This window comes from Dipodomys merriami, unplaced genomic scaffold (genome assembly GCF_024711535.1).
Source record: "Dipodomys merriami isolate MVZ:Mamm:240054 unplaced genomic scaffold, mDipMer1.0.p SCAF_30, whole genome shotgun sequence".
NCBI classification, from domain to species: Eukaryota; Metazoa; Chordata; class Mammalia; order Rodentia; family Heteromyidae; genus Dipodomys; species Dipodomys merriami.
This window is the reverse complement of record NW_027204493.1, coordinates 9,342,628-9,486,806: the sequence shown is the minus strand read 5'-3', so window position 1 is coordinate 9,486,806 and position 144,179 is coordinate 9,342,628. Positions and strand designations below refer to the sequence as shown.

The 144,179-nt window shown below is 35.8% G+C and overlaps 1 protein-coding gene across 1 annotated transcript; it reads left to right on the top strand.

Annotated features, from left to right (window-relative positions):
- Positions 1 to 41,981: 41,981 nt before the first annotated feature.
- Positions 41,982 to 119,381, top strand: Fgf10 (fibroblast growth factor 10). Its single transcript, XM_070041143.1, has 3 exons — positions 41,982 to 43,148; positions 113,289 to 113,392; positions 115,308 to 119,381. Exons 1-3 carry the CDS (start codon positions 42,776 to 42,778, stop codon positions 115,503 to 115,505), a joined length of 675 nt encoding a protein of 224 aa, XP_069897244.1. The 5' UTR covers positions 41,982 to 42,775; the 3' UTR covers positions 115,506 to 119,381.
- Positions 119,382 to 144,179: the final 24,798 nt, after the last annotated feature.

The following is a 144,179-nucleotide window of genomic DNA, read 5'->3' as shown; positions in this document are numbered from 1 at the left end:
AGCTAGGATCTGTTTTACATTCCTGGATACAAACCGTCAAGGTGAAATTCCTTTGAATGATGACTTCCATTTTTAAATTCATACCACTCTAGAGAACCTTCTAGAAGGAGGATCCTTTTGCCTTTATGTTTATTGTTTCTTCCTTTTCTTTTTTTCTCTTTATTTTATGTACTTCCTATCAATCTAGAGCAACTAAAAACAATTAAAAATTACATTTAAGGAAGACAGACAAAAATCATGGAAATGTTTATGCTATGCTAAGCATAAGTAGGCAGAAGTCAGTGATTAAAAGTGTATTATAGCTAGTACAGTGGCCATTAGTTTCATAACACTGTCAGTGTGCAAGAAAGGTGTAACCTTAGTTGTATCTATGTTCCATGCTCACTTATAGCTGTTAGCAAAGTCAGAAAATGTGTGTGTGTGTGTGTGTGTGTGTGTGTGTGTGTGTGTGTGTGTGTGTGTTATAATTTGGATTATGACTATCCCATAAGGGCTCATGAGCCACAGGATGGTGCTATGGAGGATCTGGTAGGAGGTCTTTACGTGATAGGGTGGGGGACAGTTATCTTAAATGGGAACTCTTTTTGCTTCTTAGCCATGAGCTGAGCGGTTTTCTCCATTACAACTTCCACTGTAACTTTCTACATGATGTTCTGTCTCACCACAGGCCCAAATCTACATGATGATAGAATAGCACCTCTAAAAATGTGAGTCAAAGTAAACCTTTCCTTACAAACTTGACTTTTTACTGTGCGTATAGTAAAAACTAACTAATTCTGAAAGGTTAAGGAAGTATATTTCAATGTTTAATGACCTTTATGTCATCATGTGAACATATTAGTACCTCTAGTTCCTTTTATAAGTGAAATATTGTCTTTTATCCTTTTCTCTTAAATATATCTCCAACCCTTTAGCCTTGAAGCACATTATCATATTTTCCCTCATCCATTAAGCCATGTACAGAATTTCTTCATCTTCACCTAACCATAAATACTGAGATTCTGTGAGAACATCTATGAAATGTTTTATGTAAGCAGAAGGAGACTAAGGAAGTGATTGTATGTATAAACACATGTTTGACAGTTGAGTAAGTTAAAAACAGATGGAAAGCATATTATTACTAAGAGAAAGGGAAAACACAATGATTCTTCCTCCCATATTCTTTTCTCTTACCTTTATGTAAAAATTTGAACAAAAAATTGTTTTTCATTACAAACCAGTTACTCCTTGGCTTCTTACCTGATCTTTTTGTGATGTTGATCTCTTCTCAGCAACAACTAATAAAACTATGAGGAATAATCATCAATACTACAAATACCGGAAACCAGTGAAACCTCTTCTCCATATTTCCCTAAAACTAGGAATTCACAAATAACTTATTAGAACATTACTAAACCCCAGTATATATTCTCTATTACATTTGTTTTACAATTATTTCATTAATTCCTTCAACTAGCTTACTTTAAGAGCATCAGTAGTTCCCTTACCTTCAGCAGATGGAATGCTAAGATGCCCAGGGTTGTCTGAAGCCAGGGAGAGAGCTGAACTCTATATAGTATCTTTTACCCTATATACATATTCCAACAATACAATTTCATTTATAAATTAGGTACAGTAGGATGTCTATCATAATAAATAAGAACAACATAAATGATTACAGTAATAGTGAGGAAAAGAAAAATGTACAAATCATTTCCTTTTAGAATTTCCATGTCATGCTGTTAGATTGTAAATTTGCCCCAAGTCGTTAAAACCTTGACAAGTAAAACTGAGTATAAGTTCATGTACACACAAACAAATGTTTGTGCTGAAGGACCACAGACCATTAACAAACTATTGAATTTTCCTGTCATTAGTTTTTTTTTCCCGTGGTGCTTGTTTGTCTGTGTTGAATTTAGATGCTTTTGTGTTGATCAGTTATTACTTTTTATAGTCCTCCAGAATTTATTTCCTTTGCTCTTTGTTAAACTAAATACTTTGTCATCAACAAATTCTTCCCCCTTCCTACTCTCATGTTTTTAATAGTCAGCTTATTTGATCCCAATTATCCCCATAGGAACTCCATTCTACCAATTTTCCATACTTAAAATTATTCATTCATTCTCACTCTTCACTCATTACATAACATGTACAAAATCCATAAGATGACTTCTATTTTTTGTTCCTTTGCCTACCAACCGCCATGCATGTACTTATTTTAGAAAATTAGCTTAAAACTCCCTTTCAGCTTTATAATAAATTACACTCACTAACAGTTAGTAGTCATTATGTATCCCTTTTAAGAAAATTCCCAACATCTCACAGAGTCCTGAAGGTCAGTAAGGACTCCTCTGAGATCATCTTGTTCATGTCCCTGCTTCTGGGAGTAAGCTCTCCCACCGTGATTAACTTTTGTATGCTTTAAATATGAGATGAAGAAATCAATCCCTGTTCAGTTCCTATTTGTTGTTCCAGCTCCAAGACTCTGGAAGAGTGTGGTAATGAAAGAGCATTGTGTCCTAGACAACACTCCATGGCTTCTGGTGTTCTGCTTATACTTGCTCAGTATGACAATGACTGATGAGTAAGACAAGACTTCTAGGTTTTCTGTAACTGAATACTATTAGGAGTAATTCCACTTTCCTTCTGGAAATAATAATAGTTGAAAGTAACCTTGCTTTATTGAATCAATAGATTAACACAATTGATTGGTACAAACCACTGGTTTTGCTTTTGTATGATTTTTTTTATACTTTACATCAGTTTTACTTCCATTCTTGTTTTCTCAGTATCCCAAGCAGTTTGGATATTTAATAAATGCCACCATTTGGAATTTAAGATGGAGTAATGTTTAGATATATATATATATATGTATAAATATATATTTGGATAGATAGATAGACAGATAGATAATTTGGATTTCAAGTCAACAAAGAAGCAAAGATCTAATGGATGCAATTTGCTTCAAAAGTGCTATGAGGAACTCCGGTGAAGACTTCTCTGCTATCTCTCTATAAATTAACCTCATCCACTTTTCCTCCAAGCATTAAAACAAAACAAAACAAAACATGAAACTGGGCTTGTTTGTTTTGGTTGAACATCTGGAAAATTGGTGACTTCTTATGCTTGTAGGCCAAGTTTCATGATACACAATAATTATGTATTTTAATTGTTGTTTCAGGAATTTCTTTTCAGTACAGAGATATGACCTCCAGGCCTCACACATGCTCTTCTGGTACTATACCATTTGTGCTAGACCTGCCTTATTTTTTATTTGTTTATTGGAGAGTTAGTCGTTTTAGACACCAAGTCTCACAGAACTTTTTGCCAAAGCTGACTTCAAACCATGATCCTCTACATCTCAGCTTCCTGCTTAGTTACGATTACAGGCATAAACCACTGGCACCTGGCTAAAAGGTATCTTATAAGACTAAAGTTATAATCCAAGCCAAGGCACTTATTTACTATATATATATATATATATATATATATATATATATATATATATATATTCTAAGTATATATCTAAGTATAAATCTAAAAGTGAATTAGAGATGACAAAAATCAGATCTACTCTAATGCTTCTTTATGATGTACAGACATAACCATATCAAGTGGAATATTGGGCAGAATTTTGCATATTAGTTATTATTATTACTATTGTTCATTTTGGATGAGTGTGTGTAACTGAGTTCCAAGAGTGTGAATTAGATGCTGCATATCTTTACCATATATTACTATTGACCAAGTTGTACTCACCATGATTTCCAATAGAAAATTTTGAGTTACCAAAACTCTGCTGCAATGATAGCACTGGCCATTTTATTTACTTATTAATTCTCTCCTTTCTTAGTTTTAGAAAACCCATCTTTTCTGATTTATACATTGCTTCTGTGTTTACTTATTTTGAGTCAATAAGTTGTCTTAAATATTACCATTTTCTTTACTTCTTGTTTTACCTACACATTGTGTTGCTTCCTATGTTGATTATTCTAATTTCCAAATGTATAATCTCTGTTATTGACTCATAAGGTTTATTGTTCGTGTGCTGTGTCCATCTTAAGGTTCTGCTGAATTGTATAAAATAAGCTCATGATCTTTGCTCAAACTTTCTTTTACAACATTATTTTATTTATGATCCACAGTTTGTTCAATATCCTAGAAAGCTTAGTCATTCCATCTTTTGTTTTTGCCATAACATCTTCAACAAATTTGTGTTTTCTTGTAAATTCCACCTCTTGAATAGTTAAATGTTGTTCTCTTTGTAGTTCAATCCATTCTACAAAGCATTTTCTCAGTGCTTCCCCGACTCGAGTTTTATTTTAAGCATACTGTCAAGAATGGTATTTGGATAATCTTTTTAAATATTTAATTTTATATAATCCTTACAGTCTAGTGTACTTTTCAAAATTACCATATGTTGAGATTCCATAACTAAAAATAAGAAAATATTTGGAAACAGAACCATTGAAGATGTAATTTATTAGTGTGTGATTATACTAGAGTACAGTATATCCATTATGGCTGCTGTTCTTATGAAAATGAGAAATCTGAAAAAAGGAATAAAGAAAAGGAATGTGAATGTAAAAGTAGAGATGGAAATGATATATCAATGAACACCAGTAAAACTGATGCAAAAGGGAAAGAATGGAACAGATTATTTCTCACAACCTCCAGAAGGAATCAAACCTACCAAAACCTTGATCTCTGATTTCTAGCCTTCAGAATGAAAACAAATTTGTGTTGCTTAGTCATCCAGTTGTGGCACTTCATTTTGAAAGTGTATTCTAGTAAACTACCACAACAATGGTATTATATTTTTGTACTCTTAACAGGTTAAAAATGTCCAATGTCATCCATTTTCCATGGCATCAAACTCAAATATTTTATCACAATACTTAGATAAATGTGACCTTGCATACATTTACCCCTACACTTATATTTCTCATTTTCTTGTTCATCACACTTTATTTCTCTTAGATGTTTATTTATCTCTACTCCATTATTCACTGAGTATTCATCTTACCCATCATTATGTAACTACTCTGTCTCATCCTCTGTGAACTGCTTCAATATGGAACAGAATTCCCATTTTCTCTGCTCTCAGAATTCTCCCTATTCTCTTCCCATGATTACCAGATCACTTGCTTAACTTTCATTAGCTTTCCCTGTCTACACATTTCAGACACTGAATTCTTCCTTCTTTCTTTCCTTCCTTCCTTCTTTCCTTCTTTCCTTCCTTCTTCCCTCCCTCCCTCCCCACTCTGTCCTTTCTCTTTCTTTCCTTCTTTCTTTCCTCCTTCCTTCCTTCCTTTCTTCCTTCCATTCTCTCTTTCTTTCTTTCACTCTTTCTTTCACTCTCTTCCTTTCTTTCTTTCTTTCTTTCTTTCTTTCTTTCTTTCTTTCTTTCTTTCTTTCTTTCTTTCTTTCTCTCTCTCTCTTTCTTTTCTTTCTTCCTTGCATTCTGTCTCTTTGTGCCAGTCCTGGGAACTGAACTCAAGGCCTGTGTGTCATCCCTTAGCTTTTCCACTCAAGGCTAGTGCTCTACAACTCAAGTCATATTTTCCTCTTAGTTTCAATGAATTATCTTGAATTGTCTCTTATCTGAGCAGAAGGGCAGTTAGCCCTCCTTATATTGACAAAGAAAGATGATGAAATGCTACTTCATTGCTTGCAAAGCTGGAAACTCATGGTATACTTAAATGCATTCTTCATAAAGCTCTTTCTTCTGTTTACAGAGCCTGGGAGTCATCATGTGGATGACCATTGAACAACCACATTGAATGTTTTTTCCTCAAACCCTAGAATGGTGTATCATACCTCTTTGGAACTGTGTGGAATACCAAGGAGGTTTATGTGTCTATTATCAAACTCATTGGTTAATGAATTTGAATACAGTCTCTCTCTTCCCTCTTACTCTACCTCTCTCTTATGCACACACACACACACACACACACACACACACACACACACACACACACACACACACACGGCTTCCTTAAGTAACTATGGGCAGACCAATCTTCTGTTTTTCCATGTTGTAAAGAATATGGTTCATTACAAAATAGGATCGCCAAATACCGCTGAAACTGCTCAAATAAGGGGACACTTGAAATAGAAGGTGGGATGTAGCTGCATACTAGTAACTAGGATAAAAAAATTTTTAAGAATAGAGCATATTTTTGATCATTTGGAATTTTGCCTTTATTTTTGAATGGCATTTCTGATTAAATGTCTTACCATTATTGATCAAACATGTCACTGCCCATTATGCTTAATTTTAAAGCTCTTCCAATTTTGTGAAACCCATGGTTTTTACACTTCAGAATTTTCCATCCCCAACTACTCTTTGCACGTCATAGGAAATCTATTCCATTTAAAATAAAGAAAAGATTTTAAATTAAGTCACAAAAGATCCAGAGAACTCTAAATTCAGTCCAGTTCTTCTTGGAAACCACAACGGATGAAAAAAAGAAGTCATCTGCTAATTTCAGTTTGTGTTACATTCCTAATTTTATTTAAATGTAGGTATTTTGTAATTTCCGCTTCTTTTCATGTAAAAAAAAAGAGCTGTCTCAGGGGATTATGCACATAAAGTTTCATGAGTTACATGTATCCCATAAAAGATGTTCTTGCATCATGCATTTGCCCTCCTTTTATTAGTGGCACAAGTTATATCTGATCTGATTTAGACAGAGGACAGTTATCATCTATCATCAACTTGTCTATTTAGGACATATTTAAACATTTCATAGATTTTGTGTCTGAAAGGCCATAAAAGTGAACAGAATTGACTTCCATCCAGAAGTTTACATAAAGCATTTTAGTTTGTTTAACACATTGGTAATCATATTTCAGGTTTTACATGGAATTCTTTCCACATTTGAAACATAATGCAGTAAACTTACTTTTGAGTAATAAAACACTTATTGATTTTAATATGCCCCCTAGTACCTATTATATTATGTAAATTTCCATTCCCATTTATCCTTCCTCAGTGGGAGATGTAAAACTTTTAGGCCACAGAGGTTGTTTAATTGATCCATTAAAGGCACTATAAACCTAAAGGAATACTTGAAAGATAAGAGAAATTTCAGGTGTCATGTAGGTGTCGATACAACAACTACCTACAAAGTAGGAAAAATAATATGAGAAAAGAATTTGTATTTTAATAAGGTTAAGTAATTGCTTCTATTTGCTGTCCATGACTATTATCTAGTTCTAGTATAGTATTCGATAGTTTAAGCTAACATATTAGGATCAGGTACAAATCAAATGTTCACAAGAAGTAGAGAAATGAGAAGGCCATAAAATCACCTAAAAAACTCCATATGCTACTAGAGGGAGAAAGAATTTTTTTTATTTATTGTAAAGGTGATAAACAGTTACTTCTTTTTTTCTTTTTTAAAAATTTTTAATTGAAAAGGTGATAAGCAGGGGGTTACAGTTACATAAGTGAGGTAATGAGTACATTTCTTTTAAACACTGTTACACCTCCCTCATTTTCTCCTGCTTAACACTCTCCCCTCCCTTCCCCCACAAGTTGTAAAGTTCATTTCCAACATAATATCTAGTGTTTTATCATTGTTGCATTAGTTCATCTTTTGTCCTGCTGTTTCTGTGATTCCTTTTCCCTTCCATGGATCAGATAAGCTTATATACAAGGTAAAGAGCACAGAAATTAAAACAGAAAGAAAAAAATAGAAATAACTGTATAAAGGACATAATAAGAAAAGACTTTAATCAAATATTATGCTGGTAACTGCAGAGAAGTACATTATTGGGAAAAATTAAAATACTAGAATTAACAGATTTTTATACTTTGCAATATTGAAAAAGAAAACATCTTCCTAGAAGCAGAAATGCAACTTGAGTATCAGAAAGGTGCAAGGTTTTGAGAAGGCAGAGAGAAATCATCACAAGAAAAGTACATTAAAAGAAGTAAGATTATTTCACCTGAGAGAAAAATGAGACCAAAATTTGGTCCACTGAAGCAAAGAAAGTAGAAGTCTTCTTTAGAAGAGAGTCTTCAATAGTTAAAGAATGTGAAGAAATCTCTAGATCCACAGAGGAGAACTAGAATAGAGAGAGATGGTACGGAATTTACAAAGATAATCAGTAGCTGGTTTTTCTTCCTAAAATATTTACCTTTGTCTTGTTGGACAGTTGACAGGGACTTACCTACTTACTGGACTAGCGCTGTACCTAAAACAAATTTGACAGTCAAAAAATGTAATTTGAAGATAAATAAGCAAGTTTAATAAATCCTGTGGCTTAGTATCACTTACTTATCATACTAAATACAAACAAAAGAAATTTGGGAACGAAGAAACCCAAAGCAGTAAACAGAATGATTTGTTGAAACACAATACTAGCTACATTCCTATTTTAGAGGTGGAAATTTTTAGATAGAGGATTAGAAAAATTTAATGATTGGATAAACCAAAAGAAGTAAAGAACAGAATCTGGCATAGCCAGAATTATTCTCCAAGAGTGATGAACATGTAGAAAACACTGCACAAGAATGTGTAGAAACCTTCCAGCTTTATTCTACAGACTAGAAATCTAGGGGAGAGGGACCATTGTCAGATAAAACTAAAAAACTGAATAGAATGATGAACATCAACTATTACAATAGAATACATTAGATAAATGTTATCAAAAAAATGAATTCATAGCTTAAAACAGAAGACTAAAAGGAAGGACAAGATTTGTGTGAATGAGAGTCCAGATCATCAGCAATATTTGGAGTACAAATCAAGGAAGTAAAATGTTGAGATGGGTTTGAACTGGTTATCATAGCAATGAAACCTTGTACTTTGTTCAAGCAAAGACTTGGAAGGGAAGGTAAATCACTGCTACATGTAATGAAGGTTTAAGGTTGTGTAGAACTCTTCAATTTTGCTAGCATAAAAGAGAGTATCTCACTAAGATAAAAGAAGTGAAAGAACAGTGAAATGGCACAGAAAATGCTCTAAGCCTTACTTATTGAAAGAAAGTCTTATTCTTGCCCCTAGAGCTAGAGTAAGCTTGGATTCCAGGATTATGATGAGAAATGGCTACATAGGCATCCAAGGCAAGGTCATATTAGGGACATTGTTTACCTAAAGAGTTAAAGTCCCTGTGGCTGGAGAAAATGCCTGGATCTCAGTTGAAAGGAAAACAGCACTGAATGGCAGATTTAAAGATCAAGACAAGGCAGAAAATAGGAGTGGTCAGAAGCCGGAAGGATTAAGGGTGAGCTAGTGTGTTATGGAAAAGTTTGTGGCAAGCAATTCATGATTAAAGCAATGAACAGAGAGCAACAGCGTGTTCAGATTATCCTACTAAGGGATGTTTAGTGCATGGGAGGTGGCTGAGGGCAGAACTACAGACAGGTGGCTGTAGCAGCTTAACGGAATCAGAAAGCACAAATCCAGAAGGACAGGCAAATATGAAGACACTGGGAAAACTCAACTTTCCTATTTAGCAGACTAAAGATAATATGTTTAAAGGCTTGAAGCTTATACATTCTAATTTCTGGATTAATATTGGTTTAACTTTATTAATATTTAGCTAAAATAATTATTCCTAAGTTCTTTTGCCTTGAAGTAAGTTATTTTCTACTAAAAGTCAATGTTAGTATCAAGAAATATTTTTTGTATATATTTTTTATTGTAAAGATAATGTACAGAGGGGTTACTGTTACATGAGTAAGATAATGAGTACATTTTCTGTTGAGCATTGTTACCCCCTCCTTTGTTATTTCCCCACCATCCCTTCCCTGCCCACCTCCCCAACTCCTCCCTCCACCCCACCCTGGAAGTAGTAAAGTTCATTTTCAACATAATGTCTTGTACACCTCATTGTTACAATGGTCAATGTGTATCCTTATTTCAGCTTTTTGTAATTTCGCTTCCCCTCCCCAAATTAGAAAAATGTATATACAAGATGCAGGGCACCAGAATCAAATACAGTGAAAACAGGGGTTATACCATGGGGGAAGAACATACAAAGAAACAAAAAAATCCACATAGTACATTATTTATATATATATATTAAAATATATATATATTAAAAACAGCAGCAAGAAAGATAAAACCTCTTGTGTCCTTATTTGGGGGTTCATTTCACTTAAAGTCATCTTATATGGTCATATGTACATAGCTTTTGACCTTTTCTGTTTGTCCTAGACAAATACTAGTTATTGCAAATAAGGAAAACCATGAGGCCTATGTTTCTTTGGGCCTGGCTTACTTCACTTAATATAATTTTTTCCGAGTCTTTCCATTTCCTAACAAATGGGGTGATGTCATTCTTTCTGATGGAGGCATAGAATTCCATTGTGTAAGAGTGTGTGTGTGTGTGTGTGTGTGTGTGTGTGTGTGTGTGTGTGTGTGTGTGTGTATCACATTTTCTTGATCCATTCATCTACTGAGGGGCATCTGGTTGGTTCAATATCTTAGCTATTGTGAATAATGCAGTGATAAACATACTTGTGCTGGTAGCTTTAGTGTGGCTTTGTTTGTGATTGTTTGGGTAAATGCCCAAAAGTGGGATTGCTGGGTCACAGAGGAGCTCTATGTGTAGTCTTTTGAGGAAACTTCAAGGAAGATTTTTGAAGGATTAGAAAGGAGAGGATTCTTGAAGGAAGAGATCCTATTCTACCATCTAAAAGCAGTTCTTTAAATCAATGTACTTTTATGTCATTTAAAAGGCTTTAAAATATGCTCACTCTGACTGACTTGGTACACCTAGCATGGGTATAATCATAACTACTACTCAAGAAATTTAATGAATAAATGCATTAAAAATGAATGAATTGACCAATAGTGAATATAACAGGAGCTTATGAAGAGCACTTTACGTTTGCCATGTGTATCAAATGACAAAGTCCTTACAGTAAAGCCGTCATTGTTTATATGAAATTCAAGTTTAACTAAACACCCTCTATTTTATCTACCAATTCCATGTTTGAGAAAGAAAAAAGAAAAATCCTAAGTGGAAAATTTTTATAAAACCTTCATTATGATAAGGAAGGAATTATTTTCTTTCCAATATTATGTTGTTAGATATAAGGAAATCACTGTGTTTATAAAACAAAATTCAAAAACAATCAAGAGATAAAGGCAAATTCTCTTCAAATATACAGATTGTGTTTTAAAAAGTTGTGCTAAACGTAGAGATGTTATGGACTATCCTCTCATGTGTGTACGTGGGTGTGTTTTGGGATAAACCCTAAAACAGCTTTTAAATGTTTTCTATAATTTGTCCTTCTTTACTTGGAGGTCATCAGAGGTGAGTTGCTGCTATTGGTGACAAGGCTGACCTGGAATTTTGGGTTTTATAAGGAAGTCTTCCCAGAATTATTGTATTCAAAGTGGCATAACATTCATTCACCAGCAAAATGTCCAAGAATAATCCTTTCATTCACTGACACTGACAAGTAGGCAGGTGACATTTTTTTCTAATGTTAAGCAAACTCTTCTAGTCAGGTCTTACTTATCTTAAAACTCTATTTAGCAATAGCAAGAACAAAAAATTCCATTTGTGACATGACCTGTCTTCCTTAATGACATCATAAACTCCATGTACATTACCTGCAGTGCCTACATTGTATATGTTTAATACATAGCATCGATCCTGATCCTGACATAAGAAACTTAGATAGTAAGTAAATGAATCAAATCATAGAATAAACAAAACACTATTTCATTATCTTTTCCTTTTTATTTGACTTCTCAGTATTTTCCTGTTCTCTCTTTATATATTTTGAATGAATTAACATATGGAATCCTAGCACTTCTGTTACAAAATGTACCTATTCCTATGTGGTTGCTATAAAGATTAGATGAGTTAGTGTTAGTATAGGTAAGGTCCCTGAGGTATAGTGAATTCTATTCATTACATTAACAGCAGAAGAAATATTTATATGTGGATCTTTTTCCATTGAGAACTTGTCCTTCTGGTTACTATGCTAGTTAGAAGCCCTGCCTTAGGCAAGTGGAGCTCCTTGAAGTTTTCAAAGAAGCATCTTCCTTCTGCTGGAGGCTAGTCTAAAATAGTTCTGTTTGCTTATTTTTCTTTGCCTTCTTGTTTTCTTTGTACAACTACTTAAAGATACTAAAAACATCAAAAATGGGAAGAAAAACAATCTAATCTTAACTGTAAATTGCGGCACTTGAACTCGCTCACTCCACTGTGTTCCCCATCAATCTCCCTTTCATTCTGAAAGTCCATTGCGATGTCATTTTCTCAGCTCTTCTCAATCAAATTCTCTCCATTGGAAGTGGGCATGTACCCTACAAACTGATTTTTACCATCTGGATCTGTTTAACAGAAAATAACATTATTTATATTGTGCAGACTATTTCATAGTTATATTAGAACTCTATCATCTATTGCTTAAATCAACTCAGATAATAGACACAGATTCAATATTTAGGAGGTAGTTATGACTGGAAATATCCAACATGCTTACCTAGGAAAGTTCTTTCTCTGTACACTGGATCTCTCAAGTTTTCTTAGATCAGAATTACTTGAATAATTGTAATGTTTATAAGCTTGGCCTAATATTAATTTGTGGTTATACAATGAAGCAGTTACAATCATTCTCCTCCGTATTGCCACAGTTGCCCTCCTGATAATTTTGGATCATGGTTGAAGATGGAACAGGAGATTATTTTTACTGGGCTTTCTTAGTATAGCAACACAACTTTCTGATGAAATAGTCCCCAAGCTTCCAGAAAACAAGGCTTATTCTCTCCCTGTGGTCTCACATAACCCAAGAGCAGTGACCCACTCCAAAGTCTCCAACTTGACATACCCTTTAATTTGCTCCACAAAGTATTATCTATTGCAGTGACTACGGACCATACTCTAACTTTCCAATATTTTTCATTGCTAAGAAAATATTTCCTTTTAAGAGAAATATAACTGGATGTGTCTCTCACCTCTTTGTAACTAACCCTTGTCTAACAAAAGTTGCTTCAGAAACACTTGAAAAATACAGCTGTGTGGCTCTCTGAAGACAGAGCTTTTAAGGGTTCTTCTGAAAAATCTCATGGAAATTTTCATGAGTGGGAAGAGGATGTTTTATTTTTAAGTAAACAGTCCATTGCTCACCTGCTCATTTCATCCTAATTGAGAAATATGTCACCAAGCTAGTCAGAAGACACTTATTGAAATGTACCTACATATGAAATTAAAAGAAAACCAGTAGTCACACTGAGAATGAAACATACATCAGACTTTTTCTTTATATCCATTATTCTTGAAAAGTTTTGGTCTCTGGTGAAAAATGGTGGTGGTAATGTTGGAAAATTTCCTATAATATTCTTTAATATACATTCTACATATATATGTATATATATATATATATATATATATATATACATGTAATGTACTGATTGTATTCTTTCCTCTTTTACCTTCTTTTGTCCCATTCCTTTCTAACATCATTTTTAATGGATTTTATTATGTCTTTTCATCTGTGCATAATATGTTCTCCAACCACATTTTCCCCATTCCCTCCCCCCTTTTCCCCTCTAATTCCCACTCGTCCTCTATTCCAATAACCTCTCTTTTATGTTCATGTCCAGTGTCATTTTTTTGCTTTTTAAAAATTTAGATCTAAATTATACAAGTAGTCTTTGTTTTTCTGCACTTGGATTATTTCACTTGACCAGATGCTCTCCACTTCTGACCATTTTTTCCCCAAATGACAGAATTTTATTCTTTATAGGTAAATGAAACTTTATTGTATATATATATATATATATATATATATATATATATATATATATATATGTGGCCACATTTTCTTTAGTCATTCATTGGTTGAAGGACACCTGAGCCAATGCAATAATTTAGGTACTATGAATAATGCTGTAACAAACAAAGGTGTGCAGTGATCTTTATTATATGCTAACTTATATTCCTTTGGCTATCAACCCAGGAGTAAGAAAGCAGGACCATATAGTCTTTCTGTTTTGGGTTTCATTATGGAGGAACCTCCACAGCAATTTCCACAGTGACTTCCCTAATTTGCATTCATTCCAACAGTATGTAAGATTACTTTGAGTAACTTCTCCATGGACTATCTAGTGCTCATGAGTTGCTTCGGTTTGTGCTTATCTGAAGAGGTCTTTATTTTAAAGGATAACTTCTCTGTGTATAGTAATCTTGATTGCCTCTTATTAACTTGAGAGCTTGAAATATATTATTCCATGCTTGCTGGATTTTAAGTGTTCTTCTGCAAAATCACATGGAATTCTGAAGGGATTAACATTAAAAGTAAATTGGCATTTTTTTAATTTGCAGCTTTGGATACTGTTTGTTCTACTGGCTTAGTAGTCTCACCGTGTTGGTTATCTTGCAATACACACAGAATCTTTCCTGGGTGTGTCTACGTGGGGTTCTGTATGTACTTTGCAATCAATTATATACATATACCCTAGATTTGGATGCTTTTCTGCAATAATTTTACTAATTAGATTTTCTATGCCTTTAGTTTACAATTCAGTTCGTGTGTGTGTGTGTGTGTGTGTGTGTGATTATACTGGGGCTTAACTCAGGGCCTAGATGCTGTCTCTTAGCTTTTTCACTTAAGGTGGGCACTGTACCACTTGAGCCATAGTTCCACTTTCAGCTTTTTGGTGATTAATTGAAAAAATAGTCTCCATTTGCTGGCTGCAAACTGCATTACTTAGATGGCAGCTTCCAGGCTGCCTGCACAAGCTCAGCTCTATCTTGAAGACCATGTATTCTTAGATCTGCTCTCCTAATTACATCCCAGAGTGGTGAAAACTGTGGTTCTGCTTGTTTTTTTTTTATTTTATTGCTATCTGATTATTCAATTTTTTTTTGTCGGTCCTGGGGCATGAACTCTGGGCCTGGGTGCTGTCCCTCAGCTCTTCAGCTCAAGGCTAGCGCTCTACCACTTGAGCCACAGTGCCACTTCCGGCTTTTTTTGCTTATGTGGTACTGAGGAATTGAACACAGGGCCTCATGCATGCAAGGAAGCACTCTACCACTGAGCCACCTTCCCAACCCCTGATATATATGTTATTTTTTATATTTTACTTTTTCTTCAACTCATTGTCTAGTTTATCATGATACTTTCATTTAATTTGTCAACCTTTTCATTTCCAATATTTTGGGGGAAGGATTGTTTATTTGTTTTAAATCTTAAAATCCTTGCTTCTCATCCATATTAATGACTTTCATATTTAGATCTTGAATTGACTGTCTCATTTTATTTATTTGTATTATCTTTAAAATTATTGATTATCTTAAAAGTGGACTTTTGAATTTTTTTCTGGCATTTCAGCCACTAGGTAGCTTTGTATTTGGTTATTAAGGATTTATGAACTGTTTGGAAAATCAAGCTTTGGCCTTGCTTAAAAAAACAAATGTTGCTAAGTTCTGTTTTGTGTCTCTGTTGGCCTGGCTACCTCTTCCACTTTTATTTAGTGCTCTTCTCACAAGATTGTAGTTCTCAGCACTACTCAGAATGGAAAAAATAAATGATCATAACTGTTCCAATGATTTGTCTTTAGACTTTTTTTTCTTTATGTATGAGGAACTTCTGATGGCTACAAGGGCTGGGTGGGTTTCCGCTTTTTCTAAAATCTTTGCCCCCTCGTTTGTGACCTCAAGGACAGCAAATATAGTTTACCAGTGTTCATTGGCTATTTGGAGAATCAGTATTGAGTTCTGCATTGAACAGGGAGAAATAAGGAACTCTTTATTTTTTGTGGCCCATGAATTTTGCTTGTTGAAAAGAGCCAACCAATAAATAGTCACATTATGTAAATTAAGTTCTTTGAGTTAATTATTAGCAATAATTTGCAATGTGATGAAAAGATGCACTCATTTGAATGTTAATGATCAGATTTTATTCATACACTTTAAAAATAACTTGCAGCTTAAGGAAAATGGAATATATAACTGCACTTTTAAAACTTTTCCTTAATCCCAAACATATTGTATACATTTTAAGTTAATGCTAGGCAAAAGATACCATATCATAGTACTTCAATTACCCATTTACTCTTAATAACGTTCAGAAAATTTACTAATGAATATGCATCATGATTAAACAGATAAAGTCCCAAGCAGTTCTGAAGCCAAACTTTCAGAAGAAAATTAGGAGAGGGGATATTTTTTCATGGAAAGTTTGTACTCCTAAATTTAAATAGCTGTGACTTGGTCTCTGAGTCATATAATACACATTAATACCTCTGAATACTATAATGATTCCCTAAAATGACATGTGGTCTGTTGATTTCTATTATCTATTCAAACGTAATAGCTCAATTATACAGGGGCCTCTTTTCCAGTTTATGAATTATTTATTCCATTGTTTTGAAAAGGGTGTAATTGCTGTCAGGACTGAGACAAGAGTAAAGTTATAGAACCCGATGATAGTATTTATAAGATCATTGAGCATGGAAGGAAGGCACTGGTTGCCAAACCAAGAAATATTTCTTTAAATGAAGATCTGGAGCAAAATGTTCCAGAATTTCCAAGAATCCTACTATGAGGATAACTAGTTTCTGATTAACTAGAATCTGATTATCATTCAATAACAGAAATTGAATTCTCCATAACCTTCCATATACGTTTAGTTTGTAATAAATGTAATAGCATCTTTGCCAAGAGTAGATCTAGGAATAGGACTTACAGTGAATTGAGACCAGGACAATTAGCAATGCTAATCAGAATGTGGTTACTTTGAGCTCACTGAATTTCAAGATGATTTAAGTTTCTCTAAGCAAAGTATGTTCTATTTTTCCCTTACCAATGGACTAAATTGGGGAGCATGTAATAAATGTAATCATATGTGTAATATATAATAATAAATGTAATAATAAATACCATTATGTAATAACAAATGTAATACTCTTTTGCATATTGGGATGTTCTCAGATCTCACTGCCAAATGGTATCAAGGCAGAAGCTGTGAGATGTGTGGCTACCTGAGATACTCTCCTACCTTACCACTAAGTCCCATTAAAAATTAGGCAGAAGCACTTACAGTCACATATGCTTAAAATGCCTTTAGTATTCGACAATACTTTGACACTTTTTTCATTTAAATATACACAACTTTATTAGTCCTATTTTCATAATTGATGAAGAATATAATAATAGCTGACACAAAACAGGTTTAGAATAATCAAGTCTTTCCCTATCATCATTTTTTTAAAAAATCACGGGAACAGTGGCACACACTTGTAATCCTAGCTATTTGGAAGACTAAGATCAGGAGGACTGCAGACTGAAGCAAGCCCAGGTAAAACATGGAACAAAACTCATTCTCATCCAATAAGCTGGTATGGTAGTGCATGCCATTCATACTAGCAACGCATCAAGAGGTGAGTCACAGTCCAGGCCAACCTTTAGGAGAGAAACATGAGACCTTATGCAAAACATAAAATAAATAATTTTAAAGTTCATTTATTTTTTAATATCTCACCTGAGTTTTTTAGTGGTCATATGATGGTAGTGTACACATAGAAAGCATTCTTCCAGGCTGGGAAGGTGGCTCAGTGGTGGAGTGCTTGCCTTGCATGCATGAGGCCCTGGGTTCTATTTCTCAGCACCACATAAGCCGGGGGGGGGGGGGGGGGGGGGGGGAGGAAGAAAGCATTCTTCCATGGAGAAAAATAATCAGATGTAAAATAAGTGGAAGTAGAAAGGAGACCAGAAAGGTAAATCCCCTGCCCATCTTCATAACAAATTGGACTATTTGGCCATCTTAAGTCTTGAAAATATCTGTCCCAACCATCTAAGGCAGCCTAGACTACTCCCAATTGTCTTATTCTGGCATTTCTTTTTTCTTTTAAAGTTGGCAAACTGAAATTATAGCTTGGTTTGGGCTTCTCAACTATCTCAACAAAAGAAATTTAAAGTGAAAAGGTGCCATTTAAAATAAGAAGCTTAGCAGGCTCAGGTCTAATCCTAACTACTCAGGAGGTTTAGATCTGAAGATCATGGTCAAAACCAGCCCCGACAGAAAAATTGTGAGACTCTTATCTCCAATAAACCACCAGAAAACCAATAATGGCTCTGTGGTTTAAGTGGTAGAGCACTAGCCTTGAGCTGAATTGCTCAGCGACAGAGTCCAGACCCAAAGCTCAAGCCCCATGGCCAACAACATTAACAAAAATAAATAAATAAATAAAAGAAGAAGCTTCATTAATTTGATGCAATGATACCATCACTCAAAGCCAACAATGGCTAGAACTCTCTGGACATTGTTAATAGAGCATTTAAGAAAACAACATTGTAAACACAAATCTAAAAATGAACACTTTTAGTTAAATTTTCTTCCAAATTTTGAAGTGTGAATATGAGTAAATATGGTCAAATTACTTTATTTGCATATACGAAAAGAGAAAATGGAACCTGTCTAATCTGGTTTATAAGGGGTAGGGTTAAGAGAGAGTTAGGGTAAGTTTGGCTGAGATACATAATGAGGTAGGGAGTAAGGGGAATGACAGACCCTTACAATAAGTTATGAATATCAAATTAAAAATAAGGTATTTATAAAGTAATGAGGTATTTAAACATCAGCAAGAAAAATCTAACAACATACATATTTCAAGATACCTAAACCATCAGAGTTCCATCTATCTACTAACCCTTGCAGAGAAGATGTGAGATTTCATCATTCAGATTTTCCTTCTCTGATGCAAATCAATGTTTATGGAATTGCCACCCTGCCTGATTGGGATGTATGTATGGGATGTATTCATGAATTACCAAATGCATTTCCCAACTTTCATGTCCTCATCTTCAGTCCCCCACATAGGGAGAGGAGGCTTAGCGAGAATGATTGACAGACAGATTGTATGCATATATTGAAAATGTAACAATAAATCCCCCTCTTTAAACAATTCTTTAAAAAGGGAAAGTGAGAAGGAGGAAGGAAGGAGAGAGAGAGGGAAGGGAGGAAAGAAGGAAAGAAGGAAGGAAGGAAGGAAGGAAGGAAGGAAGGAAGGAAGGAAGGAAGGAAGGAAGGAAGGAAGGAAGAAAAGAAGGAAATGGAGGGAGAGACCTGCAGAGCTAGCCAATCTAGATCGATGATTCGACCACTATTTACCTATTATAATCATTATGTTAATACACAAATAAAACTATAATATCCAGGGTATTCCCCCAAAATTTGGGCAAAATGACTTGGAGTCGGTCTCAGAATCTTGGTATCTTTTAACAAGTTCCTTAGATAATATTAATGCCAAAGTTGAAACACTGTGGACTAATGAAAATACTTGGATTTCATCAGGTATTTTTTTCTTGTTTAAATGAAGTGATAATTAAAGGTCAAGTACAGGCTGGCCATTTCCATACTCATCTTAAAGTTAATTCACTGAGCTGTTTTTTGTGCTGCCTTTGCATACACAAACATTTGCTAGATGAGGCTCGAAATACAGATAGACATTTCAGAGAATAATCTCTAAACTGTGTGTAAATCTGAGTTCTTCGCAGAAACATAACCAGTTGTGGCGGGGGAGGCGGTGTTAGCTGGGGGAGGAGAGATTGCATATTTATTCAGAGAAAGGAGATTTATTCATGGAATTGTGGAGACTGACAGATTCAAATCTTTCAATGAAGACTGTCAGGCTATCGATCCTAAGAAAACATGATGTTAAAGTTTTATTCTTAACACTGTCTAGAAGCAAAAAATTCCCTCTTCCTCAAAGAACATTTTGGGTGTTTTTTTCTTTTAATGAGAGAAAAATAAGAGGCAAATCTTCATTTTAAAGATTAACCTATTTTAATGAATGCCCGTTGATTTACATGTTAATTTCACCTGACTAAAATACTGCAACATTTAAACTGGCATTTGACCAAATAAATATTTGCCTAAGGTGGTCTAGCAAATTTGTCCTTCTAATTAGCATCATACTGTTTTAACTACCACATACATGAACGATGAGACCACTTGTCTTTTGTGAAACCAAATTTTATTCTTTTACTTACCAATTAAAACTCCATTAGCCTATGTGTTCTTTCTAGCCAAACTAAAGAACTAGAAACAAACAAAAAAATGATTTTCCTTATTTCTGGGCCTATATACTTTCCCTTATATTTTGTATTTTGCTTCTTTTTGAAGATGCTATAATATCAAGAAAATCTTTCTGTTTAAGATCTCAAGATCCCTTGCACTGGAGAACTTGATTGATCTTATCATTTGTCTCTCATCCTTCCACTTACTGGATTAACATTCACTTTAAAATGAGAGACTTGAATTATTTTTTTAAAAACAGGCTTCAGAGCTAAGAACAACTTAATTATGGTACTAAAAGATTGAGATTTGCAAGTGTGCTTATGTCAATGCAATAGTTTTTCAAAAGGGCTATAATGTCTTTGAAACTCTAGTTCTCTAGAGCCTGGGATTGGGGATCTTGAATAGAAAGGATTATCTTGATACCATAACATCTTCTAAAGAAAGTGAAATATAAAGGAAAGAAAACAGATCTTGAAATAAGAAAAAGTATGAGGTGTTTTTTTCCCCCGTTCAGTTCCTTACTTTGGATAGGACACATAGATAAAAGAAAATTTTAGTTGATAAGTAAGGAAATTAATTGTTTTCTAAGAGGGCATGGGCTATTAGCAGGATGTGCTGGTAATGGGGGCATCTGAACAAACTCAAATACCAAATGTCTGTGAATATTCCTGAAAGCTTGAGTAATTTAAAGAGTATAAGTCAAAATCTGCCACTTCACCACTTCTGTAAATAATAGTGATATGAATAGATTTGGCTAAGAGCACAGTTTCTACTGCAAATTGTTGATTAACTTAAATAGAGCCTTCTCAATAAATACTTTGTTATCAGTACAGCTTTCATGTATAAATCTAAGTATTTGTTGAATTTTTGCCTTGCATGTCATTATGGGATAGCATAAGACAATAAGTAAGTATGTCACCAATTTATGATACATCTTAAGTCATATTACTAGTAGTAATAATATTAATTACTATTCCTAGTAATATTACTATTATGAGTAATGAGAATATTCATATACATATTGCTAAGAGTATTAATACTACTAGTAATATTCATAGTATTTGTATATTGCTGTTCCTAACTTCCTATATTTTTTCTTTGAATTCAAATGCATTGACCTTTCCCACCTGTTCAGCAACAAAACCTTCCTTATATTATGCACTATAATATTAGTTTAAACTGTGACTCTACAACGACTTCTAGCATCTACCTTCTCCATCATTGCTATTCAGTTACCTCAAACAGACCTCTGTTCCTATTAGGTGTATGTTTCTACCTTTACATTTGCAAAGTTAAAGCTCTCAATTCTAACAGAATGACAGCATGTTAGTAATCTTTTCAATGTTTTATCTTCACACATTCAGTGTGATTGAAAGAATAGATCTCCACAGCAAGTTGATATGGTCATCTGAGCTAGCTAGGGTAAATTCATGGTTATATCAAATAGATTCAAAAGAATATAAGGCTCAAAGCAATGCAGATATTTTCTTGATTATGTGACAGGTGTAAGCTGCAAGACCAAGTTTGTAGAGCTGTGTCTTCTCATGCATTCAGAGATACTTATTGAGATGCTGTCATCTTCAGCGCATGGCTTTCAAAACTGACTGAGGTCTGTACTATAGGTAACAAGGGCAGGAGGTAGGGACTCATGAAACAGAGGACATGGAACTTTAGAAGCCAGGTCTGGCATAGCAGTACTCTTTGCTATCATGTTCCATTGGATAATAGCCTAGTCACATGCTAACATATGAAGGCGAAGAGAGCTGGAGAATATAGTATCTCTATGGAAAGTCATTTTCCAATGAAAAATATATGGACTACTTTTGCTAGATAATTGACTTTACTTTCTACTATCCATAAGTATTTCAGAAGCAATGAACACCTTCAGCAATTCAGACAGAGTTCTTGGTATGCCTAGTATTTACATCTTCCAGAGTCGATGTATTGTGACTGGTTTCAGGACTTGATGCCACACCATACACAGAATTCCAATACCACTCTGATCATTAGTTCATGTGGCTGAATCTATACATTTCAGGAAGATTTTTAATTCTGCCTCCTCACTCTTGCTTCCAGAGAGGCCTACTGAGCCATAAGCTACATATGCAGCATTTTGGATAAAGTATTGCTTTATGACCACTGGCTAAAGAAAAATTCTAGATAATAGGTAAGGCCTCAACAAAGTCATTAGAAATTAATTGAGTCCTTATGTTTATAAATCTGAGATCCCGTGAAAGAAAAATGACTTCATGGTTTATAAACCAGATATATATTTACATTGATTATAAATTACATTTTCTGGATGCTATTTGTCATATTTTAGCAATATTTATAGTATTGATTACAAATCCTATTTCGCTAAGATTTTAAAGTACATCTTGAGCTCAGAGATAACGGCTGGAAGTTTTCTATCCTGATTTTTATTGTTAAAGATTTAATGAGCAAATACAAGATTAGAAAAATTATGTTGAATGTAGGTATTTTCAAAGTAAAGTTAGGGGGGGAAAGGAAGGCTTATAGTGAGGATGATATAATTTGTGAGTTGGAACTTTAGCAAAGAATGTAATATGCATTGTCTTCAGAATATTGCTTCAGTAATGCCATTTGGGAAAATAAGTGTCAAGTCTTCACGCCTTCTCTCTGAAGGAAAGTTGGACAGGCCTGGCCAAGCTGGCTACAGCTAGAGGGCCCCCCCAGAAGGTAAAAGTGACACTTACTTGCACATGTGGTACATGATGCCAAAGTCCAAATACCACGTTGTGTTCCAAGAAGAGATGCCAAGGGTCAATTTGCAGAAATGTGTCCAAATGTGCTGTCAAAGCAAGGAAGTCTGAGAATCAAAGCCAACACAACCAAGAAATAAGGAAAGCTACATTATGAAACAATGAGTCCAAACTTGGAACTGGGAGGTTATTACCAGGTTCTCAAGTTTCGGCCGTCATGGTTAGAGGTGAGGCATAAGATGAGACAAGCCAGAATACTTAAAGGACTCGAAACTGAATAGTGAATAAGCAAATTGGCTTTTAAAAACTAACTGGGATCAAAATTAATACCACCAGAGAGGACTTTTAGAAATATGACATAAATAGTTACCAATGTAACTTGAGTTGAAAACCTTGATAAATCTTGGCTCTTCCTAAATATAGTCTTCATTGACTTCATCTTCAAATAAAATTTTGAATTTTAACCAATAAAGTAACTAATATGGAAGCTATTGGCAGAAGATTTATATAAATTATTAGAATCTTAATGAGGCACTTATTCATTAATCCCTTTATAGAGCAGTTTAATTTGTTGCCCCCAGAAAAATAAAAGATAAAGTGCTACAGAGCAAAAATTGGGGAATTGAAATGTATTGTATGATCTTAGACTGAGTTTCCCTGAAACAAGCAAAGATACAAGAATCCATTGGCAAGTGACTTATGAAGTACTCCCAAAAAGGGGGAAATAGCAAGCTAGTGAGAGAGGCAAGAGAGGAAGATGAACACACCAAATAAGATGTACTTTCAGGCAAAACCTCCCCTCTGAATGAGAGCTATATTTTGATCCCACCAGGAATCTCTGGAGTACAGACTTCACCTCAGTTATCCTCCCAAGGCAAACTGTCAGTATTGTATCTTCTATACTGTGACATTGCGCCAAATCATTACCTACAACTCCCACTGAGCTGGCAATTCTGGCTCTCTTATTAGTAGTTTAAGAGAGTCATTTTTGACAGGCTAATAGAACCATAAATGTAACAAACCTGAGATGAAAACCTAATGAGTCAATTAATGCATCTGAGAGGATATGGCAGGGTGGTTAATATTTATGTATGTTTGTCTTGCATCAGTCTCTATTTGAGATGTGATTAAAAAAAAACAAGACCATACTCTGGGTAGTTTATGAACAGCAGAAATAGAGTTCTCACAGTTTAGGAAGCTATGAAGTCCCATATCAAGTTGCCTATACATCTGGTAACCTGTGAAGCCTTCATATTCTCGCAAGAAAAAAGACACTAATGCCATTCATCAGGGTGGGGCCAATGGCAAAAAGAATTCTCAAACTACCCACCCCTAATATTGTTACACTGGATGCTGGGTCCCAACATAAGTACTTTGGGGAGGCACTAATTTCAAACTATATTATTATGAATCTCTGTAGCAATAAAAATCTTTTTATGTGATCGTATAATAAGATATTCTTTATAAAGACATATTTTATTAAAATTAGTATATGAGAATATACGCCAATCACAACAAAAATTAGAAATAAAATAACTTCTCAATCATTACCACCAAAGACATATAATGAAAAATATTTTTAAAAAGTACAACTGTAACAAAAATTATTTGGATCAGGGAAGTAGTGTCTCACACTAGCTCCTACAAGGCTAAGATTTGAGGATCACAGTTCAAAGCCAACCTGGCCTGAAAAAGCCATGGTATTTCTAATTAACCAGCACAAAGCCAGAAGACAAGATATGGTTCTATTGGTAGAGTGCCAGCCTGGAATGAAAATGCGAGGGAAAGTGCCCTGGCCTTGAGTTCAAGCCCCAATTACAGCGCGCGCGCACACACACACACACACACACACACACACATACACATTATCTGAAATAATAAATTGAAAAAGCAACATAATAATGGCTTGATCATTTATAATGGCTGAACAAAGTATAAACAATCATCATTAGGATATAATGACATGAATTATATTAAATGTTCAATTAAAATAAAAATATAAACCATACAGGATCATAATTACATTTTGATAAAATGTAGTACCAATTAAAATGCTTCATAAGTAAGAACTGATATTCTAAATAAAAACTTTTAAAATGTACTGTAAAATCTATCAGACATTCAGGAAATATTTGATAGACATGCCCTATACCATGAGATTTAAACTTATCTACATTAACTTATGAGGAATTAAACAAAAACAAATACAAACCCAATGAGATCAAATAATACTTGTAGTGTTTAATTATCATAGATACATACACAATCTCTCTCTCTCTTTACTTTTTTATTTTTTATTTTTGCCAGTCCTTAGGCTTAAATCCAGGGTCTGGGCTCTGTCCTGAAGCCTCCCTGTACTCAAGGCTAGCACTCTACCACTTGACCCACAGTACAATTTCTGTTTTTTTCTGAGTAGTTTATTGGAGATATGAGTCTTAGGGACTTTTCTGCCTGGGCCAACTTTGAACTGTTATCCTAGATTTCAGCCCCCTGAGTATCTAGGATTACAGGCATGAAACCCAGGCACCTAGTTTCATGTACGATCTTTTACAACAAAAATATTATTCACACCTTTATGAAAATGAATTCTTGCCAGGCTCCAGGTGTTTCTAATCACGAATGAAGTGATAGGTAGGTTGGTAGATAGATAGGTAGGTAGGTAGATAGATAGATAGATAGATAGATCGATAGCCATCTGACAGATCCACCAGTGTCCAGCTTACAATGATATTTTAATGCAAAAATATTTTAATCCTCCTCAATATCTACTGTCACAAGCTTGCTTATTTTTAACATTTCTACCCACATTGCTACACACACACGGATATGTAAGATTTGCTTTTGATCATTACAGATGCAACGTTATGTGAAACATTTTTACCTTCCCTTCTTGCTTCACAATTCTGTGTAGCTTCCCGAGACAGACACGTACACATTTATCTCACTAAGTTTGAAAAGGTTGACATGAAAAATCTCAACAGATTGTAGCAAGGAATTTTGGAATGATTCAATTTTTGTCATCTACATTTCACCGTTTATATTTTTAAATACATATTTTTATTGTAAAGATACTGTACAGAGAGGTTACAGTTACATTTTCCTACATTTATTTACTCCATGATTCATGAACCTTACATTGGTATATCATCATTATCACACCCAAGTCCACTATTGACATCATTTTTAATTCTTGGTCTTACAGTCTATTAGTTCAATATACCAATCTATAAACATAGCTTCTTAATTTTAGGGTGATTTTTTTGCTATCTTTTCTTAGAATTTTGTAGTTTTCCTGATGTACATATGTGTAAAATTTGTAAAATTGCATCTGAGCTCTTCATTTTAGTGTAAATAGAATTGTATTTATTTTTATTTTTATTTTTTAGTCGGTCGTGGGGCCTGAACTATGGGCCTGGCGCTGTCCCTCAGCTCTTCAGCTCAAGGCTAGTGTTCTACCACTTGAGCCACAGTGCCACTTCCAGCTTTTTCTGCTTATGTGGTGCTGAAGAATCGAACCCATGGCCTCATGCATGCAAGGCAAGCACTGTACCACTGAACCACCTTCCTAACCCTAGAATTGTATTTTTAATTTCAAGTTCTAGTTGTTCATTTTGGATAGAGGTGTGATAGACTTGCATATTAGCCTTATATCCTGCAGCATTGCTAAAACCATGCATTAGTTCCAAGAATACACTAATTATTTCTTTCAGGTTTTCTATATAGATGATCATGTCATCTGCAAAGACAGATTTACTATTCCTTTTAATTTAATTAATTAATTAATTAATTTTTTTGCCCTTCATGGGGCCTGAACTCTGGGCCTGGGTGCTGTCCCTCAGCTCTTCAGCTCAAAGCTAGCACTCTACCACTTGAGCCATAGTGCCACTTCCAGCTTTTCCTGCTTATATGGTGCTGAGGAATTGAACCCAGAGCCTCATGCATGCAAGTCAAGCACTCTAACACTGAGCCACTTTCCCAGCCCCTCCTTTTAATTTATGTATGCTTTATTTCCCTGTCCTATTACTTGAGTGGGAATTCCCATGTAATATTTAAAAGCAGTAGTAAGAAGAGTCAATCTTGCCTTGTTTCTAAACTTCGATGAAAACTAAACTTTTTGCAGTAATGAATTACATTAGCTAGAAATATTTCTGTGAACAAATTTGTATGAAGTTTTTGCTAGTTACCCAAGTGGTTAGCATGAATGGATATTGAATTTTGACCTTTTGTTTTCTGTATGATTTGATTATATGAATGTTTTCTTTCTTAGTCTGCTGATGTGATCAGTTACATTTATCAGCTTAAATTATTGGTCGGTATTGAAACCATGGGATACATTGCAGTTGATCTTAGTGTATAAATTTACTTCTACAAGATGTTGAATTCAATTTCTAACATTTGTTGAAAATTTGTATATCTATGTTAATAAGAGATACTAGTTTATCATTTTTATTGCTTATAATATACATATCTGGTTTTGGTATTTGGATAAGGCTGATAGCATAGAATGAGTTGGACTCTGTACTGTTTCTATTTTTTATGAAGAGATTATACATATTTGGCTTCATTTTATTTAAATATTGGTTAAAATTCACCAGTAAACACAGTTAAGCTTGATACATTCTGTTTCAGTAGGTTTGACTTGGAAAACCTTAATATTATTACTTCAATTTCTTTAATGGATACAAGCCTGCTTGTATTTATTTTCTTTTTCTCACTGCATGGATTTTGACAGATGTGACTTTCAAGGAATTGGTTCGTTTCATTTAGTTTATAAAATACTTGGGGAAATGATGTGTGTAATATTCTTTTATTGTCCTTTTAATAGTCATAGGATCTACAATTTTCCCTCTTTTAGTTCCCGTATTAATCATTTGTGTTATCTTTTATTAGACTGGTACAGGCTTATTGATTCTTCTCAAAGAATGTGTGTTTTTTTTAAAAAAAATTGAATTCTCTCTATTGATTTCCTGCTTTTAATTTCATTGAGTTCTGCTCTTTTATTATTCTTTCTGTGGCTGTGCTTACTTTGAACTTAACTTTCTTATATTATTCTTGGGATAGAAGCTTAGGTAATTGATCTTCCTAAATCTCTAATGTGCTTTAAGTCATTTTGATAAATTGTGTCTTCCCTTACTCATTACGCATTTCAACTGTAAAGGTTTATTCTTGTCTGTGTAATTTTGAGGGAAAAACCCTTCTGGACTAGAGATGAATCTCAGTGGATGAGCACCCACTGATAATACACAAATCCCTGAGCTAGATTCCTAGCCACACCAACTTGCTCTCTCCCACCAAAAATCAAATCAGAAAATGCCTCTCCTCTTAGTTGTTGGGGATTTGTTTTTTTTAATCATAAATGGTTGCTGAATTTTCTTAATTTTTTTCTTTGCACCGAATAAAATGGGCTTTTCCTTCTTATCCTATCAGGATGATGATTAACATAGATTGGTTCCAAATGCTAAAGATACACAGGAGGAGACCTGGGAACATAGTTCAGTAGTAAAATCCTTGCCTGGTATATACAAACTCCTGCATTTGATCTCCAGAACTGAATATATATATATATATATATATATATATATATATATATATATACACACACACACACACACACACACATATATACACGCACATGTACATATACATATATATACACACATACATATATATATATCTGGGGGATAAAATTTGCTTACATTTAATATGCCTTCTATATGTACTTTATTCTACGTGATAATTTTAAACCATTTGTATATATTCAGGAGAGAAACTATTCTTTAAATTTTTTTTGCAATGTCTTTGTCAGACTACTTTGTCTGACTCGTAGTAAGTTGAAAATGTCTTTTCCTTTCCTTTAGTGATTTTTTTTTACAACACTGAGGTTATTCACTTGTAGTATTTCTGAGAACTCTTCGGTGACATCATCTGTCATGCTTTCTTTTGGCCAAATTTGCACTGAGAAGTTCACTTTCTTTAACAGGGCTCTTATTCACATTGCTTGGGAGTCAGGAAGATTAGAAGATTATGCATATTTATAAATTCGTATTTCTCACCTTTATGGAGAAATCTTGGTCATTTCTTTTGTCACATGCTTTCATATTTTTATTTTGGGCGATATTATATTGAAATCTTATAGTATCGTGCTATAAATCTCAGTGTCATTCTTCATTCTGTAAAAGCTTTTTGATTATTTTCTAGAGGAACAAGGTAGTATACTCTTGCAGCCCCAGTGCTCAGAGGACTGAGACAGGAAGATTATGAGTTTGAGGACAGTTTGAGCCACCCTGCATAGCAAGATTACAGCCTGTTTCCAAAAATAAAAACAATTCTTTATCATTTTTTAGACTTATAACTGTCATTGAATTATGCTAAGCTTACCGAGTCCCTTAAATTATCCATACTATTGAGTAAAATTTTTATTGTAAACACTGTGATTTTTGGTGCTAGAATTGCTATTTTTTCTTTTGAATAGTTTTAGCCATCTGCTTAGAGTTCTGCTCGTGTAGTCTTTGTGACATTGTCCTTTGCTGGAATATAGTGCATAGCTTCTTCAAATCCCTTCTGTGCTAACTCCATCATTGGCGCTATCTCCAATATACTGATTGTCCTGGCTCTTGAGAGCGGGTCACTGAATTTTGCATATGTTGAATAAATTTCGACTGTACACTGGACATTGTAAATGACATGTGGTATAATGTTACAGTCCTCCCAGGCATTAAGTTGCTTGTTCTCAAACTATAAGCTCTGCAACAGCTCACATCTCAGTCCGTACTTCATCTCCAGCTGTGGTCCCTTCCACACATGTTCTGTTGATTAGTTAGATCATTGTATAGAAGTTTTACAGAGACATTGCAGCTCCTCTTCCCTGGGCCTCTTGTTTCTAGATCTACCCCTCACTTTCCAATGGCCAAGATCATCATTCTTTCTTTCTGTGTTTTAAGCAGCAAAGCTGTAGTTCTCCATTACAGATTTATCATCTTGCATGACCCACAGCTGGCCCTCCAACCTCACCCCGGATAGTCACAAATTCTCAACAATTCCAAGGACCGTATCTGAGTATGACAATGACTAGCATAAGACAATATCAGTAACATTGTTGGAAGCCTTCCTCTATACCAGAAGTGTCCCATGGCTATCCTAAAACCAACCACCTGTGTAAATGACAATTTTATATTCCATTTGGTCTATGAATTATATGGAATGAAGGAGACAATGGTCTCACCCAATCATTTAAAAGTATTGTCAACAAAGGAATCAGTCTAGGCTAAGCAGTCATTCATGTATGCCACCTAAACATCTGCATGTTGAAAGCAGTAATACTTTTCATATATATAGATAGGAATTGTGGGCTCCACAATTATAGTGTGGTGCTGTTAGAACTAAATGCTGGATAACTTTCATAAAACTAGAATTGAAAAATGCATAAAGTGAGAAGTAAGCTTTACTTCCATCTAATTGCAAAGTCAGTAAGATCATTATAGATAAGAATTAATTTGGGCTGGGAAGGTGGCTCAGTGGTAGAGTGCTTGCCTTGCAAGCCAGAGGCCCTGGGTTCGATTCCTCAGCACCACATAAGCAAAACGCCGGAAGTGGCGCTATGGCTCAAGTGGTAGAGCACTAGCCTTGAGCTGAAGAGCTGAGGGACAGCGCCCAGGCTCAGAGTTCAGGTCTCACGACCGAACCCCCCCCCAAAAAAAGAATTAATTCCAACTATGTATATAAATGGAACAAGAATAGTTTTCTAGTGGAGAAAGGTGCAGGTTAATAGATATTCACATTAGAAAAACATGCAGACAAATGGAAATTATTGTACTAAGATATTTTTCTTTAAAAAAATTGTGGGGGGGGGTGGGGGGGAAAGAATGGCTATGATGAATTGTGTCATATCTTTACAAAGGCTGAATAGCCCTAACATCCTTAGTTCTAAAGTTGGAGGTTCAGGAGAACTGGTTATGATGTTTGAGTCCAGTTCTGAACCCAGAGAACCTGAGATGTAAGTATAAAAGCCATAGGCTTAGCTGGGCACCAGGGGCTCACGCCTGTAATCCTAGCTACTCAGGAGGCTGAGATCTGAGGATGGCGATTCAAAGCCAGCCCGGGCAGAAACGTCCATGGGCCTCATCTGCAATTAACTGCCAGAAAACTGGAAGTGGTGCTCAAGTGGTAGAGTGCTCACCTTGAGCTGAAGAGCTCAGGGACAGTGCCCAGGCCCAGAGTTCAAGCCCCACGACCACAAAACCAAAAGCAAGCCATAGGTTTGATAGCCCAAAACTTATTTTCCTGTATGAGTCTGAAGGCAGGAAAAGCCCGATATCACAGTTCCATAAGTTAGGCAGGAGGAAATCTCCCTTAACTCTGGGAAGGTTAGTCTTTTATGTTCACACTTGGCCTTCAACTGATTGCATGAGGTCCTCCAATTGCAGGAAGGGAAGTTTTTATTCCATCTACTCATTCAAATGTTAATCACATTTTTTAGTCTATCCAGACTGACTAGTCCTTGAACTTGTGCTTGGTGGAAAGTGAGAAAGGGAGGAACAATAGAAAATACTTGTTGGGCTTATATGTAACTATTATAGGCTTAATGTAATTATTCCATTGTCAGATGACACTGGGTCTATAAGTTAGAGAATATACATCTGGTTCTGACACTAACAGTTATATGGCATTGTCATAATATTTAGAAAAAAAGACTAGGTGATTTAGTTCTAAAATTCTTTAATCTATGATGTTTAGAATAATCATTAATGCAACATACTAACATTGAACTGTGGCCCCTGTTTTTCAGTAGTTGGGAAGCCTATAAAGTGAAGGCTGACATGTTGTGTTCCAAGGGAATGTCCTTTTGTCAGAGAATAAACCCAGAAGAATAGTCTGCACCACAAAGCACACACACATCATCTGCTGGGGCAACTATTTCTTTGTTCCAATATTTGGTCCAATTTAGAACACATTGATTTCATGCTCTATACATTTTGTCAATTTATTATGAAATGGTCATCAAAATGTACAATTGGGTGCTGTCTGTCTGAGCAATGAGGTTGTTTGTTGGGAGTTGGGGAATCTTAAAATGGTATCACTTTTGGAAGATGGACTGAAAAGGATCTATTACTCCATTCTGCTATGTTCCTACTTAATGGAGGTCTAAATCCTGCCATGGGAGCCTCAGACACTCCTCAAATTGGGAAGAGTGTCTCTTCCATTACTCTCCACCAAAGAGGGGCATAGTTGGACTCGGGCTTTTACTCCTGCAGTTATCTAATGAAAGGCCAGGATTTGGATGCCTGCTCCCTCCAAATGCCAGACAAGGGTTCCTCGCACCCCTTGTACTGGATGCTTGTAGGAAACAGTTCCATGATGTAACACTGAACCTTTCCCTTCTCCTCCCTTAATAGCTTATTTACAGAGTGTGCTCTTTCTTCGTGGAAGTCACGGTACCAAAGCATTCCATTTCCTTTCCAACAACATAATACCAGCCACAGTTTCCAATTTTCTCTAATAGTCACTCATCCTTCCCTTCACTGAGTAGTCTTGAAAATTTCACTTTGTAATTACATCACTTCAACCTGGAAAAAAAATAATAATAAAGCATTCTGAGCTCATGATAGAAGCAAAAGTTTTTGAGACTTAGAAAAGAAGCTTGCTCCCCAAACTTCATACAACAATTAACTTCTTCCTAAATTATTAGTTGGCTATCATGAACATGCAGCCATGTTTATTTTCAGTGGGCCTTAAACGGGAGTGTTTATCAATAAAATGTTTCTAAGTACTAAAATCTGCTGTACTTTCTATTACTAAATGTGGATGTTGCTTTATTAAAAGAATAGAATCTGAGATTTCTATCTTTACCAAATGTAGAGGTTTTTTGTTGTTGTTGTCTGTATTTTATTTCCCCTTCTTATTTACCAAAAGACAAACTAGTCGTCTCCCCTTCACTTACTTATAATTTTTTTAAATTTTAAACAATTTTATTTTAGATTTCCTGGTTAGACTTTAAATGTTTACTTTAAAAATACATTTTTAAAAATTCAACTCCAAAATGGGTTTAAAAATGACAAGTTTGTTACCTAAATTCTAATTATTAAATAAAGTATAAGTAAGAACAATTATTTTTCATAGCCTCTTTTGTTCTCTTACAGAAAAAAAAAAGAATTGGCATCATGCCTCCAATCTTGAGAGGTCACCTTGGGATCTTGTTTTCAATATTGTCACTGAAGGAAGCTCCAAATGCTAGCAGGGACTGTCCTCAACTAGCTTAAAGAGTTTGTTCTCCACAAATTCCATAGAAGCTTTGTGCAGCTTTCCAGCCTTGTGTTTCTAAGCAAAATAACCAAATTATCTTTCATCTTAGCACAAAAGTAGACCAGGAGTTAGGTCTCTGTCCCAGGGGAAGGGGAAGAAGGGTCATTTGACACAGAGCATTCCCAACTCAGGGATAAAGACTCTCTTTACTTATTGTGGTATCAATCATCAGAGGAGGCAGCTGTATGAAACCAATGTCTGCATTTGAGAACATGACACAGAAGCAAAGGAACTTCTTTTATTTGAGTATATATTCAGAACCCAAAACTTTTTAGAATAAACAATAAAATTAGATACACAAAACAAAAATACAAAAACACCAATAAAAATACTACAGTCTTAAATCTTTCCAACAGAGCTACCTCCAAATTTTGCCATCTTATCTTACAGAGGTTTAAAGCACTTAATCTGACTACATACAGCTTTTCCATGCAAAAGACTGTGTCCAATTTGGACAATTCCTGTATCTGGCCACTTGGGCAAATTATTCCACCTTCTTAGACTTGGACATGCAAATCTGTGGTGTGTATTCCTTCCTACCTTCTCTCCTAACTAGTCAGACAGGAAAGTCTGTTTTTAAAACATTTAAATTTCTTAGAAAATTTCCATTTACAATATCTTTATTGTCCTGTTGTATTAAATAATTCTTTTTCTAGGATTACTCCCGATTTTCTAGAAATTGGCTCCTAAAATAGAATTAAGCAAGGAGTCACCTAAATAACATTTAAAATGGAACCGAGCTATAATACACATCAGTACCATCCATATGGTATAAGTAATATTGAAGCGTACAAAAGTTGTTTGTATAAAGATGTGAGAATTTGGGGCTGAGAAGGTAGCTCAGTGATTGAGTGTTTGCTTTGCATGCATGAGGCCCTGGGTTTGATTCCTCAGCACCACATAAGCAGAAAAAGCTGAAAGTGGTGCTGTAGCTCAAGTGGTAGAGCACTAGCCTTGAGCTGAAGAGCTGAGGGACAGCACACAGACCCAGAGTTCAGGCCCCACGACCGACCAAAAAAAAAAAAAGTGAGAATTTCATAGCATAGATATTCCCTGTTTTATCCAAAACTGAAATAGTAAAAGAAAAATGGAAAAATTCATAAGCCCAAGAAATCTTTCTTTCTAGTACAATAAAATAGGAAGAATATGCATTATCCCGCTAGCAAAAGAACATAATTTTATGGTCAAAGGCAAAAAAATGTTTCTTTTCCACAAGGTGTTCTAACTAAATATTTCAAAATCCTTTGTGCTTGAATACTGATTGAAAGCATCCCAACCTCCACTGATAACCGAGATGGGAATATGAAAGCCAGACTTCACATCTAATGCTTCAGGCAAGAAGAAAACAAACTCTTGAGCAGAAGCTAGTTGGAAAATGACACATTTTAAACTGTTATCTTTAGTTGTGTTTCAAGGTACTTACTCAGATGAGTCCGCTGCCTTAGGTACAGTCCAGTGCATCTTCAGCCTCAAGACATAATCTTCTAATGACACTCATTAAAGGAAATGTAGAGTTTTCCACAATGTCACATGCTAAATGTCCCTAGAGATTTCCCTTCATGTCTCTCAGATCCACAGGCTCAGGAAGGATCACTGCTGTTCTCAGAGTCTATACTTTAAATACAATAGGTTTAAATTCTTACTATTTTCTAGTCTGGTGCCTACACAGTGATGCTTCATCACTACTGATTTTCTGATTCTAACAACTGGCTTCAACTTTCCGGCCAGTTTTTATTTAGGGTTTTGTTTTTATTATTTTTAAACATGTAAAGTAAGGGCTATATAATGAGGGAAATGAAAGTCTTTTCAGCTAAGGATGAAAAAAATTCTATAATTGCTCCAGATAATAGTATGAGAAGAGGAAGGAAAAAGTCTTGGTTTGACCTTGTAGGCTCTGATCTGTACTTATTTCTCTAAGAGAGCATTGGTGAAGTTTTTAGAATTGTCTGGACAGTGACCAGTCTATAAAATTTACTATATAGGTATTTCATCTTCATATGTTTGATATTATACCCAGATTCTCTTGCCTCATTCTTTTTGTTTTGAAAAATTCTCTTTAGATGAAAACAAACTGTCAATAGCTCAAAATGGGACAATTTTTTTAAAAAATCATTTATCTCATTTTATGCATCATATTGCAAATGAAGTTTAATATAATATTTTATTCACAAAAATAATGACTTAAAGATTAATAGAGCTTATATTAGAAAAGCATTTAAAAATGTCATAATAAGCTGGAAAGAAGCAAGACAGTTTTAAACCTGAGCTCTAACCACAGATTTCTACAAATGCATTTCATATGTACACGTAATTTCTACTTTATTGGATTATTTTTCTGTTATATAGAAGTATTTTATTGAACATACTTTAAAGTGATTGACTGATTTTTGGACTGCCAACTCATTAGCTAAATAAAAAGCTCTGGAATCAAATCAATCATAATGTAATCATAGATACATATAATAATAGATTATAGATTTCTTGAGAACAGATGTCATGTGTCATTATCTTTTATACAGTCAAAGAAACCAGTCCTTCGCCACCCAAGCACTAGATGCTTTACATTATGTTTTGTATTACATTGCATTTTTCATGCACTTTGTATATTCCCCAAAATTGCATAATCACGCACTGGCCACACTGTATTCTGCCGTCAGTGTCCTATTTAGGACAGAAGTTATTGCCGCTGATTCAAAGGTTTACCTGAAATGATTAGGTATAGAAGTAGAGGTATATATATATATATATATATATATATATTTCGAAGAAATATAAGAGTGGTTTCAGCAAACAAAAAATAATACCCTGAGCTCCCTCCTATGTGTCCATCCTCTGGAGATCCACTGTCTCCTGGGCAATGTCAACTATCAATCATCTGTCAGAGGAGCACGGATGGAGGCACCAATGTCAGAACAGAGATGGCAGAGAAGGGGACAGGGAAAATGCTGAGTCTTAATCTGAAAGACAAAAACCACTGGCAGAACAAATATGACACTTACCATGACACAATTTCTATCATTTCTGCAGCATAGAAAATATATATCTTCTCTGTTAAAGTATATTGAATACAAGCAAATTTACTAAATAAATTGTGTAGCAGATCAAATTGCACTTAACCATATTTATATTTCAAAGAAGAGAAGATACGTTAGGGGAATTTTATCGGGAGTTAATTAAAATAATTATCTACAAAGTATAAAATATGAAACCACAAGTCTAGCAGCATAAGGAAAGGAGAACAAGAAGTGAGAGGAGCTGACAGAAGGATGTGGCTCAAATCCTCATCCTGTTGGAGGAATCTAGAACGAAGGATTATGCTAGGAACACACAAATTTGAGAAGCTAATAAATTGCATAGTTTTGCTAAACTGTTTTTGTGAAGAAGAACAATCAGAAAAAAAAATTTCAAGGCCTCTTTTACTCTTCCCAAATCCCTTCCTCTGCTTTTAGAATCATAAAATAACCCTATTTTCCCCTTATTGATGATAAAGCAATTTAAACCAACCATTTATATACACATGCATGCATGTCCTTCAGGGGGTAAGTCCTTTGATCTCATTTAGTAAAGAAACTATGCACTATTCAAGATGTCCAGCTAGCATATAGTAGGTATTCAATAAGCACCAGTTGAATACAAACCAGTTAAGAAACCACATGAGCACATTGTAAATATCTGTTGTGTCAAGACACCAAAACTTTAAAGAAAACATTGTAATTTGTCTTCATTCTCAAGCAAAAATAACTAATATCAGATTTAAAATTTAGACATATGTAATAGTTCAAGAAATGTAGAGGGCTTGAAGTAGAAGCACACGTCACCTACAAAGGGGCAGCTGGAAGCAGAAAACAAAGGTCTTCAGATAGTTCACAACTTTGTCAAGGGGAGATTCTGTTTACCATCATTTAGGAGGGGACAAATAGCAGTTTTGTGGAAATAGGTTTGCTGTGTTTGGTACCAAGATGCAGAACTCTACTGATTTATTATGAGCATATTTTAAACATTCCTATATATAACTTTTTTTTTCTTTCCAATGTTCCTGTTTTCCATCTTGGCCAAATTTCCTTTCCAATAGCAGATCATCAAGTGTTTGAAGGCAAGGGAATAAAGTTTTTACCTTAGTTTCAAATTTTGAAAGAAAAAAGTTATTTGAGCTAATACCTATGCTTTGAAGTATAATGTTTCTTTAGCAAATCAACATTAAGTCTCAGAAAGCTGAAGTAAATTATACATCTACTTTTCTAAACGGCAACATCAATTTCCCAGAGAAGAACTTACAATTCCAAATAAGTTTTTAAAAATCGCTAGACATCCTAAAAAATTCACAGTATGCAATGCTCTTTAAATTTGTTAATTTCACATAAAATAGCCCCAAAATTGCCAGAAATTGAGTGATATTTGTTTTACTTTGACTAATCAACTGGTAGTTAATAATTCAACACTAACCTACTTGGTTACTATTTTATTACTTCTTGCTAAACAATTGCTGTAAAACCTAGTGTTTTTTCATAACTAAAGCCTTCTAACTTTTCTTATCTGGTGTGTCAGACATACAGAATGATGAGTGATCAATGATAAGGAGAAGAGTAGAGTGAGAAAAGAATGCAAAAGGGTAGAAGATAAACAGGTATAGAAATTGTAGCGTTACAGTCTAAAGACTGCCACTGGCATTCTGAATTCCATTCTACCACTAAGTGACTTGAACATCCACTCACTCATCCATAAGAGGCATGAATCTGATTTGATTGCAGGTTGAGCATCCTCAATGCAAAAGTCCAAAGATCAAAAGTAATCAAAATCCAACCTTTTGATGACCAACAGAAAGCCAGGAGTAGAAAGTTCTACACCTGACCTCACAGGCTGAGTTGCAACCCAAATGAAGTAAACTAAAATATTGAATAAAATTAACTTCAGGCTATGTGTATAAGGTATATGTAAAATATACACAGATTTCATGCCTAGACTTGGATCCTCTCCATAGGGTAGTATCTCTGTTCAAAACTCCCTAGGGCTGGAGATGTTTTGGAGAAATTATCAGATATGAATGATGAGATATTTTGGGAATGGGACCCATCATACTGGCTCTAATGTGTTGGACTATTCTCTATGGGAGCCACATCTCTTTCCTCTTACTTGGACCTTTTATTTAAAAATAAAATAGTGGAAAATGACTATAATAATGCTGGATGATAATCATAATGTATTACTTTTTCATTTGTCCCAATATCACTAAGTATGACCATTATTTTTAGCTGCAGCATGAAGCAAAATAAACCCTCACAGCACCTTACCAGTGGCATCCCTATATCTGAAAAGGGGAATGAATTGGGCATACACTCAGAAGGCCTGCACATGTCTACATTGTGGAACTGCCTGGCTGACTTTTGACCTGACTAAGCATTATTTGAAGCAGCTTACTGACGCTGCCAATAACATCACACATAATAGAACACACATCTTGTAACTGAGCCACAAATGGTGCTGAGCAACATAAAGACTCCATGCTTAAAATGTAAACCAATGCAATAGAATAGCTACTGAAAGATTTCCTGAGACCCACACAGATTGCCTGCTATACATGTAAAAGCCACATTTTAGGATTCTTTAATATCTACTGTTGTGATCTTGCTTTTAAAGAGCCTCAATAATTTCTCAAGACATCACATTTAACAAAAGACCGCATCTATTTCTCTCAATAAGGATTTGGCCTAATATAACAGGATATGTTTAGGGCATAGAAATAAAGAGTGCTTTCCAGAGATTGGATAAAAGAGAAAGACGGCCTTTTAGAATTAGTAGGTACCACTCTAATCTGAGGCTTGTACTGTCCTTTTCAATCCTAGCAGAGAAACAATTAATAAAGGAACCCATTAAGACCTGATTATTGCTGCTAAAAAAGGAAGGTAGAATTTCAGTCCTTTGAAGTAACTGAGAATGATTCAGGCCTCATTACAGAGATATAATCTACATTCATACATTTATGTTAGTGATTCAAATCTATTGGGAGAGATTGAATTCCGTTAAATAGTGCATCTTTCCTGCGGAACTTTTCTCAGGCTTTCTCGGGCTAATCTAGGAGGTGACCTAACAATGCAAAGTAGGAGGGTATTTAGGGATTCAACTGTGCTATAAAAGAAAGGCTGTACCGAAGAGAGAAAAGAAGAATGCGATATAATCTAAAAAGCTATGTCAGCTTTTCCTTTGGGCTGTATTGTAAATGCCCTTCCTGTCATCACACTGTACAGAAGAGCAGCGAAATGGACCTCAGACTTTCAAACACTGCACCTGCTGCAGCCAGATATTCATGTGGAAGTTTCGAAGATGTCTTTTCCCCATTTCAGACAGAGTAAAAATAAAACTTCTAGTTAAAGGCTGACAGAACTGAATAATGTCAAGTAGGGCAGAAAGCTATTAGAAGTGTGTGAGAAAGAGAGAGAGGAGAGGAGAGAGCACAAGAGAGGCAGGGTGGGAAAAAGAGAGGAGAGGGAGAAAGAGGAGAGAATGGCAAGAGAGGATGTCTGGTGTGAGTTATTCAAAAAGAAAAACCCTCAAGATGGCATCAATAGTGTTGGTTCCCAGTGCAGAGAAACCCCAAAATAATAACTTCCTGTGTTTTGTAACTTTTCACAACAGAATCTTTATTGTATGGTTTCATCAACTATATTTTTTCAAAAAAATAACATGTAGTTTTAATTACTTGTCAATTCAAACATTGGGAGTTTTCTAAACTATTAGGCAAATTCAAATCCCTGACAATACTCTCTTTCAGGCATTGGTCTACTCAGGTATAAAACTGTGAACTAGGAAATTGAAATTAGCACTGTGGGTTCATTATTCAATATCCATGCTTTAATTAAAGAAGGAAGAATTTCTTTGACGTATGTTCTTTATTTGCTTAACTTTCCAATTAATAGCTACAAAAATAAGAGTTAATTATATTAAACTTAGAAATCTACTGTGATGTTCACCACATTGTTGAAATCTTTTGAATAAGCATTGCAAGGATTTATAAATAATGCAATTAAACATCTGATTCTGGCACTAACTGGTTCTGTTTCAAAAGCTCTAAACGTAAAGGAAACTATAAGAGTACATGTAACGCCATTTTTTAAAAATCACTAAGCAATATGGTTGGGTACTCATTCTTAGTGCCCATCTCTAACGCTACATTTCTAATTTCTTTGTGTTTTCTTCAGTTCACAATGAAGATTGAAACCAAATGCACGTTGTAGGGATTCTGGCTTGTGTATACAAGCTCTTCTGATTAGTTCCTTCCAAATTACAGTTGCAGTTGTTCAACTCCTAAGTTCACTTTGAAATGTTTCCATCTTAGATTGGCAGCCTATTATGTTGAACCATATGAAACTGCCACTTTTGTAGGTGGAAAGCAGTCAAATACTGGCAATTTCATATGCCTCAACAAAACCCCAATGTCCAGCTGCCCAACATAAGATGTCAATGCACGTTCAGTAGTCCTTTCCAGCTAGACTGTGACTAGCTGGGAGTGTAATTTTAAGAAGTCATCTATTAGGAACCCTGTCTTACTCAGCTTGGAGTGGGTTGCCAGTGTTTTAGCGTTTGTTGTTTGTTTGTTTTTCTTTATGACTTTTAACTCCAAAGACTTCCTAGGCTTGGACTCGGGTCTCTCATCTGGGATGTGAGCTAGTGACTGAGAGCAATGGGGAAGTTGGGAAGATTGTGTGGGGGAAGAGCGAAGGCAACTGGTCATGTAGTTGCATTGTAAAACAGGGACTTTTAAAGAGTCAGTCTGAAGATGGAGAAAAAAACGCCCCTTGATAGTAAAGTGCAAGAGGAAATTGCATGGAAAAGAAAACAGACAGCCGAGCATGGAGCCAAATCGTATAGTAAACTCCGCGATCTCAATAAAGCGCGTTGGCTTTGAAGTGCACGCGTGATTCAGGGGAGGGCTCATGTTAGCAATTAGAAATCGGTCGTTTGGGGACCCCGATTTCATTTGCGCCGCGAGAGAGGCAACGTTTAAGGGTGACGATAAATCTCCCTGAGCTTAAAAGGCAGAGAAGGCCAGAGTGTGAACTTTTTACTTCAGCAACGGAAGCGAGAAATCAGTGATTCATTAAAGCAGGAGACCTCCTTGCTCGCTGGCAGAGGAGAGGGAAGGCAAGCTAATGATGTCTCCTTTTTCCCCCTCTGCTCCTGCCTACCGCTTTATCATCTGCGGCTTTGAGACAGTGTATCCCGGCGTCTGCTGTGTTCTGTGCAGCCCTTTCCCACTGCGGGGAACGAGAGAAAAAGGAAAGGAAAGGCACGCGCCAGCCTCCAGCTTTTCCCCCCGTGTAACTTGTAACTTTACAGCCAAACGTGGGGTGAGAAATCACAAGGAAGAAACCCTGCGCTAGGAAGCCAGTGGGAAAGGCCAGGGGGCTCCCCCAGGGGGAGCGGTCGGGGCTGGAAGACAGCACCCCTCGGAGGGCGCGCGGGGCACCGGCCGCTCGCGCCGGCGGTCGGCTCGGCGAGTCCCGGACGCTGGAGCCGCAATTAGTCCGAGGCGGCCTTGGGCGGCCCCTACGCCCGCGGCGGCGGCCAGGCGGGACCCGCGGGCCCCCGGCTCCGAGCGAAGGCAGCGCGCACTCAGCTCGCTCGCTCGCTCCCCGGCTTTGGCTCTCCTCCCCCCGCCCCCCCCCCCAACTCCCGGCCCCTTCCCTCCTCCTCCTCCTCCTCCTCCTCCTTCTCCCTGGCGTTCCCAGCAGCCGAGGGTTTCAGATGTCCCACCGCCGTTTGACCCCCCCACCCCCACCCCTCCCACCCCATTCCCCCTCCTCCTCCCCCCCCCCCCCCGCAGCTTCTCCACCCCCTGCAAATGAGGTTTGACCCGCAGAGGCAGAGCCCACCTCTGGCTGAGAATCACTGACATTTCGACTCCAGGCTTCAACCTGTTTACAAGCGGGTTTTCCAAAGCGAAGGAGGGTGGTGGTGGGGGGGCAGGGGGGGTGGAGAGAGCCAAACAAAACATCAGCCGCCATCTACCACCCCCCCCCCAAAATAAAAGAGAGGGAAAAAACACCCAAGAAGTGACTACGGCAGACTTCACATCAACAGGCAACACCACCACCAAAGAGAGAGCGAGAACGCGAGACAGAGAGAGAGAGAGAGAGAGAGAGAGAGAGAGAGAGAGAGAGAGAGAGAGAGAGAGAGAGAGAGAGAGAGAAGAAAACAACCAGGCGCTGGGGGCAGAGAGCTTGCGGAGGAGAAGGGGCGCTCGGGCTGGGGGCTCCGCAGCGAAGGGGACCCCCCCCACTCCACCACCCTCGAAAGTGCCCGCCGCAGAGGGGCGCAGCTATCCCCCCTCTACCCGACCTGCGGGTATTGTTCAACGCGCTGTCATCTGTTTTTGAGACTTTTCTTCCTTTTGCATCGAACATGGTGAAGAAAAGAGTGAAGAAAAGAACAAAGTAACTCCTGCGGGAGCGACCTCACGCGCCGGTGACCCACGCCACCCGCCGCCGCCACCCGCCGCTCCCGCGCCCACCCACGTCCACCAGCGTCCACGGGCAGACCCTTCCCGGGCAGAGGCGCGCGCGCAGTGGGTCCCCGAGCACCGAGCGGCAGGAAGAGGCAGCCGGCACTTTCCAAGGAGTTATGGATGTTGGTGTATTCACTTCTGGCCAGATACGTGCCCTGAGGGAGCTAACCAGCAGCCGCCACCTCCTCCAACGATCTCCTTGTCTTGCACCAGGTCTTACCCTTCCAGTATGTTCCTTCTGATGAGACAATCTCCAGTGCCCAGAGCTCCAGTACAATGTGGAAATGGATACTGACACATGGTGCCTCAGCCTTCCCCCACCTGCCCGGCTGCTGCTGCTGCTGCTTCTTGTTGCTCTTCTTGGTGTCTTCCTTCCCTGTCACCTGCCAAGCTCTTGCTCAGGACATGGTGTCACCGGAGGCCACCAACTCTTCTTCCTCTTCCTCCTCCTCTTCCTCCTCCTCCTCCTCCTCCTCTTCCTCCTCCTCTTCCTTCTCCTCTCCTTCCAGTGTGGGGAGGCATGTACGGAGCTACAATCATCTCCAAGGAGATGTCCGCTGGAGGAAATTATTCTCTTTCACCAAATACTTTCTCAAGATTGAGAAGAACGGAAAGGTCAGCGGAACCAAGAAGGAGAACTGCCCGTACAGTAAGTAACGAACGCGCGCTCCCCTCCTTCCAATTATCCTCCCCCACCCCATACGGGAGGGGGGGGGGGAGAAATCGGTTCCAGATGTGGCCAGCTAAATATTTACGTCCCCAACCCCTGTAAAATGATTAAGTGGAATACTTTCACACTACATCACACCCCCCTCCCCTGTATACACGGTGCTGCAGCAGGCACCCCTCCCCGGGGCGAGTCCCTCCACACACCCCCTTCCCCTCGCCACCCTAATCCACCCCTGTTGTCGCCCCCTGGGTTGTCACTTGCCTGACCACGCAGGGCGCCCTAGAGTTGTGAGGGCACAGATGACCCTTTCCGTGCTCAGTACTTTCTTGCATCTCATTCCCCAGAAAAGTCCCCCTTCTCCCACCCGCCCCCTTCTGAAAATGGCTCAGGTAAACCTAGTCTGACTCCTTCCTTTTGCAGTCTTTGGGACAGGCTCCTCGAGCTGAACGTAATTCCTCCTCCATGTCCATCGTAGGGGCTTTATGGAGAAACCAAGAAGCCAAAGTCAAAAGTCTCTTCCACTGTCTCCCCTTCACCTCTCTAAATAGGAGCACAAGTTGTGTTTTGCTTTGCTTTTTTCCTGGTTTGGATGTTTTGATTGTTGGTGTTGTTTGCTGGTCACGTCCCTCATGGTGCTCTGAGTGACTGCAGTCCATGAAGTTAGCTTTTCAGGCACCACTGCTGCTATTTGTCTTCTGCCTGCCTTCTCTCTTGGTAACATGATGCTCATGTCTGCATTGTCAATAGCATCTGCGCTGCTTTGTGGTGTCCTGTTGTACTGTTTCTTCTGAAACCTCTCATATTGCACAGCCATACTACTACAGCATTGTAAACATCTGGGACTGGATTCACACAGACCTCACACAAATTTCATTGTCATTCTTTTATTTTCAAAGTAAAAGTCATAAGTCTGTTTCCATGGTTATAGCGGATCCCATAGTGTGAGGGTTTCCCCTCAGTATATAAATTCTGCCTGATATCCTTAGATTTCCTCCCTCCCTCCCTTTCTTTTCTTTCTTTCTTTCTCTGTTTCTTTCTTTCTTTTTCTGTCTTTCTGTCTTTCTTTCTGTCTGTCTTTTCTTCTGTCTTTCTTACAAGGGTGTGGACTGGAAAGGGAGAAGGAGAATGAGGAGAGAAGGGGTGGATATTGTGTCAGTTCTTGAATCAATCCAGCCAAGCCAGAGTATTCTGTTGGCTTCCTTTCCTAGCTACTTTCAAGTGGGAAGACTTATTCATTCTCTATTGATTGTTTTTGAAAGGATCTCAAGGCTATGTAATGGCACACTGAAGATGGTAGACAATGACATTTAAATGTTGTAAAAGACTATGTAGCTTTATCTCTTTGGTAAATTACAAGTCATCTTTCAAGGAACTTTTTTTGTGTTAGCACTTCAGGATTTCCAAGCATATTATGTTCCAGCTGACTTAACTATATGCACTGTATATTTCAAGATTCCTTAGCCTACAAAGAAAGGGGTAGTGAAAATTACACTTAACCAGACTCTTAGCATCTTATTTTTAAGTAAAGATTTACATAAATTAAATCTTAGCTTCTTGTTTGGGACTCACACACATACAAGCATTCACTTCTGTTTCTCCTTAGCTACTGCTTGTATTAGCTATAATTAGCAATAGTGTACAAGTAATACAAATATTTGTAGAAATATTTAGAGCATTCCATTTCAGTTTTAGTATTAGATACGTTAAACACATTAAACACATTTAAGCAATATATATGTTCTGATACATAACGTATATGTTATGTATATATATTTAAAACATCCAACATTTTTGTGTTTTTATATGTGTTTTCCATTTGGAATAACAAAATGTTGCAGAAATAATATCATTAATGATTATTGATTTTGCTTGAAAGTCATGAGGTACTGAGTCTATGGTTCATAGTTTTCTGATTAAAATTTAGTGTTTTTGTTTACTTCTAAAACCAAATGGTATGGTGGAATTCAGTGTGCAGCAGAAAGAAGAACCAACCTGTGGGCGGAGGGAGGTGGGAATGTATATGTATATATTTTTTCCTCATAGATTGGATGTTGTAGTTTTAGTTCATAGGTAAAACCCAAAGAAACATAACAGAATTTCATGATCACCTGGAGCTAACTTTCTTCTTTTTAAAACTTTTGATAATAACTTGACTTTTTCCACTGCTATATTTTAAGGATCTTTATGCTGTGATGTAATTATGAGCCTGAACTGTTCAGTTTATGCAAGTTAAATTACTATTTTCTAAAATAATGATCACTGTGATTAATTACTTGGCCAAATGGTTTCCAGGAAATATGCTAAATTTTATTGGTACAATATGAACTATCTCAGAAAAGAAGTGTATACTTTTTTTTTCATCATCTAAACAAGTATGGCAAATTTCCATCCTAACTAATCAAAATATGCAAATGTTTCCACGTCATAAATTCCTTTTGGAAGTTACAAGCCAAACACATTTTACAGCAATTCAATCTTAATGAATGGTTAAAAATGAAAAGGAGAAGGCTTTACACTGATAAGTTTTGTCAAACCACAACTCATATAAACTTTCCAAGAACATCAGTATCTAAATAACAAGTGAAAAGGTTGAACAAAACTTCATTTCACATGTGGCCCAGTAATTAGAATGCTGCTGTAATTTCCAGCTGGATTGACTCAGCTAAACTATGTGATATCATTAAGATAGTGTCTAAATGTTGCAAAATTACACGTGAACGAACCTTTGTCAGCCAGTCAGCCCACCAATGGTAGCCTGTTCAGTATTAGGATATACCTTTGAAGACTTGTCAACTCCTTGTCCCCTAAACATATTTCAGTAACATTTTCCTGAACAAATTATTAATTACTTTCAATATACAAAGCTGCTCTTCTGACATTTGCTTATTTGAAGATTAATTTTCATTGTTACTTTTGACCCTACTGTTATTGCTGTTAAAATACAGTAACAGCTTATCTAAGGAGTCATATGTTTGTGATGTCCTGGGTAATTAAACAACTGTTTTACAGGCTTTTTGCCAGTAAAATACTAACAAAATGGAATTAAGGAAGGAAATCACCCATAAGTGTTGCAAAATCATTTTTAACTTATACCTCCAAAGCTAGTTCCTAGAATTTGAATGGTTTTAATAATGCTACATATTGCTAAATAAGCTCTTCTCAGTTTTGGATGATTGTCATAGATACTTTTTAATGAGGGTGTATAATTTTTGCTTGTTCTTTGCCATTCAATGAGAGAAGAATAAGAGAGAGTAGAGCTTAATTTTGTTTCTCTTGTTAGAAGTCTGGGAAACCTTGAATAATTTAGAATAGCTGTGGTATATCTGTCACTAGATATGTGCAGGCTCATTTAGGTTTTGTTTTATCATTCTTTACATCTAGAACTTTGCCCTTGAAACATTACCACACAGCTCCAGTTCTGGTCTATCAAGGCTGGATACAGCTGTCGTACCCTTGCAACTGGAAATGGTTGACTTATTTGTAGATGTGAGTAAAACAGCTGCAAGCTTCCTCCATGGTTGTCACTTGAAGGGAAAAGGAATCTAATGAAAAGAAAACGTATCCTCAAACTTGAGACAACTTGAAGATGGATATTCCCAAAACAGATTCCCACAGCTTAATGTCTTTTCTGAGAAAAGAGGATGAGAGAGAATACAGAAATCAATATGCACTGAGTATATGGTATATGTCCTTTCTCTTTAAATAGACATCACATTGATACTCATAATAGTCCTCTGATTCTGAGTGAACTATCCCCAAGTTTTCCAATATGAAAACAAAGACTGAAGAAAGTAAATTGCCTGTGGTCATTCAACTAAAATTTGACAGAACCAGAATTCTAATCTAATCTTCTCTGCTACTTTGAACAATAGAGCTATTCACCAGAAATCTCCTAATAATGGGTTGTCCAAAACCTTACTTGCTTTATGCTGTGAGCATCAGTGGCTTTTAGAATTGAATTAGAAGTGTAACAGAAGCAAATCGGTTAAAAATTTTCATTGCAGATAATCACACCATTTCAGACACTGCTAGTACAGTATATCTCTCAGTGTTATGTTATGGGATGTATTTGCTTATGGACACACACAAAGTACATACATCAATCTCAGTTATGTTAACAGAGGTCATTAGGAATACATGACTATTTAAGAAAATCCATGAATGTCATTGTGTATAGTAATTGTTTACAGCTGAGAGTCAAATGCTTAATTGTTCCCATGTGTAATAAAATAATTTGATTGTAAATACCTGTGGGAAGTCGGACTGTAGCAGAAACTTCTAACACATGACTTTAGAAAGGGTGCTATCCTGGAGACTTAAAGCTATATTTATTAAGAATGCTTTAAAATGAGTCTGCAAATCAAAAAGGTACTTTACCCCATAAATCTGGCAGACTGCTGTCTAGAGCTAATGATTTTCATTATTACTTTTTAATCGGAGCTACAATGAACTCTAGGAAGTTAAAGTTAAAAATAATTGTTGAAGAAAACAGGGATTCTCAAGAGTCTTCTGGAAAGAAAACCTATAGACAATTTATGACTTTCCACTGGTGTCTTATTTAAAATTGTGGTTCTGTCTGGAATTTGGTTGTATAATTTATAACTGGCAGCATTTAATCATGAGCATCAAGGATTTATGAAGGTGGAAGTCACTGTATTTAACGTTTACATGACACTGTCCTATTACCTTTACTGGGATCTTACCATATAGACCCTCCACTTTGATGGCTCTATCATAAATCTATTAAAAATGAGTACTTTGAGAGTTTGCCCTTTATAAAAATAATTTATAACTGCCTACTAGATGATACCCAAGAAAACAGTTGGCAGGAATCACATGTTAATATTGGAAGAGAAGAATTCAGACACATCAATTTCTACGTCACAAGAGTTTCAGTAACCTATTACACAAAGGTCCAATCTACTTTTAAAAGTTCATGTTTCAAAATGATATTTAAGCACAGAATCGTAGAATGAGGAGTAGGAAGAGCTGGATGACGATGGGGAGGAGGAAAGAGAAGTGGAGGAAGAGGAGGAGGGGAAGGAGGAAGAGGTAGAAGAAGAGGAGGAAAGGAAGAGAAATATCTTACAAAAAAATCAAAGAAATGCCAATGTGTGCACATTTTCTTCTCCATCATAAACATAAAACCTTATTCCAATGCATTTCCTTACAATTTAAGGAACAATTGCCTTAATGTTTGGAGACAAACCCCATTTATTATCCAGCATTTAACTTCCCACAAGCCAACATAGTAGAAAAAAGTTGACAGCTCATGTGAAATAGACCTAATGCTTCTCACATTTATGAGCTGCCTATGAATATCTACATCTTTCCTAAGCCTTAAATGTCTGTATGCTTATCCAAAATTGTAGTGCAGATGATATTGCTTTATTATGCTTCAGAAGGAAGAGTAATAGATGTGTATAGTTCAAAGTGATTTTAATCTGTCCTAACATTAATTCTGTGAACTTTGCGATGAGGAGTAATTCAGATGACAGTTTTAGTGTTACTGTTCCAACATTTGTCAACATTAATAGTTGATGTTTGCTTAATATAAGTGAGTCAAATGCTAGCATTTCCTTCATAGAAATTAAAGACCTTTTTGAATGTGGCAGTAAGTTGGGTTATAAGAGTCAAGTGCCTGTAATTTTTGCATAGTTTTACCACAATCTAGAGAGATAATAAACTTTGTTTTGTTCAAAATCTTCATGTAGGAGTATGTTAACCTTTCATGGTATATTGCAATGATTTAAGACCTTTTACATTTATCACTTTAGAAAAGGTGTGCATTAATCACAATTTAAATATTTACTTTTAAAAAAAATCACAGTATTCTGTTGTCACCATGTGTGAGAAATACTACCTGGTTTTAGACATTTGGTATATCAGAAAATTACCTAGAAGTGTGACTTCAAAATGTGTGAGAAGAAAGATATCAGTACCCTACTCTGCCACCATTGACACTATAATACCAGATAAAGGAACATAAAAATGTGATGTTTCACAGAATCTATTTAAAATCTAGTACCTAATTTGTGTAGATTTTTCACAAATAGAAACATTCAAGTTATCTCAAAAAGAGCCAGGTCATCCACAAAATAATGGCCTTACAGGCTCCCTTGCTTTTAAATGAGGTCAGTTATGTTCTTTCTTTGAACGCTGTGTTCTAATTGGAACAATAAATCAAAGAAGACACACAGAGTAGATTCCCATGTAAGGTGGACAACTGGACAGTGACTTTTTACTGCTACTAACACGTGCATCCAATTACCATTTGATAGATTCATAGTGCTGGCAGTAAAGCATTGCCTCATTTTATAGTTCACCTAATAATTCTTCAATCTAAACCTGTCTACCTTTACCTATACCTAATCTGTCACTGTGTTATCGTTAATGAGGAATTTTCAAATGTTTGACACACTTCCTACAATAAACGATGCCATTGAGATGCTAATGAACAAACTTAGGTAAAATACTGATGGAGAATGTACACATTTTTTGGTCAACCACACAAATCTAGTAATATCACTAACTGTAATTGTATTCTATAAAGTATAAGTAAACCTCAAGTTGATCAACTATTTAAAGAGGCATTTTATATTTTTCTATAATTATCACTTCCTTTTGGTGATGCTGTTAAGATGTTTTTGCAAATAAATATGTTACTTATCATTGATCTTAATTGAGGCATTGTCCTGCTGAGACAATTGTCATCTTCAATTGTCCTTACAAATAGTTCTGTTTTGAGGCACTCTGTGACAACACTGCTTCAGACATATTAGCTTTATTATTTGCACACCACTCTATCATTTTCTCCTCCTTTATTTTTGTGTTTTTGTTCATTTATTCTTTTTCCCTAGTTTCCCTCTCTACTACATACCTCTGGAGACAGAGAAAGTTTGCTTTTTGTTTTTGTTTTTGTTTTTTGTTTTTCTACTATTACTTAGTACCCGGTGACATTCAGATATGTAATATCTAAAACAGATAGTTTAGATTCTGTAAATACATACTTTAATGATTCAAATTTAACATTCTCTTCTGATTCTGAATTTCCAGCTTTTTGTGGGTTTTTGTTTTTTTTTTTTTTTTGCTTTTGGTCCATCATGGGGCTTGAACTCAGTGCCTGGGCACTCTCTCAAGGCTAGAACTCTACCCACTTGAGCCATAGCGCTACTTCTGGTTTTTGAGTGGTTAGTTAGAGATAAGAGTCTCACAGGGACTTTTCTGCCTTAGCTGGCTTCAACCCATGATCCTGAGATCTCAGTTTCCTGAGTAGCTAGGATTACAGGTGTGAGCCACTGGCAGCCAATCAGTTAATTCTTTTTGGTCCCAGCCTGTATGGCACTTGTTGTCTCTTTTTTTTTTTTTTTTTGGTCGATCATGGGGCTTGAACTCTGGGCCTGGGTGCTGTCCCTGTGCTCTTCAGCTCAAGGCAAATGCTTTACCGCTTGAGGCACAGTACCACTTCTGGTTTTCTAGTGGTTTATTGGAGATAAGAGTCTTGTGGGCTTTCCTGCCTGGGCTGGCTTTGAACCTTGTCATCAGATCTCAGCCTCCTGAGTAGTTAGGATTACAGGTTAAACTAAATGTTCACTATCCCTTTCTTAGGGTGATTTTACCTTTCTTTTAACTTTTTTTCTGTACTTGCATAAGTTATTAGCTACTTTGTCACTATCCTTACTTTCATAGCTTGAAAAGCAAAGCACATGGGAGAAGGGAAGTAAAGACAACTTATGAAAAAGAACACATTTTTCTTTGACTATAGTAGATGACAAATACGCATTTGAAGTTCTTTAATATTCCCAACTTTTCAACTGACAGACTGATAGTCTCACTGTGCTAAATCTACTAAAACTCAAGCTATCCTTAATATTGGTTACCAATGGGAAACAATTAAAATATACAAGGATATATACTTCATGTTGACAAAATATAGAACTGCACATCTTTATTAATAATATTTTAAAGCATCAATAAAAGTTAAAAAATAGTAATGGGTATATAAATATATATAATTTATCCATTGTATTGGCAAATTAAAAAAAAAAGCTTTTGTCAATTGTTTTCCAACTTTAAGTAACTATTTTACCAATATAATTATTTAAAAGGAGAATTAATATTCTGTAACATTGGAGAAAATGGTAACACATACCTGATTTACTATGTAAATCTTATGATCAAAAATGAAATTATTTTATAATGGTATTAGTAATTGTCAGGGTCAGAATCATGGGCTTTTGGGGTATAGAAATGTTCCAATGGATGTATAGAAGAACCTCGTATCATAAATATGGGATCAGAAGTTCTGAGGATGCGGATCTCATTATTGAGTAAAAGCCCAATGAACAGGAGTGCTTCAAAGCTCATCAGGAAGCAAGAGAGATGGTTACAATAAATAACAATGAACATGCCAGAAGCTAAAGGAAAAGTGGGAATGCAGCAAAGACTGTAGAGTAGTGTTTAGGCACATATTAAAAGAAAGAGGGGATGTTTTGATAGAGTGATGAAGACTCGGGTTCTGAACTTCCAAGAAAGAGATCAGACTAGTGAATAGCACTGCAAAAGGTCTGACATGACAAGAAAAGTGTGAAGGAAATAAGAACCAAGCTGTGGCATCCAACCAGATGTTAAACTGACTGAAATAAAAACATGTGATCTAGCCGGGCGCTGGTGGCTCACGCCTGTAATCCTAGCTACTCAGGAGGCTGAGATCTGAGGATCACGGTTCAAAGTCAGCCCCGGCAGGAGAGACCGTGAGACTCCTATCTCCAATAAACCACCAGAAAACCGGAAGTGGCGCTGTAGCTCAAGTGGTAGAGCGCTTGCCTTGAGCTGAAGAGCTGAAGGACAGCGCCCAGGCCCAGAGTTCAAGCCCCACGGCCGACCAAAAAAAAAAAAACAAAAAAAAAAAAAAAACATGTGATCTAAGAGGAATCCCATAGAAGTCCTCACAGCCAAGGTTATCAACATAAGAAAACTTCAGAACCAGATCCTGCTAAAGATACTGTATATTAGTGAGAAAATGTGTGGGCTTTGATTCAATTGGTTAACGGTGTGAGCCCAAAGCGAAAGAAGACTTTGAAGCCAAAGGCTTGGGTACAAATAGTGAGACAAGATCATGTAGTTTGGGGCAGGTTTTCATCGGTAAAACGAAGTTTCTTGCAGTACATACTCTTTCTTACATGGTAAAGTTAAATAAAATCATGTGTTTACTCGTTACCTAATTCAACAGATATGGCAAGTGCTTACTTTGTGTCAGCTACTGTGTGAAGCACTGGGTAGATTTGGTGTTGGAAGAGCTGCAATTAATTGCTCTCCTGGAGCTTACGGTCTGTAGTGTTAGAGCAAAACAAAACAAATAAAAATCTACAAACAAATAAGTAAGCCAAGAGACAGGGAAAACAGAAGTGAGAGCTACAGAGGAAGCAAATAGGGATCCTTCCCAGAAAACAACCTGGAACCATTGAGATCTGCATTGCTAGGGAAGCCTTTAGAGAGGATGGAAAGAAGGAAACTAAGGGAGAGCTAGGAGCTTCTTGCAGAAGACATGGAGAATACCCGCTGTGCTGGGACTTGGCAGAAGCTTGGAGAAATCAACCAACATGGAACAGTGTTGTATGACATCGACAAAATAAATATAATGCTTCCTTCAGATACAGGGCAAGGGGATGAATTGCTCATTAATGGCACTGGAGCTGAGAAAGAAACAGGAACTGAGACTATACACGGGCTGTTCTAAATAAAGAAAAATAGCAAAGCTATCACAAATTTGATTAGAAATTGTAGAATTTATTATATTCTCAAGTTTGGAGGAAGGAGTTTGTTTTTGTTTTGTTAAGACAGGAAGATAGTTGAAAAATTGAAAAATGGTCTAACGGCATGGTTCAAGTGGTATAGTGCCTATTTAGCAACCACTAAACTGATTTCAAACCCCAGTGTTGAGAAATTTTTAAAATGGGCTAAGGGCATGGTTCAAGTGGTAGAGTGCCTACTTAGCAACCACTAGACTCTGATTTCAAACCCCATGCAAAAGAGCGAGCAAGTGAACAAGCAAGAGAGAGAGAGAAAGAGAGAGAGAGAGACAGACAGACAGACACAGACACAGACAGACAGACAGAGACAGAGACAGAGATAGACAGAGAAAGACACTGAGAAAGTGACAAAGTTACAAAGAGAAAGAAAAAGAGAAGAAAAAAGAAAGAAGGAAAAGAGGAAGAAAGAAAAGTGAAAACTAAAGGATAAGTTGAGGCAACAACAAAAAACCTGAAAATAATGAGAAGATCAATGTCTTCAAGGACATTTAGATTACAAGAAAAACCACTGTAGCAACAAAACAGGTAATCATGGAGACTTGAAAGAAGTTTATAGGGAGAAGGAAAAATAGAGGAAGCATAATCAAATGTACACAACCACATCCTTTCTATATAAAGTTATGATGTGCGTTTGAAATAGTATTATCACAGGAGCTAAACTCTCAGAAAGCCTTGTATGTATGTCTTATTCTCATTCCTCTGATTTTCTTGGTTCCTATCTCACAGATTTGCAATCTGTAGCTAGAAACAGAAACATATGACAGAGTTGGGAGATCATCGACTATAGTTTGTATTCAATGTCAAGAAACAGTAGAGTTTTATTCAAGAGTAACCTCTCTCCAACTAAGGAAGAGAGAGAGAGAGAGGTGACATCAGAGTCACCCCCAGACGAGCTAGATGAGCAACTTGGATAAAAAGAATATCCTAACAGAATATTCTAAAAGAAGAGCATGTGGATGCAGAACCAAACATGAGTTTCTTGTGAAATGGACCATGGGTGATCAGAATGACACATTTTGCAGGCTGATGGGCATATATCACATAGAACATTAGGACTTCCTACTCTGGAAGAGGGAAGTATATACCCATCCCTATACTGGAGGACATAAATTATGGTCAAGTAATATCTAACAGGATTTTCACTTAAAACTGACCTTTATTTTATTACTATATTTGTTTACTTTTTGAAGTGAATGAAACCACAAAATGAGAGCAGAAGTGTCTTTCAAAAATTCTACAAAGTATTTTGATTGACAGTCTAAATAAACAGCAAAAATTTTATCTTAAAAGGGGGGAAAACATATTTTATACTAAATAGATGAAAAAAGATGCAGTTCTTCTGGCTCAATAACATCCTTACATCATTCATGACTTGTCTAATGATAGTGCTTTAAAATTTTTAAATACTTCCTCCTTAATAGTTCTTAATAGGTACAAATCACTGGCCAGGGGTTTTGTAATTTTAAGCAGATTCCCAAAGGAAACTACTGAGGCATTAATATCACTATAGCTGCAGTTGTATATTTGTTCTTGTCATCCCTGATCTAAATTGTCTTAGATTTACTTGATTTTGGTGATTAGAAAAGGAAACAAAGGATGCTATCGCTTTTTTTCTTGCAAAAAGGTATACTTAAATATTTTTTTAAGAAACTAGGAGCAGGGGACTGACAGTGTATAAACAAGTACATGAAACCTTGAGCCCTGGAGTCAGGGTTTTTGATATGGAATCCATATTCTAACACTTCATAGCTGATTGATTTTGGCCAAATCAAGGAACAACACCCACCCCTAAGTCTTGATTTCTTCAGCTAAATAAAGATAACAATATATCTTGCCCATGTAATTGTAACCCCTCTGTACAGTTCACAATAAAAAATAAATAAAAATTAAAAAATAAAATACTTATAAAAAACAATATATCTTAACCCATTATCACTCTAGGATAATGAGTTCAGACATACAGATGAGAATATATATGAAAAATTGTAATGATGAAAGCTGGAACATTTTAAGAACTTATGTGTTAACTCTTCATCTTTTATTCTATGAGTAACTTGAGTTGTTATTTAATTATCATATTATCTGAAAAGATTCCAAGTTTATGCCACAAGTTTTTTTAAAAGTAGGCAGAAATTATACCACCAACTTTATTTTATAGTTTATAAAGTATTTTAATGTTTTCATCAATTGACTCAGAAAATATTCTATGATATGGATAGTATCATAATATAGATAGCCATTGTTACCCCATACCATGTATCGATAAGAAAGTTTAGCCTGAAAGTCATGATGCCAGATTGAAGTTTCATAGTTAGCATGAGTGAGTCAGTATTCAAACCTAGCAGAGAGACTGATCTGAGATTGATCTGTCCTGGTTTTCTTAGGACAGTCACAGCAAATACCTCTCATTCTGGTATGTTTGTTAAAAAGCCCCCCATTCCATTACAAAGCATCCTAATGTAAAATTTCCACAGGCTTGGTCAGTCTAGACTATGTGAGGTATGCATCTACAAAAACAAGTTCCCCACCAGCTGTTTCATTTTCTTCCTGACATCCTCAGGATAATATTCACACTCCTTCATAGGTAAGGCCCTCATGAATTGCTCTGCATCAAGCTCTTAACTTCATCTTTAGTATATACTTTTATAGATCCATTATGTATACTCAAAGCTGTGTGACTTTTGTCACCCTTGCCCTCTTTATATTCAGCCTTTATGGTCTCTGTTAGATCTGCCTAGAACAATGTTTCTACTTTTATAATCCTGTTCTTCTTTCCTTCAAATTTTAGTTATAGATCATCTGTGGGCAGCCTTTCTGATTATGCTTCTGTCTCTACAAAACTTACACTCCTACAAAGACTCTAAGACTAGAATCACACAATATTACTCTTGATTAGTTAACTGTTTTCCCATCTAGTTCCCTCATCAACTGAAAATTGTTGACAGTGCAGACCATATTTATTGATCTTTGGTTATAAGCTCTTAGTTTGGTGTCTGTAGTATATAACAGATCTTCTTTTTCTATTTATTATTAAGTGTATTACTCTTTTTTTGAGCAGCATGACATTGACCAAGTTATTGAGATTTTTCAGTCAATCCTCTGGAACATGTCAGGGTGTGTGTGGTAGGGGAAGATATTACTTAACTTACTGTGAACTACTTCAGCTCATTCAAACTTCTGCATAAGGATTGTATACTCATGAAGTTTCTTTTATTTTTATACTTCCTTAATTCTTCCACTTAAGATTACTACTTATCATACACAGTAGGTAATGATAATGACTTTAAACTTTCTCAAAATTCTTACTGGCTACAAGATAGTTTATTTCTGGTTTCAGAGTTCTGTTTGACTTCTTGGATAATACATGACAAATAAGAAATGAACATTTCTTAGTAATACTGTTAGAGAGAAAGAATACTGTACTGCAAAGGGTGGGAGGAAAAGGATATAGCTGATAGTCTTGGCTTTGTCAAAACATTTACTGTATGATCGTAAGCAGGTCGTTCACTTTATCTTGGACCCTAAGACTTAATCTACAAGATTAGTGCACTGTACTAAACTAAATTATAAGCACTTTACTGCAGTATACTCATTTTTATTGTTTTGTGGACCAAAATCCAAAAGCATACCTATATTAGAAAGTAGTAGCTGTAGTATACTGTAAAGTATTCTAGAGCATATAGATGTCACTTTATATGGTGAAGCTTTACACAAGATTTGTCACCTCCTTGAGAAGAGATGATTTTGATTAGCTAGGTGGCCCTAAATTTCCATGTCAGATGTCCTTCTTTGAGAGGCAGAAGGAGATTAGACAGAAGAAGATGAAGGTGATTTGATGATGATACTGAGAAGGAAAGATTTAAAAATGTAATGTTGTTGGCTTTGGAGATGCCCTTGAACTAAGGAGCCATGAGCCAAAGAATGTGGCTCTAGAAGCTAAGTAGGAAAATAGAACATTGTCTTCCCAAAACCTGCAGAGGAGATGGGCCTTATTGACTTCCAGAGGTAGACCTAGGGAAAGTGCTATTGGACTTTTCCACTCCCAGGATCATTTAAAAAAATTCTACTAAGACATGACATTGGGGCAATTGGTTACAGGAGTTACAGGAAACAGATACAACAAGTGAAGTGTCACTGTAACAAAGACCTGAAAGTGTACAAGTGACATTCAAGAGTTGAATTGGATAAAAGCACAAACTGAGGGCCATTGAAGAATATGAGTTTTTAAAAGCCTAGATTTTCTTAAACAGATATCTGGCAGAAATGTAGAAAGAAAAGACATTTGGGGAGAGCTTAGAAAGAGATGAATGGTGCAGTAGAGACATTGTACACCATTTAGAGAAGACACCATTATAAGCAGAATGTTTCTGATGAGAGTTCAGAGCAGTATGTTCTTGGAAAGTGAAGGATGAGTAGTTATTGTGAGGAAAGTAGAACTGGTAAGTAATGAAGTTTAGTATTTAGCTGACAGAGATTCCAACTCAAATGTTCACATGAAGGATCAGTCTGATTGTGTGTGTGTGTGTGTGTGTGTGTGTGTGTGTGTGTGTGCGCGCGCGCGTGTGTGTGTGTGTGTGTGTGTGTGTGTGTGCTTATAGGAAAGTTCAAGAGAAAGGAAATAGTAACCATAGAGACATTTGATGACTTGGGAAATTCCCAACCCATTCAAATCACAAAAAGTTAATTTACAGAGTTATTATCAGCAAAACAGGCCAACAGAGTGGTTAGACCTTGTGCTAATGCCTAAAAGATAAGAAATATAATAGATGGGCTTCCTCAGGTTTCTCAACAATAGCCAGGAATAAAAACAAGACCCTTTATGAAAGATCTATGGGTTTCCTTTCATGGCATAAATCTCTAAGACATACACAGAGGAACTATATAGTTTTTGAAAAGGTTCAATCAGTGGAAATAACACCAGTTGGGCAAAAATAAAGAGACAAAAATAGTGCAAAATAAAGGATAGTGTCAGATGCATCCAAATTCTACTGTCAGTTAATAGAATCAATTGAATAAAATTATTCAGCCACTAACACAAGCCATTGTTAAAGAAAAGGATACTGTGAATGCATAATCTTGAACATGGAAAGAACTCAGACGTTAACTAAGGTCCTAGAATTTGACACTAAGACCAAGAAGATTATTCTCAGGTCTTGAAATAGAATGGAATTTGCCATGTTGGATTTTGTATTTGTTTGGGACTGGCTGATGACTTCATCCTTCTTTGCATTTGTCTCTTTTCTGGAATGTGATTATTATGGCTATTCTCTATCCAGCTATTGAAGTTTGGAAACTGACAACTCTTTTTCTTAGATTCACTTGAAGAGAATAATTTACTTCAAGATGTATTATGATCATATTCATACATGATTATATTATGATATTTGAGATCATGGGCTGATGACATTTAAATGTGTTTTTGGACTTTATGCCATAGGGAGCAGAAACTTAGAAAGATGTAGGGGGAAGGAAAAATGTCTTTGCATTTATAATGTATAGGAAATTGGGAGGGGGGGGAAAGGGGGACTAATATCCCAGTAAAGACTGAATAAGAGTCTGGAATTTATGGATGGAATGTATGGATGTTACATATATGAGATAGTTTTACCATTATGATTAAATTCAAAATCCTGAGATTATCATTATTAGCCAGGTGGTTTCTAAATGCCATTAAAAATGTCCTCAAAAGAGAAAATAAAAGTCAGTAAGATTGCTCATGAGAAGCTGGAGATGGCTTAATGATGTAAGCAGAGATTTGGAGATGCTATACTATCTGTTTCAAACAGAGTGGATGAGCCACAGGCCAAGGAATGGGGCTACAGAGGCCAAAAGGCAAGGTTGCTTCCCTTGTGTGCTCTGGAGGGGGGTGTGCCCCTGCTGATCTACTTTGTAGGCCCAGTGAAATTGACATTGGACTTCTCACCTTCAAATCGAGGGGATAACGAACTTGGTTGTTCTAAACTACCAATTTGGTAGTAGTTTGTTAGAAGATGATTAGGAACCTAATATAGTGAACTATGAGAGCCTCCTGTGACACAGGGATTTGGTAGACAGCACTGAGCATGGACTCCAATAGATATAAGTTCCAGTACTTGACCCCATTGCTTAATTGTGAGACTGAGATGCTTGCATGCTGTAGCTTCAACATGACAACTACAAAGGACTAAACAGATGCTTTACTTCAAAACTACCCAGCGAAATCCAGCCTCATAACAGGACCTCAGATTTAATTACATCTAAATGAATAGTAAGTTTAAGTGACTACATGTGTTTAAATATTAATTGAGATACACAGCTTATTTGATCCAGTTATGTTGACCATTAGTTACTGTAATAGCAGAAAATATTGTTGTTTGATGTAGAGATGGCTACATAGGTGGTTTATTTTTTAATAAGTGTTTTGACTGCAATGAAAAGGTTTTCCTCAGCCATTGCAAGAGCATCTATGTAAAGTGTCTCCCTGATAATTTTCATAAAATTCTATAAAAGTAGGTAGTTTAATGCTATTAAAAATCAGTAAGTATTTTCTGAGAAAATTTTCAGTGCTTAATTACAGTTTGTCACACTTACTGTATATTTGTTTCATTTGAAATTAATTCCTTGCATTATCTATCTTCTCTTCAATATGCATCAAATTTACAAGGCATCTTCTGTTTAAGCCTCTCTAACAAGGTATTTTCAAAATCAATTTTCTTTTCTAGAACTTAGAATCATGTCTGTTTTGCAGCATGATTCAACAATTGGCAGTTCAGAAAATTAGTTTATCTCATAACAGTAGGATCTAGTAGAATGTGAACAATAAATAAGCATTTCATTGCTAAGTATTAACACAATGAGGCTTTTGCCAAGCAGAGGTTGACCATGAACTACTAGATTAATGTTGAGGAATTCACTCATGTTTTTTTGGTCGGTCATGGGGCTTGAACTCTGGACCTGGGTGCTGTCCCTCAGGTTTTTAGCTCAAGGGTAGCACTCTACCACTTGAGCCACAGCTCCACTTACAGTTTTCTGGTGGTTTATTGGAATAAGAGTTTCACAGACTTTCCTGCTTGGGCTACCTTTGAACAGTGATCCTCAGATCTCAGCCTCCTGTATAGCTACAGGTGTGAGCCACTGGCACCGGCATTCTCACTCATTTTTTCTATACTCTGTGAAATAAATGTTGGTGATATAGGAATTAAAGAAGAGATTTAATGGTGAGGATGTTGGAAAATAAAGAGGCAGTTATTAGGAATGGAATTCTGGTATTAAGGAACTGAGTAATAAACGTTACCCAGGATTACCTTAAGGACAAAAATTCATTTATATTCTCTTAAGCCAGGCAAATAGCATAGGCCCATTCAAATTTCCAGGTTTTCAGAACTTTCTGAGTGATAAATGGCCACCAGGGCTGTACACATACTTATATGAGATCTAGCCCCAACCCATTTCTCTTCAAAAAGATAAGATTCCTTCTAATAAGCACTTAGTAGAGACTGGAAAGCAGAGGAGAGGGAGGCCAGATTGGAAATGTGTGATTATAACAGCAGACAATAATAGGTTTTTCTCAAACTTGGGTTTAGGACACATAATAGAGTGAAACAATGTGAATATGCAAATACAAATTATGAATCTAGTCAAGAAATAGTGCATGAGGTGGGAGTAGAACAGACAAGGTTTATATTCAGTAATCTGAACTTTAAAAAAGAAAAATCCTCAAGTTATTCTTTCTTGGTAGTAGCAAAACTCTAAAGAAAAATAAAATTAGGAATGACATTAATCCTAAATGGGGAGGTAATGGGAAGAAAAGCCAAAGATATTTCAAGTTTCAGATAATCTAAAGTTTTTGACATAAAGAATTTCATGAACATATTATATGTTGGTATATTTTCCATTTTTACATATAGCCTGGCAAAGAACATGCCAGTATGTTCCATAAAAGGAAAATAGTTTTAAAATTTCATTAGAGCATATGTTTAAGCTCCCTATTTGGTGACAGAGATTTTTCTGATAGACCTAAAATGACGTCAGCTTTCCAGCATATTCTTGTATGTAAGTGTGTGTGTGTGTGTGTGTGTGTGTGTGTGTGTGTGTGTGTGTGTGTGTGTGTGTGTGTGTGTGTGTGGTAATGGAGTGAGAAGACCAACTAATTCTCACCTCATGACAGAGTTTTTTCATCATGACAGAGTTCTATAACTGTTATTTATGAAGAGTTGGGATTCTAAACCCTAGGACGATTGTGTAAACAAAATTTTAGAGATTTAGAATTCTTTCCTTTGACTCTCCCCTCCTCTCCCCTTCTTCCTCTTCCATTCTCTCCCTGTTCTCTCCCCTTCTCCCTTCCTTCACCTTCTCACCCCTCCCACATTGCCTTCACTTTGCCTCATCTTGCCTCACCTTGCTTCCCTTCCCTCCCTCCCTCCTTCCTTCCTTCCCTCCCTCCTTTTTTCCTTCCTTTTTTTCTCTTTTCTTTCTCTTTTTCACAGGATTTTTCCCCCTATAAATCATCATATTGTAAATTGTATCTCTTTTAGTGACAAGGTCTATAGAACTATCCTAGATCATAAAACCTTCTTATTCAGTGACTACTGTTCAAACAATTAATTTTTTAAACATTTAGTAATATTATCATTTGGTAATATAGTAGAACTTGGAGCTGAAAACATAAATATAAGAACTTGGAAGATATTCTTCTAATCTCAAAAGTGTTGGCAATCTCAAAGTAATTATTTAAATCTGAAGTACAACTTCTAATGTTAGATACATGCATAAAGAACACCGATGGATTCTATTTCTCTTCCGGAGCTATCTTTGGAATTCAAGCAGTTCTTCAATGTCTTATGGTGTATTGAAACAAATGTCTCTATATGTGACACATTCTTGCAGTTGTGAAACTAAGTTTCAGTGCTTGTATACAAGTCTTTTCTCAGATGATTGGGACTGGCTCTGCAGTAAAAGCTGTGACTATGTCCACCTTGATCAAGTATTGCATGAATCTGCAAATGATAAGCCCAATTCAAGTATAAATGTCATTTTTATACCCACCAAAAGTGACCTTCTAACAGAATTGTATCCCATGTGACTCATGAAATTACATTTTTTTAAATAAGTATTTAATTGTGAAAATACCATACAGAGGGTTACAGTTACATGAGCAAGGTAATGAGTACATTTCTTATCAAGCATTGTTGCCTGCTCCTTTGTTTTTCCCCTACCATCCCTGCTCTCCCATCTCTATAACTAACACTCCCCACCCCCTCTACCCCACCCCCGCCAAAATTGTAAAGTTCGTTTTTCGACATAACATCTTGTACTTCTCATTATTGCAATGGGTCCACCTGTATCCCTATTTAAACAATTTGTTTTTCCCTTCCCCTCCCCAAATTATATCAACATCAAATACAGTGAAAACAGGAGTTATACCGTGGGGGAGGGACATACAAAGCAACAAAAAAATCCCTTATAAATACATTAGAAACAATAGCAAGAAAGAAAAAACCACTTGTGTCCTTATCTTGGGGTTCATTTCGCCTAACATCATCTTATCTGACCTTTTCTGCTTGTCCCAGACATACACTAGTTACTGCAAATAAGGGAAACCATGGGACCTATGTTTCTTTGAGCCTGGCTTACTTCTCATGAAATCACTTCTGCAAAGTCACAGAGAATCAGAAGCTGAAAACATTAATAAAAAACTGGCAACACACAGAACATTTTTCCCTCTATGTATTTAAACAGATTTTTCGCTATACTGTAAGATTCAAAGTTACCTAACCAGCTTAATCAGAATGGGTACTGCTGAGTTTAATATTATCTACCACTGAAACTAACTATAAATTAGTCTAAGATTATTTAACTGACCGAGTATTGCGTTTCAAACGTTTCCAGAGGACTTCATATGGAATTGGAATTACTTATATCCTACTCACTCATGTTTTCTTCTTCCTGGCAAAAGCATTTTCACCATGATGTTTCATATTTCAAAGAAGGCATGAGATTCTTTTTCCTGTTGAAAAATCAGAATTGCATACTACTAAGATTTCTTTACCAGAAAATATACCGTCTATTAATCATCATATTGTAAATTGTATCTTTTCTGGTGACAAGATCTATAGAATGAAATCATGTGCTGAATTATCCTAGATCATAAATCCTTCTTATTCAGTGACTAATGCTCAAACTAAATCAACTTTTAAACACTTCAGTAACAGTGTTATTTAGTAATAAAGTAGAACTGGGAGCTAAAAACATACAAATAGCAACTTGGAATTGACTTACTAAATTCATTTTATTTAAAATCAAAATTAAATGAAGAATTCTGCAATGCTTCCACAGTTTTGTTAGATAGAAAAACCCTGTTTCCCTATTTAGTATGGAAAATGTTTATATTTTAGTCAGCAGTTCAGTTCTCACCAATGCATCATTGTTACATTCATGCATCATTGTTACACTTTTCACCATTTGAGGTAACTGTATAATCCATTAATTAAGCAAGTATAATTAAGCAAATATAGTATATGTATATATTATACCTGCATACGTGTGTACATATTTTGTTCATCAATATTGAATGTTTTATATAAACTGGGTGAATGATCTTGGCTGCTGAAATCTACCTCCTGGATTCAGACATTGTCATCATCATCCCATTTTACAGATGAGAAATTCAAGGTCACCCACTGAATGACTTCACTGAACTCTTACAGATAGTAAGCAGTTACACGTGATTTGAATCTAGATACTACAGCTGTACTTCACATGTACTTAACCACTATTCTATTGTGCTCATCAATAACATACAACTAGGATAACTTAACTAGGATAACTTAAACCCCTCAGCCATGTTATATCAGAAAATTGAACTCAATAGCTGAAGAAAACTTAGGTAGTACTCTGTAATTTCTTTACTAAGTTCTTTCCAAATAAATTCAAAAAAAAATCTCCTCTTGCTATCTACAAAGTTTTACCTGCAGCTACAAAACTTTGGCTCCTGGTCATTTTTGTCTTGATACACAAGTAGCACAAGTACAAACTAAGTGAAAAAAAACACAATTTTTCACTAGTAAATTTTTCAAAGGATGGTAAACTGGAAGAGTTTTAAAGTCATTTTTAATGTGAATTCATTTTTCTGTTAGTTCTTTCCACTTTAAATTCTCATGTCATTCATTTAATATCAAAGTTTTCTTGACCTATTCACATATGAGGAAAGATATTTATTTTGTTATCTTACAGTTTTGAGAAATATTTGTCTTGATGCCATACTGCCTGGAGAAACATTCTTTTATTAAAGAAGCAAAATTTTAAGAGATGTTTACTTAGGATTGCTGATATTTTTCTTTTTATTTAATTTCCCCATAGTTCCTAAGTTCAAGACTTGAAGTATTCGTCTTTATTAAAGTCATTCATATTAAGTCACCACATTTACACATAACCATTTCTAAATCCAAAGGATAACTTCAGAATTATCAGATCACTGGATCAAATAAAAGATTTACTCCCCCATCTTAGCAGATGCTTTTCCTAATGAATTTAACCAAACTAACCTAGAATGGTCTTTTGGCATACTTCATGCTAATGGCAGATTTGCTTTCTGTGTTTGAAGGCGAATTGATATTCACAAATCATAAGTCACAAGCAACTAAAAGTGTCAGAATCCCACAGCAGGCCCTTGGTGGCTTGTTAATCTTTTCTGTTTAAAGGAAACAGACTAATTCACTTAAATATAATGAAAGCCATGCCTGTTTTAGCCCAGTCCCTCAAAAAGCGTCAGCCCATGCAAGTTCTGCCTTCTTTCTTCACCTCCTTCTTTCCTGGCTCTGACAATTCAACATGAAACTAAGACGCAATGATTTCCTTAATGTTGCCATGTCTGAGTTATTTCAGATGTCACATATGTGAAAAATGCAAAAGGTTTCTTTTTTTTCTGGCATTGAAAATATATACAAAGGGGTCCCTGCCCACCTCTCACCATTGTTCTCACAAAGCATATATGATAAACCAGGATGTTAAATGCAGGGCCCAGATGTATATATAACCTTTTGCCCTTATTATTCTAAATGGCCTCCATTAGGAGGAGGAAGGAAAATAAAGTAACACAAAATAGGAATTAATTGATACACAGGTGAAAGAATAACTTTTAACATTTAATTAGCTAAAATCTGGGAATATTACAATTATAGTGATAGGAAGGCAGTTATGAAATAGTCAAGGAAAGATGACTGGTTTAGCATTAAGAGGAGGAAGGGAAATAATTTAGCTTCATTATTGGTTCCTAGAAGCTATCCAGCTTTGGTCTCTTGTGTCTAAACTGTATTACTTTTATAACACTTCTCATATATGTATTTATTTTTGTGCTTTATAGGATCAACCAAATGTTCTCTGTCCAGCTACAAACAATGACACTTGTGGCTTATAATGTCTCTAGTTAGTTTCTAATCTTGGTTACTGTTCCTTTATAGTAGCATTGGCTATTTGTGGTCTCCTATGCTGAAACTAGCTGCAGTTTGAGTGAGGTTAGATCTTCCTATCAAGTACCTTAGTAAAAAAAAAAAAAGAAAGAAAGAACCTAGGACTGAGATGAAAACATATTTGTACTTTCAACCTATGTCTTAATCTAAGCTTAGCATCAGAAGAGTGAAAATCTGGAGTTAGGAGAGTTAGGGGAAAACAATTTTCATTGCAAGCATACTGTACATGTTAGTCATGGCTCAGAGTAGAGTAGGAATTTTATGGAGCAAAAAGGGGGAGGGACAAGAAGAAGGTTTTGAATTTCCTTCCAAATGTAGTTTTAAATAGCATTAAAGAATCAGGACTTATGAAGAAAAATAAACAATAAGAAAATATTTGGGGGGGTGAGGATAGGAGGAATTATTTAAGAATGAAATTGATCACCAGAAGTGAGGCATGGAGAGACCAAAAGAAGGTGGTTTAAAGAGCTTGCACATATGGCAACGTCAAGAATCTTACAAGACAACCTGTCAAAGCCTACTGGCAGCTAATCTTGGAGAATAAAGTCTGAAAGGAAGTCTTAGCAAAGGAAGAAGATTTTAGAGATCATCAGGTCACTTTGATCTGTCTCCTCAAACCATAGTTTTTGCCATTTTAAATGTCTCTCGTCCACATTGATATTTGACAATAGGAACAAGTAGAAATTTACAGTATCCATTGATATTCAATCCTGCTGTTTGAAATCTATATGCATCTCTGTTTCTATCTCTATCTCTATTTATATAAGTATCTGTATATGTGTCATATATATGTTAGGTACATAAGTATGCATACACACATAACATGATACAGATATGTATATACATATGTTTATGTATTATTCTCTAGTTTTTGCTCATTTTATTAGTGAACATGAGATAGATATAGTTGAGTTGAAAAAGCCTGCATTGAATCTTTATACTTTCTAGGTAAAAACTGTTCACAGAGATTGTACGATCAGATTTCTACCTTGGTTCTTTGAAGCGAAAGAGTTCAAATTGTGGTTTCATTACTCTAAACATGACTATACTTGAGGTAGTGCTTGGTTTTCATAATAGTTCCATACATTTGGAAGCTACATAGTCATAGCTTCAATAAATATGAGAGAAAACTCTTCTTGCATTCAAATCATAATTTGTTCCTTTAATCGTTAATTAACCACCTCCAGTTATACTTCTCTGTTTCTTTTAGGTCATGGTTTATCAGCACCATTGACATTTTGAAACACATACTTAGTTGTGATAGAAGCCTTCTCTGTTTGTTACAGGATGTTTAACAAACTCTTTGGTCTCTACCCACTGCATGACAGTGATACTGGCTGCCTGGTTATGAAAACCTCTTTTTCATTGTCACAGGCAATGGGTTGAGGCACTGACAACCTGATCTTAATTGGGGATCAACTCTACTTAATTGCTGTTAAGTATCATGAAAACCACCAAATGTAACACACACACACACACACACACACACACACACACACACACACACACACACACAAACACACACACACACACATATATCTTCTTATTAATATACATGAAAAATTTTAGTCACATTAAAAATAATAACCACTCATACAGAATCTGATTTAGTAGTTTTTCTTAATACTTCTAAGAATTTCCATTTCCCATCAAAAAGTAAACTTTCCTCCTTTCCTTTATAAAGAATGACTGTAAGATGTCATTTCCTTTTCTCCTAAAAGTTCACATTGTCAAAGGAAAGTATAACTCAGACGATTTGGGGGAGTCCTTTAGCCACTAAGATTTTGTCTATAGCCAGGATCTGAGTTCTTTAGTTTTCTTTACTTTTTATAGTTTCCCTGAAGTTATGAGTTTCTGAAATACATAGTCAATTACATAATCTAAGTCAAATATAAAATAGGTTATGATAAATTCAGTGGCTAATTTGTTGCCCCAATCCTATGTGGTTTATACCAGAGAATTAGAGAGTTATAAACTATGGAAAAAAATTACCCAGAACAAAAAAATAATTTTTAAAAATCCTGAGGATTTCCACATCAATTATGAGTGATTTCAAATGGCTAATGTGGTCTGTAATAACCCACTAACTTAAAAATAAGTTTCCTAAAGATAGAGGAGAAATACTAGGTTGCTAGAAATTACTTACTTCACATTGCAAGGAAGATCTTTCAATAAAAACAGTATATTCAATGATCTTTTTTAATTAAAAAATTATCCTTAGTTGTACAAAAGGGTTTCAATTCATCATCAACAAATCACAATTTTCACTTTCAGGAAACATACATTTTTTAACTTCTTAAGGCATAGGAAACAGATTACATGAAGTCTCAAACTTAGTCAAACTTACTTGGTCCAAAGTGCTCAGAGAAAGCTTAGAGCAGCCAAGCTTCTGTTGAAATTTATTTAGATCTTCCATTCTATGGTTCTAAAATTGCTGTTTATTTCAAGAATACATGATAGCCGAGTCTTGCTAGTTTTTATAAGTATAATTATGCTTTATTATGAAATATTAAAGTTCTAATCTCACCACCTCTATTTATCTAATATTTTGGTGATATTCACAATTAACTATGAAGGAGAAAAACAGACCAGGTGAACAGGGCTCATGCCTGTAATCCTATCTATTCAAGAGGCTGAGATCTGAGGATCTTGAAGCCAGCCCAGGCAAGAAAGTCCATGAGGCTCTTATCCTGATAAACCAGCAAAAAGCCGGAAGTGGAGGTACAGCTTAAGTGATAGAGCATTAGCTTTGGAAAACAAAATTGAAAAGCTCAGGGACATCACCCCTGCCTTGAGTTCAAGCCCCTAGATGCTCCTCCTGCATACACATAGAAGATTCTATTTGAGATTAACCTATTCCTTAAATGTAAATTTGTACTTATCGTTGTATTGCAAGTTAAAACTATATTAGTAGTGCAGCAGGTGACAGAAATTTAGAGATCAAGGCAAATGACATATTTTTAATGACATGTAACTATTAAATCCATTGTACTCATTTGTTGTTTTTCTAAAAAGCTCAACTTCAGGGAAATTGATAGTGTTCTTGAATACTGAAAATGTTACAGTGCAAATTTACTCAGAAGTGAATCGTATTGAGTTCTTCAAGGTCTAGAAAATATTTGGGGACAACAGAATGAATCATTGATGTATCCTACATACTATTCACAACCTAGAATGAGAGAAAGACACATACACACATAATCTATAGAAAGTAGAGTGATTGAAAGCAAAACACAAAAAAGAAGAACAGTTCATCTTTCCTAGGTCTGGAAGTTTGGGGTGAGAACTCTCAGGGATGAAATATGAAAATTCAAGTGTCTCTTAGAGGAACTTATCTTTAACAGAGAATAGAAAAATATCTTTAAGATACAGTATTAAAGATATTGTGAGAAAAGAAAGATCAACACATTAAGGTAGACAAAATAATTTGCATCTAAAAAAGTAAAAGGAACTTTAGTAATTAGTATTTTATATCCCTAGCCTAAAGTATCCATTGGCATTATATGGTATCTCTACAAAATGAATATAAGACCGGCTAGTGTGAATCATATTGGTTATGTCAAATATGAAGAGTATGATTGGTGGTGTGTGTTGCGTACTGAACTATAGGAGCTTTTCTTATAGTCTATCAAAAATGATAAGGATAAGTGATATCTCCAGTTGTCCAGAAAACTAAGAGCTAATTTATCCAAGTCGGCAAGTTCAGCACATAGCAGAACCATAATGTCAAGCTAAATTCACTTGGATTCAATCACTATGGTTTACCTTCTCATTTCTGTGTGTTCCATCTGGTTTGCTCAAGAGAGTATAGTCCCAGCAGGCCACTGGTGGCTCAGGCCTTAATCCTGGCTACACAAGAGGCTGAGATCTGAGGATTGCTGTTCAAAGCCAGCCTGGGCAGGAAAGTCCATGAGACTCATCTCCAATAAACCACCAGAAAACCGGAAGTGGCGCTGTGGCTCAAATGATAGAATGCTTGCCTTGAGCTGAAAAGCTGAAAGAGAGAGAGAGAGAGAGAGAGAGAGAGAGAGAGAGAGAGAGAGAGAGAGAGAGAGAAGGAGGGAGGGAGAGAGAGAGGGGGGAGGGAGGGGGGGAGGGAGAGAGGGGGAGGGAGGGGAGAGAGAGAGGGGGGAGACAGAGAGAGATACCCTCAGCAATGATGATTTATTTAGGCAAAATAAAACAGGTAACCTTTTTTATAAAGCTAACAATAGAGTGTATGGTAGGAAATGGCTTTGTGTGTGAGTGTTTGAGAGACTTTATGCAAATGTAGGCAAAAAGAAGAAGGGATGGTATGCAGGTACTTAAAAAAAAAAAAAAAAAAAAGGAAGCCAGGTGCCAGTGGCTCAAGCCTGTAATCCTAGCTACTCAGGAGGCTGAGATCTGAGCATTGCAGTTCAAAGCCAGCCCTGGCCGAAAAGTCCATGAAACTCTTTTCTCCAATAAACCACCAAAAACCCAGAAGTGGCACTGTAGATCAAGTGGTAGAGCGCTAGCCTTGAGCTGAAGAGCTGAGGGACAGCGCCCAGGCCCAGAGTTCAAGCCCCATGACCAACTCCCTCCCCCCCCCCCGCCCCCCAAAAATGGAGCCTACAAAACTGCTGAGCAGACAAATAAAAATCAGTGAAAAAATGTCAAGCTAACTTACAGAAAAATATCAGATGCAGATTTATTGAGTGCAATATAATAATGAGTTTGTAATGCACAACGAATCTGTAGAAGCCCAATGCTCCTAAATCTTGCCAGAACCTCTCTCGCCTCCCTGGCTCAGCTCCTAAACAGCGTTATTATCTAGATAGATAATTCCAGATGCTCTGACCCCTTCCAAATTCTTATTTGATGATCCATCATCTGGAGTGGAACTCTTGGTCTCCATTGAGTTTTCAGAGTGATGCACCAAGCTTTGCTCTTCTAATTAACCCTTGGGGCCATCCACATGCCCCCTACAGTTCTTAGAGACTGGACAGTCAGGCTCTGAAATCTGTGACATAGCTTCTGGGGAGGAGATGGATGAGTGTACCCCTTGAGTGGCCTTCAAATGCCTCAGCATTAAAATAGAAGGCTCTTGTGAGTGCCTGAAACCTCTCAGCTGTTTCTTCTCTAAGTTAAAAAAAAAATGAACGCAGAAAGCAATAAACTACGAGCTAAGAAGACCCAGGGAGCTTCTGTGGAGCAGCAGAAGCTGCTTTTAGCTGAACTAGCAAACCTTCTGATTGTCATCAAGATTTCAACACTGAAGAATAATCTTGACACAGAGTAGCTGCTACAAGGCAATGCTTTCCTTTTTTTTCATTTTTTTAACCATGGCATGTAAATATAAATAATACCTCTCCACAGGCATTTCTGGGCACTTAGTTTTGTGCTTGATGATCAATGAATTATCTTGGAAGACATTTATTCAAGAAAGTTAGAGGTTGAAGCTAGAAAAATTAGGGAGTACATCCACTTTTCAGCAGCAGTTGGCCTCCTTAAAAAAATCCAGATCTTAAAATATTGTTGCAAAAATACTTTTAGGTAAGGTCATGTCAATTATATGTGGGCTATCACTCTAGTAGTGATTACATTGCTGCAAGTATCCTGCCTTATTTCATTTATTGACTGTCCTTTATTGATGAATGCTATCATATGCTATAAATAGCCAGCAAATAACTGCATATATAAGCTAAAGAGACAAAATTAGGCATTGTGGTGCACAGCTATACTCCCAGTATTAGGTACACTGAGGCAGAGGTCAACCTGGACTACACAAAGCAAGACCCTCAACCCCCAATAATAAGAAAGAAAAAAGACCATCTCCTTGCTTAAAAGTCTACAATCTAATTATTTAGGGATCAGTGCTGATAGCACAATACTAAATACCTGTAAAATTCTCATTGTTGAGTACTTAGGGAATGGCATATAAAATTAATAAAGAGGCAATTATGAAGAAGCCATGGAGGTAAACACTCAAGAGATTTTTTTTTGAAAGGACTACACAGTCTAGAGGAAGGGATACAGAGAATTCAAAATAGTGGCCTAGCCAAAATTGGAAATGTGTACTATATATTCAGGGACCAAGGACCAGATGCTGAGTGAATGGCTGATACCAGGAAGGTTGTGAAGGAGATAAACAAGGAGCACTCAATGGACATAACAAAGCTATGGCTTACCCTTTACTTTGATGATGTATATTTTTAGGAAATGAAGTTATGTTGGTTTAAACTAAAGATAGTTTGGATGTGATTAATATGTCATTTTACAGCAACATAATGAATAGTAGAACTTAGACTTCAAAATTCATCAAGGGAATCTTTGCAGTAGCCATTCAATGAAGTCAAGATATGTCATTATGAACCAAAGCATTGAGTACATACCAATCATTGGGAAATTTAGTTTGTATTTCTCAGGATTGTGTGGATTGAGATGATTTGATGGACAATTCTTGGGTACACAATAGGTCACAGGTATTCCTCAAAAGTGATTTAGTCAGAGTGCTAATATTCAATCACATGTTTTCCAGAGTTAACTCTTCTATCCCAATCAAATCACACCACTATTACCTCTCCAGCTTAAGCTACCCCACAAGCAAAGTAATGAGCCAATAAAGAATAATAGCCATTAAAGAGATTTCAAGACGGTCAATTTGCTGAATTTATCCTGACTAATAAATTTATGACTTTAAGCTAGTCTCTTGAAAAAATCTAATGCACAAAATACTCCCTTTAATTCAATCTGCAACACTAACCCAAAAGCTGCGGCTGTAATGTAGAATTCTGGTTGTGGATGTTTGTGTGAGGTACATTTCTCTCAAACACAGCACAATGACAAATGCCAGGTGAAATAATTAAGGACTGTGTTTCTATGCAATCTGGACTATTGAGGCAGTGTCTTTGCATATGTATATATCAGAGTTCCATAATGCTATCCATCCAATAAGTCTCAATATAGCTTTTCCTGATGTAAAATCCCTTATGCAAAAAATCTTCCATGCAAAAAAGGGCAATTTCACCAGCGCTTACCTAACAACAGGAAGGAACCCCCTTCCTACCCACTCGCCCACCCTGACATCATTAGCACCTTAAGTACTCTACAAGGTACTGCGGATGGCTCAAAAGTAGTGCAAGATGGAGACCTGCGTTTATGGGATTTGGAGACTCTCAGTGGGGTATAACACTGCACATAATCAACAGCCGAAAGCCTCGAGCAGTTGTGCACACTGAAGTTTGATCATGTATGTATTACATTATGCAGAGAACAAATGCTCTGGGGTGGGGGTGGGTGAGCAATACTTGCCTTGGAGACTTCTATCCTGTGATTTTTATTTTGAGAAGCTAATCTTATTAATTATGTAATTTCCATTTTTTTCTTGGCTTTTAAAATAGATCTCTCAATTTAAGATACAATGTACTAACTTTTAGTGTTGTCATGGGTAGAGCATGTACCATTAAAACTGATGTGTGGAGATAATACACACCACATGGTTTCTTACTGTCTATATGTCTGGCTTTAATCACAGAATCTTCATGAAATGTTGCAATGCTGGGGTGAGCTAGCTGTTAGATTCTTCTGGGGTACAAGCTGGACTGTGGATTATAGGTGAAACTGCATTCTGAGGCTATTGAAGTCAATTATGTCTGAAAGTTTCCAGTATAATCTACATCAGTTGACACTGTGCATGCTATATAAACAGTCTGGAGGGAGACCTTTATTAGCAGAGCAAGAAAGCAGCTAGCTGTCTGTGTTCTATAATGTCCTTTTGTTTTTTAGTATTTCTGACTCTAATAGCCCTTCTGTTTTATTTAATGGATGGTTAATCAAATGCGTACTTATAAGGCCAAATCATTAAGAGTCAAGAGGATCAAAACTCTCGAAGGCAAGTTCTCTGCATTTAGGAGCAGTTCTTCATTCAAGATTACATGCCCCATGATAGAATACCATTGTACCCCAGGGAAAACATGAAAGTGTTTACCCTAGAATTTCTAGTTACATAGTAGAGCATTGAAAGTGATCCAAATTACTTGAAGTTTCAGAAAGAAATTGGCCAACAAGCGTTAAGTTGAAAATCTCCCTAGAATGTACGTCTACTGGGACTTCTACAATGTGCAACCTTCTAAATTCTCCAGAAACCATACTTTTCTTGTCAGTACCAATTTCAGTTCTTAACTACTAGAAAATATGAAGTGGATTGACAGTAGAACCTGATCATCTCAACTGATCTAGAATTGTCTTTACTCTTCATTAAGCTTCCTGATTTGATGTCATTTATCCCATGAGATATACCAGCGCTACTTTTCCTCAATAAAGTTTGACATCTCCTTATATTAGCTTGCAAGGATGATCCATTTGGTAAATTCTATAGGAGATAGAGGAAAATTTATTGCTCCTGCAAGTCTACTAAGACTTTCCGAGGGAAAAAATGTTTAGGAAGGTTTTATAGTTCTGATAAACTTGTAAATTAAAAAAGTACTTCTATGTAGCTAAAAGAAGAATCCATATTTATTAAGATGTGGAGAACACAGGAGAATTTCACCTTAAATTGGCATCTTTGTTACTAAATTATCTAAATTACCACAAAGGGAGGCAAGCAGCAGAATGGTTGGCAGGAAGGACCCCAGAACTGATGTTTAATTTGAATCCTGGCTTCATCACTTAGGAAGTTTGTGATTTGACAAAGTTACTGAATGTCATATGCCTGTCACCTCCCAGTGAAATTAGGATACTGACAGTACCCTGCTCAAGGCTTTGGTGAGTGTTCAATGAATTGGTAGATATCATCTGGTAAGTGTTAAACAGCATTTCAAATGGGAATTTTTAACTCTATCCTATTTTCTGACAGCAAGTTTGTGGTTGGGGATTTACATGTAGAACAACTTTTATAACTTTTATATCTATAACCTAATGCGAAAAAAGTGACTGGACATACAACACACACACACACACACACACACACACACACACACACACACACACACACACACACACACACACACACACACACACACACACACACACACACACACACACACACACACACACACACCCCACATTGGCAAGCTGTGACTTTGTACCATTACCCAATGGTTCAAGTTTCCTCAGCTGTAAAATGAGGAGGTTGGAGGAGATTATTTGTATAGCTCCTTTCACGTCTAGCATCCAATTACTGCAATGTCAGGGTTTTGTTGTTGCAAAGCCAGAATTACTCATGGTGTTTCCAAATTGCCTGAGAATGTGTTTTTCATAAAATCTTAGGAAATTACAAGTAGTGCCAGTGATCTAAGTGGCATCTCCTACTTACACACACATATATATTTTCTTTGCAACCATCTTTTTTTCTAACACATTTGGCAGTTGAAGCAGGAAGCAGGGAAACATCAGGTTTTTTTTAGAGCCAACTATATTGGGAGGAAAAGGGATATAAGGTCATTTGTTAGTCTAAAGTGTGTAATTCTTTTCTCTCTCACCTCATTCTTGCTTGTTCAGAATGGCAGTTGGGTAACACGGCATCAGGTTGATAAGGCTCCCTTACTCTTCCTAACCACTAAACTCATCCTAGACACCTTTTTAACACTCCCTCCATTAAACTACCAGAGAACTTTAGAACTGCATTTAAAAAATCATAGCTAAATTAATGATTTTCTTGAGTAATACTTTTCACCGGAAAAGTCTGAGGGAGAAAAAAAAAACACCACAGTTAATAATGCCATATTACATCCTTATACTAAATACAGACTTGGAGTCTTTCTGCTTCCAGAAACATGCTCAGAAAAGAACCCTGGGCCATTTATATGAGAAGAGGAACAGACACAAACTCCATTGCATTTGGCTGCCAGTAAAGAGCTCATTTTGTTTACATTATTACTCTCCAAAGAAGACAAGATGAGATTGTCATTATCCAAATGTTGTTCAGGGTTTTCCAAGTTAGTTCCTGAGCTAAAGTCAGAGATTGCCAAAAATCATGTTTACAACATTGAACGCATTGTGTAATAAAGTGTTAGGTAGATCAGCTAATAAAATTACTTATTTTAGGCTTAAATCTAAGTGGAAGTTGGGTTTAATTCACCAATGAGGACAAAGAGTGGAATTTTCTGAAACTTAGCCAACTTTTTGTTGATAACAGTGGTTGAGATTCTTTATCTAGATTTTGCCCAAGGGATCTCCCTCCCTTTTTTCAGTGGGAAAGGCTGGCCAATTGTAACTGAATTGCTAATGGACGTCTAATTGATTTTGATGTCCAAATTTGTTAAAACACAGTTGGCAAAGCATATCATTTTTTTTTTGTCCCTGTTGGTTGACCTATGGACTGAGTTGGTGGAAGTTTCAGAATGGAATTGAAACTAAGTCCTTAGATTACCATCATTGATTTCCTAGGGGAAATTCTAACAACTTTATCTGTCTCCCTTTCTTGACACTGAGAGTTGTATGATCAGCATTCTCTTGTTTAAGTATTAATGAATCAACCCTCTTGGGAAAGGTAATGACAATGCTTTGAATATTCAGCATGAAGTACCACTTAAGATAATTTATCGTAACTTCTACTTATGAAACATAGAATAAAAAACCTGAATGGTAATGCTTTAAATATAATTGCACACCACTCTCAAAGTCATATATTTAAATCTTCTGTGCTTGGTTGTACTTCATTCATAGCACTTTAGTTTTGTTATAGTATCTCAGAAAAATATGAGCCATTCTATCTTCTTTGTTCTGTGCTTCCTTCTGTATGTTAACAACAGTTTACACTTCTTTTGTTTCATGCTCAGGAATCTGAGATGCTTTTTCACTTTCTGTCTTCTTAGTACAGTTTTAATATAGAGGGTTACATATATAGCAAGCTGTGGCACAGAGTCAAAAAATGTCCTGTTCTTCTGAAATCAGAATCTTGTGACTTTCTCATTTAGCTTAATCTTTTCTTTAGTCGTGTTCACACGAAGGCCTCATCCTGTACAGAAATAACCACCCTCTTTTGAAAACTATTTTTACTATTAGGTAGAGTCATGTATACAGAGTAGTAGTTTGGTAAAATGAAGGCTTACACATTCTGAATAGTCCAGGAGATAATGACTGTATGTGGTCAATCAATTGTCTTCATTCTTATCTCCCCAATTGTAAATGAAAGTGAAAGAATATTGTTTTTACTGTAAATTTTGTTTCATTTTCATGTCTATACTATATTGACACCTAATCTAGAAGTCACTGCTCTTCTAAAGTTTGAATTGATAGCAACACTGCCTAGACAGAGAGAAAGCTTAATGAATAGAAAGGAAACTAGTATTACAAGAGTAGTGAATCACGAAAGCTAATAAAACCAAGACCCCACTAAAGCTGCATCTGGGAGTGGGGTTTTAAGGCACAGGCAGAAATGTCTGCTAATTACTGATTGTTAATATGTTACATATGTTCTGGAGAAGAGATAGTATGAGTCAAGGCCAGGCAGTAGCTGAACAAGTAGCCTTGAGTTATATCCATCCAAAAGTTAGCATTAAACTCCAGATGTATTATACATTTCCGATGGACGTAATTTGCATACACACTTTCCTACTACTGTCAACATAGCACCACTTTCAGATATTTTAACATGTATATGAGCACAGATGACTATTTGGACATGCTCTAAGCAGGATGAAAAATTAAGATACACCTATTAAGTGAGGGTTACAGCTATCCTGTAACAATGAACAAATTTTGAGGATCCTCGAGTCAGAAAAGATATAGTGTAATGTACTGTACTGAGTCACATCTCCAGCCATTTTTTGTTACTTTTGAGCTAGGATCTTGCCGCCTTCCACAAATTGCCTTTTAATGTCTCCCATCATAGCTGAGAAGACGTAGATGCCAACATGCCTAGCTTCTCTCCTTCCAGTGGAGTCTCAAGAACTTTTCTGACTAGTCTGGCCTTGAACTGTGATCTTTTGATTACAGTCTCCACTGGCAACTGACCTGTATTCTCTTCTAGAAATAGGAGTTTCTAATTTGAAAGAGTAAGAGAATTTTCAGCTAAACGTAGAAAAGATCTCCAGAGACTTACAGCTGATAATTCACCAAATTATTCTGAGCTTTGAATCTTGCTGAATATCATAGCTGTACTGCTGCCAATGAGTGAATAAAGACAAAAAATATCCTCAGATTATTTATGAAGCAACTTTTTTTTTTACAACTTAATTATATTTTACAAGTGGAAATATATGAAGTTAGCTGGGTAAACTAGAAGCGTTCTTTCATATATTGTAGCAGGAAAAACAAGAACGTTTTTCTTAATGATTAGATAGAATTTTTTTACTTAGTGATAACTCTCTACAGAATTCACTTGGTCTTTAAGCTAATAGTAAGATATTATAAGGCTCCACCAATTCCCCTTTCTTACAAGCTTCTTTGTATAAAAAATGTATCTACCCTTCCATAAATCACCCTTAAAATAAAAAGAAATAATTTATAAAAAGCAAAAAGGTACAGATTTTATTCCAAAACTTGTCTCAAACCTAATAATGCAGAACACTGCCACACCAAAAAAATTATCTAGATTCACCCCAATATTACTAGAAAAATCCATTGTAATATTTGGAAAATACTTTCAACAAGATTTATGTTGCTTATTTTTTGACCTAATCAAGACTGGCTTGAAAGTATAAATATATAATATATATAATATATATAATAAATATATATATAATATATATAATAAATATAAATATATAAATATATTTATACAAAACCATGAAAGTCAAGAATGAGAATAGAAGTTAAAAAAAAGAGGATTTACTTGTAATAGTTTGAAGGCTGTACTATAGATTGCGCTTAAGTATAAATGTAGGGCTTGCTTTTTCTTCCTTCCTCCCTTCCTCCTTTCCTTCTTTTCCATCTTAAGAACTAAACCAAGGGCCATCTAGATAAATACTCTACCCCTGAACTATATTTCCAGAACTCGTTTTCTTGAGACACAGTCTCTCTCTGTGGACAGTACTCAAACTTATACTCAAACTTATACTCAAACTTATGATCCTACTACTGTACCCTTCCCAATGCTGGGATTACAGGCATGAACCACCAAATGTGTCTTTTCAAATATGATCTAAATTACAAATTCTTTTAGTAAAACTGGAATAGATCTAAAGCAATATTCTTCCACTATAGTTTCAGGATCTAGGAATTTCTTAGGGTTAAATTCTCAGAATACCTTCAAGGATATTTTGCAGATTTTGACTGCTGATCTCGTTTTTTTAGAAAGTTTATTATCTTTAAGTAGTTGTACAAAGGAGTTACAATTCCCCAAAGCAGTCTATGAATACAATGCATCTTGAACAATGTCACCCCTTTCAACCTTCTTACCCGCCTCTCCCAAAACATCCCTTCCCTCCTCACTTTTCTTAATTTTTTGGTTATGCATTGATCTTTTTGCCATTTAACAAAGCAGTTTATATATACAAGGCATCTTGGTCTGTGTCATTCCTTCAACATCTTCACCCCCCTTTGGCCCACTCCGCTTATATTTCTCAATTCTGTGATCTATACAGTGAAGTTCTACCTGTATTCTCCTTTCTTCCCCTTCAGTTTCCTACTCCTCTCCCTTTGATTCCACCTTCCCCTCTTGTAAGTAAGTACCCATTTCCTGGTACTTACTTTGTTGGGCTTTGACTTAGTCTCTTAAAAGAATTACACTATTTGTAACCACCTGCGTATTACCCAGAGTTTATTTATAGATTTATAGGTACATTCTAGCTACCACAGATGAAGAAAAGCATGCCACCTGTGTTTCCCTGAGTCTGGCTTAATTCACTCTTTGGTTGATACAAATTATAATACAAATGTTGATATAAATGATCATATTATTCAATTGCATCTTGTGATATAAATTATTATATGAACTCAGACACTATTTTCCCACATTTATTTCTATGAAAATGCATATTTATATGGTTCAATCCAGTACTTTCAAATATTAGTTTATTAATAACAGCAAAGTGCAGCACTTCCAAATATCAATTTATTAATCATAGGAAAATGCAAGCTGGGCATCGTTAGCCCATGCCTGTGATCCTAGCAAATCAGAAGGCTGAGATTCAAAAGATCATGGTTTTAAGCCAACCCGAGGCAGGAAAGTCCACTTATACTCCATCTCCAGAATAACCAGCAAAAAGCTGGTTATTCAAGTGGTAGAGTACCAGCTGAACAATCAAGCAAAGAAAGCATCAGACTTTGAGTTCAAATCCAAAAATATACAAAAAAGAACAAAATAGAAATATTAACATAAAATTAATTATAGACAACCAGAAATTTTCTTTCCATAGCAAGTTAAATTTCCAATGATAGGCTGCCTTTGGAAGCCTGTATTTATTTACAAAGAAGCCCCTATTATAGAATGCTTCTTTATTTAAGTAAACATAGTTTAGTCCAAGTTTTATTAATAGTTCTGAAATCCTGAAACTCTCAGAGAATTATCTGTTTTCCTAATATTAAGAAAATTACATAGAAAAGAATTACATCAAATAAGTTAATTAGAGCATGGGACATTTCAGTACAACCTGCAGTTGTTAAGAATACAAGAATAAATCAAGGACTCATTTTTTATCAATTTTATGTCTATTTTTAACTAGTAATTAAATCACCTTATCCAAGAATTTTTAAAGACATGTCATGTCTTTGAAACATGCTCTGTGTGGCTATTAATTTTATTCTGAATGAGATAAAAAAATGCTCTTTTAATAGGTTATTGTATAGAATAAAACTATTGTAAAGCCAAGATTATTTAACTTTTAATGTAGGCTAAGTTGCATTGACTTATTTTGTTCAACACTGCCAAAATAAACAATCTAATCAGAGAACTTTAGTTTTAAATAATTTATAAAGTCTTGGACATGTGTAATATAGTAAACATGGTGATTTTTATTGGGCTTTACTAAGCTCCTTAATGATGTAAATAAAGGGGAGAGCAAGACTGAGATTTTAGTGAATACACAAGATGGAGCATTTAAGGCAAGCAAGAATTTAAAGTGAGGAGTGATAAGAAGAAGAGTAAGACATCTCCTCCCATATAGACCTGCCAGATGTTTATCTGCTCAGATCTCTCTTTAAAGAAATGTTGCAAGCCCATTAATGCCTTATAGAATTTCCAGTTAAATACAGATTTCAGATAAACAAGTAATTTTTAGTATAAATATGTCCAAGATATCACATGGAACATGCATACACAAAATAAAAACTATGCAATTATTTATCTGAAATTCAAATTTAATTGGCTATTTTGTATAAATTTGGCAACCTGCTCCTAAGGGAACCCCTCTCCCTCAAAAAAGATACTGAGAAAAATGACAGGTTTCACCTTATCTGGAATGGGAGTGATAAAAACTTGCACTGAACTTTCTTTGCAACTGGGTAGGTCGGGTGAGCACAAATATGCACAATTAGTGTCAGGATGATTATAAAATCCAGATCCCAAGTTAAGCACCCTTTCTTCTGTTTCCATTTATGGCAACGCTATTCCATTAGTATGTTTTATTAGTGTTAACTTTGTTTAATACTTATAGAATATTTTATTTAGCTATTGCCAGTGATTTCAAAATTATGCATTTGATAACATATCGTTAGCCCACTTATAAACGTATGATTCTTCATGATAGTTAAGATTTCCATAAATAACTGCTGCCTTGAACACTACTTTAGCCATTCCTCCAGCCTTGAAAATGTTAACTACTTATTCTAAGCTATGGTCAGAAAGCAAATGGACTCTTCAGGAGTTGCTATTTATCTTACACTTATGCCACATTTTGACAGTTCTAGAAAAAAAGACATTGCTTAAATAATTGTATGATGACTTCTATATTATCAAAATTAAAGAAAATCATCACAGTCTGGATAAAAACAGAATTATATTACCCAGTCACTAAAAATGCTTGTCTTTTGTAATAAAATAGAAGTAATGTTTCTTTGATAAAAATCTTGACCCAGAGCAAGTGGCTCCCAATCACCATTACAAGTGATCTCTGCCATAAGCAAAGCTGAGTTTAATGAGCAATTACTCATTAAGCATCCACTGGCTACTAGTAAGTCCATCACAAAGAAATCACATTGCTGCCAGCAGACACCATGTATTTATGTAACAATCAATTTTTAGTCAAGGTATTATAGCTACACACACACACACACACACACACACACACACACACATCTATATATACAAAATGATTCTTAGCAAGAGAAATAATATTTGCCAGAGAAGAGTATCACTGGAGAAGTTCTTTAAGATTTTGAAGGTGACTACACCTTGGCAAATGTAAAAAGGAAGGATTGTTCATACTAGCCTAAGCAAGTGAGTGTGACTTAATCTCACACACAGGTAACTAAAAGCATCTACTTTCACAGTGACATGAAAGAGAGGTTTGGTTGAGTTATAGTAGGTTAGTCTGAACAAGAGATGCTAGAATGTAGACTTAAGTTAAGTGAGAAGCAGAGAGCTGAATTCATCCCTTCATTGATTTATCTATTTTTTCATATTTGTGGAGAATCTACTACACACTAGCCTTCTTCTAGGTACTGAATATATAGAAGGAGAGATAGACCACCCCATTAGAGAAGAGAAATAATTTTTTTCAAATGCAGGTTAATAAATTTACACATAAACATTATTTTTAATTCTACTTTATAAAAATGTAATAAAGTATTACACTAGAACTGTGTTATTCCATATGGTAGTCCCAAGTCATGCTGAACAATTTTATTTTATTAACTTAAAGAGATAAGTTGAATAAAATGATGTACCTTTTCCAGTATCAGTAGCCACTTCTTAAGTGTTCAGCAGGTGTATATATTGTATAGCATCAAACATTTCTATCATCAAACCTTTCTATTATTGTAAAATGTTGATCATTGGGCTGGGAAGGTGGCTCAGTGGTAGAGCACTTACCTTGCATGCATGAGGCCCTGGGTTCAATTCCTCAGCACCACATAAGCAGAAAAAAAAGCCAGAAGTGGTGCTGTGGCTCAAGTGGTAGAGCGCTAGCCTTGAGCTGAAGAGCTGAGGGACAACACCCAGGCCCAGAGTTCAGGCCCACGACCGGACCCCCCCAAAAAAATGTTGATCATGACACTACTATGAGTCAGATTATTCATATCAGGTGATCTATTTATGAATAGATAATATTTGAATTGAGGTCTGGATGATGGAATTCAGCAAACTATCAAAATCAGGGAAATAAAACTAATGAATATAAAATCAATACATTTACAAAATAAGAAAGGACATTGGGGTATATTCACAATAGCCAACTTATGGAATCATGGTACCCACCTACTAGAGGACTTCAAGAGAATATGTTACATATGTATAATGGAGTTTTACTCAGCCATAAAGAAGAGTGAAATTGTGTTTTTCCTGGACTGATGGAGGAACTACAGATCATCACATTCAGTGAAATAAGCCAGTGGATATGGGTTTTTTTTATCATCTATAGAAGCTAGAATGAAACAAAACAAAGCAAAACAAAACATGAAAACAAGATTATGAAAGTAAAAGGGGATATTGGAAGGGAAAAGGAAGAAGGAGTATAAGAATGTAACATAAGGGGTGAATATGATTAAAGTGTATTATACATATGTATAGACATGTCAGTATAAAAGCCCTCAGTATATACGATTTAATATAAATCCATTTTAAAAGAAGGAGCAGCTAGACTATTGATGAAAAGTATTGAGGAGTAGATTTTAAAAGTTGATTATGGCTTGAAGGCTATTCTAGGAGTCAGGCATTTATTCTAACAGTAGGAAGCCACTGAAGGGAGTAATCTAGATTAATGGCATAACATACTGTATGTTGTTTTTACAATTGACAGGAGATGGGAGAGAAAAAATGAAAGCATTATGCAGGAGAGCAATTGTGGCTTTAGCTAGTACTAACCATGGAGCTGTAAAAAAGTGATGGCATAGAGACACTGAAAGGTGCAGAGCTGAAAGAAGAATGAAGAGGGAAGTACTGGTTTGTTCTGCGATGAGGAAAACCTATGGGACATTTTGGGGATATCAAGGTCACTATTAAATTTTCAAGGTCAGCTGTTAACCAGTTAGAAGTTTATGAGCTTAGGAAAGAGGTCATGGCTGGAGATGTGTTTGCGGTCACCAGCATATGGTTGGAATTGAAACTCAAGAAATGAGGTCCCTATGGAAACATCACAGAATATCTGGGCCTGAGTCCAAAGTCAAAAAAGTATTTTTATATTGAAAAAGCAAGGGAATATAAATAAAAAGAACTGAGAAGGAAAGGGACAGAAGTTAAGGATATGTTATTTCCAAAGCCAGTAAGAAAATTTCTACATCAAATACCACTGAGAAGAGTTAGATGAGAAAGACCCTAGGAATTTAGCAATATGGGGCCTTGTTGCTTAGAAAAAGGCAAATTTAAATACAATTTCACTATGCTAAGGTAGAGCTAACGTGAGACACCGGTGATTTCACATGCAGAAAACTTTATGCTTTTTTAATGCTTTTTTCTACAAAGAGGAACAAAACACAAAAAATAGAAACGCAGAAAAATCTTTAAAATCAAAGGAAAAGGACTTCTTGGCTTTTTTATTTTTTATTTTTTTGTCTTTTTTTTTCTGCAGTACTAGGAATGAAGCCAGGATATGTGAAGCATATTTGTAATGAGCTCTACTACTGGAGCTTTGCCCCAGACCCTTTGTTGTTTTTGTTCTTGAGATAAGACCTTGGTGCATTTTTCTTTTGGTCTGGACCAACCTCCAACTCTCATCCTCCCTCTCCACCTTCCAAGTATCTGGGTTTACAGGCAGGAAGATAGAGAGTCCAATGCCTCAAAGAAAAGTTATATTGAGATGAAAGATAGTCATTTCGCAGAGAATAATTTCATATATCTATATAGAGAGAGGTATTCAGGAAATAATAATTTGTTTAGGCAAAAATGAATGAAAGTCGAATAATAATGGGAAATTTTAGAGTACTAATATTCTTATTAACAGAAGAATTAAAGTATTGTTGAAATCTAATGTCTTCAGGAAGTAGTATTTGGGTTTCATTTTATTTTCCTTTATATTTTTCTCATTGCATGTTCAAATCCAATCTTATTTGAAATGAAAAGCATGCTGCCAGAAATGTCCAACCTTTCAGCATTTGAAGACTACTTTTATGGTTAAGATATTTTTCAGGCTCTGAGATAGAATCATACACTGATATCATAATAGAAACTAGTATGAGTGCTTTAAAATAAGATTCATTTACCTCTAAAATATTTGGAAAAGTAGTAATTTGCATAAGACATGCTTATAAAGGCTATTTAAAATATATAATATGACTATCAGTTCCAGTAACTGCAATATTTTCATCACCAAAGACCATAGATTGAGGTTCCAAACACACACACACACACACACACACACACACACACACACACACACACAGAGAGAGAACAAATGAATAATTATATGAATTATATGTAGTCCAAGTCAGAGAAGTTCCTAGGAATAGACAACTGATTTTCATCCAAATTCAGAAAGTTATTTTTCAAGTGGAATCCTTTGAAAGTCCCAAAACTTCCTTTCCTTTACTGACCCTTAGAAGCCAGTGACCCAGTACATACCATAAAATCAGAACAGTGCTGAAACTCCCTGTTATTATTAGCAAATGTTCCCCTGAAAAGAAGAAAACTTGTACTTTATCCTAAGCACTGGAAACACGAAGTGTTTGCCTATCAAAACAGAAGTAGACTAGAGTGTCAGTTTAAAAAGAGAGAGAGAGATAGAGTGGAAGGAAGGAAGGAAGGAAGGAAGGAAGGAAGGAAGGAAGGAAGGAAGGAAGGAAGGAAGGAAGGGCAAAAATCTTACTTTTTGGCAAAAATTAAAAGGATCATCAAGCTCTTCCCTGAATTCTACACTTGGTTCGAGGATAATACTTTTACTGTATGCTGGAATTTTGGAAATCAAAAGGTATCCACATAACCTTTTCAACCCTTTTCAAATAATGTAACTGATGGTTTTATAGAAATGTACTGACAAGCGCAATTGTGCCAAATGCTACTTTCCTAAGCTTGCCTTTAATCAAACTTGGTGTTATTACCTGCCTAAATCTATCCCCGTGCCCGAGAAAGTTGAGTAGACTCCATAGCAATGGGTCCCGGTAAGTACTTGCTCAGCCCTGGAGCTCACAGTTGCACTGCAATTTCAGTCTCGCCTGTCTTGGCGCTGTGGATAGCCATTGTTTTCTCTTCTGATAAGATCTCTGACCATTCACCATGGCTTGCCATTTAGGTTCTTACATATAGATTCCTATCTGTCCACTTCTCTGGTTTCTTATTTATTTTGAGGATAGATCTCTTTCTGGAACTTAGTCTCCAAATCATGGTTCTCCTATGTCAAGGCTCCCAAGTGCAGAGGTTACAGATGTCTACTACAATTCCCACTTCTATGTTGTTTGGTTTTTCTTCTGTACTTTTTCTTTTGGAAGTGCTGGGGATTGAAGTCAGGGTTTTGTCTTTCCTTTGCAAGGTGCTTTGCCAATGGTGGGGCTTGGGGCAGCCATTGAACTTTGATCTTCCTCCCAATGGTTCTTGAGTATCTGGGAATAGAGGAATGCACCACCAGCTCTGGTTTCTTCACTGCTTTCAAGTCTTGTCTTGCTCTTTCCACATGCAGGATTTCTCTCTACATTGCTATCATTGGCATTGTTTTGACAATGTGGGTCATTCAGATACCAAGGTTACAAATTTTGTGGTATGTCTTGCTACCACCCTAGTACTTTTAACTTACTAACTTTATACTAAAGGTATTATAGTATTCTAGCTTTAGAAATGGCTATTGTCACACTCCCAAAGGGAAAGTTGATCTCCATTTTATAAACAATAATATAATATTTAAATATAATAAAACAACACATTATTCAATCCTCATCATATGCTGGATGTCTGCAAAAGATATCATTTGAGGACCAAGATTTCCCTTCTTAAATAGGGATGTAAGTCAGCATTTTAAAGGTGTTAAGGATATACTAAGCACTCACAAGGAATTTCCTTGAAGTAATCACAAAGATTGAAAAGCAGTGTCTCATTCTATGATTCTAGTGAAATTTCTATGCCTCAGGAGGATCTCATGTGTTTTTACACTATTCAATATCTAAAATGTTATGTCTATCATGTTCCAGAAAATGGTATTTAAATATGAATTTACCCATCAGAGAGACTGTGTTAAACATAGATGTAAGTGGCTAATGCTATTGGATAATGAATGACCTTCAGCCATAGTTCTTATGGTTGAGCTGTAGTATTGTTAGGAATAGACTTCATGGATTTTTAGACCTTTAAGAATCCAAGTAAAATTAATGAGTATGATTCATTCTTCTTGCTTTGGTCATTAGGCTTTGTAGAACAAGATTTCAGGAATTACTGAATTTGTATATAAAGTGAGACTTTACATGGAAAAATTGACTTTGGCGAAGTGACTTTAAATGAAAACATAAATGAATATTATTACATACGATTTTATACAACCTCTGAACTGGTTGCTTCATTTACTCATGAGAATGTAATACACACACACACACACACACACACACACACACACACACACACACACACACACACACACACACACTTAAATTTGGACCAATATGTGAGATGTTTCTCCTCTACAATTGGGAAACTTTCACAAAGTGAATGGAACACATTGTTGTATAACAATGAGATTCTAACAAATTATGTCATGAATTTATAGAGGGTTAATTCCTTGGCTCTAGTAGATCATTCAATAGAAAGCCTTAGATTATCTTTATTGTGCTAGAATTGTCTTAATGATCCAGATATTATTTATTGAGTTAATATTCCCAAATTTGGAATCATCATTAAACTGCTATGTTTATTGAAATATCTATGAGCAAATAATCGGAGGGTTTTTTTGTTTTGCTTTAGGTTTTTAAGAAATAGATTAACTTCACTGTGAGCAACGTTATAAAAATCCTACACATTTTTATTTATTGGAAAAATTCCTAAGTTTCTCACCTCTGCATAAGTTTTAAAGTACTGCTTGGCCTATAGTTGGCAGTCCTTATATAGTTTGAAGAAAAGTTCTTGTTTTGCCATAAATCTTTCCATAATACTCCTAATCCAAACACTCTGTTCTTTTAATCCCTACTAAAGTGATTATGTAATTTATTTTCTGATCATTTAATATATATTTGTAACATCCATAGCAAATATTTAATTTTTCACAAATTGTTTCTTTCTTGATAAAATAGGTATATAAATTATTTGGTGAACTTCAGTAGCTAGAAGTAGGGGTAAAGTTTAGATGCTAAATGGAAGAACAGAAAATATCCCTAAGTGTGACCTGAAATGTCAGAGTAAGAATCTATAAAAGTGGATTAAATTTATAATTTTAAGTCAGATAAACATGTACTTAGCTCTGCTTTATTCTCATGTGACATACTAAGTAAGTGTACTAGCTAGAGATTGCAGAAGGAATAAAATGGTTAATTATGGAATATTTAATAAATGATGACCTCTTTTTCACATTCCAATGAATCCCATAGACTCTGAAAAAAAACTCATTTGGAGATGATGAAAGGAATCAATGGGAAGGCACTATTGTTCTTTGTCTAAAGCTCTCTAAAAACTGTGTGTATCTCTTAATTATTCCATTATACCATAATACTTTGGAGTTTAAAACTATTTGAAAGTTCACAAATTTATATTTTCAGTTTGTCCTATCTCTGGCTGTGTATTTCCTAATTGATTGTCCTCTTTATGACTTTTATATAATTTAAAATTAAATTTGATTTTTATGAGCTTCACAAATATATTAATACCATTTATGAAGTAGCAGTAATATATACTTTAAAATAGGATACAAAGAAGTTCCCTTTTCCTAGTCTTCCATAAATCCTAATTTATTACCATTTATCACAAAATAATGGAGAAAGTTAAGAGAAATGGAAAGGCTGTACCTCCTTTTAAAGCAGTATGTAAGAATGGAGACCTAAGTCTTCCTATGTGAGAGATGAGTGCTGATAGGATACAGAAAGAATGGGGGCAGATGGCCTAAAGTGCTGGTCCTTTGTTTGAGATAATAAGGAGCCTAAAAGAGAGAAAGAATTTAGCCAAAGTGGCAAGGTGAGGAACTGAAGAGCAAAGAGCAGGAAGCATGACATTACAGATAGGGGTCAAATGGCCAAAGGAAGCCTTTAAGATAAGAAGACACCATTCAAAGGATCTCAAAGTGGAAAAAGAAGCAAGTGGACATATCTCAGCATGGGCCTAATAGGTGACTGCTTCACGTGGAGAGTGTTGATAGGAGGTTATCACTGCATTTTAGATAATTGGCAAATACACAAGGAATTGTCTTGATATAACAGAACAAAGACCATTCAGAGAAAGAAGGAAATTTTCCCTAATAGACTTAAGAGTTATTCTCAAGAGTTTCTAAGTTTTGTGTTTAATTTCTGTTTATTTCAATCCTAAATCTTTGAAATATGCCCTAAGGACTATTTCATCATTTGTACTCTTAGAAGTTTATGCCAATTAAACATGGTTGGTCCAAAAGAAACAGGGAATTAAGTTAATTGATCTGACATTATGAGAACAAATATCTATATTCTAATGGATGTTCTTAATGTGCTTTAAATTCATCACCAAGTAGCTGATCTAATAATCTCAGTCTAGAAATAACTTGTTTTACAATACTAATTTTCTAGTGATCTCCTTGTATTCCTCACTAAATAACAAAAATGTCTATCTTCTTTTGTCTTTGATACTTGAAATAGAAAGGTTTCTTTTGCTTTTGCTACTTGAAACAGAAGGTATTAATCACAAACAGCTAATGAAAATTAATAGAGTACTTTAACTTAGCTCTGGGAGCATTTCTGATAAATAAAGTATAGAGAAACTACATTGTAATTCAGAGCTGGAAGAAGCTTTTGTTACTGTTTAGCCTCTTCCTAATAAGTGTTTCTTTGAACTTGTCCAGCAATAAGGGAAGAGAAGGGGGAAAGCTATGCTGATCTTTTAAACACATTAAAAGCCTTCAGAACCCAAACAGGCTGGACCAATGCTTTGTCAGCCTGAATGGTAGCAATGCAGTTTTTCCAGTATAGAAATGGTACTTACTTCTGGTCACAGCAATAGAACCTGTAGGTCCACACAGAGATTCAGAATCTCTGCTTGTCTCTCAACTTGAATTATTAAGTCATTTTTTTTCTGCAAATCAACTTTGTATCCAGAAAAATAAGTTACGAATACCGGTTATAGAATATACTGATGAGTACAAAGCCATAAAAATTGCCAATAATGTCACCCTTCAAAACAATACTGCCATTTTAGATCATCTTCCTCCTTTCTTTTTTTTAAATTTTTTATTATGAAATGCTGTACAGAAGGATTACAATTACATGGGCAAGATAATGAGTTCTTATCAAGCATTGTAGCCTCCTCTTTTGTTTCCCCTTCCCATCCCTTCCCATCCTCCTCCGGCCCTTCCCCAACTCCCCAACCCCCACCAAAGTTGTAAAGTTCGTTTTTCCACATAATATAGCTTGAGATTATATAAGGTAAGAATTAGATTCAGACTGAAATTTAGATTCTACATGTAATTGTGGGTATGTAATAATCACACTGAAGGTTTTGAGTATATAATTTAAAAAGAAAGCTATTGGTTTAAAATGATTATGCAAAAAATTTCAGTCAATCATATTTTATTCATTTATGTATTTATTTATTTGAAGGAAAGGAGAGAGACCTTATGTGTGGTGTTGGCCTCAAGAGATTTTTGTAGAATGGTCCTAAGAATATCCTAGAAGATTCTAGAAAGCCAGAAGCAGCAGCATTTTCAAATTAATTATTATTGTAAAGAGATTGTAACTTGTAGATAAAGAAGATGAAGTTGTGGATACAACGAGGCATTATGTCTTCATTCAGGGAAAGAAGAGAAAGCATGGAGTATTACATTTTTGGGATAACTGGGTCTCACCTGGGGGTATATAATTGGGAAGACAAATTTGAAGGAAGGTATAGTAGCAAAAGAAAAAAAATCACTTTTTTCCTTTTTTATTTCTTTTTCAAGAGACAGGGTAAAGCCCACAAGAAAGAGACAGACAGAGGCTCAGAAGAGTTAGTGGAAGGGGATGGAAGCTACCAATGAAGGATAGGTTAGGGAACTGGGCCTAAAACACAGATGTAACTAGACAGTCTTGCTTTCTTCCTCCTGCCCCAGACTGCACCTCCTTCGTCCTACAGCCACACCCCTTCATGTCGGATGCAAAAGAAGGAGGAGAGGCTGAGGGCCAGCTACTGTCATTTATTATTCACACTGGCAGCTTAGGCATCTGCCCACCCTTCACCAGAGCAACTGTTAAGAAGGTGAAATGAAACAAACCGAGGGAAGGATTACCTTTACCTGTTATTGAAAGGGCACATTTTGAAAATCATCAGCCATGTAAGATGATCTAGTAGTTGGGGCTTCATGTCAGATGTGAGTTTGAACCTGACTCCGGCAGCTTCAGCTTTCTCCTGTGCATGCACTGCACAGGAGGGTCATGAAAGTAGTAATGGCCCAGGAATAAGACAATGAGCATGCCCACAGGCAAGGGAAATGGTTCATCTCCTATACATTTTGTTACACTTTAACATAGCTACATGGCCATTTTCTTACTTTCTCTTTGTAAAATAAACTCATGTGGAAATGCTGCCATTGGCTTCCTCACAGGCGACCGCTGTGCTTGCAGCACTGATCTTAAACCATTCTGTTACCTGGAAAGGAGTTCTAGCAGAGAGGAGTTCAGAAGCTTTGCTCAACCACCCTAGTAACATATTACATCTAGGATCCATTACACAATAATGACGAATATCTGCACTCTAGATTAATCAGAATATGTGCTTTCGCATTACTTTTTTTTTTTTTTTTACTTATTTGTTGTTTTATGTTTTGGAGACAGGGTCTTGCAATGTTATCCTGGCAGGTCTCAAACTTCAATCATCCTGATTCTGCCTCCCCAGTAATGGAATTACAGAAATGTGCCACCCTATCTGGCATGTGGCCTATCTTTCAACTAAAATATACTAACATGTGAAAACAAAACATCAATGGGACACAATGGAAGTCCTGATGTGTCTCCCACCATATAAAAACCTAGATAGACTTAATTTCTCCTTTTCCACCTTTTTGCTGATGTTCTTTTCCTCCTCCTTCCATTTCCTCTGTTCTTTCACTTCTGCTTTTCTTCTTTCCCTTCTTCCTTCTTCATCAACTACTGACAAGAAATTTCAGCCAGGCGCTGGCACCTGTAATCCTTGCTGAGATCTGAGGATCACAGTTCAAAGCCAGCCCAGGCAGGAAAGTCCATGAGACTCTTATTTCCAATAAACCATCAGAAAATCGGAAGTGGTGCTGTGGCTGAAGTGGTAGAGCTCTAGCTTTGAGCTGAAGAGCTCAGGAACAGTGCCCAGGCCCAAAGTTCAAGCCCTACCATGGAACAAAAACAAAAGAAAAGAAAAAGAAATTTTGTTTGTACCACATGTATCACAAGTGCAACTTCTCCTTTCTACCCCCAACTAATTATGTATCAAAGAAGAGTAATCATCTACATTAATGCAACTCAAAGTGCAATCGTAGGATTAGAAGCATTAAGACCACCTGAGAGTACAAAACACAGAAGCATAGTCATCACTCTAAGAGATTTGTGTACAGTGTTTGAAAAGCTCTCTTATTCAGTTTTGTGGGCAATCTGGGGAAGATATGGTTTCAACCACTAGAGGGCAGTAGGACATATGTGCCACTTGGCAGTGAATTTAATTCCCAAGTAGGCTTAAAAGTTCTCAAGAAAGATCTCACTCACAGAAGCAAAGGAATAGTAAGCTTAGTTCCTTTATAGGAAAAGCAAAGAAGTCAATCCAAGTTACATAGGTAAATTCAACATGTGAGATTAATGAAAGAAACAGTTTCATGGAACCAGCAGTAAGAAAAAAAAATCATGTGCCAAATCCTACTTGTCATTTTGGCTGTTGTTCATAGATTCGAGAATTGTAAAGCTGGAAAAAGACTTTTGATTCTCACCTCTGAGGCAATCTCCTGATGTGGCAGATGAGGAATGAAACTCTGAGAGGTGTATTAGCTTTTCCACAGCTACACAACCTTACACTTTGCCAAGTCAAAGCTGCAACTAATATCAAATAAGTCCCTAGCAAAAGAAGAAAAAATGAACAGGATGTGAAATACCACTCTGTATTATCTCATTAGTAAAACATGATTCACTTTTGCTATTTACTTATTTCATGAGTGGTAGTTGTTTCTGAGAAGGTGGGAGACAGAGAAGAATCTGTAAGGCCCTTTGTTCCCTCTTAGCTGCACTATCATCAAAACACAGCTTGGATATCTCCATCTCAAGCCCCAAAGTGTCCACACGTAAATATCAACCAATCACAAAGTATTGAGTAACCACAATATGGCATTGCTTCACATTCCTTTTAGCATGATGCTAGCATGATTTCTGTTGTTGGTGGTCTTTAGTTATGTTTGTTATAATAGCTTGGCTGGTAACTGCTTTTAATTCTCAATCCCACATGTTTTTTTGCATGCAAAATGGAATCAACAACATTGTGTCACACCCACAGATTAAAAAAAAAAAGGTGTTGAAAAGCGCACTGGTAGATCCTCATTCATCTAAGAAAATGGAGAAACGTTACAAAGAAAAAAAAACACTCTAATTGCACATACAACACCCTGACTTGTCTTCAAAGTGACCTTCTAAAGAATGTTTTAAATGTCAGTGCTTTTTAGAAAACACTAAGCCAAACATGGAAAAATTGCTTGAGAAAAATTTGTGTCTCCAGTGAAAAGCAGAGGCACATGTTTAACTTTCGCTTCTCAATGTGATGCTTTAATAAAAATTAGACTTATATAAGATTTACCGGCATAAAATGTTTACAAACAAGACCACACTAAAGCTACCAGCACAACTATGTTTATTGCAGCATTATTTACCATAGCTAAGATATGGAACCAACCCAGATGCCCCTCAGTAGATGAATGGATCAAGAAAATGTGGTATATATACACAATGGAATTCTATGCCTCCATCAGAAAGAATGACATTGCCCCATTTGTTAGGAAATGGAAAAACTTGGAAAAAATTATATTAAGTGAAGTAAGCCAGGCCCAAAGAAACATAGGCCCCATGGTTTCCCTTATTTGTAATATCTAGTAGATGTATGAGTCAAGCGGAAAAGGTCAGATAATGTGATGTCAGGAAAATGAACCCTTAGATGTGTATTTTAATGTTTTTTTCTTTCATGCATGCGTTTATAAGATTATCTCTTTGTTGCTTTGTATGTCCCTCCCCCACAGTGTAACCCCTGCTTTCACTATATTTGATGTCAGTATAACTTGTGGAGGAGATGGGGAAAAACCAGTTGTTTAAGGATACAGGTGGACCTGTTGCAAAAATGAGAAGTACAAGTTGTCATGTCCAAAATGAGCTTTACAACGTCGGTGGGGGGAAGGGGGGGAAGGAGAAGGATTGGGATTGGGGGGGAGGGGGGAGGCTGGGAAGGGATGTGAAGGGTAAACAAAGGAGGAGGCTGCAATGCTTGGTAAGAAATGTACGCATTATCCTGCCCATGTAATTGTAACTCCTCTGTACAGTATGTTCACAAATAAAATAAAATCAAATTAAAAAAAATGATTTACCGGCATTAACATTTGGAAGTAAAGAGATGTTTTGCAAGCAGTTTCTCAAGGTCTGGCTTATTGACTGAAACTCCAGAAAAGTGAGGAAGCCAAGTCTTTTTGGAGTGACCTCAGCAAATAGGAGCTCCTCAAAATATGCATAAAAATCAGAATGACTATCTAGCTTAATTTCCACTCTTAAATGAGAAGACATTTAACAACCATGTAAATTTTATTCCCAGATGAATATTTCACAGTCTTCTCTTTAAAGCACAGAAAAGCATTTCCCACTTAGCCATCTCTCCTTTTACTTTTACTTTTTTTTTTTTTTCTGGTGCTGGAGCATGAACTTAGTGCCTTGCTTTCTTAATTAGCTTTTTGACTCACAAATGATGCTCTACCACTTGAACCATGCCTCCACTGTTAGCCTTTTGCAGGTTAATTGGAGATAAGGTTCTCTCAGACTTGTCTGTGTGGTCTGGTTTCCAACACCGTGTGCAGATCCTGAGTAGCTAGGATTATTAATATGAGTCTCTAGCTCGAGGCTTTCCTTTCACTTTCGCCCCCCACCCACTTCGCTTTTTTTCTTCTTTATTTTGGTTGGGGTTTGAACTCTGGGCCAGGGCGCTGTCCTTGAGCTCTCTTCAGCTCAAGGCAAGTGCTCTACCACTTGAGCCATAGAGCCACTTCCGATTTTCTAGTGGTTTATTGGAGATAAGAGTCTCACAAACTTTACTGCCCTGGCTGGCTTTGAACCATGATCTACAGATCTCAGGCTCCTGAGTAACTAGGATTACAGGCGTGAGCCACCGCTGCCTGGCTATTCTTTTTTAAAAATATTATCTTTTTGTAGTCGTACAAAAAGGTTTCAGTTCCACATGTCAGTTTATGAGTACGATGAATCTTGATCAATGTCATCCTTTTCATAATTCTGCCCTCTCTCCAAATCCCAGACCTTGACTCAGTTTTCATAGTTCCACTTTTACCTAAAACATTGACATTATGATGACATTCAACCACCCTTGCTACTGACTGTAGTGTTAATGAAGTTACAGCCAAGTGTCCCAACCAAGAATCACTGTTTAGAACGTTTCCTCAACAAAATGAATGAAAGAACAAACAAGGGAATGTACACATTAATGACTAAATTGTTCATCCTATATGCAAACCCCTATAACTTCAGTTTGTATTATTTTATTATTAATAAGAGTGGAAATTAAAGATATAATATGAAAGGCCAGTGTTAGGCAAATCAGAAAGATAATCCAAAAGAGCAGAAAGATAATTTAGTTGTTTTAAAGATGTCACTTTATAAAAAGAAGCATAGTTAAAGGAAAATAAGTTAAGCTATTCATTATAGTATTAAAATACCTAATATTTCAAGTCATAGCACTAGGGTAACTTAACAATATAATGTGGGAGACTTTGACATTAGTTTATACAACTTAGTAATATAATATATTAAAAGGAAATAATCAGGGATGACCAGAAGAAATATTATCTAGACAAGGAGAAATAAGCACCAAGCAAATAAGTTAGGGTTATATGTGTGAATCTCAACAGTGGGAATTGGGTAAAAAGAGGTAGGTCATATAAATGTGAGTAACCTTAGGCTTAGGTTCATTCTTATATTAGTTTGAACTAATTGTTCTTTTAAGTGATTTTGTCCTTATTTTTGTCAATGACTGGGGAGTCTATAATCCTTTAACATAAATTGGAAAATAGGGAAAATGCCAAAATAGTCAAATACTTGGAATATTCTTAACATTTTTTCATTGAATTCCAGCACAAATATACCTGATAAGAAAAACATTTGAAATTTTTAATCAGATGTCTTGAATATTTTAATCTTAGCAATATATAGTTTTATTATATATTCTTATTTATTATATACACATTATTGTATATTTACCAATATATTGATTTTGAATATTTTAATATTAATAAGTTCATCTTGTTGAATGACAATTGAAAAGTTCTATCACTTAATGAATTATTGATTGCTAGATAATTTTGTATAATTAAAATATATTTTTAACAAAAAAATGAAAGTTTCCTCCACAAAGTCACTTTTAAAGTAAGAGATCTAGTACTAAAATGATGTTAAAAGTTTGAAGAAAACATTCAAGTAGTGTTTTTGTTTTCTATTTTAAATTTAATCATTAGAAATCTTACCAAAATCTGATGCTATCCCCCCAGTTGAGCTATTTATCTCTAAATTTACAACTGGAAAAGTGTAAATTGTGATTTTGATATTTTCCCATTCATAAGCTAGGTTTTATCCTATGCAAACAGTGTATATATTTTCTCTGTCATAGTAATAGTATAACAATCATGACAAAAATAGTAGTAATACCCTTTGTCTTCAGAATTTGCAAAAGTTATATATCTATATATACACGCATATATGTATGTATGTTTGTGTATATATATATATATGGAGAATAATACTGTTTATACTTATTCTAGTTATTTCATCTGAAAATATCTTTTCCCTTCCCAATGTTGTGGAAGAATGTGTCTCTCAATCATTGCCAGTAATAGCAGTGGCACAATCATGTTTATATTTCAAATATGCTTTTAATTTTCTAAAACAGAGGCAAATTCCTGGTGATATCTTAATGTTTTAAGGGAGTTAATGCCAGAAGGCTTGGATCTGATCTAAAAGAGAATATTTCCCAGATGTGTGGCAGGGTGAAAGGTGGAACAAGGAACAAAAATCAACTTCCTATTCATGTAAGACTGACTTAGGTGAATTTTAAGTAAGGATTAATTAGATATTGAGACCTTCTGAGCAGTCAACTTCACAGCTCCCAGAGATAAAAGCTGGGGGCTGGCTGGCTCAGTGGAAACATAAACCTTATGTTGAGAAATAGAAGAGCAACTGTCACGTCTCCTTGAACCTCATTTATAATGCTCCTTAAACCAGCTTGGCTTTGAAACTGTAGTATTTTGGAAATGTTAAAAAAAAAAAAAAGGTTATTTATTAATAGGTTAAACAATTTACAGGTCCTAAGCAGGTGTTAAGTAAATGTTGAGGAGTAAATTACAGAAAATATTTAACTTCTATGGTTACAAGTTCATAAATGCAAAAGGGAGTTTGAGAATGACAAAAAAGAAACTGCTATTAATATAGCTTGTCCGAGACTAGCATTGTAGCAGCAGATACTTTGGAGACACTATGGCTTTAGAGGCTCTAAGTCTCTATGAGAAGGCTGCCTATTACAGACAGAGGAATTTGTTCCAAGTTTATAGTTGTTTACGGAAATTCAATTAAAATTAAAGATGAACAGGAACTAGATCTTGCAAGTCATCCATTGTTAAAGGTTGGTTGTTTTACCTTAACAAAATTTTGCCAACAGAGACAGCTGTTTTGTGATACCAGTAGTGGTCATTTCAAATAAACTACTTTAGATTGTTCAAAACTATGTTAGTTTTGCTTTAGGCTGGAGGTATGGATAAAGTACAAAACAACTCACCTGAAAGGACTTTGATCAAAATATGTCAGCCAAATTATGTGTAAATATGCTTTAACAAAAATAGTAAAAAAAAAAAAAACACTTCATAAAAACTAGATTTAACTTAGGAAAGTCAAAAGGAATCAATTATTGTACCTCTTTGCTAAGAGGAAAGTAAAAAAAAAGAATACCAACCCTTTATTCTACATAGAAATTTATTAGAACTAATTTTCCTGATATGGTCCTCTTCTTCTGAGACCACTCAAAATGATTTTCTGAACACAGAGCAGGCGTTCTGATAGCTCTTTTAGATGCAATTATAATACAGGGTAAGGGGGAAATGTACAGAATCTAAGAAAGTAACTTCACAGATAAATGACTACATTTTTTCCCTGCCAATAATATATTTGCTAGCAAAATTTCCCTCCAAAACCATGTGTATGTCAATAATTTGCTTCAATTTCAAAGTCAAAAATATCTCTGACTTTCTAATGTAGTTTCTTATTATAGTAGTCCGCTAGCAAGGGCAACTGAAAACGAGCACAGCTATCAGGTTCCAATGAGAGGTACCCTCCTCATTCTCCACATAGGCTAAGTGTATTCGGAGAGGTTAAATGAAGGTGAAAGCAAATGCATGGAAAACAGATTTCAAGTGCAGCAGTATAGCAAGCATAGCCCTTGAAGTTTGGGAGTGGGAAGGCAGAGAAGGCAATGTCTCTGAAGCTCTAGTTTTGGAAATCAACTTTGTGTAACTGGACAGGACATGAGCCACAAGCCTGTTCAATTAGATCACAGAGCCCAAGACCATAAACCTAATTATTAGCAGTCTCTGTCAACTGGCAAGTTGGAGAAACAATAAAAAGAAGAGCTGAGAATGATGAAAGAGGAAGGGTGTGAAATGGTCATGCTCTTTCTAGCAGTCTTTTAAGTCCCAACCTAAAGAAAAGCCTTTGTCATTCTCTTCAGAGGTAAAGTGTTGAATGACTGAGAAGGCAGGGAGGGATGAGAAGGCTGTTTGTTGGCTAGAGGAAGAAAGATAGGATCTCCTAACATGTCAGAAAGTCAGAAAGCTGTTAAGCACTCAGGATGAAAACACTCACCAGAGTTTTAGAGTCAACAAGCAATTGTTTATATTTGGTTATTTGCAGCAAACCTCATTTACCTTCACATCCTTGACCAAGTTTTGGAGACAAAGAACAATGGGATAAGCACAAAGATGCTGGACTTTGTAGTTAGAAGACTTAAAAAAAATAATTTTGAAAAGATTCCCATGACTGCACACGTGTGTCAGGAAAGGGGACAAAGTGGTCCTTGGCTTTTGTTATGGGTAAAATAAGTGGACTTTATAGGAAAAGCTTGAGCTAAATAGTTTAATAGTTTTGGTTTAGGCTTAGAATTTGTTTTATTCCTTCTCTCCCTATGCTTGTCCCAGTAGGTGGATTTTTATATGGTCAGTGACATTTTATATGATTCCTAAGTGGGCCATCAAATTCCAAATATTCAGTGTCCTGAGTTCAATATACATCCACAAAACATCCACAAAGTGAGGAATCAGTCTCTGGGCTGGAGACTACGCTGAGGATGCTGTTCTGTAATTCTACCTACCCTGATAAGGACTTTTGACTTTACCCATTGAGCACCTGAATAGCGCTGTAATATGCCATGTAAGAAAGAATACTTTACTTGACAATGGAGATTAGCTTCCTTTTTCCTGTAGTGTCCTCTTTCGACTCAAGAAATGAACTACAGTGAACAGCAAAAGGAACGCACAGCCCTTCTTTTCTCTTTGAGGAAGATGAGCTTGACAAGGTACAGATGAGTACTGCACACATAAGTGTCTTCACATAAGCTAGTTTATTGCAGAACTATCTTTTGTGTACATGCTATGCAAGGACAGCAGCAAGTAAGAGAGGTTGATGGGAATCATAAAGAGAAGCAGGAAAGATGTTCCCAACAAACTACATATAAGTTTCACCTCTTCCTCACTCTAGCCAAATTTCGTCTTTACTTCCTTCCCTACAACCCTCATTCCTTCCTTGTAATCAAAGATTAGAGATTTGAAACAACAGAAATGAAAGATGAAATAACAGCTGAATACAGGTGGTTCATGCCAGTAATTCTGGCTACTGAGGATACTGAGATCTGAAGACCATGGTTCAAAGCCAGCTCAGGCAGGAAACTCTATGAGACTGTCATCACCAAAAAGTTGAAAGTAAAGCTGTGGCTCAAGTGGTACAGCACCAGCCATGAACACAAAAGTTTGGGGATAGTGCTCAGGTCTTGAGTTCAAGCCCCAGAACCGCAAAATGAATAAATAAAAATAAATAAACAAATAAGAAGATTTTTAGAAAGAAATAAGCAACAAATGAAAATATGCGTGTTTTTCTTGTCTTTAATAACTGCTTAGGAATTTCATTTCAAATTTCGAGGTATACAAGCTTTTTAAGGGCATACTGAGTTTGGTTTAATTTCTATTGTAAGTTCTTTTTCTAGCTTGTTTTTTTAATAAGACATGTGTGAATCATTGATCTACATACCTATGTTTGTATCAATTGAATAACAATGCCAATGATATATACACCATACTGTGGATCCTGAATCTATTTAAAATATGAGGACTTCAAAAAAAATCTCTCTAGAAATTAGATTAGGATACAAAATTTAACATTAATTTGGACATCATTTGTAAGATTCTTATATGAAAATAAACAGGGCTTACTTTGAATTTAATCCAATAATAATTCTCACTCAAGTTTTTCAGTCATTGAATTAAATTAAAATTGTGCTACAGGTATTGTTATTGTTCCTGTCTAGTCTATAAAGATCAGGAGAAGTGTAAGAAATTTAAATAAAAATTGAACACTATGAAACTCTTGGATAATGCTTATTTGACATTTCCATTAATTTATTAACCTAACCTGCTAGAAAGCCAATCACTTCAACCAGAATTGTGTTTTGCCATTTTTATGGTAACTTAACAAGTTATTTTCATATTTACCCAGTGTTGTCAAGCTTCTGTTTTTCCCTAACCAGGAAGAACACCAAAAGATACCCATCAAAAATTTAATCACTATACATTATAACAAATTATTTAAGTTTAAGTAATATCTGTCAAAATTTAAAACCTAATCAGAATTAAATGATTTAATTTAGAGTCCTTGCAATTTATTATGTATGTTATTTAATTTTAAGAGACTTTCTTTTGAATGAGAAATATTTTGACAGGTAAACAAAAATGGAAACTTTCCATCTTTTTTTTTTTTTTCTGTGCTGTGCATTGAACTGAGGGCCTTGTTAGGCAAATATTCTATCCCTTAGCTGAATTTCCTGCCAAATATACCAAAAATAAGTTTGGGATAACTTTTTCTTAAATGCTGTTTTTCCAGGTTTTTGTTAAGTTTTAAGAATTGTAGATAAAATTTGAAATGAGCACAATTAAACATTTAGTTCAACAAAATAAACATCAGGAAACTGGTATTTGAAAGGGATGGGGTGGGGTGCAGCATCTTTACAATAAAATTAAATTTAAAAAAAGAATCCAGCATATAACCTACAAAGTTAAGAATAGTGAGGGAAGAATAAGAATAAGAATGTTAAAAAGGGTGACATGCATCTAGATGCATCAGATGCATAAAATGCTTTATAAAATGGCAACTCCTTTGTACAACTACTTAAAGATAATTTTTTAAATTTAGAATTAGTTTAAGTATATAAATATTAGAAGCCATGGGTCACATCTACAATCCCAACTACTTTGTGGAAAGAGATAGAAAGGTTATGATTCAAGCTCAGGAAAAAATATTAGGAAGAGCCTGTCTCAAAGAACAAACCAGGTGTGGTGATTCATACCTGCAATACCATCTCTGCTGGAGGTATAGGTAGAAGAATGGTCTGACAAGGCCATCAAGAGAGAAAAACTCAAGTCTTTGATAAATAACTAAAGGCAAAAAGAGCCAGAGTTATGGATCAAGTGGAAGAGTCCTTGAATAGCAAACACCAAGGCCTGGAGTTGAAATTCTAGTACTGCCATAAATAAACACTGCAAGATATCAAAAAAAAAAACAATTAAGTCAATTTGTGCCCTTGCTTTTTTTGTTGTTTGGAAATTTATTAGAGTTTGAACTCAGGGCCTCGTTCTTCCTGAAAATATTCACCTTCTCCACAAGTTTTTACATGGGAACTTGGGATCATGTTTTCGCTTAAAAGGCAGGTGCATTTTTAAAAGAACATATGCTGAACCAGTTTAAAAGTGAGATTTTTACATAAAATATCATACTGAGATTATAAACACAGCTCGTAATAGGTCATGTAGAATTTTTCTTTTTTTTAATTTTTCTTTTTTTTTATTGTGAAAATACTTTACAGAGTAACGGGTTACAATTACATTGGCAAGATAATGAGTACATTTCTTTTTTTTTTTTGGGTCCGGTCGTGGGGCCTGAACTCTGGGCCTGGGCACTGTCCCTCAGCTCTTCAGCTCAAGGCTAGCGCTCTACCACTTGAGCCACAGCGCCACGTCTGGCTTTTTTCTTTTTTTGCTTATGTGGTGCTGGGAATCTAACCCAGGGCCTCAGGCACGCAAGGCAAGCGCTCTACCACTGAGCCAACTTCCCAGCCCATGAGTACATTTCTTATCAAGCATTGTAGCCTCCTCCTTTGTTTCCCCTTCCCATCCCTTCCCATCCTCCCCCCACCCCCCCACCCAATTCTCCCCGCCCCCCCCCCCACCAAAGTTGTAAAGTTCGTTTTCGACATAACAACTTGTACTTCTCATTGTTGCAATGGGTCCACCTGTATCCCTATTTAAACGACTTGATAATTCGTTAATCCAATACTTAAGGGCAACAAAAGTATTCAATAAACATTATAAAAGGATGTTACTTAAAAGACCATTTCCCATATATAAAGACAAAATCAAGTCACATTATTTGCATCCTAGTGCTCATTCTTCTTAGTTTTATCTCACTTAATGAATATTCTCCCTCCTCCCATTTGGTAAAGGCAAATACCTATTCTCAGATGACCTATCAGTTCAGTGCCTCTGTTCTCATATTGTCTATGCTTAAGTGTCTGATTCATCTGTTTTAACATATGTTTTTATATGCCTTCAAACTGTGATGGCAAAAACTTATTGTTTCTGGGAAAATACTTTCTCCATAATACTCTATAATACACCAGCTATATGCAATACTACTGTCAACAGGTGAATGTGTGACTATGTCTCTTTCTGTCTGTAACCTAGAGTTCTGCTTTCTTTCTTTACCAAATGCACGTTTTGCAATGATAGGGAGTCTCTATAGGTGTTGGAGATAAAGCATCCTCTGTACCTCAGTGTCTGACCAAACACTGGCAATCTCTAACCAAGAGAGCCATGATGTGTTCAAATATCTGGATTAAGTATTCTCTTTCCAGAAGAGGCTAGCATGTCTTATTATCAATATCATGAGTTACCAAAATCCACTCTATAGCAGGAGATAAAAATAAGTCCGTTTTACAGTTTGGCAAGACTGTAAATACACAGATTGTCCTTGTATATAATAATTTCAAAATGCACATACCACATCAACATGCTTATGCTCCTTAGTAATTATTATAATCACCTGCTTTCTAACCAGAGGCTAATTATGTGCTATTCCACACCAGGTTGAAGGCTTGCCAAACTTGCAACATATATGTGAAATTTGACCCTCTCAGACTTGTTCTACATTAATATTTTTCTACATGGAACTATTTGTCTTTACTAATTTATAATTCATGAATCGTGTAATGCATCAGGTGGGATTTTTTTCTTATGGAAAACATCTCATCAAGGTGCACTTTACAAATCCATTTTACCTAGGATTAAGAAGAAAAATACTATAATTAGTTACCTTAAAGAAATTCATAAAGTTAGTGAATATGGTTGGCATTTTACTGTGCTGTCTTTACATTAAATGTCTGGATGCTCATGGACATCAGTTTTGGAAACATGTGATGAAGTTTCTTTCTACAGGTACTTGGCTAAGCCCTTCTCTTTCTCAGAGTCTCTCACATCATCTATTACAGAAGAGAATGGTATAGGAAGCACACAGTGTCTACATTTCTTGAAGCTCTTCTCTAACTCAACAATTTGCTAAAAACAAAGTCTTTTCTTAAGTTTTAAGTACTTTCAATGTTTCCCACTAGAAAAAATTATACAGTGGAATTTCATTATTTTCATTCATTTTTGAGACTCTGAAATCCATACTTTATTAAATTAGCCTGACCAGAATTTTTAATAGGGCCTAGGAGGCTTTCAAAATGTCCTAGAAGTTAACTTTGGGGTGAGAAAGAAAGTGTGACAATCAGGATATTTTCCAACACTTCCTTATCTGAACAGCTCCAATTTAGGAACGCTTGGCACTAGTGCATAGTAAATTTCAAATAGTATGTAGATTTTTTTTCATAGATTTTCCTTTATTTTCATATGGCTGATGTATAGAGCTTTTCCTATACAAAATAGCAGAATCTCCTTCCTTCTAGCATTCAATGAAAAGAGAAGCCGCTCAAGGGGATCTCTCTAGATTTTTTTTTCCCAAATGTGAAATTCAAGAGTTACAATAACAATAGTGTTGTAGCTAAATGTGAGGTGTGACTAGGATGCCATGATAAGAAATCAGGATTTCTAATTTTCCAGACTTTTTTTTTTTTTTTTTTTGTCGGTTATGGGGCTTGAACTCTGGGCCTGGGCGCTGTCCCTAAGCTCTTCAGCTCAAGGGGAGCACTCTACCACTTGAGCTACAGCGCCACTTCCGGTTTTCTGGTGGTTTATTGGAGATAGGAGTCTCATGGTCTCTCCTGCCCAGGCTGGCTTTGAACCGCGATCCTCAGATCTCAGCCTCCTGAGTAGCTAGGATTACAGGCGTGAGCCACCAGCGCCCGGCTAATTTTCCAGACTTTTTGAAGCATTTCATGACCTAACAAAGAACGTAGAGAGAAACGACAAAAAGAATAATTAGCCTTATAAAAATTTTAGAAAAATATATCTTCTGAGAGAGCAGAGTGATTGCCCTCACAGGAAGAAACATTTTTAAGAGCTGGCTCTTTTCTCATGGCTCTGCTATCATTTGAATGAATCTCCCCATCTTTTTCCAGTTATCTACAGTTTTAAGACTCTTCTGTTATGAGCTATTTCCCACCCTAAATCCCATTGCAGAATGGGTCTAAATGTCAATGATCATGGGTGACACACAAGATTTTCTAGGTATTTACATTTCCAAAAAATTAGCAAAGGAACCATCGCTCACTTTGTGAGTTAGTTGGATGAGTATAGGTTGTTATGAAGAGTCACAAATGACTGCCTGCTCTAGAAAATGTCATTTATGCCTCACTGTAGATACCTCCTAAAAATACAGATTGTAATTGTTAGGTTTTAAAAAAGAGGTTCCCAAGTAAGAACCACACATGCACGTGGTATTCAGGTAAGGGGTAGGTTTATTCAGTAGACCTGCTGGGACCAGCTGGCAAAGAGGGCTTCTGGCCATGGCCTTGGCCTTATCTGGGGGGGGGGGAGGGGAAAGGTGTGACCAGGTAAAGGGAGGTGGGACCAGGTGGGAGAAAGGTGTGGCCACATCAGATCCAGATGTAACCTCAGCAGATGTGGATGTGACATCTTCCCGGTGTCCCAGTTGCCTAGGTAACACAGGTAATGGGTGGGGTCTGCTCACCATCCAGGAGTAAACCTTACAGTAATATTTGAAACCAGAGTACTAGTTCAGTACTGATAAATAATTGAGTATTATTAACACATATTCATGAACTTAAATAGACTAAACTTCCTCTCCATTAATGAAGAAAATAAATTAGATGACCGTATGCCAATATTAACTGAAAATGATCGCTAGAAGACCTGAACTCATATTTCACTTGGAATTAAAATTCAACAAGAAATTGATCTTGAACATGATTCAATGCTTTATTTACAAATTTAGAATAGTGTCCCTAGATTGTATTGCAAGTTTCTCATGCTTTTAATAGTAGGTCAGTGACAATTATCAAATGACAACATCTGTTAATCAAGTAAAGCCTGGAATTAACAAGTGCTTTAGAATTTACTATTGTCCTCATCAACAAGCTCAAGCTGACCACTGAGTTTATCTTGAGACTTGAATAACCATCTAGTTGATCTTCAGGAAATTAGAAAAGACGTGTTTTTCTTAATTATTTATTGAGAGATGGCAAAAATTTTTCTAATTCAGGACTGATTTCTATCTATGATTCCAAGTCAATGTCAAGGGCATCTGAAAGAACTATGGCAGATAGAGAAACTAAATAGCTCTACCACATTACGCTCAAAAGGCAGCTAAGGTCTGTAACAGGCTGGGCAAGGTGGATTTGCCTTAGATTAATGATCAGCCTACTCTGGTATCCTTCTTTTAAAGATGAGATCATTCCAGAGAAAATACATTCTTTCCACCCTGGGTAAAGAATCATGGATAAAATGAATCTCTATTGCTTTGAAGCAATTTCATGACAATGAATATCACTTTAGGTGGCCATAAATGCCTTTCAACACAATTAGCCCTTTCAGAATGTCTATAAATGTAGCTGAAGACCCTTCAGTTTCCTTCCACCTGCAATTCTACACTCTTATTAAGAAGAAAAATAACACAGATTCTGATTGATGATCATCTATTGCAAGTTTTTCAAAACCCTGACCATAAAATGCATCGTATATATTTGTACACAAATTCCAAACTTCTCCTTATGTCGGTGTCAAGAATCCTACAGCTGTCAAAAGCAAACAAAAGAAATCTCTTCCTTTCACAGTTTTAAAAAGCAATGTTTAGTGGTAGATTGCTGCCATTATTTGTGCCTCTTCCTGTTTGTGGTTCTTCTCTGCACATGTTTCTGCCAGTGTCTTTTCCCATCAAAGCCTCTGACTGGTAATGCAGAGCAGTGTGTGGTCCATAGACCAACAAAATCAACACAGTCTGGAAATCAATATGCTAGAGCAGCTAATTCTATAGCTCCCACATAGATCTACAAAGTCAAAGATCCAGCAATCTGTTTTTAAACTAGCTTCCAGATGGTTCTGATGTAAGCTGGAGTTTGAGAATCACTGGTATAAATTAATTTATCACCATTCTGATTCAACAGGTAGTAAATACATAACAAATACCAATGTAGGCAGCACACAGTGCTGTGAGCCACATGCAATTAGTCCCAACTTGAAAATGAAAGACTAAGACACAGGGAGCATATAATCCACTAATCTAAGCTAACATAGCTATTAAGTAGCTAAACTGAGATTCAAAGTGCTTTAGAACAGCTATTACTTACTTTCTTCCCATTTCCACTAACCTCCTTCCTAATTTCCTGGCATAACTTTACTTCTCCTTTAAAAATTTGAAGAAGTGGCCAGGCATGGTGGCTCCAACTTGTAATGTTAGTAACTTGAGAGGAGGAGATTGGCAGATGAAAGTTTGAAAATAACCAAGAAAGAAAGAGAGAAGAAAGAGAGAGAGAAAGAGAGCAAAAAGAGAGAGAAAGAAGCGAAAGAAAGAAAGAAAGAAAGAAAGAAAGAAAGAAAGAAAGAAAGAAAGAAAGAAAGAAAGAAAGAAAGAAAGAAAGAAAGAGAAAGAAAAAGGAAGGAAGGTAGGTGTGGGGACAAACAGAAGTTTGCAAGACTCCAGTGTCAATCAATAGGCCATTCCTACAATTAACGTAAGAATCTGGGATTTGATTTTTAATGAGTTTTATTTCATTGCTCTGTTATACAAAAGATTTGAGAGTCTTATCTTTTTCTTAAAATTAACCTTATGTGTACAAAAGGGGTTTCACCTGAACAGGTCAGTTTATGAGTACAATGCATCTTGATGAATGTCACTCCTTTTAAATTTCTAACACTTAAACTTTGTCAGGCACATTCAGACCTTAGTACGGAAGAAAAATGTTCCCTACAGTTAGGGAAGTAAAAAAATCAAGGGTGTGTGTGTGGGAGGGGGAGGCCATAGACTATATGGAAAGAAAGGCTTTCAGTGACCAAATCTAGAAGCAAAGTGTCCCATTACTACTGGGTGTGGTCCATATGAGGTCCATATCCAGAATGCCATTAAGCACAAATGCAGTTAACAACCCTGGGTAGCTCTACAGGTGTTTTCAGATTACAATCGAAAAGATTAGTTTGGGAGTCTGATTACAATTTTGGAGAAGGAGAGAGGGCTTTCGTTTTTAGGGTTAGGATTTATATATTTCAGTATACTAATCTTGATACATTTCAGTACAGTGATTAAAGCTATCAAACTATAGAGCATCATAATCTATTTTGAGTTAAGAGAAGTAAGTTGTAAGAGAAAAATAACGGACGTGAGTGGTTCTGAACGCATGAGGCTCTAGGTACATGGTATTTATAATCTGCTTTGTTAAATGGCAACTCTTTTGCACAATTACTATAAGATAATTAAACAAAACTAAAGAAAAACCAAGTTTTCATCTAGAAAAGAGAAGGCAATTTACATGGAAATTTTGACCTTCAGGTTATTCCATGTACTGGATAAGAGCTCATTTCTTTTAATGTGTGTTCCTGTACTAGAGCTTGATCTCAAGGACAAGACAATTTCCTTTAATGACTAGCACTTCCACCTTTTTTTTCTCATTAATTGGAGATAAGAGTTTCTTCAAGTTGTCTGCCTGGACTGGCTTTGAACCAAGATCCTAATATCTCCATCTCCTGAATAGCTAGGATTACAAGCTTGAGCCATGGGCACCTGGCTTGTTCCAACATATAAGTTTTTGTGGTTTTTTTAACGTTATTTTTGTACTTCTTAATAGAATTACAGGGGACTTGCTGAGAACTGTAATTGGTTTTTTTAACCTTTTCACAGTAAACAGTTAACTATGGAGCCACATTTAATTATTGAACATATTATGTGCAATGTGTTGTTTAAGATATTTCCAAACAAAAATGAATAAAAGTTTGAAAGAAAAAAATACACAATGTACAACACAAATCACTCTTATTACAAAATAAGACATATGTCATATAGAAAATGGTCTACTAATTTACTAGATGATAAACAGTATCATAGAAATAACTTACATTTTATTATTATCACTGTATTACATTTTAACAAACACAATCCAACAACATGTATTTTGAAGCAGTTTCTACTTTGGGTGAAGTACTTCTAGTCTGTACAAGCTGTTACAAATCTGAGCCTTAACTCTTAACATCGCTTGTCACCACTTTCTACCTGGTCGCCTGCATTCTAGTTGGTAAGCTAAACTTCTGTTTTTTTCTAAAAATGTCCCACTGTCTCATGTTTAGGATTTTGCTCATGTTTTCCCACCTTCATCTTAAGTCTCATGTCCAGTGATACGTGTGTGTTGGCAGCCCAGCTTGTACAAACTGCCTCGTCATTACTCTAGGTTTCCTTGTAACATGTTTTAATCATGATTCTCTGTATATTTATCTTCTTGTTCACAGTAAGTAAGAGGAATTTCCAAAACCAAAACCACATTTAATCTGAGTTTGCATTCTCAGTTTCTAACACAATGCCTTTATCTTCTTAGGTCCTCCCCCCCTCCTCCCCGCAAAGTTGTAAAGTTCGTTTTCAACATAGCGTCTTGTGCATCTCATCATTACAATGGGTCATCCTGTATCCTTATTTCAGCATTTTATTATTTCCCTTTCCCTTCCCAAATTAGAAAAATGTATATACAAGATGCAGGGCACCAGAATCAAATACAGTGACAACAGGGGTTTTACCATGGAGGAAGAACATACAACCAAAAAAATCACATAGTACATAGATTGTCAAAACCAAGAGATTCATATTTTGAGGGATAATCACAAAAATTCATTATTTGAATATGTCTTTAAACTCATAGGGAACCTTATTTGCATGAATGAAAATTTCTGTCATTGATGATAAACTTCTGGGATATTGCTTTCTTTGAAAAACAAACTGATTTTGAAATTATATCACTTTTAGATAATTGTAGAGAGAGTCATATAATTTACTGGACACATAGGGAGCTTCAGTATCTTCTTCATTCACTTTCTCTCAGGAAGCTCTTGAATGAACATTGAGTTTTATACCAAATATAAACCTAGAAAATTACAGGCTCCCCATGTAAAAATCATCAGACAACATTCCAAAATGGAGCTCCATTCCAAAATAATTTTACAGCAAATTAGATCATTGTCACCGAAGAGCAGAGAACACTGGAGAAATTCCTTTTGAAAAAGTAGAGAAGTCTTCCAGTCTCAATCCTTCAGAAAGTCACATTTACATTTGTAAATGTTTAAAATAAATATAGTCACTGTCAGCTGGGAGAATGTGGCCTAGTGGTAGAGTGCTTGCCCAGCATGCATGAAGCCCTGGGTTTGATTCCTCAGTACCACATACACACAGAAAAAAAAAAGCCGGAAATGGTGCTGTGGCTCAAGTGGTAGAGTGCTGGCCTTGAGCAACAGAGCTCAGGGACAGTGCCCAGGCCCTGAGTTCAAACCCCAGGACTGGCAAAATAAATAAATAAATAAATAAATAAAATATAGGCACTGTCCATGACCTACAAAATCATCAAAGTATAACTTATTGATATATGGTGCACCTAAAACTTGTTTTTGGAATGTAAAGGGGCTATAAATCACCTAGGTATTTCTTTTTCCTTCTATCCTTTTCCCTTTCCTTTTTTCCTTCCTTCCTTTATTTTCATTTTTTCCCCTTCTTTCCTTCTTTCCTTTCTTCCTTTTTATTTCTTTCCTTCCTTCCTTTCATCCTTTTTCTGTATTGAGGATTGAACCCAGAGCCTTATGCATGCTATGCAAGAGCCCATATTAAGACAGTGTCTTCCCACCTAAGCTACAAACACACACACACACAAAACAGCATCCAGATGTGTTGGAGCATCACATAATGCCCTGTGAGATATAAAATATGTTATAAATTTAAAAAATCCTTTTCAAGTTAGCCTTATCTAGGTAAGTTGAGTGATTCTTTGGATACTAGTTTCCATTTGTGATAAAATAGACAGGTTCAGGGACTTCTTAGCTAAATGTCATCTACCTTATGCAGCCTCAGCGAAGGATTTGGTAATATCTAAATCATAAGCTTCTATTTTTAAGTAAACTCAATCTTGTTCCTGTATCATAATCCCAGCATCACTTTTCATTTGCTTTGTTTTTTCCTTGGCTAAATTATTCCTTATTGCTGTCTTTTCTGTGTATTTCCACTTTGCAGTTTAGTGACATTAGGCACTTGCTTTTTGGGTAAAACAATTAAGTAGTACCCTAAATATTTAATGCCAGAATTCAACCTCCTGCCTTGCTCTGTATCACGTGGTAAGACTTTAGGACTTAGACATTACTCTTCATGACATAGCAACATGCATTAAGTCCTAATGTGCGATCAGTGTAGAGCATAATGCCCTGTAGCACCATAGAGTACTGTAATACATCATATCACCTAGTATCTTCTAGTATCTTCCGCCTGTTCAACTGGAATTATACATAACAATACCTCCTTAGAGGGCTACTGTGGAAGTTAAAGAAATATTTTAAAAATACTTTAAAATATGCAAATAAATGTGGTATGTGTGTTTAATGGTAGAGGGCATAAAAGCTAGGATGGATTACAATGAAAGCAATGGCCAGTATGAGGAAAGGACTGCCAAATATAACAATGTTGTCTTTTCACTCTTCAGAATTTTTTTATTAGTTTGAGTTTACAACTAGAACAATGCACTTTCTCTGTGCTAGATCAGACACTTTGTACAGGATACAGAGAAAGAATATTCCACAGCATATAGTCTTAGCCCAAGTCTCTGATTAGGCTTTGCAGTTACAAAGTGCTAGCATTTCCATTAGTCCAAAAAACCAGCTTGTGAAGAATAAGATGCTAGTCCCATCGTAAGAGTGTGCTACTGTGCCCCTCTGGAACGCATATGCATGTACCCTTTGTATGTAATGTCTTGTACAGTGTTTCTCTTGCTAGGTGATACCTGAAAAGTTATAACGTGATCATCTTATGGAGTGTTGTCTGTTCTATTCAGGATTTACATTTAAATGATGAAGTTCCAAAATGTAGAACTATGGAGAAAAACTTCCCTCTAAAAATGAGTGAGATCCTAAGCTCTCTTTAACATGTTGCGTGCACTGACTCGTTTATCAACACTAGATTGTGAGAGAGAAGTTACTATGGTGCCCACTTTGTAAATAAAATTGAGACACAGAGACAGTTCTGTGATTTCTCCTGTGGCCATTACTAATAACACATGCAGAGCCAGGGGTCAAAACCAGATCTTCTGGCTCCAGAGTCCACATGCTAATCGTGCTGCTACTTCCCTACCCTACCTTTCTAAAGAGTTGTGGAATAAGTGGTTTTCATTGCTGAGATTTTCTTAACCTGAAACGTGTGGGCTGTTTGAGCACAATATCAAATGCTTTCCCTAAAGCTATCTTCAAACTGTTCAGACAAAATCATCTTTAGACGCACCAATCTAAACTTTTCTATTAAAAGGGAAAGGACCTGCTTGTTAGTTACTAACTCCATCAGTTTTCTAGAAAAAAAAAATTTCTGCAATCCAGGTTATTGATTCTGTTATTTTAAAGACTGTGTGGATGTTGGAAGTAATCAGTCTATATCTCAGAATGTCCACACGTTTGCCAAAAACGAATTTATCAGTTAAGTATAGCCAAGAGATTTAGTTTATCTAAGTGTCCTACAAAAGAAAAATAGTTTACCAATGTTTTTACAGATTGAGGTAAATCTGACATATCATTGACATATGCTATGGATTTAATTTAATACCATAGTACAGATGTGGGCTCTGATAAGGGTTTGTGAAATCTAGGCTAAGATGAGTAGAGTTGTTTCAATATTTATGGGGTTTGAAAATGCAGAGTTAGCAAAGGAAGCATTTTAATTAAAACAATATTTTCCTGTATATGGAAGGGAATCCTTTTAAAGCTTTACTACTTGTTCCCTGGGTTTGCTTGAAATACTGGTTAGGTTTGGGTTGGTTTTTTTTTTTTGACACATTTAAACAGGTTTGCTTTCCTTTCTTTTCCCTCACCCCCAATTTCTTTTAGCCTTTGTTTCTAGAGCTGAAAAAACATACATAATAGATTACAAGTGTTTTCTTTTTGTCTTGGTCATTTATCTGTCTTTTCAAGTAGGTGTAAAGAGAGCACAGAAATAAGAGAGACAAAAGGTGAACCAGGCTGGGAAGGTGGCTCAGTGGTAGAGTGCTTGCCTTGCATGTATGAGGTTCTGGTTTTGATTCCTCAGCACCATATAAGCAGAAAAAGCCGGAAGTAGTGCTGTGGCTCAAGTGGTAGAGTGCTAGCCTTGAGCTGAAGAGCTGAGGGACAGCGCCCAGGCCCAGAGTTCAGGCCTGTGAACCAAAAAATGCAGCAGTGATAACTCACTAGACACTATGTTGAAAATGAACTATATATAACTTGTGGATGGGGATGGGAGGGAAAACTGGAAGAGAGCAAAGGAAAGAGGTAAAGATGTTTGACAAGAAATGTACTCATTACCTTACTTATGTAACTGTAACTCCTCTGTACATCACCCTTACAATAAAGTAAAATAAAGTTAAAAAGAAAAGAGGGACACTGTCTAAAAGGAAATTCACTCCTTCCCTGACATATGTAATAGAAACCACTCTGTACAGAACCTTTTTAATAACAATGAAAAATTCTAATATATATGTATGTATACATATATAGTAGAAAATCGTTTCAGCTGATTTTACTTTGTCAACTAAATTTGTACAATGTTTACAATCAGCCTTTGTAAATTATATGTTTTAGGTATCCTGGAAATAACATCAGTGGAAATTGGAGTTGTTGCCGTCAAAGCCATTAACAGCAACTATTACTTAGCCATGAACAAGAAGGGGAAACTCTATGGCTCAGTAAGTATTCTGCTCTTGTTTACAAAATCCACCACACAAATCCATGGCCACAGTTTGGGAATGTTTATTCCACACATTGAAAAGCTTTGACATTGTTCTATTGCTAGTAAATAGAGCACAATGGACAGATCTTTTGAGTCTCAAGGGCCCACACAGCAGCTTATCCAATTCTGCCACACAGGCTGTTGCTGGCCTTTGTGAATCAGATACATAGAAGCATCTGGTCAGATTGGCACCGGAGCTGCAGAAATTTTGGGGAAGAAGGCTCTGAATTGAGTAGGTTGGCTGTGTGTGTGTGTGTGTGTGTGTGTGTGTGTGTGTGTGTGTGTGTGTGTGCTGTTCTATAGCTGAAGGTAAAATGGGCTTATAGTTTACATTTTGTTAAAAATCAGAAATGAGGAAGTATACTAAAAAACACATTGTTTTGTATGTTATTCAAGGAAGCCTAAAATTCCTTTTTTCTAGACAATAATCATTAATTTGTATTGTTCTTGAACATCATCAATGGAAAAATATTCTATGCCATTGGTTTCTTATAGAGCTGATAGTGCCTGCAAGCAATACCAAGTATTAGTATGTGTGACTTCCTCTGCCGCCTGCAGTGAAACTCACCCCAGTTCTCTTATGGTCACATTTAAATGAACAAAGAGCTAGTTTAGAATTAAAGTCATTAACATTGCAATTGTAATTAAAACTGAACTATAGACAGTATAACAATTTATCTTGCTCTAGACATTCACACAATGAGACCAAAGGCGGATATTCTTAGGAGAGGATCACAAAGGCTCAATAGCATACGTATATGATCAAATAAAATGATGTTTATTGAAATGAACTCCAAGAAATGGAAACAAGAGATTTTCTTGTTACTTTGGTTTTGGTTTTGTTCTTTTGTCTCCTTTGTCACTGTTTTTGTTTTCTGTACCTTTTGTCTTGTATGTAAGTTCATGTATATTTTGGGGAAGGTAAGAGGGAGTACAGAAATGGTGGGACAAAGGGTGAGCAAATGCAGCAATGATGCTCACAAGACACTCTGTTGAAAATAAACTATACAATTTGTGGGGGAGAAGGTTGTGAGGCAAAAAACTAGGACAAAAAAAGGAAAGAGGTGACACTGTTCAAAAAGAAATGTACTCATTACCTGACTTACATAACTGTAACCCTCTGTACATTGCCTTTATAACAATAAAAATTATCCATTTGCTCTTTTGTGAAGAAATATGTTGATTAAGTATATGAACATCTACCTGCCATATGCCAGATACTGTTGGATATATCTTTGATAAGGCTTAATTTCAAGTATTTTAATATATATAAACATGTTAATTATGAAATAATTACACAACCCACACTTGTAAAATACAAGGAAGACTTGAGAACAGCACGGTAGCCCTGTGATAAAGGTAGGAACTGTGCTTTAGTCTCTTAATTACTCAAAGGGTGACATAACTTGACTGGTTTGTGACTGTAGTTGCATTTTTTTATCCCAGTCTCAGCTTGATCAAGGAAATGCTAAATGAAATAAACTTTTTATTTCTGGGTTTCACTCTAGGAGGAGTATATAAGCTAACTATCAAAGTTGTACTACATGTTGGAGGCTCTATACCAATATCAATGTGAGGAAATAAAACATAGTTCACTTAAAACTCGTGGTTTTGCTCACCTGAAAGCACTAATTCAAGTCTAAAAATGTGTATATAATACGACTCAGTAATTTGAGCCATATGATTTCAAACACATATTCTATTTTGTGATTAGGAGTTTTACTCTACTGTGGTTGACATTACATATTAAGCACACCACTTGAGTAAAATGACAACTTTTAGTCATAATTATGGACTGTGGTGGTTCTTCAGATGGTTTATGTCATGTGGAATCCTCACCTTAGGAATGAAATATTGTTTTTCCTTTGCAGAAAGAATTTAACAATGACTGTAAGCTGAAGGAAAGGATAGAGGAAAATGGATACAATACCTACGCCTCCTTTAACTGGCAACACAACGGCAGACAAATGTATGTGGCATTGAACGGAAAAGGAGCTCCCAGGAGAGGACAGAAAACACGAAGGAAAAACACCTCAGCTCACTTTCTTCCGATGGTGGTTCACTCATAGAGGAAGACAGTGTCTGTGGATATCAAAGGCTCTTTGGCCAAGAACAGTTACTATTCTTCATGAACGTGATAATACTGAAGGCAAACACGTCACAGACATCTGCTCGTTGTAATGAAAGGAAGCCTTTGGAGATGTTTTTATTCACTGCTGACGTACCTATAATGTTCTTTTCATTAGCTCTGTGTCATGCCTTATAACCAAGATATAGGCAGATCGAATGAGATGGAAATTATTCCCAAGAGAACAACATTGTGGTTGAGTATTTTTTGTCATTATTGTCGTCATTGCTGTTCGATTGTTTCTGTTTGTTTTTATTTTTTATTTTTTTTTTGGTTGTGCTTTTGTTTTTGAAACCTCTGAGATAGAACATGAAACAATCTGCTGAATGATCTTCGGGAAAGTTATTTATGGAATACGAACTCATATCAAAGACTTTCTTTGCTCAATCAAGCCTAGTAATTTGATGAGCGGGAAGACATGCAAGCATTTACTGGAAAAGCACTTGGGTCATACCATATACATAGCCAACCAAAAGAGCTTAGAGTGTGGTACCATGGAAGAGTTGGATAGGCGTTAAAAACATAACACATTAGGGTGAAACTGTTCTAACAATACAAATAGTATGGTATGCTTGTGCATTCTGCCTTCATCCTTTTCTATTTCTTTCTAAGTTATTTATTTAATAGGATGTTAAATATCTTTTGGGGTTTTAAAGCGTATCCTCAGCAGTTTCCCTCTGCCTTACCTTCTGTTTTGTTTTTTTTTCTTCAGCACACCACATGCATGTTCACGACAAAGTGTTTAAAAAGAAAAAAAAAACTTGGCAGATGCTTCAAAAATAGGAGATGAAATTAGGGAATCAGTCCGAGTGCCCCATGTGCTGTCAGTCGACTTGATTTCCACTTCTGCAATAACAACCATTGGTGATAAATATGGCAGTGTGCCACCATGGCTTGAGTGAGAGATGTCTGCCAACACTTAACAATAGCTTCTCCTCCTGAGGTTTCCATTCCCAAAAAACAATAGGTGAGAAAAGATAAGCATTTCTCTTTCAATAGATTACTTCACCTTGAAGAATATACTAAATGAAGGAAAGGTTAAATATATTTTAGTAGCCTGGTCTCATGAGTTCCTAATTTTTTTTGCCATATGTCACAGCAGTAAGTGGTGAAGAGACTGTCTGCATATATAAAAACTCTTTGTAAATCCCACATAATGAATCCCCCCCACCCACCCAAGGAGCTATCAAGGAATTTGGTTTGAAGTATAACTGCCCCAGGGGCTTACCCTGAGCAAATATATCCTGGTATATGTGTAATCATATACAGAAATCTGTTCAAGTCATATGAGCTAGTCTTTACAAAACCAAATAAAACTCACTTTCTGTAAAGTTAAAGAGCTTTAGGAGGTTCCATAATATAACCATATCAAACTTCATTTTGTTAGAACAGGTATAGGAAACAGTACATAAGATTACCAATCATCACCTTGTATTCCACTAAATAAATGCATAAGCCTTATTTGCAGTGTCTGTAGTGATTTTTAAAATGTAGAAAAAAATATTATGTGTTCTAAATACTTTTAAGTGATAACTATAAGACTATATTGATGCTGCAGTTCTATCTTCATATCTCTTGTTGTTTTCTTTTTTTTAAGTTTGTTTATTATTTGGACACTGTATTTTGGCACAAGGAAAGGAATCACCAAAATGTGTCTTTGTACTAAATTTTAACCTGGACAAAAACTGGTATATTGTAATTCTCCTATAACTTCCTTGTACCAATGGTTAACCCGCATTTCTATTAAATCTGTCATTTTAAAATTAGCTTTATTGTGAAATTTTCCCACAAAATAATCCCACAAAGGTCAAAATTTTATAACTCCTTTTTTAAAAAAGTTGACATTTCAAAAAAATATATTTGAGGCACAGTATTTTGAACTAAGTTGTGTTTTGTGATACTTTGCTTCCACCTTTCTTTGTGACAAATCGGACACTAAAAAAAGTTGAATCTTTTTGTAGTTGGATACTGTATGTTAAAATTTGCTTGGTAATTATGTCTGAGAGCTGTAATGGAATGCATTCATATGGGAACTAGGTACCCTTTTCTCTTTTATTTTAAAGTAATAATTGCACCTGACACAGAAACAAGGACCACCCACGGCCAAAATTAAATGCTTGGTGAGACACATGTGGTATCAGATGACCACATCTGACAGCAAAGAGGGCAAAACTGGATTCTTATTCCACATAGCCATTTAGATTACTAAAGAGACTGTGTATAAACAGTCATCATTACAGTACTTAAGACCCTAAAACAGCTTCTAGCAAAATGTATCAAAGCTTGCAGTATCCAAAATTAGAACACAGTTTCCCCCTCTCTCCCACCATCCTCCTCCTCCACATCCATCCCATTAGCGATAGGTACAGAAACAGTTTGGTAAAGAGAAATGAGATTCTTCTGCATTTTTTAAAATGACACCTTTGATCAATATTAATAGAGAATTCTGGTCCCTTTTGCAACTACTGAAGGAAAAGAAGTTTTGTTTCAGAATGTCATAATTTAAAAAAAAATAAATTGGGAGTTCTTCCTGTATGGAAAGTGTGGGTCCGAGCCCAGAGAGTGAAGGTATGTCAACCACAAATGTGTGTCCATGTGAGTGTTGGTCATGAGGAGACTCCTAAGGATAGAGTTATTTCCTTCTCCTACCTCCCAAAAGGCTGAACAGTATATAGTATGTTACCTTTAAATAAAAACAATAAAAAAAAACCTCTGGGAAAAGAAAATACAAATATTGTCTTTGTTTGTTTTATCAGCCTAAAACTCTACCTGGTAATAAAGCAAGAAGCTGGAGGGTTGTGTGCATGGCAGGATGTGGCTAAATGCCCCACGGCCACAAACAACAACAACAGAAAAAAATTACTCAAACATTTGTAAGGTTTCTGTAATGTTTTACATGTGTGAGTCGGCTATCCTGACTCTAATAACAACCAAATGCTCTCAGTTTGCCTAAGCATTTGGGTCCCCTCGTTTACACAGTGGATAAAGAAGAATGAATTGAAAACAAGGATGGCTTGGGAAACAATGAAATGCTCTTGGAACAAAGCCAATAGACAAGAGATGGAAAAATACGATTCCCAAGGGATGGGACCAAGCCAATGAATTCGATTTACAAAGTGGGAAGGAAAAAAGTTCATAAGAGTGCCAGTTATTGCCTGCCATCTTGCTCAAGCAAGATGATAGACATGATTTAGATGTTTCAGTGTTAACACTGGATATTTCTAACAATGTAGATGCTGTTAATTTAGGATTTGATTATTCAGTGAAATAAAATTAACCTTTGGCCTCTCAGTAAGTTAAACATGGTCTAAATAAAGATACAGGTAGGAAGCTTGAAATACTTCACAGGAAATAATCCCATATGATAAAGCGCCATACCCATGAACCAACAAATGTCGATAATGAGCTCTTGACTATTTGCCTAGACAGGACTTTTGAAAGAAGAAAATGACCTCTTAGAAAGATAACAGGGGCAAAGGGGAAACTCTTGATTTCTAGCAGAACTGGACAAGGAACCAACTAAGATCTGTTCCCTCTTATTTCAAACTGACTTTTGGTGGTTGGCTGATGCTTGCTTCCAATTTACTTCTTTCAACTTCCAAACTCAAAACCTTATCAGGAATGAGAGCTCACAGACCAACTTCTAGACTAATCACTATGTCGAGAGGTAGATCTGTCTTCACTAACATGTCCGTCAAGAGGGAAGGTAGAGATTTTGGTAGCCCAAGGACTACAATGAATGAAAAACCATGCATGAACATAAAAGCATTGGCTGGCAGGTGTAGAAATGGAATGGCTGTTAGCTACATCTGGTCAAAAGAGCTCCTGACTTATATTTACTTTTATCACATTTTTATCAGTTCTAAGAATTCTCCATATGTTCAAATCAGAGAGAGTTCAAGTAATTTTTATCATTTTATGCATTTTAATAAAAAGATTACACTTATTTTGATTTAATCCTAGAATAGGGCTCCAAATACAAGCTAGGACACTGAGGAGCTATAAACTTTATAAAATGATCATTGGGTGAGTGTAAGTTTTGTTGAATAAAGGCCTGTCCTCTTTTCCTTATTACAATGTGATGTTATTAATACTTATATAAGTTCATCCCAGAGTATGCAATAGTATATTCAAGTATGCCAATATATAGAAAATTACATGCCATTAGTTTGTTACTTGGAAAATAAAGGGAAAAGGAAAAAGAAAGTCTTGCTCTCTATTTCTGTTATATCTTGTATACATTCATCATAAAACAAATAATTAGCATTTCTGTTTCTTCTGCCAGACTAGAAGAAAATAAAACACTAAATGCATTTGTAAGGGAAAACAATCCAGTAAAAGCACATTTATAAACATGATGTGTTAGTTAAAATAATAATGATCAAACTAATGCAAGCAAAGAACTGGTCTCAATCCTAGGTGCATAATAATGAACAATAAATCATGATAGCAGCTAAGGGCAAAAATTCTGTACTCCGAGACAACTCATATGTCAACCATACATGCATGTGGCATGTATTATTTTGCACATTTTACTTTATTTTATTTTTCCTCACAAAAGAGCCTACATTCATTTCTTGGTGTAGGCAATTACATCCTCTAAGATGAGCACGGCAAATGAAGAATCAAAACATCCTATGTTCCTCATTACAACTGTAAATTGAACATATGCCTTCATACATCTTCAGCAGTGACCCCAGCTGTAGAATAACCAACTGCAGTATGGCCTTAGCCCTCTTGAAGTTTGGTTTTAATTACTTTCTACACATCTTAAATGTCTAAATCATCTTACAATTTTCTAATTTATTTAAGTTATCATTTCTGTGGTCAATTTAAACTGCTGACAATGCAAATATTCTCAGAGAGGTCTTTCAAGGGGAAGTAAATTAAAAACAGTGTATTGTGAAGTATTATAAATTTTCAAAAAGACTGTTTTTAAATAGCTACGGAAAGCATTAGAGTTAGGGGTCACTTATCAATTCAATTCAACATTGAAAATATTTTAACACGTGGTATTTAAATACCAGACTTTTCCATAACCATTTCTGATGTCATGAATCAATATGTTCAGGGTGGTATTTATAAACCAACATCTGTTAAATGTATTCAAGGAAAGTTTCTGTCTTCAAGGATTGTTCTAACTGAGAAACATTGAAAGATGATGTTGCATGTAAATAATGACACACACGGTATCTTAGTTTTGTCCTGCTATATTGAATACTGGTTAGAAAATGCATTTTATAACTCGAGTTTACTCTTATGCAAGAAACAAATGAAATGAAGTAGGAATTTTAAGCTACTACCAGCAATCTTTCCTTCTCCTCTTCCCTGGAATAAGCTTACTTCCTAGAACATAGATGCTGGCTTCCTACAGAACTTTCAAAGGCACTCCCTGCAAATACAGTCATACCAGTTAGGATACAGCATAAGAGTTCTGGAGAGACAAACAGTCTACAACCAGAGGACCACATGAGTAAGAAGGCAAAGATCAGTGTTCCTTGGTCAGGCCAGGTGTTCTTTACACCAGTGATGGCAACTAAGAGAGAAGCGTGGTACATTTTCCCTCACTGCCTTCAGAAGGATCTAGCCCTGTCAACACCTTGACTTTAGACTTCTAGCTTCCAACACTGTAAAATAGATCTGTTGTTCAATTCATCTAGTTTGTAGCATTTTTCCATAGAGGCCTAAAGAAATTGGTAGATGGCCTAACTTAAGACCACAGGATTCACCCTTCAAAAGATATATGTATGATAGATCAGCAGTCATGATGCTTTCAGTTCAGCAAGAACTTCTATACCAACAAACCTTAACATGCTTGTAAGACATTTCAATGTCAACCACATGTAAAATTTTGCTCAGACTCTCCTTACCCAACCTATAGATTTTTGTCCTATTTCCATAATCATGTCTTTATGTCTACCCTCAAATTTATTGCAGAGTTTGCCTAATGCAACTCCCCCAAATATATTTTAATGATTACATTTGACTTGTTTCAAAACACAAATTAGATGAATTCATTGTAGGCAAGAAAGTTTAGTGTGGAATAGATACCCAATTTGGGGGTTTGATTCTTGAAAATACAGAACTTCCCTGTTTCCTAGAGGAATAACAACCAAAAAGTCCTCATTAACCAGTACATAGTTTATAAATTTATTCACGTAAACCTCTTCTAATTCTTGATTACGTGTAATTTGTATGAATAAATACATCTCATACTAGTTATTTTACACAAACATACTTGAGACTACATAATGAAAAAGCATTGCTAATCTAAACATAACATCTATATTAATAGACTTTATTTTAGAAATTTAATACTCTCTTAACTAACTTTTGCCTCTTACCAAATCATGTTTTTGTCCAAGTGACTCTATGTTCTATGCATGAATAGGCTCCTGGAATCACAATAATTGTACATCCTACCTTGTTTGTTTCAATAGCAGAATCACCTTTTGAATACGAATACATAGTTGAATTAATTCCTTTCCTGTGAGCCTACTCAACACAATTGCAAGTTACGTAAATAATACCTCCCTCCTCTAAAACTTTTGTAAATCCACCCACAACCAACAGTATCTAAAACAAAGGGATGTTTCTGTTATATACCGAAATACTATCTTTAATAAACATAGCTGTATTTTCCAAACCTCTCTCCTAACTTATTTCTTTAAAAATGTTACATAAGAGTTATCATCTCTTTAGGTTTAGCACTGAAATTTCTTAATCACCGTTCAATATCTTGCCGCCATCTCCTTTACAAAAATACAGAAGATGTTCTAGGAACAAAAAAATTATAAACTTAACAATATGTAGCCTAAAATCTGAGTAGTTTAACCAAGTACTATGTTTTCAAACTGTATTTTCCCACATAAGACTCGGTACCAGTGCTCTCTTCTGCTGAGGATACTGAGTCTCTGCATGGTGGACATGCTGTCTTGTACTGTGTGCTGCAGAATGTTTGGGTGCAGTCTCTCCACTCGCAACAGCTAAGAATGTCAAAGCACCTTCTCAGCCTTGAGTTTTCTCCAAGGATGTGCTCTGTCTTCTCATTTACTCCAGCCTGTTCTCACTGCTGTTTTCTAATCTTCACAATCTTGGGTTCTCCTTTGGATGTGATCCTCTGTTGTCACTAATTTAGACTGATTTGGAGTTAATGTAATTATCAGTTCACACAAAAAGATATTTTATGGGCAAACATTTGGGTATCATTTCATCCTTGTGTGATGAAATCAATAATATACAGCATTTATATTTCACCCTTCTTTCTTCACCATCTGAACCTCCAACTTCTTTAGTATTTCTAATATTTAAACAAGAAACAAGCCAACGAGATCTTCTGCCAGATCAACTTAGCTACAGAAATAAGACCACATTGGAAGTCTCAATGCTAAGCCAGTCCTGCGGTTACCAAAAAACACAGGATTCAAAATATCACAAATGAGCCAGTGGCTCAGGCCTGTAATCGTAGCTACTCAGGAGGCTGAGATCTGAGGATCGCGGTTCAAAGCCAACCTGGGCAGGAAAGTCCATGAGACTCTTTGTCAATAAACCACCAGAAAACCGGAAGTGGCGTTGTATCTCAAGTGGTAGAGCGCTAACCTTAAGCTGAAGAGCTGAAGGACAGCACCCAAGCCCAGAGTGTAAGACCCACAACTAACAAAATAAAAATCACAAATGTATTGTGAGGTACAATGTGATCCTTCACCACAAAATTTCCTCCATGTTTCTGTGCTGTCTCCACTACAGCAAATTAGCTGAAATGTAAGATTTCTATCATCCCATTTTAACATCTTAATTTTAAATACATTTTAACTTTGAATTGACACATAATAATTGTATCTATTTAAAAGATACAGTGGCATTTCAATGTGCAATGATCAGGTCAGAATAACAGACAACTTGCACAATTATTATTTGTGTTGGGAAAATTCAAAATGCTCTCTACTATTAACTATGTCAACCCTAGTTATCCTAATGTGCTACAGAACATTAAAATTTCTCTTATCTAACTGCACCCCAGAATCTACTAATCATCCTCTCACCACCTCTCCTAAACATTTCCCAGATCCTAGTAATCACTGATCTATTCTCTAATCCCATGAGATCAATGTTGTAGCTTCCACACATACATGGTAGCATACAGTACTTTTCTTGTCTATTTTATTTTATTGTAAGGGTGATATACAGAGGGGTTACAATTACATAAGTAAGGAAATGCATACATTTCTTGTTGAACATTGTTACCCCCAGTATTTATATTTCTATATCTTATTCCACGCAATCCTAATTTTATAAACTACAAGGGAACCCAAGTTCATTTTCATTCCTAGAACTCTCTGCTAGGTAAATAAAGCAGCTCTCCAAATTCTAACATGACTTTTCTGTTCATTATCTAGCATTCTACAAAACAAAATAAAGCAATACCATGTCCATTATAACCCAACATGCAATTTTTTTCAGAAATGTAATTTGAAAGATAATGAATGTGTTTTATTTTAACGACACTTGTCTCTTTGTTGATACTTTTTGGAAAGCATAGCATGTGCTTTGGAATCAAAGAAACTTATTTTAAATTCTGCTTCTGTGAATTTAGAAAATTGATCTCATTTAAGGTAAAAATGAAGAATAAACTGCAATCATAAACACCTGGAAGACTTGTAACAATCGGAAGATATCATACTTGTTAATGATTTTGTTTAATGCCTGGAGAGTAGGGACTGTTCAATATATACCTGTTTTCTTCATTTTCTGGTCGTGTATTTATTTAAAAATTTCCTAAAGTGATAAAATAATAGCTTCTCATCAAGCTTCACATTTACTCAAGGTATTATTTCAAGTTTAATTTACATAGTAATTCTTTCTTCTCCAACCAATATTTCTATGGGTGTTGACTTGACCATCATTTTCTAATAAAGTTACTCTCTCAGCACGTTGGGTTACTGTGAGCTGGGCCAGCTCATGAGGAGGTTCTTTGTTCCTGACTCACAATGTTTCCTCATGGGAAGATGGACTTCCTACAGCACCAAAGGCATACTGGGAAGCAAAGATAGTATATTAGAAAAGTACTCAACATGAATACAACCATCTCAACTCCTCTAAAGAGGTGGCATCGCTACCAGAAAGTTGAGTTTACGATCCAGGCGAAAGTGACATTTTCAATTGTTCCCTTGAGAGCTGGACACCAGTTCTGACACTTGTCATCCTAGCTACTCAAGATCCTAAGAACAGGGGGATTGAGGTTTGAAGCCAGCCTGGGCAGTCAAATCCTCAAGTTACAAAATAACCAGCAAAAAGCCAAAAGCCAAAAGCAAAAAAAAAAAAAAAAGGCAAGATGGGCCGTGGCTGCAATGGTAGAATACCAACCAACCAAGTAAGACCTACAAGTGTGCAGGGGTGAGTTCGAACCCTAATTCAAGGCAAAAAGCAAAACAATAGCAACAGAAAGCACTGTTACCTTGGAAGAAGAGCTACCTGTTCTATGTATTATGTATTTTATATGCTACCTATATGCTACAGAAGTTCCTCTTGTCGAGACAAGAGCACCTTTTCTACTAAAGCAGCTTACACGTTCACTGCATGAACCACATTCAGTGGAGGCTTTTCTCAGGATTTCACCAACCTTTCTCTCTTTTCTACTGGAGATAATTTGACACAGTTATCCCCTGCTATCAACTAGACATTTTTTTAATCATCTGTATCATTTCAACTTTTACTTTTTCTCAATTCTGTTTCCTTAGTAACTTCCTCATCAATGATGCCAAGAACACATCAAAAAACTTCTTACATGAGGATTTCTGTCTCAGAGTCTGTTTACTCGAACTAGCCATAAAATATCCTGTATGTGCAGTTTGTTTATAAGGTGGAGATACTTTGAGTCTGTCTGGAGTTGCTATAATAAAATACCTGCAACAGGGTAATTTTTTTAAAAATGCCTTTTTGCAGTTCTAGAAGCAGCGAAGGTCAAGCCAAGGGAGGATCTTCTTGCTGTATCATCCCATGATGGAAGACAAAGGAAGAACAAAAGACAGGAAGGAATCTCACTCACAGCCTCAAGCCCTTTAATAATCAGAAGTATTTCATTCATGAGAACAGCACTCTAGTGACCTAAGTACCTTCCAGTAGGCCCCATGTTCCAATAGAGGTACATTGGGAATCAATTCCCGACACAGGTACTTTGAGGACACAGTTAAAGCATTGCAGGGACTGCTTGACAATTAAAAAAAGGGTATGTAGCTACCTCTGCAGGATGATCTTCTCAATTCTGTTTTACATATCATTGTGAGCTAGTAAATACAAGGAAAAAAGACTTAAAATGCCCAACTTTCTTACAGCCAAGTGACAAGGGAAACACTGATTCTTAGGACTGACTTGGAGAGAGGCAACATAGGAGAAGAAGAATGGATGTATTAGTCTAATGTCAGACTATGAGTTAGTATATCTGCCAATATCAGGTTTAGGTAAAAGAAAAATCTCAATTCTTTTCCTTTTATTTAATGAACTCCCATTGAGAAATGGCAAACACAGTTGTATTGCAAGAAACATTTTTACACACATATTTGCTGGGGTGGGAGGAAGGTGATATAATGGTAAAATTAGAGGCATATAGAAGTATATCAACTTTGCTATGATAATTCATTTAAATCTATCACAAGTCAAAATTTATCAAAGGACAGTCATAGTAAATTCTCCAAATACTTTTCAAGGTACGTCTTAGTATTTGCAATTTTTTTTTGCACAGAAAAATCACTGATAATGGTTTGCTATTTTTTTCCCAATGAGCTGTGTTGAAATTCCATTACTGAGAACCTCAAACATCATTATCCAAGACAATTCTCTATTATTATGTTGGAAGGGGAGCTTAATTTTAGGTTTCCAAATCCAAATCCCAACATGGAAGTAAATGTCAGAGGACAGTCATGCAATAAGATCGGATGCTGACGTAGGTGACACTAGCCAGATGTTTTTCTAACAGTTACCATACAGCGAAAACCACTCACAGAAACGAGGTGGCAAACTTCTCACAGTCAGATGTCACTGTGCATTGTTGCTTAGCATATTAGTATATGCCAGTTTTTGTTCTAATGAACACACCTTTAACGCCTCTGAACAAATCCAAAATATAGGGCAAGAAATATTTACTTACAGAGTAATTGGAGTCCTGAGATTGAACCAGGTACCTTGGTATGCTAAACAATCAATACAACATTGACGTATATACCTCCAAAAGGTGTGTGTGTGTGTGTGTGTGTGTGTGTGTGTGTGTGTGTGTGTGTGTGTGTGTGTGTGTGTGTGTGTGTGTGTGTGTGTCAGTGCTGAGGACTAAGAGTGGTCTTATGTTCCTAAGCTTTCTTACTCATAGCTGGCACTCTACCACGTGATCCTTTCCTCCAGTTTGGAATCGTGCTGAAGATAGTCTCTTCTGCATGAGCTGGTGTCAAATCAAGATAATCTAGAACTCAGACTCCTGGGTAGCTAGGATTATAGTCATAAGCCATGAGCACCCAGAAAACTAAAGACATTTTTAAAGAAAGTAACAGGACAACTCACATTGTCAATAATAATACACTCCAAATTCTAACTAAAAGTTAAAGGAAAAAGTTGAAGCTGGGTATGGTACTACATTTTATAATCCAAGCATTCAGGACTTCAGTTTCAAGCCTGCCTAGACCAAATAATAAGACCTTGTCTCAAAAACAAACAAAGAGCTAAAAATCCAGAAATAAAATCCTTGATTAATCTCCTAAAATGTCATCAACACCATTTGTTTCCCCAGGACATTCACACTAACTGCTTGCCATCTATGGAATATATAAAAAGAAAAGAAATAGGAAAATAGGAATAATGTTCTACTCATAAGTGAAGAAGCAAAACTAAAACTGATGAAAGAACTAGACTAACACCTCTCAGTACCTCTGAGATTATTATATATTGTTTATAATATATAATGTATATTTTTATATGAGCCTCAGTCCCTGTTGGTATTCCTTAATGTCAATACCCTGTTTCCAGGCTGAGATAGTAAACCATTTCTTTCCAGACAGATCCATTCTTTTACTTCTCAATTCCCAGTTTCAACACCCTGGTAAAGTCATGGCCGAAATAAAAGCAAAGGTGAAAAACAAGAGCACTTTGAAGACACTGAAATTTCAGCGAGATAAAGGGAAGTATTCATTTAATGGAATCAGGGGAAATATTTCCACACCACCCACAAGTTACATATCAATATAGACTGAAAAACTTTTTTTTTGTCAGTTGTGGGGGCTGGCCTCTGGACCTGGACACTGTCTCTCAGCTCTTCAACTCAAGGCTAGTGCCCTACCACTTGGAACAACAGTGCCACTTCCAGCTTTTTTCTGTGTCTGTGGCACTGAGGGGCCAGGGCCTCATGCAGGTGAGGCAAGCACTCTACCATTGAGCCAACTTCCCAGCTGCTAAACTGAAAAGTCTTTGAAAGCAGACTCAAACTCAGACTAAAACAAGGGGTAGGGCTGATCACAGGATGTAACTATCATTTTGACTGAAGAAAACTGGTAATAATATATATTTAGTTTACCTCGTATGTATAGTGTTTCTTTTCTGAAAGTTCTAAACCCTCCTTTCAATATTTAAATTTCTTATGTTTTTTTTTAATTGGGAAAATACTGTACAGAATGATTACAGTTACAGGAGCAAGGTAATAAGTACATTTCTTATCAAGCATTGTTGCCTTCTCTTTTGTTTTTCTCCTACCATCCCCTCTTTCACACTTCCACAACTACACTCCTCCCCCACCCCCACCTAAATTGTAAAGTTCTTTGTTCAATGGTGTCTTAGTGTATATACGTTTAACATCATGTAATAATTTTGAAAATGTTTTAATTGTAAAATGTGTCTGGGTATTTTTCCTATGATATCACTTTAGTTTATATAACATACTTGCATAATGACCAAAGTACAATAGACTACATATTTTATTAGCATATATGATTGTACAAAGGTATTTCATTTGATATTTACCTCAGCTAGGATTGTTTCTGATATCTAAGTACAATTAAGGATCAAAAGTTTTTGATGTGGATGAAAACATACATATGGTTATTTTATAAATGACCAAAGGAACTTTCTCAAAAAGAATAAAATTCTATCCATATTTTACATGTTAGCAATGAAGTTTCCATCTGAATTAGAATCTAAATGTGAAAAAAATCATTAAATCCTTTAGAAATAATTACAAGAGAAATACTTTATGACCTTAAAATTGGAATTTCTTTAAAATAATACAATAAATCCATACAAAAATTTAAATCTTTTTCATACATCCTAGAGAGAATTTGATAACATGTTAGAAAGTTAAGATACCCCAACTCTACAGTTTCTCTTTAGTTACATGTTGAAAAGATCTTTTGATTTGCACACAAAAGAACTTGTACATGACAAATGGTATCTCTGTGTTCATCAAATGTTAGGAAAATCCTCAAGAGGCATAAGTTTAAGGAGAAAGAAATGTACGTTATTTTTCATAAAACAGAATGTAATGAAGCAATCAAAACAGCTGGACCAAGTAAAAATTTGCACAGAATTACATTTTCTCTCATATGTGAAGGTTAGACCTAAAAGATAAATGTATGTGTGTGTGTGTGTGTGTGTGTGTGTGTGTGTGTGTGTGTGTGTGTGTGTACATACGCAGTATCATTTGTAAGTGAGTGAGTGTTGGAAGCAATTTCAAGGGAAGAAGAGAATGCTAGAGTAAGCAATACTGAAATACATTGCATACTGCATCGATGGATGGAGACAGCAAAACATAACTCACTGAAAGCTATTGCAATATATGAAGTAATAGGGATGGGAAGGTGACAGTAAGCAGGGTTCCAATCTGATTATGGTTTTATGTATACATTTGTGAAATAACAAGATGAAACCCCTTTGCACAACATAATATACACTATAGAATAGGAATAACAGGAATATAAAACAGGTGCTGTTTGGGTGGGGCTACTAGTTGGAGGGAGGAGCACAAGTATAAATGATGGAAAAGGATGGATGTCCTCAAAATATGCCATTTATGTGTTTGAAAATGGAGCACTAAATCTGACACTAATTTTGGAATGGATGGGGAGAATAAGGGACAGGGATGATGGGGGTAAGTTTGATCAAGGTATGATGTATAGACATGTCAAGTTGGAACTCTTGTACAACTAATTGATGCTAAAGAAAAATGTGGCAGAAAAGAAAAGGGAAAAGAAGAGGAGAAAGCTATAGGATGCATCATTTTGAGATTTTAATTGAACTATTTGTAATGCATTGGTTAGTTAATTAAGGGAGTTCCCCCCCCCATTTACCAACTTTAATTTGAACAAGTTTTCTACCTTTTCTTTTCATAAATATTTTCTTATTTTAAGCTATATTTCGAACATGTCAATTACCTTGACAAATTTGATCAAATGGAAACTCCAACCTTAAACTTAGACAACAGAGTCCTTTCAGTTGTAATCTTTTCATGTTAACACAGCAACTAATTCAGTAAGCTTTCTGTGTGTGATTTCTTTCACATATAAGCATATTTTTAGGCTGAGAATTTTTTTCTGATAACCTGTACATGTCTTTATCAGTCCCTTATCCATAGTTACTCCCGTCTCTCCATACTGTCCCTTTTGCTCCTTAAACCTGGAAATCACAATGGCCCTGTACAGAAGTTGTTCAAGTATTAATTTTTTCCCTAATGTCTACCCAAATGTCACTTTTATTAAAAAATACAATTCACTAACTTTATATAAAAGCCTTCTTCTTGCATGGATTCATTTTTCTACATATCACTAACAGAGCATATTTATTTGTTCTTGGAATTTAAGACCCATGAGGGCAAATACTTTGTGTTCAAGGTTCTATAATCAGAACATAACAATCATACCTGCAAAGCAAATATTTGTCAAGTGAATGAATAAGCAGAGAAAGGAGGGAATTTTACAAGTTGTTGGAATGCTTGTGTATCCATAATGATTGAAGATAGTTGGGTCTTGTTAAATACTTTTAAGTTAGGAAAATTCAGAAGAAAAAAAATTCAAGGACACATGGGAAAATAATGGCAAAGCAAAGAACACCCCTGATAAGCTTCTAATAGTTCACTATATTTGCACTATTACCTAAATTTTGTTTAGTATCTGACATCCTTTCGAACCCAGAGGCAGAGTTTTTGTTTTTTGTAGCACAATATTTAGAACAACATTTTGCTTCCTAGATTTAGGTCTAAATTACTCCCAACAACACTTCTCTATAGTAATATGCCATTTCCCCTTCGGGCTCCAATCAGACCCTAAAGTCCTAAAGGTGTTTAGAAGCTAAAAGTAAGAGGAAGGAAAAATTAACCAAGCTCCTGAAGCTTCCAAAGTGATTTTGTTTCAAGTTACATTTGCATTTTGGTACAGATGAATCATGATAGGTGAAAGGAAGGGTTATTTTTAATTCAATCTGAGTGTTCAAGGTTTAGTTTCTTTCTTCATTTAAATTTCTGCTGTTTCTTGCTGACATCTCAGTTTTTGACAATTTCTCCATCATGTATATTTAGAGAATTTTTACTGGAGCCACAACCTATTTAACATAATCAGGATGGACCTTATTAAATAGAGGACAGGTGGTGACCTTTCCATAATGCATGGAAATCTTGTAGGACTTCTTTTTAATTGAGCATGAAATCTACAACACATTTATTGCCACCTAAGTAGAACTGCAGATTCAAGAACAAATATGCATGATGGTGTACATACATATGTCAGTTTTTTAAACATTCAGGAAATCAAAAATAAACACCTGTGGAAAATATTTTACATATTTCTTGTTAGGTCACTTGAGAAAGAACTATCTGTACAATGAAGAAGAGCATAAGCATTGCTTGCCTTTTCTAATGATTAGTTAAAGTAATATTTTTTATACTTTATTTCACAAACCTATCAGAAACAATCTCATTCTTGTGGAGAATCTATAGACATTAGAAACAGATACCAACATTTCAAACCGGGCTCAATCATTTATTCATTAACTTAAAGGTCAATTGGCTTGTGATAAATAGGAATTATAATTCATCCTTAAATGTTCTTGTAAATATTTTAAATGCTCATCTAAAGCTCTTATCACAATTCTTCGCTGGTAGAAAGTGCTTGATAATGCAAGAGAAGTTGTACTTAGAAAGGAAAAAGATGTAAATTATTTATTTGTTTGTTTATTTATTTTTGGGTGCGGTCTTGGTGCCTGAATTCTGGGCCTTGGTGCTGTCCCTCAGCTCTTCAGCTCAAGGCTAGCGCTCTACCACTTGAGCCACAGCGCCACTTCCGGCTTTTTTCTTTTTGCTTATGTGGTGCTGAGGAATCGAACCCAGGTGCTGAGGAATCGAACCCAGAGCCTCATGTATGCAAGGCAAGCACTCTACCACTGAGCCACCTTCCCAGCCCCATGAGTACATTTCCTATCAAGCATTGTTACCTCCACCTTTGTTTTTCCCCTACCATCCCTTCCCTCCCTAGTTTTCTTATACATGTAAGTGAATAGTTGTTTAATTTTTAAAAATTATTTTCAAATGAAATACATCCAGTTATGCTATTTTTACAAAATAAAAATTTTATATTTTCCTCAGATTTAACCTAATGAAGTAATACTTTTACTCTACTTCTGACATTTATACTTATGGGGCAGGAGCTGGGGGAAAATGTGCTGGTCTTAAGATTTAAACTCAGTCAGGACTTGAGCACTGTCCCTGAACTTTTGTGCTCAAGGCTAGTGTTTTACCATTTGCTCCACTTCTGTTTTGTTTTGTTTGTTTGTTTTTTTGGGGGGGGAGAGGGGAGTTGGTACTTAAATGGAGATAAGAGTCTCATGTGCCTCCCTGCCAGGTCTGGCTTCAAACCACAACCCTCAGATCTCAGACTCCTGAGTAGTTAGGATTACAGGCAACCAGTGTCGAGCTTAATTTTGACATTTAATGAATGCTACATTTTCAGATGGTTCAATATTTTACCGGTCACTTGAAATTATGGAATCCTATCAGTGTTTACTAATATCACATTTGTGAATGTAAACATAGGAAGTGAAGAAGGAACAATTTTCTTCATAATTTTGGTTAATATATTTGCTAGAAAATTTCTTCCATTTGATTTTCCTTTGTTTAGGCAAAACCTAATCTTCACATTAAATAATGTAACTCTTTTGGGAATAATTTAGCTACTTCTAATTATTCCTTGGAATTTTAAGATTTTGTGTTATTTTACTGGTACTTTTCCCATCTGTTAAGGAATTTTAATGTTTCACATAACTAAGTGACTTTTGTAATTAGCAAACATTTGTGCTTTTGTTCTGGTACTGGATAGCTTTTATCATACATTTTGAAATCTCTCGGCTATAAATCTTCACATCATAATGATAACCAATGGATCCCAAGGGTAAAAAGAATCTGCTCCGTATCAATAGCTTAGAGACTAATGAGGGAGTACTTAAAGCTTGGGAATATTGCTGGATCAATTCCATTGACTGGAGTTCAAACATGTCCTTTTTCTACTCTTGTGGAATACGCTGAAAAGCATGACCGAAAATGGCAAGAACCCACTCTTGTGCAGATATGTTGAGTAGCCTCTCTATACCAAGTACTCTAAGGATTTTCTTCTGATTATTAGCTAACTTCTTTCCTGATAGTTTTCCTGTGTATTCCTATTTAGGATTACACCTAAAGGAGCCATTATTGTGTTTGGAATTCAGTCTACCCCTGTGATACAAAGGCAGCATGATAAGGCTGAAAACACAAATTGAGAACCTGCTTCCTCATTTCATTCCTACTGTACCATCACTGACCATGATTATGACATTGAAGATGTAAAGAGGAGAAGCTCATTTGGCCTAGAAAGCTTGAAAAGACTCCTTGGAACAAGCAGAGCTCAAACAGTCAAGTATATTGTTGATTGTTTTAGAGCTGCTGAGAATCAATGAATGTTTTGAGTGACAAAATTCCTTTCAGCCACACTATACTTCCAAATCCTCCACCTCATCCTAAAACGATTTCTGGTTCTTTTTTTTAAAACCAGCACCGCTGCTTCTATACTACTGCTAATAATGTTTAAACAATGTTTAACATATCTACTTACCTAAAATATTTCCCTTCATGGTCTTCCAAATCACAAACAACTCTATGATTTCCATCTCATATTATTAAACTACATTTTCACAGGGTATGTGATAGGGTACTGATGTTATAATTCATTTCTGAATAATCACACCATTCAGAATACTTAACATATAATTGTTATACTGAAAAAATAAGTACTGAAATAGCAAGGAAAAATTGCAATCATATTAGAGACTTACTTTATTACAAATTAAGATGAAGAAGTATACATACCCTATATGACGTTAGGTACTAAAATTAAATTTCTTTTTAAAGTAAGGATGCTGAATTCATAGGCAGAATATCTTCCTAAAACAAGAACTTGTACTTCTGGAATTCGGTCTGCGTGGTGCTGACTATATTGTATAACAGCATGGCTTCTGGAACCTGAAATCCACTGGACTGCTCATCCCACAGGTAGACACAGCTTCTATCTTTGCTTTCTTCCTCTTTTTTCCTTATTTGGAAGAAATACATAATCACCTAAACTTAAATACTCCTTATTTATTATTATTATTACTATTACTAGTTATTATTATTATTATTTTGTGCCATTCCTGGGGCTTGAATTCAGGGCCTAGGTGCTGTCCTTGAGAGTCTTTTGCTCAACATAGTGTTCTACCACTTGAGCCATGGCACCATTCCCAACTATTTCTGAGTAGTTTGTTGGAAATAAGGCTACAATGCTTGATAAGAAATGTACTCATTATCTTGCCCATGCAATTGTAACCCTCTGTACAATATTTTCACAATTTAAAGAAAAAAAAAAAGAGTTTCACGGACTTTCCTGCCTGGGCTGGCTTTGAACCACAATCCTCAGATCTCAGTATTAAGCACGAGGCTTAATACTCTTTATTAAGGCATTGTTGTTGTTGTTGTTGTTGTTAATTATCTTTAAGTTGCTGTACAAAGAAATTGCCATTTTGCAATGCAGTTTATGAATACAATGTATCTCTATCAGTGTCACCTCTTTCAACATTCTCATCCATCCCTCCCCTACCTATTACCCTTTTTTTTGGGGGGGGGTCCGGTCGTGAGGCCTGAACTCTGGGCCTGGGCACTGTCCCTCAGCTCTTCAGCTCAAGGGAGTGCTCTACCATTTGAGCCACAGCGCCACTTCAGGCTTTTTTTTTCTTTTTGCTTATGTGGTGCTGAGGAATCGAACCCAGGGCCTCATGCATGCAAGGCAAGCTCTCTACCACTGAGCCACCTTCCCAGCCCTACAGTAGATTTTTTTACTGCATTCTCCCCATCTTTTCCTCTTCATTTGTCCACCCTTTTCTCCTTGAAGCCAACCACTCCTTTTGAGTACCCACTTCTTGGTGTTGTATTGTGCTGAACTTTGCCTTTGCTTTTCTAAGGAATTACACTATTTGAGTTCTTCCTAGAATGTACTGTAGGGTGGCATGCAAGTGTACACAAATATATTAAGGTGATTAATGTCTTGATTTTCTTTTTATAAACAACAAAAACATTACAATTTGCCATAATGACCTCTTATTCTGTGTCTTAACAAATACAGGATATCTATTGGGCTAAAAGAAACCTAGAACACAATAAACTGATTTGACTGTTCTTTCAGTGGATGTGCAATTAACTAATCAGGTGAGATATTACCAGACTTCCTAGACTTTAAATATGTCCTTTGTCCACCCAAGGACCTTCACTAAAGCAATAATATCAAGATAGATAGATATATATATGTATATATATACACACACACACATATTAAAATGGTTCAAAAACCCAATTTGAGCTCTAAAGCCTTAAGGATTTACATTTACTTCAATTTGCATTGATATTACTAGATTGTCAGATTTCAATAATGTTCTCTGCTAAGTAGATCCCCAAACTTAAAAATGCAAGTTCAAAACAACCTTGTAAAAACTAATAGATGCCACTTATGTGTGCTAAGACTTGCTTCTAATTTTATGAAATTCTTTTTCCAATAGCATCATTCACATAAAAGCAATGTGTTTGTTTTAAGCTTTTTTTCTTCTTCTGCACATTTGTGGTAACTATTCACTCCTACTTATTAACACTATAATACAGAAAGTCTACTCCTCTGACAATGTAGTGGCTATAGGGCTGGAAAAAAACCATGAGATTTTATTTAGAATCAGAGCAAATAAACTGGTTTTGAACTATACAAGCTGCCCACAAAATGTTTCTGGGCTTTTTGACCTTGTTTTTTCCTTGGATAAACAAAATTCCAAGACATGAACACCATCTATTGCTGCCATAAGCATCTTAGGCATCACCTACAGAATCTTGCCTATTCCTGTGTCTGAGCTGGTGCTACCCCACCAGGGGACAATCCAATAATCTAAGATATGAATGTTCAAGGTTGGTCTCTCTTCCAGCTCACCTGCAGTTCTTTACGATTTTAACAAAGTTACAGGAAGCTACACATCCTTTTACCTTTCTGGCAACATTTCACATTCCAAATGTTTATGAATTTGATTTGCTCTTTGTCTATGAAATGAAAAAAGAAAGAAAAAATTAGAGGCAGTTTAAGGTCATTGTGATAATCTTAGTCGTTGTGATACTTGGTTTTTCTATTGCCTTTCTTCCATGGGGCAGAAATAAAAGATAACACTTACCACAGTTATAAGAAATATCTAACTATTCTGAGTAATTTCACTGAATGTGTATTTTTAATATATATTTTTATTGTAAAGATACTGTACAAGGGAGTTACAATTACATGAGTAAGGTAATGAGAACACTTACTGAGTATTGTTATGCTGAATGTGTATTTGAATTGACTTCTGAATTGATTAGTTCTTAGATGTAATTTTTTACCTGTTTTGCTTTGCTTATACTATATAATTATTTAGGTATCTTAGTTTACTTTAAAGAATAAATGGCGCATTAATAAAATAATATATGCAAAGAAAACCATAGGGAAAAATCAAACTCATGTCATTATGGACTATGTAATGATCCTCTCAAATACCTATTTAAACAGCAACTGAATAGCTTTTAGGGTTGCTACCTTTCTATTACAATAGTGGGTATATAAATACCAGATGTTTCTACTTAGGCCATTATGGCAGTTTGAAAATAATTACTTCCTCTTTTGAGGGCCTTGACGACTTTTGGCTAAGAAAAAGCCTCAATGCCAGGTATGCCCACCTAGCTAAGGGGAATATATTTATCATAAAGGCAGATTGTGAAAACTATCTCTTATGAGTTTGGTACTGTCATCTTACATAGGACAGCATGCAAAACTTACATTAAAAACTATATTAATATAATAGAAAAAAATGACAGGTTCTGTGATAGCACTTCTGAGCTGTTAGAAGGAAGCTGAATCAAAACATTTCCAACCACAAATATACATTTGAAAGCCATGATTTCTGGTGAGAAGTCTGCAGTATTTGTATTTTCTTTCTCTGTATGTAGGATGTATTATAGCCTCAGGCAGATTTAAAATATTTCCTTTTGAATTTTGAATTTTTTATTTTCTAAAGTTCTAGTTCTGATCAACTTTTTTAATCATAACCCATAAAGAAAAAGCTAATCAAATGAATGAACCATCAGTTATTAGTTATATTCCTTCCTAGGTATCCAGTTCAGTTTGCAACTATATAACAATACAACTGATTTTGTATTGTGACTTGATACTTGACAATCTTGCTAAACTTACATTTTAGTTTTACCAACTTTTTTGTTGATTTGTCATAGACAATGAAAAATGCAAACAGAGACAATAACACACATTGTGAGAAAAATACTAGAAAATTCTTTAGTCACAGTGAGATGTTCTCTACTTGCTATGCTTTTCCCTTTCTGGTTGGTAAGTTGTTACTCAAAGGAAAGAGGGAGAAAATCTTGAGATCATAAAGACAGAATTCCTTTTAGTTTGTCAGGAAGAAGAAATGCTATAGAAGAATTCAAGATTTTTCTCTAGAAGCTATTTGTAAGAATTACCGCACATATTCTTGAACTACAAGGCCTTTCCTAAACTAGTGGTTGTTAAAATTGGTTATAAATTTGAAATACCTAAGAAACTTTTATTTTTCCTTTGCTACAAAAAGATAGTTTCTAAGCGGATTGGTTTGTCTAACACTTTAGTTCATTCTACTGTGCTTATTGTCATGTTTTCTGCTGAGAAGTCTGCTGTATTTGTATGTAAAATGTATTACAGCCTCAGGCTGATTTAAAATGTTCTCTTTTTAATTTTTAATTTTTTTGTTTTCTAAAGTTGGAATAGAATATGCATACAAGTACATGTATAATATTATATATGTATATATGCATTAAATGTAAATATATGTTTTATACAATATTATATAGTGCAAACATACATACACACACACACACACACACATATATATATATATATACATATATATATATATACACACACACACATATACTTTCTGGATCAGTTTAGGATGTCATTAAGTCTAACTTGAACCTAGAGTTCAGAATGCATGTGCCTCATTTTATTTGTTTATTTATTTATTTATTTTGGTGTGTGCCTTTCCTGGGGCTTGAATTCAGACCCTCTGACTGCTGTCCCTGAGTTGTTGAGCCACAATTCCACTTCTGGACCTTATGGTGGCTCACTGGAGATAAAAGTCTTCAGAAATTTTCTTCAGGGCTTCAAACTTTAATACTTAGATCTCAGTTCCTGAGGAGCTAGGATTACAGGTGTGAACCACCAGCATCTAGTGCGTGTGCCTCTTTTAATTACTGCTAGACCCTAACTCATATGGAACAAAAGGGTCCTGGATCACTGGCCTTTTCAACAAGAAGTCTTACCATTTTGTCAGAGAACTTCAAAGCCCATTAAAAATTACCAGCCTTAGTCTTACAGATCCTTGCTTCGTCCTCAAATCCTGAGAACTTTACCTACATTCTTCTTAGTCATTCCGATGATTTCTCCGTCAATTTACTGAACGTGATTATCACTTAACTCTACTGCTTTCTGAGTCCTTGCTGATTCCTTCTTATCACAGTCATGTGACCACTCTTCCAGCAGATCTTTGTTCTCACTGGCTATTACGTGTGTTGTCCTTCATGGACTGATCTTTTCCATTTTCCCCTAATGGTTTGTCTCTGCCAATTCTTCATCTATTGTTCTTCATGTTCTGAGCATTTCCCATGAATGATTTCATCTTCACCTGGCTTGAGCTGTCATCCATCAGGAAAACTAACAACCAATTTCTCTATTTGCTTTTTTTTAGTATGTTCAAAGTAAAGCTTTTCTATTCCTTTTTAAAAGAAAGTATTGTAAAGGTGATGTGCAGAGGGGTTACAGTTATATGAGTCAGGTAATCAGTACATTTCCTTTTGCACAATGTCACCCCTTCCTCATTCTCTCCCAGATTTTCCCCTCCCAACTTACTTTTGATGTATATCATATATGAGCCATAATTTGAAGTTGCACTTTGATCTGCTTTTTAGCTGGACAATGCAATATTTTAAAAATACATTTTTCCTTATCTTTTAGTTTTAAATACACATCAGATCCAAAATGAAACTACCAAGGAAAATTTTGTTCCTGTTCTAATTTAAGTGACATGTCCTGTTAATGGCTGAATTTGTGTGTGTGTGTGTGTGTGTGTGTGTGTGTGTGTGTGTGTGTGTGTGTGTGTGTGTGTGTGTGTGTGTGTGTGTGTGTGTGTGTGTGTATTTCAGTACTAGAGCTTGAACTCAGGGTCTGGGAGCTTTTTCATTCAAGATTGGTGCCCTACCACTTGAACCACAGCTTCACTTCCAAAATTTTGCTAGTTAATTGGAGATAAGAATTTCATGGACTTTGCTGCTTGGGCCAGTTTTGAATTGTAATCCTTAGATCTTAGTCTCCTGAATAGCTAGAACTGAGATATGAGCCACCAGCTGCTGACTATTGCAAACATTTTAATAATCATTTCACTGCTCTAACCCAACACACAAAAATAACAGGTAATGAAATCAAAGGAGAATTATAAATCACCATCATTTATTTGATATGACAACTAGGCAAATGTCTACTCCTGTAAAATGTATCACTCATCCACTCCTACCCTAAGGAAAGGCTCAGCTATTTTGCTGAGCTATTTCACCTCTTCATGATAACTCCCTCTAGAACAATAAACATCAGTTAGCAACAACAAACTTGGTTGGCAACAGCTTATGGTGCCCTACCAAGCTGTGTTAATTTACAAGCTACTAGAGGATTCTGTAACAGATTAGTTCAAAGCTATAGTATAATAATTGTTAAATGACTCCTCACAAATGCAGCTAAAATTTTTATTTAATGTTTAACTTATTAAAAAGGCAACAGTTTTTAATAAACAAAGGAGCTACTCCTATTGCTATTGTTTTGCTTTTGCTTTAATTCCATATTTAGTAATTTGACTAAGAATATAAATAAGATGCTTCTTCTGTATCATTATCTTTCAATGTTCATTACAACAGAGACTTAGACAAATTACATAAAAATAAAAATATGTTCATATATCTTATGAAACTTTTAATTAGTTTTCAACATATTACCATTTTGTTTGTTCACTGTTATTCCGCATAGGTAAACAGAAAATCTTTATTAATGATTCAAAAACTTCTTTTTCCCCATTTTTCTCAAATAAGAACTCACATTGCCATCATTAAAATAAGTCAAATGAGTAATGCATTTAGACAAAATTATTTCAAATGTGGGAAACATTAAGTATAGCTTTAGGTCTAGATTTAGCCAGAGGATATATATATTTAGAGAGCAGAAATGTGTCATAAGCTTGATTTTATTCCTTAAGCCAAGCAAGATGTTTAGTGGGCCATTATTTTCACAGTTCATCAGCATAAATAGCTTTGCTTTATTTGCTTTATAGGGAACATTTTATCCACTCTGTAAAAGTCTTTGTTTCCCTCCCCTCTTCTGCAAATAGGAGTTGATGGTTAGGCACTGAATTTTAATGAGTGCAAAAATATCTTAGTCACTAGGATTGTAAGCTTTCATTTGTAAGACCCTGTTTCAGCTTCAGGAAAACTTTTCTAACACTCTCCAGTATAATATATTGCTACTGCTTTGACTTTTATTCACTAAACAACTCCATTAATTATCAGCAACCAGACTTTACTTCCTTGCAACATTTTGTGCACCTGGTTTGCAGACAGAATGTAGCCATGGAAGCCGACAGAGCACACCCAGAACTCACTACAGTCCTGAATGTTGGCTGCTCTCAACGAATTTTATGTGTCTGAGGAAAACAGAGCCTTGGATTTTGACCAGCTGAAGTTACTGTTCACTGTTCCTTGGTTCAACACAATGTTCTACACAAAAACCAAAGAAAGTGAACTTTCAAGAGGTTAAACAAATCATTGTTTAGTTACAGTCTTATTCGAATAACTATGAATTTACATGTTAAAAAAGAAACCACAGGGACAACGTCTTCCAATAAGTTGGAATCTTGTCTTTGGTTTTGCCTATTAATAGAATAATATCTTTCTGGAAATTATTTCAAAATAAAGGCTGATAGCTTCTCTGGAAAAATGAATAATTCTTTTCACATTCTGCATTCTTATTTATCATCTAAGCAGATTAGTGCAGGGAGTTGAAACTTGTACTTAAAACAAATCTTAAAAGGTCTTCCATATGCTTGGTATAAACTGTTTATCTGTAATATGTTTAATAACTCTCTGGGGAAGGAAAACCTTGTTTTTATTCTGAAATCAGACTCTTTGTATCCATTACTTTTACATCGGCATGTTTTGTTGTATTCATGGAAGCAAGGAGCCAAGAACAGAATCTCTTCAATATGATTTCCAGATAAGTGTCAATGATGTTCTAGTGAATGATCACTGTGCCAGGCTTGTAGAGTGTAGAATAGGCAGAGTACACTGCCCCCACTTTGACTCAGACTAAACCTGGGGTAAACATACAGATGGGACAATGGACATGGCATATTTTTCCAAAGGTCTCCCAATTGTTTTAAGGTTCATAACTACAGACAGATAGCTATTAACTAGTTTTTCAGGTACATTAATAAAATCTGTGCAAGAATCTGAGCATTCCATCTTAGCATTCAAACACATACAGGAAAAAACAGGACCCCATGCACCTCAATTTTGAGAAAGGTAGGATCAGGAAAATTATCTCAACACTGTCTTCCAGATCATTGGGTGGAACTTTTGGAACTTTTTTTTTTTCTAATTTTTGGGGGTCTGGTCGTAGGGCCTGAATTCAGGTCTGGGCGATGTCCCTCAGCTCTTCAGCTCAAGGCTAGCACTCTACCACTTGAGCCACAGCGCCACTTCCCTTTTTTTCTTTTTGCTTATGTGGTGCTGAGGAATCGAACCCAGGGCCTCAAGCATGCAAGGCAAGCATTCTACCACCGAGCCACCTTCCCAGCCCCTTTTTGGAACTTTCTGAGATAATAATCCTACACAGCTCACTTCAAATTTGTTTAACTTCTTATAATATTATAAATAAGAATGGAATAATGATATCCAAAGTGATTTTTGTGGGTGAGAGATAGATATGACCTAGATACTTAAAGCAAAATAAAAACTGACAAAAATCTTAATTTTTCTCTCTTGCAAATAGGATCGCTTTATTTTAAAACTGAATAGCTTGATTGATTCATAAGAAATAAAAACATGGAAGACCACTATAAATTCTTTACACTTAAGAACACAGAGGTAGAGATATTGTTTAATTATCCTACAAAATAAAATGCATAGAATTTCCTCTAAAAATGAATTCACCATTGAAGAAATTATTAGATTTCTTTTTCTAGAAGATAGACTTCAGGAGGAAAAGCAAAAGATTTTTTTCTTTTTTGTTGGCCTTATCTTTCTATCATGGTACTTGTGGCAATTATTCCCAGACCATATTGTGGTTTCCTGCACAAAATTATAGCCTTAAGCATAGAAGCCTCACATTTACTACAGGCCCAGGATAATAAAAAGTCAACAGCAGGAGAAAATATGTTTTATATGTTCAGTTAACATTACACAGAGCTGGAAATATTGGAAAGTGACACTTTAAATTATGTTACCCTGATTTCTTTAACAAGTCTTGAAAATCTGAAAAAAGATTGCTAATTTCAATATTTATTTAAAGATAAAATGACTATTGCTTTAATTACTGAAGGTCTTCAAATGATTATATCTATATTATGATTTAAAATCCCTCATCTACTCAATTTTGCAGCATTCGCTTTAATTTCTAATGTAGATTGTTTATAAATGCAAAAATTAAGAAAAGGTGATTTCATTTGAGACACATAGCATTATAAATAAATTAGACACAGATAGTCTGATTTCTTTGGCTATTTGGGTTAAAACACTTCAGAGAGGTTAGCATTAATGACATTGAGTCTAGTCATTAATTTTTATTGGTTATACATTTCTATATAATGAATTTGCAAACTTGGCTGCTTAAAACAACAGAGTTATGGCCTCTGTTTTGATCTAGGAATTCATGGATAGACTTGTTGGATGGTCTGACTCGAGTTCTTTATTAAAATGACCTTCAAGATACCAGCCAAGACTGTAGTTGTTTATGGTCATCATAGGGCCAAAGGATCTGCTTCCAGGATTGCCTCATTCCCAAGAGGCCCCAGGTCCCTGTGACATAGATTTCCCTAGGTTTCTTGATTCTCTTCAGAGCTTGGCACAGCTTTCCTCAAATTAAATGATATCAGAACAGCACAATAAAGCTATGTGTCTTTTATCACCTACTTTCAAATGTTACATTCCATTATCTCTACAACATTCTATTGATTGTATGCTTTGCCCGATTCAACAAGAGAAAGTATTATGCCAGAGTGTGGCTACCAGGAGACAGAGATCATTGAAGTAAGCTACTAGTCTAAGGCCACATGCACACAAACAATTCCAACAATTAAAAAAAAACTATCTAAAGTCATGAAAGACTATTAGGTCATTGACAGGATTTCATAGCATAATTAGTTGGCACATGATTTTTTGTATTGTAAAGATGATGTACAAAGGGTTACAGTTGCATAAGTAAGGTAATAAGTTTATTTCTTTTCAAACAGTATTACCTCCTCCCTCGTTTTCTCCTGTTTTCCCTCCTCCCTGACTCCTTCCCCCTCAAGTTGTAAAGACCATTTCCAAAATAATATCTAATGAGTATTACTGTTGTATTGGTTCACCCTTTGTCCCACTGTCACTCCCCTCCCCTTCCCCAAACCAGATAAACTTATATATAAGACAAAGGGTACTGAAATAACAAACAGTGACCACAGGGAATAAACCAGAGGAAAAAAATGAAGGAAAAGAAATAACTACAAACAGTACACTAAGAAAAACAAACAACAATAAACACCTTCTCTTAATTACATTTCTTGGAGTTCATTTTGTTGTTGTTTTTTTTTTGAAATATCTGTTCTTAAAAAAAAAGAAATATCTGTTCTTTTATTCCTAAACTGTACCCAAAACTTGTCTTTGGTCATATATATGATATAAATGATACATATGCATATATATATATATGATACATATATCATATATATGGTATATAAATTAATATAA

Excerpts from the sequence above, each read along its gene's own strand:
- Fgf10 (XM_070041143.1), top strand. The coding sequence starts at position 42,776 with ATGTGGAAATGGATACTGACACATGGTGCCTCAGCCTTCCCCCACCTG. Across the intron at positions 43,149-113,288 it reads GAAGGAGAACTGCCCGTACA|GTATCCTGGAAATAACATCA; the intron begins GTAAGTAACGAA and ends TATATGTTTTAG. Across the intron at positions 113,393-115,307 it reads AGGGGAAACTCTATGGCTCA|AAAGAATTTAACAATGACTG; the intron begins GTAAGTATTCTG and ends TTTCCTTTGCAG.